Genomic DNA, 104,486 nt, shown 5'->3' with positions numbered 1-104,486 from the left:
CAACAATATACCATAAAAGGCCCTATGAAGTACCTCTGCTCATCCCCCCGCTAGAGTTTTGTAATGTCCAGGAAACCATTGGATGATTGGGAGTTTCTATTGCTTTCCTGGAAAGCAATAGAACAGCCATTACCAACAGGAGTTCCATAAAACCCTAGGGTTTTTCCAAAGGTGAACAGGGGGTTCTTGAGTTGTGACTTACTGACCTCCCGTCTGATGGTGCCTGCATAGGTTCAGGGCCAATACCACTTGGCAAAGCCAGCAACATGGTGCCATTAATCTTTTTAGAACAGCTGTAAAGCCATGTTAAGACTTGCAGCAAGATTGCTGCACCTAATAAAAGTGATACCTGTGCTCAGAAATCACTTGTGACAAGCAGTGAGGAGGTGGTATGTCCGTTTTAACCCCGTAAATGCCACATCACCATGCTGCAACCGTATACATTCTATCAGATCATACAAACCCATATGCCGTTCTAAAAAGTAAGAAAAGCTCAAAGTCAAATACATATAGCATGAGAGCTGCCATAATAACAACCCCTCAAAAGAAGACACATCTAAGGTTATCCATTCTTATTACAGCGCTAGTCACTTAAAAGAGAAGTTGAGGATTTTTTTCCCCAAGAATCAAACTTACCTAGGTGGATGCAGCATCTGTCCCCTGCCGGCTCTAAGACTGCGAACCGAGCGATCAAAGAACACTGATAGCTCAGTTTTCAGAGTTCCTTGAGCAGAGAGCTGGTGCCTGTTAAGCTGGCTACACACTATACAATCTCCTTTAGATGTTTTCTACCAAAACCATATAATATGAGGTCAAACACTTTCAATTTGTATGCAATCGGGCAGGCCCTTGCACTATGTACTTGAAGGTAAATTTAAAGGAAATCGAACAAAAGTTGTATAATGTGTATCCAGCTTTAGTCACTGTCTCTCTGCTCTGCCCCCTCCCATGCTCACTGTTTTGCTTGGTTAGGTTTATCATTTTAATGTGAGTGCAATCTTTTAATAACATTTATAAGGCTTTTTCCAGTATTGTGCTATTGTGGCATTTATGTATTTTAAGGGGAAATCACAATGCTGAGCCTGTGAAGAGCTGAAGTGGTAGACAGGTGAAGGAAAAGCAGAAGGTGCACAATCTGTGATTCTGAAGCTTGGAGGAGGATCTGCTGTGAGGCTTGGTCTAGCTCATCCATCCATTTGAGATTTCATGCTGTTTGAGTCCAAATTAACATATTTTGGGCAACATAAGTCGGTGAGTGTAAATCCTTAATTTGATGGTGAGTTGCACTGTTCGTGTCAAGTCACAGCGGTGAATATAAACACATGAAGATGGACTGCGTGTTAAAGTTTCTGTGTAATATAAATATTAATATATAAATATATAGATTTTATATATATACACAGTATCTCACAATAGTGAGTACACCCCTCACATTTTTGTAAATATTTTATTAAATCTTTTCATGTGACAACACTGAAGAAATGACACTTTGCTACAATGTAAAGTAGTGAGTGTACAGCTTGTATAACAGTGTACATTTGCTGTCCCCTCAAAATAACTCAACACACAGCCATTAATGTCTAAACCGCTGGCAACAAAAGTGAGTACACCCATAAGTGAAAATGTCCAAATTGGGCCTAATTAGCCATTTTCCCTCCCCGGTGTCATGTGACTTCTTAGTGTTACATGGTCTCAGGTGTGAATGGGGAGCAGGTGTGTTAAATTTGGTGTTATCACTCTCACTCTCTCATACTGGTCACTGGAAGTTCAACATGGCACCTCATAGCAAAGAACTCTCTAAGGATCTGAAAAAAAGAATTGATGTTCTACATAAAGATGGCCTAGGCTATAAGAAGATTGCCAAGACCCTGAAACTGAGCTGCAGCATGGTGGCCAAGACCATACAGCGGTTTAACAGGACAGGTTTCACTCAGAATAGACCTCGCAATGGTCGACCAAAGAAGTTTAGTGCACATGCTCAGGGTCAAATCCTGACACTGATGTAAAGGGGGAGCTGTGATGTTAAGGGGGGGCTGAGGACAAGGAGGACTGTGATGTAAAGGCAGACTGTGAACACTGATGTAAAGGGGGAGCCGTGATGTTAAGGGGGGGCAGAGGACAGGGAGGACTGTGATGTAAAGCAGACTGTGAACACTGATGTAAAGGGGGAGCCATAATGTTAAGTGGGGGGGGTTGAGGACAGGGAGATACAGGGATGATTGTGATGTAAAGGCAGACCGTGAACACTGATGTAAAGGGGGAGCCGTGATGTTAAGGGGGGGCTGAGGACAAGGAAGTACAGGGAGGACTGTGATGTAAAAGGGGGGAGCCATGATGTTAAGGGGGGCTGAGGACAAGGAGGACTGTGATGTAAAGGCAGACTGTGAACACTGATGTAAAGGGGGAGCCGTGATGTTAAGGGGGGGCAGAGGACAGGGAGGACTGTGATGTAAAGGCAGACTGTGAACACTGATGTAAAGGGGGAGCCGTGATGTTAAGTGGGGGGGGGGGGGCTGAGGACAGGGAGATACAGGGATGACTGTGATGTAAAGGCAGACTGTGAACACTGATGTAAAGGGGGAGCCGTGATGTTAAGGGGGGGCTGAGGACAAGGAGGTACAGGGAGGACTGTGATGTAAAAGGGGGGAGCCGTGATGTTAAGGGGGGGCTGAGGACAAGGAGGAATGTGATGTAAGGGCAGACTGTGAACAATGATGTAAAGGGGGAGACGTGATGTTAAGGGGGGGGGCTGAGGACTGTGATGTAAAGGCAGACTATGAACACTGATGTAAAGGGGGAGCTGTGATGTTAAGGGGGGGGCTGAGGACAGGGAGGACTGTGATGTAAAGGCAGACTATGAACACTGATGTAAAGGGGGAGCCGTGATGTTAAGGGGGGGCAGAGGACAGGGAGGACTGTGATGTAAAGGCAGACTGTGAACACTGATGTAAAGGGGCAGCCATAATGTTAAGTGGGGGGGGGGTTGAGGACAGGGAGATACAGGGATGATTGTGATGTAAAGGCAGACTGTGAACACTGATGTAAAGGGGGAGCCGTGATGTTAAGGGGGGGGGGGGCTGAGGACTGTGATGTAAAGGCAGACTATGAACACTGATGTAAAGGGGGAGCTGTGATGTTAAGGGGGGGGGGGCTGAGGACAAGTAGGACTGTGATGTAAGGGCAGACTGTGAACAATGATGTAAAGGGGGAGACGTGATGTTAAGGGGGGGGGGGGGGGGGGGCTGAGGACTGTGATGTAAAGGCAGACTATGAACACTGATGTAAAGGGGGAGCTGTGATGTTAAGGTGGGGGGGCTGAGGTACAGGGAGGACTGTGATGTAAAGGCAGACTGTGAATACTGATGTAGAGGGGGAGCTGTGATGTTAAGGTGGGGGGGCTGAGGTACAGGGAGGACTGTGATGTGTTTTAGCGCAAACATGAGATTTGGACCTCTGCCAGAAGACAATTTTATAAATTGGACCCCCATTAATTTTAATTCAAGAACTTGTTCTAGGGTAAAAAGATTGAGAGAGATTGCACCACAAAGTAAACGTGCAATGAGAGAAATCCCTCAATGTACGTTCTTCATCTGTCTACCACCTCCACCTCATACAAGAGGTCATCCACCAGGATAAATAATACATCTCCAAATGTGTATTCTGAGGCTGATCCCTTATCTACAATGCAATGCAGCAATTACCCTTTTCCCGCTACATTATGCGCTGGACACCTTTCACCTCACTAATAAATGAGGTATTTTCAGCGATTTAGAGCAAGGTTATCCCTAATTAATGTGCCTTTAGACTTGGAAATGAGCATTGTGTATGGGAATGCTGATAACCTGCCTGGGGTTGTCGTGTCTGATGCTGTAGGTCAGTATGCAGACATGACAGCTCTGCAAATGACTATCAATACTATCTAACGGCAGGAATCTTGGTTACTGAGCCTGGGGGCAGAAAGATGGCTGGGAGAGGGGGAAGGGGCAGACATGTATGCGGTGCTTTGTCTTCCAGGGTGCAGGGAGGGGGAGGGGTGCTCGGTGTCTGCTGGCTGGGGGAGGGGGGGTCATACAAAAGCTCCAGGAGGCCGCCACTATAATGTGACAGGCCTGAGGCCTCCAGTGTTCCCACTGTGTGTGTGTGGGGGGGGGGGGGGGGGGGCTCACTGCACAGAAAGGGAGACTGAGGAGGGGGGTCTCCTAGTGTTCTCTGGGGGAGCTTATTATCTCTGGGAGTTCCTGCTACTGTGAAATCTGAATTGGTTTATCACCTGAATTTATGACTTGGTAATTGAAGTGACAAAGCTGACCGAGTTTACTGCTTTCCGACTTGTAGAATATTTGCAAGGTGGTGTGCGAATATTTAGGAGTATTTGGGAACTGCCATTGCTGGCCTGTTTCTGAAAATATTAGTTGCCTGGCTGTTATACAGTGCCTTGAAAAAGTATTCATACCCCTTTAAATTTTCCACATTTTGTCATGTTACAACCAAAAATGTAAATATATTTTATTAGGATTTTATGTGATAGACCAACACAATGTGGCACGTAATTGTGAAGTTAAAGGAAAATAATAAATGATTTTCATTTTTTTTTTTTTTTTACAAATTAATATGTGAAAAGTGTGGCGTGCATTTGTATTCAGCCCCCTTTACTCTGATACCCCTAACTAAAATCTAGTGTAACCAATTGCCTTCATAAGTCACCTAATTAGTAAATAGAGTCCACCTGTGTGTAATTTAATCTCAGAGGTTTGTTAGAGAACCTTAGTGAACAAACAGCATCATGAAGGCCAAGGAACATACCAGACAGGTCAGGGATTAAGTTGTGAAGTATAAATCTGTTCAATCCATCATCCAAAAATGGGAAAGAGTATGGCACAACTGCAAACCTACCAAGACATGGCCGTCCACCTAAACTGACAGGACAGGCAAGGAGAGCATTAATCAGAGAATCAGGCAAGAGGCCCATGGAAACTCTGGAGGAGCGGCAGAGATCCACAGCTCAGGTGGGAGAATCTGTCCACAGGACAACTATTAGTCGTGCACTCCACAAATCTGGCCTTTATAGAAGAGTGGCAAGAAGAAAGCCATTGTTGAAAGAAAGCCATAAAAAGTCCAGTTTGTAGTTTGCGAGAAGCCATGTGGGGGACACAGCAAACATGTGGAAGAAGGTGCTCTGGTCAGATGAGACCAAAAGCAAAACGTGTGGTGGAAAACGAACACTGCACATCATCCCCACCGTAAAGCTACTTTCACACTGAGGTGCTTTACAGGCAATACAGCGCTAAAAATAGCGCCTGTAAAGAGCCTCTCCTCTCACACCAGTGGGAAAGCCCGAGTGCTTTCATACTGGAGCGGTGCGCTTGCAGGCCGGTAAAAAAAAGTCCTGTAAGCAGCATCTTTGCAGCGCTGTAGGAGGGGTATATACACCGCCCCTAAAGCGCCCCTGCCCATTGAAATCAACGGGGCAGCGCCGCCAAACCGCCACTGCATCAGCGCTTTGCGGGCTGTTTTAACCTTTTTTCGGCCGCTAGCGGGGGTTAAGAGCTCCCTGCTAGCGGCCGAATAGCGCTGCTAAAACGACTGTAAAGCGCTGCTAAAAATAGCAGTGCTTTACCGCCGACGCCCGCCCCAGTGTGAAAGTAGCCATAAACATGGTGGTGACAGCATCATGTTGTGGGGATGCATTCACAACATAGAAACGCAGTCCGGATGCGTTCCGGGTGCTTTTCTGCATGCGGGTTTTTGATGTGTTCCAGTGCGTTTTTGGTGCGTTTTTGATGCAGTCCAGTGCCCCCCCCCCTCTTTTTTTTTTAAATAAGGGCAGTTGCAGTGTGTTTTTGGTGCATTCCAGTGTGTTTTTGATGCATTTTGAAGCGTTCCAGTGCAGAAAAATGCAGCATGTTCTACTTTTTTTTCTGGAACTGGAACGCACCAGAACTGCAAGCACTGGTGTGAACTATGCCATTGGAAACTATATAACCTACTTTCCATGCATTTTTGATGCAGAAAAAAACGCACTGGACTGCATGTGGTGTGAACTGGCCCTAAAAGAGGTTCCTCGGGTTGGGACTTTAAACGGGCCACAAACAGTTTTGTAGAAAAAGTATATAAATTTATTGCGCATTGAAGCCAATCACAACATAGAATTGGGAATAAAAGCAACAAACATATATTGGGAAGCAGAAATGGAAACGGCTGCAGAGAAAGCCCAGAACTTTGTCGGACAGACAGAACATCCAATGTGTTTAGAAAAAACAAAATGCAGATGATCTTCAGGGACAAAGGGCTTGCGGGTTCCAAATCTGTAGCTTATATCTATGATAGCAGAATACATAGCATCAGAGGTATATATGGACGCACAATATCCATAAAAACATATACATACATTTTAAAGCTAAAGCAATAAAAACAGCTGAGCATACTGACCCCAAATGTTAATGCTCCACCCATACAGAAAGAAATGAAAACTCAAAAATGAAAAGAGAGCTATGTCCGTCAGAGCAGTGCACAGGCATCAGACCAGGGAGATGACGACAGCCAATGATCCACATAGGACAAAGTAGTCCCACTACACAGTTTATGGTATATCTCTATAAATAAATAGATCAACCAATTACAGGCAGTCCCCGGGTTAGGAACACAATAGGGACTAGGTTTGTTCGTAAGTCACAGCACTGCATTTGTAAGTGTAACTTCCGGTCAGAACACTGCGTTCGTAAGTGTAACTGCCGCCTGTGCATGGATGTGGGATGTTCCGGGCGCTTGTTTTTTTTTCCTGGGGTGTAGTACGGCAGTGTGGGATGTGTTCGGAAATGTTTGAAAGTGCTCGAAAGGTATCCAGGACCCGCATGGAGCACAGGTGGCTGGCATTTGAAGCCGTTCGTAACTTGGGTGTTCATAACTCGGGGACTGTCTGTAGTTTGGATAGACTATCCAGAAGTATTTGTACACAAAGCAATGTTCATAAACAATAAATGAACAGAAGCTAGAGATCCAACAATCACAAACACATACCTATATTGACCATGAATTTAGAAGAGAAATATAATACTTCTTCCCCCTAAACACGCATCTGGTTGATAGGGAGTGGAGTCTGGGTCTTGGATCCAACCGTCCTGATCAACATAGGTTAAAAATGGTTATACCTGTCAACCTGATAGCTGGACGGGCCTTATTGATCTAGAAAGTAGCCACAGAGGAAGAATGTTAGCTAGCTATATTGTGCCAGATGGCGCCCTACAAGTTGCATAAATCAAAATGGAAAGCTAAGTCGCCTAAACGTTACAATGAGCTTACCTTATGGCTGGGATGGAATAGTGTGGCTGTTTGTGTCTGCCTGGTGAAAGATAATGAATAATTGCAGACACCTGGGTCATAATTACCTGACCCCATAGCGTCTGCACTACCCAGACCAGACAATCCAGGTGTGCCTCGTATGTAGATTAGCACATTCTGAACTGCGCCTCGCTCTGACGTCATCAAATGGCGCCAGAACGAGTGCCAGATCACATGCTAAATCGTTGGCTAGGAAGTGAATTATAATTTGTATACAAGGGGCGCTATAACAACCGGAGGGTGTGGAAATGTAACGCGATCACATAGCGCCCTGCAGTAGGACAGCACAACGTCACACATCCTCCGCTGTTGAATACACTGGTAGTTTGTGTCTTAGATGGCTCCATAGCAACCAGTGGAGCCAGATATGTTGTCATGACATGGTGCTGCCCGGTAAAACAGCGCAACGCCATATGTCCTCCGCCACCAAGTGAGCTGGCAATCTGTGCATTACAATGCACCATAGCGGCCAGGGGATCCAGAGACATAGCATTCAGGAGGACGCAAGATCATCCCTAACATTAGAGTCAAAAAGAAACTGTGGACCATAAGTCCAGACAGCCAATACGGCCAATAAAGTGGGTAACTTTATATATAGGTATGATATATTATTCATGCCCTAAACTCGAGCAAGGCAAACATGGGACACCATGCATGGAATCAAGATCAAACCCAAAGCAACATGCCTGCACGATTTGTCAGACATATAACACGGATAGTTAGGACCTTGGGCTGTAAGGGGGAGAGGAGTGAGGAGAACAGGCCACTATTCATACACCACCAAAAATTAATGGTGTTCTGGACCCCCAGAGACGAAACCCTCCAAAAAAGGCTTCAAGGAGATCGTCTCATTGGGTCCAGGGAAAGATGTTGCATTCAACTTGTATATCCATCGCTGTACCATTTATAGCATGATTTTGTTCCAGGCGCCCCCTCTCATTCCAGGGTGCACCCTAGCCAATATTAAAAATTGAATGCGTGGAAAAATTCTGGGAGTATCCACAAGCACAGAGTCTGAGCCTCAATTCGTCTGCTTCCCTCCTAAGACTAACCTCATCCGAGCAATTGCACCTGATGCGCAAATATTGACCAAAAGGGATTGATTTGATGAGATTATCTGGGTGAAAGCTGATGGCATGAAGAATGCCATTACTAGCCGTTGGTTTCCTATATAGGCTGCTGGATAGCAGCCAGTTTTCATCCTTGTGTATATGTATATCCAAGAATTTGATTGTATTATTGTTAGAAGACATGGTGAAGGTGAGGTTAAAGGTGTTGATATTAAGGTGTTGCACAAAAGTCTGCAACATCTCATCAGGGCCTCTCCAAACAAGCAAGATGTTGTCAATATATCGGAACCACAATAGAACATGGTCCAAAAAGGGAACTAGATCATCCGATGTATTGATCATCCATTCCCACTCCCCCAGGTACAGATTGGCATAGAATGGGGCACAAAAAGTGCCCATAGCCATGCCCCGTACCTGGAGGTAGTGGAAACCATTGAAAACGAAATAATTATGGCACAAGATGAATTCCAAGGCCTCAATGAGAAAGTAATTGACCTTGCGTTCAAATCTGCTTTTTTCCAACAGGACTCTTCTGATACAGGCCATTGACCTTGGGATCCAATTTGCAATGGTTTGAACCCAGCCTCATACAAGATTAGATGTACAAAGTGCAATGCAGCTGGGAACAGAAAGGCTGAGCAGTTTGGTTCTAGGGGTACATCATGGGTGATCTGTAGGTACACGGCCCATTACTGCAACCTGGCAGCAACAATGAAGATCCAGTTCCATTGGCAGACATAGTAGCAGTCTGGAACATTTCTTTATATACAGCAAATGTTCTGCAATACACTATGATATGTGGGTGTCTTTGTACTTGCCCTGGCAGCCCTTCCACCCTAGGCCCCTGTCTATGTTGGCTTTGCAGAAGTCTTTTTTTCTAAGGGAAGTAGTGATCTGATCAATAAAACCAAAATTATAATCTTACTAATTGAGAGAAGTAATGTTGTTATACAGATTGGACATGCGCTCCTACTTTATTTTTTTGGTGTGAAGGCTAGCATATACAAGAAGCCTTTAATTGGTTGTACATATTGGGGTCCAGGATGAGCTACATTCAGGTGCTTGCTGAACTGAGCTCAATGACGGTCAGTATGTCACAGATAGTAGAAATTGTGTGCATCCAGCCATTGATTTATTGCTAGATCTAAACTGTAATGTACATGTAAAATAAAAAGCATTATGAGTATATTGCCATATGCAAAATAGGAATTATTAATTCAAAGGCATGTGGGCGGTGGGATGCGGTGTGGCAGACCTAATGCTAATGCAGCCTGCCTTATCCAGGATACTAAAGTAAATTGCTGTGATAATAAGAACATGTCTGAAATCTGGCCCAGCGCCTCTGTTTCCCATTCTCTTTCATCATTCCCTTCAAAGATCATGCCGAAGTGAGGTTCTACCTCGCAGCAACTGCAAATCACCTATTGCCTGCCAGTGCGTATTCATTGTTCCTCTGCTGTAGATCATTGAAGCATTGCTGTATTCATCATCTCTACAGACCTTCAGACTATTTCTAAATCCATCAGTTCACGGTAGACCTTTGTGAGTTCCCGAATACATTATCTGTACAATTTCTGCACAGCCTTGATGCGCAAACACCTTTTCTGTCATGAGTCCAGCAACTTAATTCACAGCTGTAATCAGCATGCTGGGGCCATCCTTTCCAGCACACCATCTCTGCTCGCACTGACACTTGATCATGAAACAGGGTCATGGAATGTATAATATCCTATCTTCCTGGCTGGCGGAACTGGGAGAAAAAAAAAAAACTAGCCGTCCTGAACTAAGCTGAAGAAGCAAGCGGCTGTGCATCTCAGTAGCCATTTATTTAAAAAAAAACGCTAGATACTGATAAGGTAGCAAACGAACTACATTTAGGGCATATTCTAGTCTATAAAGACTTGATTTTTATTCCCAGAAGCAGGATTTTATCATTTTATGGTTGTGCTAACCACATTATTTTTTCATTTTGTTTTTATAAATTGGGGATGCAAAGAGAAATCGTCACAAAGTAGCAAAGAGCTAACAATCTAAGGGCCCTTTTTCACATACACGCATACTAAGGGCAAATTTATACAGAAGCTAATTAACTAACCAGCTTGTCTTTGGAATTTTTTTTAATGTACTACACTATCTAGTTGTGTGTTTTTTTTTTTGGAACATTCCGTGGAGGATGTATGGGGAAGGAATGAAGGAGTAGCACCGATTTGTTAGTAGCTTAAAGGGGGGCTTGTTTAGGTTCATGTTTTTTCACCTTAATGCATCCTATGCATTAAGGTGAAAAAACACCTGGCAGTGACCGGCCTCCTAGCGCCCCCCCCGTTATACCTCCCTGAACCCTCAAACTTGTCCCACTGGGATGCGCTCTCTCTCTGCCCAGGGTTCTTGGCTCTTGATTGGATAGATTGATAGCAGCGCAGCCATTGGCTCCCGCTGCTGTCAATCAAATCCAATGACGCGGGGCCGAGTCCTGCATTCGGCCTCTATGGACGCGGAATGCTGGACTCGGGAGCGCGCCCGCAAGGTAACCCCCCTGGAGATCGCTTCTCCTAGGGGGTTATCTGATGTGGGGAGGAGCCGAGAGAGCCGCCGAGGGACCCCAGAAGAGCAGGTTCGGGGCCACTCTGTGCAAAATGGGCTGTACAGTGGACGTAAGTTTGACATGTTTGTTATTTAAAAAAAAAAGTTAAGTACTGCCTAAGTAGTAGCTTATCTGGAGACTCTGGTTGTTATTTCAACAAGTGTTATATGAACCACTGTTTTTTTGGGTCAAAATATCTGGTGAGAGTTTAAAGCGATTGTAAAATAACACACACCCCTATACTTACCTGCTCTATGCAATGGAATTGCACAGAGCAGCCCTGAATCTCCTCTACTTGGGCCCCCCACCGGCTCCCCTGGCTCTTCCTATATGAGTACTGCCCCCACTGGAAGCTGCTTCCCATGGGGCACTTATGCGTGCTCACTCACTAGCCTCGCTGCTGCATCCATTGACATCAGTAGTGGGACTCAGTCCCGCCCCCTGCTTCCTTATCACTGGAGTTGATTGACAGGAGCAGGAGCCAATGGCTCCTGCTGCTCTCAATCTGCCCAATGAGGAGGGAGACAGCTGCAAGAGCCGCTGCTCTCATGCACCTCGCTGGATCGGATCAGGCTCAGATAAAAATAAGGGGGGGCTGGGGGGACGGGATCCTGCAGCTGACAAGTTTTTTTTCCCTTGCATAGAATGCTTTAAGGTAAAAAAAAATTTAAAGGCTTTAGAACCACTTTAATATTTTTTTTAAGGGAGGAAGGAAGAATTTGTCACATAAGAAAAGATTTAGATGTCAGACTTTTATTGAATTTGGGGATTTGCATGAAATGTTTGCACAAAGCACATGTTTTTTGGGGGGTGTATGAATTTTTGGAAGTGCTGGATCACTTCTAGTTTTATTGTATCTGTCCAGGGGGAGAAGAATTACCCCATGGGGATTGGAAGTAAAGTGGATGTTTCTACCTGAGCGCTGAGAAATCTATACTAATATTGCTGATGCTTAGTTGCTGGGGTGTGTAGGTACTTACTGTAAAGCGCTGCACAAACTGTTAGCACTATATAAATTCTGTATTATAATAATAACAGGCTGCAGACACTTTCAGCACTAACTAAGCAGAAAAACTGTGTGCACAGTAAGTGACCACTAGGAAAATGTATGATCCCACGATCAGTTTTTCTAGTGATGTCAGTCTATTGTGAGGATCTTTTACTAAAAATGCATATGTTTCTTAGTTAACCAACAGTCCAATCAGAATCAAGAGTAGTGTTAATCATGCTGTGAAAATTCTTTTTTTTTTTTTTTGGCCAATAGTAAATCTAACAATTCTTATATTGTCACAGAGCATCACACAGATTTATTGGATGCCCTCCAAGGTGTACAAAGAATATCCGTATTCAGAGCCCATCTCTTCTGCCCATCACCCGCCAGACTGTGTCCTTCTAATTTCTCCAAGCTGTCTGGATGCAGTGAAGGGATACGCATTGTGCTGCTTCTGAGTGACACCCACTGATTGCTTTCAAAGCCAAGGATGCAATATGCTGATGCTAAATAAGTCTGGGGAGGTAAGTGACAGAGGCTGGGTGAGGTGGTGGTGAGATCACACAGGCTGTGTTCCAGCCTCGCTGTCTGAATTCACAGCTGAGAGCAGCAATCTTCCCCTTCCTCCAGCCACATAATGTGCACTGTCCCCGGAGAAGGGGCCTGGGACCACCTGGGCTCATTAGCTGCACAAGCTCCCTGCGGGGACTGCGGGCAAAGGGCTGTAGACGTGAGTGGGGAAGAGGGGCTTTGTGTAGTGACTGTCAGAAATGATATTTTTCTATAATGTAGAAGGGAAACACAGAATAACAATGGATTTGATTTTTAAAGCATGTTTGGTCTGTTTTCTGTATATTTATTACAGGCATTTTTTATGCTGCCAACAATTTACTTTTGCTTTACATACTGTACATTCACATCATTCCATGCCCTCAAGTAGCTTGGCCAAATTGCAGGGGAGGGTTTTAAAGGGGCATTTTTAAATAAAACCAGGAGTTTCTAACAGGAGCACATTTATGTGCAGGGTTCAGGATTGCGTTACGCACAGGGTGCAGGGTTCAGATTTTAGTGATGGGTTTAGATTTACTTAAACTGACAGTTCAAGTGGGCCCTAATGCTGAAATACCAAAATGACTTTAGATGTAGAAATCAAAAACAAATGTATTTAAGGTGTAGACTGTGTATTTATGATGTACAATGTCTGCTCTATGGTGAGTCCTTTTTAAAAAAAATTCCCGGCAGACTTTATATATCCCATGCCATACACTATCAGCAGAAAGTTCTAGTGATTCTTTGCCAGGTTAGGCCTCATCATTGTAGTTTGCCTGAGATAAAGCCAGCACTGTGGGTGGCTACACAACGGACAGGCATACTCACAATCAATATAAAGATACATGGCTGTGCACTGCAATGTCATACGAAAGATTGTTTTAAAGGTGGACTGTACATTTCTGACCACTGTGTCTACGGCCAACTTTAATTCTTTTTGCACAAAGTGAAAAGTGAAACATCTTTGCATTTCATTGCAAATGTAGCCATCTTTTGGGTGGTTATGAGAAATGTCCCTCACCAAACAGGACATTGCACTAAACCTGTAGGTAAATAAGATAACTAGAACCTTCTCTAAGATGAAGATTACTAATATTACATACATCCAATGTACAAGCAGGTACAGTCATGCCCCCGATGACGTGCTCTTTCACGAAACGCGTTAGGAGAAGTCCATACTCGTGGCATTTCCACGCCCGCCGATCCCACAAAGCTGACGATTCCCGGGACAGATATATACTGCATAAATGCTTGTTTTTAACCGCCTTTAAGTGAGTAGTTGGCATCTTTTATCTTTAACCACTTGTCGCCAAATCACTTACCTGTATGTTATTGGCTTCAAGCAGGAGTTTTTTTATTCATCTTGCATGCATGATCTCCCGGTGAACCATCTACTATTCCCTATGTGAGTGTTCCCATTGACATTAAAGGAAAAGATACTGAGGTCTCCCATTTTGCTGTAAACGAGAAAGGGTTGATGACTTCTGTCTTAAAGGATATCCTACCATACTGTGTTTTATGACTCTTATAATCTAGAGTCCACTCCCTTTGGTAAGCGGCCATCTCATACCATATGGTGAAGACGCACCTGGGTTATTCACTTCTTTTGTATGATATTTTCACTATCAAGGTGTATATGTCATATATGCTGAATACTGAATTCCTCACAAGTTTCATGATTAGACTGTATCACTTTTTATTGAATCGTATCACTTATGGGATTTTGTTTCACTTAGAGAGTGTTATATATTCAATATACTTTCTTGGTTGTTTTAGCGCAGCAATTTTTTATTTGTATACACTATCAGCAAATGGCCTGATAGGAGTCCTGGTAGAATTGTGCATATACCTGGGTATTCTTAGTTATTAATAGCATTACCTCCAGATGAATATTGCAGCAAAGTCCAGTTGCAGTGGCCCCTGAGGATGATGTGGCGTCTCTCTTTGTGTGGGAGACCTGAAGACAAGATCTGCGGTCATGGGGAGATCTTCCAACTGTTATCCAACCAGCCTGGAACAGAGCTTCCCAGCAGGAACTGTGCGTGGCATTGGAACTCAGAGTCAGCCTATCTGCTCTGCAGTTTAGTCTGTCCTTTTAGGAGGTTGCAACCGGACCTCTAAGATAATGATCCTGAAGTGACCACAGGATGCCTAACCTGCCTCTAGCGTTTGCTGGTTATCAAGCCCTAAGTTAAATCTATAAAATCCCAGACCAGATGGGACAGGGCTAACTAGAATAACAGGAGCTGCATAGAAACTATAATGTAATAAAAAGGTTCACCAACTAATATACTGGAAGGTGACCACCACACATACAGTAGTATAGACCTAGCTATCTGGCACTATGCATGTGAAATAATAAAAGGACAGGGATACTCTGTCTGTCAAAAGGATTTGGATACACACTCAGCAGCTACAGTTAAAGGGGTTGTAAACCCTCATGTTTTTTCACCTTAATGCATCCTATGCATTAAGGTTAAAAAACTTCTGACATTGACAGGCCCCGCAGCCCCCCCCCCCCCCCGTTTTACTCACCTGAGCATTTTGTTCCCTCTGCGGAGACGCGCTGGAACTCTCTGCCCGGGGTTCTCGGCTCTTGATTGGATAGATTGATAGCAGCGCAGCCATTGGCTCCCACTGCTGTCAATCAAATCCAATGATGCAGGTGTCGGGGGGCAGGGCCAAGTCCGGCATTCTGTGTCTATGCACGCAAATGCTGGACTCAGGAGCACGCCTGCAAGGTAACAGTGCTGCTCCCAGGGGGTTTACCAATGCAGAGAGGAGCCGAGAGCGCTGCCGGGGGACCCCAGAAGACGATGATCAGGGCCACACTGTGCAAAACGAACTGCACAGTGGAGGTAAGTATGATATGTTTGTTATTTTAAAAAAAAGAAACAAAGTTTTACAACCACTTTAAACTATTATAACTTGCATAATAGTCCCTTCTGGCTTGGGGTTTAGCAGCATAGACAGGACATGTGGCTGAGACTTTCGCTCTCCACTTCCTCCTTCCAGGGTTTCAAAGCCAACAAACCAGGGACAGGAAGTACATACATAATATATTTATAGGCATTTACAAATTAAGACAGTAGAGGGCAGCAGATCCCTACACAAAAAATTATAGATGCCTTTGAAGTGAGCAAAGCCTAGGTTTATATGAAAGAGCATTCTGTGAATGGGCAGGGGAGCGCCTGTCATTCAAATGCTCCTCCCCCACAAAATGTGATGCATTGTGGGACAATATTAGTACAAGTTCTGTAAATAACGGAGAGGACAGGTAGGTGCAACTGTAGACAGTTGCCCAGGACAATATTTGGCGGTTCTCAGATCGCACTGAATGTAAGATTTTTACCAGAAACCTGCAGGTAATGGGATTCACACCATTACACATCATAACTAATGTGCATAACGCTGTATTCCCTACCCCCCCCAAAATAAACTTCAGCTTTAAATTTACCTTGTGTGAACTCTGTAGGTTGCCCCGTCCATGTGAAAAAGCATGGATGGAAGAATCTCTCCTGCCCAATATACAAATATAATTAAATAGAAATAGACACAAGGTTTTCAAGACAATACAAACTTCAGTTAAAGATTCCATCAAGTCGATTACCTTTATGCAACTACATTATATACATTAAATAAATACATACAAAGTAGCTCCCCTTTAATTATGTCCCTCTACTTGCCTGCATTGTCTGATACAATAGCAAGCAGCAGTCTTGGATGAAAATCATGTAATGAGGCTTGAGAGATATTTACACCTCATTTAATTCATTGCTTTTTTGTTTCATAACTGTGCCATTTATGTACTGAATGTAAATGATATACTGATTCCCTATATAAACATTGCTTGATGTGCTTTACTGATCTACCTTCATTTGAATACATTGCCCATAGTCTTGTAACAGGACCAAGGCATGAGAAGCCTTTGGCTAGACTAACAGCAGCAGCTGATTAAACCTTGTTGTGGCTGCAGAGCGGATCTGGCAGTATAATGCAAATGATCATTGTACCATAAACCCATAAGCAATGCTGGACGTCATGCTGCAGGACCATTAAGCAGAAAGCAATTTTGGAGCGTATATATTTCCTGCCAATGAATGACAGACAAGATGATAGTCATTGAAACAACTGGCTCTTCCATTGAGGGAAAACACATAGGGCCTTATGGTTTAAAGCAGTGTTTCTGAACCTTTTTTCAGTCAAGGCACCCTCCAAAATTATGGACAGTCTTGAGGCGTCCTATTCTAAAATGTAAAAACTATTCTGATAGTTTTACATACTGCAGCGACATCAATACACGTAGGACACTCAACGTTAAAGGCGATTTATTATTCCAAAGCAAATACACTTTTGCAAACTGGTACTGACTAGTATTCCAATGTTTCTCTTCTCCCTCAGTTTTTCTTTATCACTTAGCTAAGGAGGCAAGGGAGGGTCAAACAAGGACTGATGATGTCATTGGTCATTAGGAGGTTGGCAGATAGAAGGTTGTAATGGTGTACAATGAAAACCTGTGGCTTTGTGTAACTAAAAGACAGGTTTTATCCACTCACTGACTTGTATACAATTTTGGGGCAATTTTTAGGCATTTTGCCAAGGCACCCCTGAATAAACCTCAAGGCACCCTGGTTGAAAAGGGCTGGTTTAAAGGCTCTGCAAAAGAAACGGTCTTGGTTGTCCTATAGCAACCTGATGCCAGATCTGATTGGCTGCTATGAAGTAATTCATGTTTTTTGTTTAGGATGTTTTGTAACGCAGGTTAGTGGATGGCTGGCTACATTAGGCCCAAGGGCAGCCAAAGTTGAGTGGCCAATACGATTTACTTCTATCCTCCCCATTATACAACACTGATAAAATCCATTATACTCTAAAAAATATGAAAACTGTTCTTAAGTACCTTTCCCTAAAGCCTAGCACACACGGGCTGAATGTCTGGCGGCATCAGCCGGTTCAATAGAAACCGGCCGACATTCGGCCTGTGTGTACTGCAGCAGGCCTGACTTCTGTCAAAGGGATATGACCAAAAAAGGTCTGCCGTTCGGCTCCCAGTGATGATCGGAGTGTTCTGACGGAAGGGGGCCGTCCTCCCTGTCATAACACAATAGCACAGTAGGGGAGATTGCTGTACTAACGGCAGATTGTTAGTACAGCGGTTCCTTCTAAACTGTGAGTGCTAAAAAAAAAAAAAAAAGTCTAAAGTCCCACCTTACAGATGTACACATACAGTTTTGTGTGGAAGCTGACTAATTTATCAGAATATTGATATTTAATTAGGTCTGTAGCCCAGTCCCCAGTGCTAGCAGCGAAGGAGCGACTGCAGGTCCACTTGCACTACTCCTTCCCCTCCTCCCTTGCTGCAGATGACAGAGGGATAGGAGCAGCTGTGAAGAAGAGATGGAGGGCATTGTCACTACAGGGCTGTGAGCAGCCTGGTTAAGCCTTGCCCAACACCCAGGGTATGCAGAGAAAGAGGATATGGATTGCTGTGCTTCCTGGGAATGACAAAAATCCTGTTGGGGATAAAAGGGGCTGATGGTTGATGTAGTCTCCACACTGACACAGCCCTGTGGAAGGAAGGAGCAGGAAAGGAGGAACTACAATGCCCAGGTTGCCTAGGGAGAGTGGGCAGGGAAAGCAGGGGAGGAAAGCACACATGGGGGATACAGAGGCTGCAGGCACAGGCTGTGGAGTGTGCTGTAGACTGAGGAGAAAAGCAGAAAAATTATCTCTGGCTGGCTGCTGCTGGAGGTCACCGAACCCAGACATAAGGCTGCCCACCTGCCTGTGTGCACTGAGCTGCTGCAGGGAGACCAGTTTCCCAACCTGTGTGCTGTGCTGCTACAGAATCTGGAGAGAGTAAAGCTGCTGCACTGTGCCTGCCAGAGATGGTGCCACTAAAAGTTCTATGTGGTGCTGTTGCTAAGGAATCCAGCATGGGAAAAGGCTGCAGTTTCATTCAACAACAGTTTGAGAGAGAAGCCCTGTACATGCAGCATGACCTATTGTCGGGCTGTCGGGTTGCAAGAAGATGCATCAGGATCATTGGGAATGATGAGAGGCCCCTTGACCACCTGTTTAACCACTTACCTACTGGGCACTTTTACCCCCTTCCTGCCCAGGCCAATTTTCAGCTTTCAGTGCTGTCGCATGTTGAATGACAATTGCGTGGCCATGAAACACTACTCATATATAAAAAAAATTCACAAAAATAGAGCTTTCTTTTGGTAGTATTTAATTACCACTGGGTTTTTTATTTTTTTCTATACAAACAAAAAAAAGACCAAAAATTTTGAAAAAAAAAAAAAATTGTAATGTTTCTGTTATAAAATTTTGATAACAAGTCATTTTTCTTCCACTGATGGGCGCTGATAGGCTGCACTGATGGGCACTTTTGGGGCAGACGATCAGTGCCCTGATTACCAGTGCAGATGTCCCCTTTCACACTTGCCAGTTACCGGCTCTCCTCTCCTCACACTGTGACAGCGAGAGGAAAGGAATGCCAATAACTGGAAAGTGTGTTTACATTGTGATCAACTGTGATTGGACACAGCTGATCACATGGTAAAGGGCTGCTGTGATTGGCCCTTTACCCTGAACTGTGATCAGCTGTGTCCGAAGGAGGGCGTGGTTCTGGGAGGACATCAATGGACGTCCTTCTAGAACTGGTTGACCGCGCTGTAGCTGTCATTCAGCTATAGAATGGTCGGCAAGTGGTAAATACTGACCCTTCTGATGTTGTTTTTTTTAAAGTTCCTGCCTGTGGATCGGATTATAAATACTCTCTTGTGAGAGAGCGAGCCCTCCAACAGGAGATCTAGTGCCCCAGCACCAGATTACTGTACTTAGATCCACTTGCCAGTGGTTTATATAATGTATTCTTTAATTGTTAGGCTGGCCATACATGCTCAATTTTCTTGTACAATTTACCTTAAACTATGTAGTGCAAGGGCCTGCCTAATTGAAAACAATTGAAAGTTGTTTCGTTTTGAACTCATATTATAACGTTTTTGGTAAATCTAAGGGAAAATTGTACAAGAGAATTGAACATGTATGGCCAGCCTAATGCCGGTCATACACAGTTCGAATTTCGAAAGAATTTTCTTTCGAAAATCGTATCTAAGAATTTTCGTACGAATTTCGCACCATTAGTGGGCTGTAGCAACAGCCGATTTTCGAGCGGCAATCAAATTTGAGGAATCGGTCAAGTTGCAAATTTTTTGAAAAGCGAACGATTTTCTAATCAATGATGGGAGAATCGTGCGAGAAATGTAATAAGAAAAAAAAATGCGCATGTGCAAGAAAAGAAAATTTACGGAGAGAAAAGAAGATTCCCGGTCACAAAAATTATTTTCTGTAGCAACATGAGGTGAAATTGAAGGCTTGGTCGGCCGAATTTCGAAAATCAATGGTGGCATCATCGAATCACAAGAAAAACAAACTTTCTGGTTTTGAAAAGGAAATTCGTTCGAAAATTCGACCATGTATGACCTGCTTAAGTCAGATTTCCTAAACAGTTTGCTGTTATTTACAACAGGTTTGTATATTGAATCTCTTGTTACAATTGTGTGCCGCTTTAGATGATCTATTGAGTTGTATTATCAGTCTTGGTTGCTCCACTAGTTTTCTTCCTTGCAGGGCTTTTGCCTGTTCATTAAAGCTCATTTAAAGCCATAGGTGTATTGGGGATTGTGGCGCCTCTTTCAGAGTCATGGGCACTGGGAACAGAGGACCCGAGGAAACAGCAGCTCCTTCAGGGGTGAGCGTTAAACTATTCAACAGCTATGTTCTCTTAAAATTGTCTGAATTTAAATCTGTGAAACTACCTTTTTTTTCTTTTGGCAACATTGGTCATTTTAATGCCAACCTCACCAGTTGAATATACAGTATCACCAAAAAAATGAGTACACCCCTCACATTTTTGTAAATATTTTATTATATCTTTTCATGTGAAAACACTGAAGAAATGACACTTCGCTACAATGTAGTGAGTGTACAGCTTGTATAACTGTAAATTTGCTGTCCCCTCAAAATAACACAGCCATTAATGTCTAAACTGCTGGCAACAAAAGTGAGTACACCCCTAAATGAAAATGTCAAAATTGGGCCCAATTAGCCATTTTCCCTTCCCGGTGTTATGTGAAATGTTAGTGTTACAAGGCCTCAAGTGTGAATGGGGAGAGGTGTGTTTAAATTTGGTGTTATCGCTCTCATACTGGTCACTGGAAGTTCAACATGGCACTTCATGGCAAAGAACTCTCTGAGGATCTGTAAAAAAGAATTGTTGCTCTACATAAAGATGGCCTAGGCTATAAGAAGATTGGCAAGACCCTTAAATTGAGCTGCAGCACAGTGGCCAAGACACGGTGGCCATGGCCAAGACCATACAGGTTCCACTCAGAACAGGCCTCGCCATGGTCGACCAAAGAAGTTAAGTGCTCAGCGTCATAGCTAGAGGGAAATTCTTGTATGAGTGCTACCAGCATTGCTGCAGAGGTTGAAGGGGTGGTGGGGGGTCAGCCTGTCAGTGCTCAGACCAGGGCCAGATTAAGAGCAACATGGGCCTGGTGCTAAGGATGTTGGTGGGCCTTTTTATGAAAATAAATAAAATGAAAACACAAACAATTTTTTGTTGAATTAAATTAAAGAGAGAGAGGGGTGTGAGGGGGGGGGGTGATAGTTAGATAGGGGGCTGAAAGAGAAGGGATGAGAGGGAGGGGAAAAGAGAGAGAAAGGCATTGAATGAGAGAGATGGGGACGAGAGAGAGGGGGTGAGAAAAAGGGGACTAGAGAGAGGGTGAAAGAGAGAGAGGGTGGTAGGAAAGAGGGGGTTGAAGGGGGCGAGAGAGAGAACAGGGTGAAAGAGAGAGAGAGGGGGGTGAGAGTGAGGGGGGCACAGCATAGTACATTACACGGGGGGGGGTAGCACATTACATTACATGGTTGGCACTACACATTACATGGTGGATACATGGATACAGCACATTTAATGGTGGGCAAAGCACAACACATTACATGGCGGGCACAGCAAATTACACTGTTGGCACTGCCCAATACAGCACATTACAAGGTAGGCACAGTTCATTATATGGTGGGCACAGCACATGACATGGTTGGTACTGCACAACACAGCACATTGCATGGTGGGCACAACACAGCACATGCACACGGTGGGCACAGGACCTTATATGGTGAGCACAGCACATGACATGGCGGGCACAGCTGAGCACATTACATGGTGGGCAGTGCACATTACAAGTGGGCACTGCACAGCACATTATATGGTGGGCACAGCATATTATATGGTGGGTACTGCACATGGCATGGTGGGCACTGCATGACACAGCACAGCACATTACATTGTGAGCACAGCACATTAAGGCCTCATGCACACGGACGTTTTTACAGCTGCTTTTTTGAGCTTTTTTTCAGCTTAAAAAGGCCCGTCTATGTTAGTCTATGGCTTCATGTCCACCTAGGCCTTTTTGAGCTGCAAATGGCATAGGTGTTTTTAAGCTGTAAAAAAAACCCAGGACCAGTGGGTTCTGAGAGACGTTTTTCAGCTATAAAAACGCTCTAACGCTGATAAACGCTCAAAAACGCTCAAAAACGTCATTCACCAACGTTTTTTGACATTTTTGGTCCATTGAAAAAAAAAAACGCTAAAAAACGCTCAGAAACGCTAACACGGAAAAACGCTCAAAAACACTCAAGAACGCTAACGCGGAAAAACGCTCAAAAACGCTATTGCAAAAACCTTGAAAAAAGCTGAAAAAAGTAAAAAAAAATCACTGCAAAGATACTGGCGTTTTCATAACGTTATTTTAACAGCCTGTGTGCATGAGGCCTAATTGGTGGACACTGCACATGACATGGTGAGCCCTGCATAGCGCATTCCATTGTGGGTACTGCACGGCACATGCCATGGTGGACAATGTACAGCACATTACATGGTAAGCACTGCATGGCGCAGCACATGACATGGTGGGTACAAAACAGCACAACAGGGTGGGCACTGCACAGTAATTTACATGGTGGGCACTGCACATGACACGGTTGGCACTGCATGGCACAGCACATTACATGGTGGGTACAGCGCATTACATGGTGGGCACTGCATGGCACAGCACATGACGTGGTGGGCAAAGCGCATTACATGGTGGGCACTGAATGGCACAACACATTACATGGTGGGCACTGCATGGCATAGCACATTTCATGGTGGGCAATGCAACTGCACATTACATGTTAGGAACTGCACATGACATGGTGGGCACTGCTGAACAGCCCAGCACATTGCACAGTGGGCACAACACACTACATGCTGGGCACAACACATGGCAGGGTGGGCACATGACATGGTGGGATCACTGCATGGCACAGCACATTACATGGTGGGCACTGCACATGACATGGTGGGCACTGCAATGTACAGCACATGACATGGTGGGCACTGCAATGTACAGCACATGACATGGGGGGCACTGCACTGCACAGCACATGACATAGTGGGCACAGCACATTACATGGGCACTGCAATGCACATGACATGGTGGGCACAGCACATTACATGGGGCCACTGCAATGCACATGACATGACATAGTGGGCACAGCACATTACATGGGGGCACTGCAATGCACATGACATGGTGGGCACAGCACATTACATGGTGGGCACTGCAATGCACATGACATACTGGGCACAGCACATTACATGGGGGGCACTGCAATGCACATGACATGACATGGTGGGCACAGCACATTACATGGGGGGCACTGCAATGCACATGACATGACATGGTGGGCACAGCACATTACATGGGGGCACTGCAATGCACATGACATGACATAGTGGGCACAGCACATTACATGGGGGCACTGCAATGCACATGACATGACATAGTGGGCACAGCACATTACATGGGGGCACTGCAATGCACATGACATGACATGGTGGGCACAGCACATGGGGGGCACTGCAATGCACATGACATGACATAGTGGGCACAGCACATTACATGGGGGGCACTGCAATGCACATGACATGACATGGTGGGCACAGCACATTACATGGGGGGCACTGCAATGCACATGACATGACATGGTGGGCACAGCACATTACATGGGGGCACTGCAATGCACACGACATGGTGGGCACAGCACATTACATGGGGGCACTGCAATGCACATGACATGGTGGGCACAGCACATTACATGGGGGGCACTGCAATGCACATGACATGGTGGGCACAGCACATTACATGGGGGGCACTGCAATGCACATGACATGACATGGTGGGCACAGCACATTACATGTGGGGCACTGCAATGCACATGACATGACATGGTGGGCACAGCACATTACATGGGGGGCACTGCAATGCACATGACATGACATGGTGGGCACAGCACATTACATGGGGGGCACTGCAATGCACATGACATGACATGGTGGGCACAGCACATTACATGGGGGCACTGCAATGCACATGACATGGTGGGCACAGCACATTACATGGGGGCACTGCAATGCACATGACATGGTGGGCACAGCACATTACATGGGGGCACTGCAATGCACATGACATGGTGGGCACAGCACATTACATGGGGGCACTGCAATGCACATGACATGACATGGTGGGCACAGCACATTACATGGGGGGCACTGCAATGCACATGACATGACATGGTGGGCACAGCACATTACATGGGGGGCACTGCAATGCACATGACATGGTGGGCACAGCACATTACATGGGGGGCACTGCAATGCACATGACATGGTGGGCACAGCACATTACATGGGGGGCACTGCAATGCACATGACATGGTGGGCACAGCACATTACATGGGGGGCACTGCAATGCACATGACATGACATGGTGGGCACTGGGCACAAGAGAGCACATTACATGGGGGGAAGCAGCAGTCTTTCCCCTAGCACAATAAAACACCTCCCTAACAAATGTACTAACCTTATCTCAACAACAGCGTGTAAGATGTCCTTCCTCCCGGGCTCCTGCTGGTTAGAACATCAGCGTCCTCCCCCAGACAGCTCCCAGACACTGAGGAGGATCTGTGTGAGTGGAACAGATCCTGTGATAGGAGTCAGGAGGCATTCACAGAGACAGGACTCGGCTGCACTGACTCTTGTCTCCTCCATGTGTGCACGGAGGGCTCCTCTTCCTTCAGGAAGGCACACAGATATTCACTGCCATGGGCCTATATTGAGGGAGGGGCCTGGAGCTGCAGCTCCACCAGCCCCTATGTTAATCCGGCCCTGGCTCAGACTATATGCTGCACACAGCCTCAAATTGGTCTGCATGGTTGTCGTCCCAGAAGAAAGCCTCTTCTAAAGATGATGCACAAGAAAGCCTGCAAAGTTTGCTGAAGACAGGTAGACTGAGGACATGGATTACTGGAACCATGTCCTGTTGTCTGATGAGACCAAGATAAACTTATTTGGTTCAGATGGTGTCAAGCGTGTGTGGTGGCAACCAGGTGAGGAGTACAAAGACAAGTGTGTCTCGCCTACAGTCAAGCATGGTGGTGCGAGTGTCATGGTCTGGGGCTGTATAAGTGCTGCCAGCACTGGAAAGCTACAGTTCATTGAGGGAACCATAAATGCCAACTTGTACTGTGACATACTGATGCAGAGCATGATCTCCTCCCTTCGGAAACTGGGCCACAGGGCAGTATTCCAACATAACTACCCCAAACACACCTCCAAGATGACCACTGCCTTGCTAAAGATGATTGACTGGCCAAGCATGTCTCCAGACCTAAACCCTATTGAGCATCTGTGAGCATCCTCAAACTGAAGGTGGAGGAGCGCAAGGTCTCTAACATCCATCAGCTCCGTGATGTCATAATGGAGGATTGGAAGAGGACTCCAGTGACAACCTGTGAAGCTCTGGTGAACGCCATGCCCAAGAGGGTTAAGGCAGTGCTGGAAAATAATGGTGGCCACACAATATATTGACACTTTGGGCCCAATTTTGAGTTATTTTGAGGGGACAGCAAATTTACACTGTTATACAAGCTGTACACTCGCTACTTTACATTGTAGCAAAGTGTAATTTCTTCAGTGTTGTCACATGAAAAGATATAATAAAATATTTACAAAAATGTGAGGGTGTACTCACTTTTGTGAGATACTGTAGTTACCTTCACTTTGCTCTCCTTCCACTTTTTTTGGTAACAAATGGGAACTTAGGGCTCCTACCCCCATATGATTGCACTGTGTGCCTTAGCGGCCAATGATCAAGCACCAGCACTGTAATATGAAAGGAAGTGGGGTGAATCACATGATCCCCCACACCAAGAAGTAGCAAGCATTTTCCTTTGTATGTAGCAGTCAAATGGAGTGGCAGGGGAAGGCAAGCAGGTGCTGCTGGTGGGCAAAAATTTAAATGATCCTTCAGTTTAATACTGTGTACAGGTATCATCTGATCATGTGTTGTCTATAACACCCTTTTGCCCTCTTATTATGGAGGGTAAGATGGATTATTTGCAAACAATTGCCTCCTCTCTTCTCTCTTTCTATATGTGTATTCCACTCTTCACATGGAGTAAACGCAGAGATCTCTGCTTTGTTCTCTATGTGAAGACTACACCAAAATGGTGGCCGCCACTAGTGGCTGACGGCTGCCCTCCGGGACAGTGGGCAAGCAGGAAATTATGTCTGGACCGCACTTCCCGGTTGTCTAGAAAGTAAACAATGTGGCGTGCATTCCAGATGCCACTTAGACTGCCAGGACGGAGCAGCCACCACATACAGCAGCGGTATTAGTTGGTGTGGCAGCCACCACACATAAGCATCGGTACATGCCAATATAGATCATATGGATATCAGGGCTGGGCTAAGCCCTTCCTTCTCTGAGCTGGCCACTCAGCTGTTGGCTAATTGCCAGCTCCCATCTCTCTCCACAGTTACTCAGCTGTTGATCATCCTGCTCGTCAGACCTGCCTACTTAAGCTGTCAAGTCCAGAGGAGCTCTGCCTTCGCCTTGGTCACATCACAAGAAACTACTGTGTTCCTGTTTAAAGACTGGCTTTGCTGACATCCATTCTGGCTCCAGATCCTGCTTGCTGTTCCACTACATTGATCCCTGACTTCTGGCTTGGCTGACTATCCGTTCTGGTTACTGAACTTTGGCTAAGTTTTGACTACGTTTGTTCTTTTTACTTTTATTATTAAACATTATTATTTTTTATTGCATTATTATTATTTTATTATTAAACAAGTGTGATTTAACTGTACTTCTGTCTCAGCCTGTTTTCATGGTTTCTGACAATGGATCAATACATCTATGTGCTAAGATTCAGATTTCCATGGCACTCTACCTATGTATGAACATATCTATGGTTATAGTATTTGAATAGCTCTTGTACTAATTATAGGGACCTGCAATGTACAAATATGGGTCTATGTGTCTATGTGAGTCTAGCATTGTACACACACACATATTTATATATGTATGGACATATTCTCTAGTTGTCACTGAAGCCCTGCCCCTTCACTGGACCAACTACAACAGTGGGTGGGGCCCCGGGGCCTCTCAAGAATGCATGCCATGGATGCGTATTTAAGTAGCCGAAGGTAGCACTGCCAGGCTCTGAGGAAGAAGGTATCCCTTCAAAACGCATCAGCCAGCAGTGGTCCTCATGTCCTCTCCTTCATCACCTGAAGACTGTCGATATCAGACCGATTGCCATCAGTTTAAGGCTTTCATGTTGCGTTTTTTTTTCACATGCTTGTGAGTAGTTTTTAATTAATGAATTCTTTTAATAAATCTATCAAAGGATAATGCACAAGGCTGGTGCGCCCTCTTTTTCTTTATTCCTTTGTTGTCTATACATGCATGGGATTGATGGAAGACCCCTCACTCTCTCTTAGAGAAATAGTGTTGGTTCTTAGCCTTTATGACAGGCACGTTGAACTTAGCAGAAGCTGAGTGCCAAACCATGTTCATGACGAGCTGCAAAGTTGTATTGTGGGCTGAACTTACCTTATGGAAGCAAATATATAATCACCTTTTGAAATAACAGTTAAAATGTGGTTACTAGGCTGATATTTAATAGGAAAAAAGGTATTTAATTTGTTTTGGACTTGTGATACCTATATTGCACATACATTTTTGCCTAATTAAGGTGCAAGAATATATTTCCTGAAAAACTGCTGAATTATGTGTGGAGCTGAAGAACCTGATTTATTTCACATTCGTAAACTGGCTGAGGGCTGCAAACAAGAAGTGTCAAAGGGCAGGACTCATGATCAGCTCTGCCTAAACGTTAGTCTTTGAGAGCAGCCATGAGTCACAGTTGTGATGCTCGCTCAAGAGAGCCCAGAATCACTGTCAGGTAAGTGTGTAGAGAGAAATTCAATCCAGATGGCCGCACTCCAACAATTTCTTTATTGGTTAAAAACCATACATCAAGAGATGGAATCAACAGCTAACATGTTTCACACCGTGATTACTGGTGCTTACTCATAGCTCAGAGCTATGAGTAAGCACCAGTAGTCACGGTGTGAAACATGTTAGCTGTTGATTCCATCTCTTGCTGTATGGTTTTTAACTAATAAAGAAATTATTGTTGGAGGGTGGCCATCCGGATTGAATTTCTCTCTACATGCTACTTTGCATATTGAGCCAGCATCCCTATCTGAGGGGGAGGAGATTTTTGTGGCCCAGACACCTGGAGTAGGCTCCTTTTTTCTGTTTGTCTATTTATCCGGATAGCACACTGTCAGGTAAGTATTGGTCGTTAAAAATGGGGCTGAAAATAGCTATGGCTAATACTGTTGCTTTTAACCATCCTTGTATAGTTTTGGCTTTGTGTTTGGGGTCATCATCCTGCTGGAAAACAAATCTCTATGCTCATGTCTCTTGCAGATAGTTTTCCTCTAGGATTTCCCTGTATTTTGCTGTATTGATTCTACCCTCTTTCTTCATAAGCCCATCAGACCCTGCTACCAAGAAACATCTCGGCAGCATTCTGGTGCCATCACCATGCTTCACAATGGGGATTGGGAGATTGTGTGTTTTCATGTTGATGTGAAGTGTTTGGCTTGCGTAAACCAAAAACATAAGTGTTTAGTCTGATGCCCAAAGTAAAAATTTGGTCTCCTCAGTCCATAGAACCTTCTTCCTGTTGATTTTAGAGTCTCCCGTATGGCAAACTGTTGGTCAAATGTCATGGGAGTATTAGTTATCAATGGCTATTTTTTTATCATTCTTCTATTGGGCTGCGAGTGGTGTATAACCCACAGCAATAGTTTTTGAATGCATGATTTTTCTAAGCTTAGCCATTGAGGCTTGTTGCACCTCCAGAGTGGTTATAAGTCTCTTGGTGGCCTCTCTCACTATACTCTATTAATTTAAAACACTTTACAGACATCTGTTTTCAAGTTAACAATAAATATTTTATTTCTGTTATTCGGTGTAAAAGGTCTTGATTTCTGCTGTGGACCTAAGTCTGTTTTAAAGCAACCCTAATGGGGCGTACACATGGTTGGACTTTTCGACTGGACTTGTCCGTCGGACGCCGACGGACCAAATCCGGCGGACAATCCGATCGTGTGTGGGTTTCACCGGACCTTCAGCAGACTTTTCCAGTCGCAAATCTGACGGACTTTAGATTTGGAACATGCTTCAAATCTTTACGTCGTAACTCAGCCGGACCTAGAAATCCACTTGTCTGTATGCTAGTCTGACGGACAAAAACCGACGCTAGGGCAGCTATTGGCTACTGGCTATCAACTTCCTTATTTTAGTCCGGTGTACGTCATCACGTACGAATCCGTCGGACTTTGGTGTGATCGTGTGTAGGCAAGTCCGTTCGTTAAAAAGTCCGTCGGAAGTCCGCTGGAAAGTCTGTCGGACAAGTCCGGTCAAAAAGTCCGACCGTGTATGCCTCATTAGAGCTGGGAGAGACCATAGAGATTGACACTCCTGAAAATGTTGGTTTCCCAGTGGAATTTGGTGGATCATGTTTTCTGGGACATTTTGGTATAGAAACAGGGTCACTTTAAAAGCAGGGGTCTCCAAACTACACCCTGACAGACAATTCTGGCCCACCACGGTGTTGCATCGGGTCTGCAGATAGGGTCAGGTTCTACCTGCTGCACTGTCTTTATCAAACCGCCAACATCCTAGCGACTGATGACATGCTTGCCCCAGCAGGACAGAACTTCCCCTGTTCATACTTGCTCGCTTCCTGGCCCTCACCCTGCTGCTACACTGACTACAGCCACAGAGCATCAAGGTAAGTGTAGACCTTTCATGGGGAATGCTATTTAAGGGGCTATATAACTTAGTTATTTCACAATTGTTTTGGATCTGTGATTCAGAGTATTGAAGGTGTCTAGGCAGTATTTTCACGAGGGAGTTAGGAATAGCAGCCTTAAAGTGGAACTCAACTCAAAAGGGGAATTTCCGCTTTAAGGCCTCATCCCCTGCTCCTCTTTGACATTTGGCTTCTTTTTTTGGGGGGGGGGGGCGTGGTTTAGACATGTATCCCCTGCCACTTCTGCTTCCGCTTGGATCACCTAGGCCACCTGAGCAGAAGTTCTCGCCCCCCTCCCAGCAGTCTTCTGGGACATGTCACAGGTCCCAGAAGATTGTGGGACCATCCACAAGGCGCAGTGCGGATCGTGCATGCACCCACAGTTAAGATGTCGGTGCTGAAAACCAAAGACGGTCCTTAGCACCCCCACTGGTGAGCACAGCACTGGATCCTGATAAAGGTAAGTGTCTGTTTATTAGAAGTCTGCAGCAACAGTTTTTGTAGCTTCTGACTTTTGATTTTAAGAAAACCGACTGGAACTCTCCTTTATTATTATTTTTTTCAAATATATGCTCCTAGTGACAGAATGTCTTCAACCCCCTTGATCCCCTTATACTCATCTTGCCTGTGCTCCCCAACCACTCATTCCTCCATCAGAGGGGTGTTGGCAACCAGGTGGATCGGCGAGGTCACCCCCTCCCCCTTGTCATGTGACATTATTTGGGCATAACAATTGGCTGCTAGGACCAAGCACTGGCACGAGAAGGAGGTCACGTTCCCCAATATTGGGAAACACTGGGTAGCGTCACCTGGTGCAGCAAGGGAGCACAAAAAAGGGGTTTGGGGGGCTTTGTGGAGAAACATTTACCTGCTTGGGCACGGTGACAGTGTCACTTGAAGTGTTTTCATCTTATTTCCTTTTTGAGCGTAGATCTAAATTTAGCTTTTAAGTAACAGGAAGTTGTCAGTTAAAAACCACACTGTAGTTAGAAAAGTCATCATTCCCCAGAATGGGGAACGCTAGCAGATGAAAACTCTCATGTGGATGGTTATACAAAACATTAAAGGTGTCATCATCTAGATCAATAGTCTCCAAACTGCGGCCCGGGGGCTGGATGTGGTCCTTCTGCTTGCTTTTATCTGGCCCTTGGGGCATTATTCCCTCCACTGACAGTGACAATGGGGCACGAGTCCTCTCACCAACACCAGCGATGGAATACTATCCCTCCCATTGATAGCAACAATAGCGCATTATTCTTCCAATGGATAACAATGATGGGGCACTATTCTTCCAATGGATAACAATGATAGGGCACTATTCTTCCAATGGATAACAGTGATGGGGCACTATTCCTCCCACTGACATCAAGGATGGGGCACTATTCGTCCCACTGACACCAATGATGGGGCACTATTCCTTCCACTGACACCAATGATGGGGCACTATTCCTCCCACTGACATCAATGATGGGGCACTATTCCTCCCACTGACATCAATGATGGGGCACTATTCCTCCCATTGGAATCAATGATGGGGCACTATTCGTCCCACTGACATCAATGATGGGGTTCTATTCATCACACTTACACCAATGATGGGGCACTATTCCTCTCACTGACATCAATGATGGGGCACTATTCCTTCTATTGATATCAATGATGGGGCACTATTCCTCCCACTGGCATCAATGATGGGGCACTATTCCTCCCACTGACATCAATGATGGGGTTCTATTCCTCCCACTTGCACCAATGATGGGGCACTATTCCTCCCACTGACATCAATGATGGGGCACTATTCCTCTTATTGATATCAATGATGGGGCACTATTCCTTCCACTGACACCAAAGATGGGGCACTATTACTCTCACTAATACCAATGATGGAACATTGTTTACTCCCACTGATGCCAAGCCATTTTCTCCACAGTCTGGCCCCTGCTAATGTTTGAAGTACAGTAAACTTGCCCTTTGTTTAGAAAGTTTGGAGACCCCTGGTCTAGATTCAAGAAACATGACTATCTGTGATTTTTCTCCAATCTGTTCTGACAATGTTTATAAACCAATCAATCAGTGAAGTCAGTTCCCATATTTCCATTCTCATAGTTTCTTCTAATGGGCGCTCTGTTTTTTTTTGGTCTTCAACAAAAGTGAGGTTTCACTTTACCTGCAGATTCTTACCTGCTTTTGTATCATAAATATTGAGAATAAATCTGTCATAAATATTAAGAAAAAAATTAGATGCTATGATGTTTGGCAAGATTTGAAGATACATACAATACTATTTATCAAAATTCAATTTTTAGGTAACGCTTAAGTGTTTGTGCTTTCAACAGAAACAGATGCATTTTAGGCTGTAATTGCATTGTGTGCTAAATAATTGTTTACACTGATAACATTTTTCATAAGGTTAGTATGGGATGATTTTCCTACAATTCCATATATGAATTTTAAATATGTGTCCCTTTTTTATACAGGTGATTTATGATTACTCTTCCTTGTCCTTTAAATCAGAGGGTACCAAGGTCACAGTAAGCCCTTAGTGACACAGCATGTGCAGTAAAGATAGCACAGCCGCCACCACTAGTAATACAACTGACAGGAACTGAGTAAGTATCTCTGCAGACAAACAAACAGCCTGATTTCTGGACCATGAAAAGTAATAAGCTTCCTGTGTTACACCCCCCCCCCCCCCCCTTCTCATCCTCCTACCAGTGCTGTGTAACTGGTCTCAGCCCTTTTCACTTCTTACATTCTGAGATTAGTTCCCTTTTAAACCATTCAGGGAGTTTCTATTTATGAGGAATATTCCCGTAACCTCCAAACTCACTTGATTCCTTTAAAATGTGTCATATTTCCCAGACTAAATAAAAACAGCTGGGTCGAAAGAATCTTTGGCTGCGGTAAATGCCAGTCATGTGATTCAGCAAAGTCACTTTCTGCATACACCATGTTGAAATTTTGATGCAATCAGCCAGCATGATGGGGCCCCTAACATGAGACAAGATGGACACAGCATGAGTTTGCTGGACATCAAGTCTGGTATCAAGAAAGTAAAATGATGGCCTTATTTCTGCCAGATAAAGGAACATTTTTCATGAATATATATACTTTATAATACCCACCAACATTTGTTTTTGGCCAAAGTGGGAGGTGGGGAAAAGTTAGTTGAATTTTTTGGGCTGATAACTGCTGTGTCCCTCAAGCCTGACAGACTTCAGAGAAGTGGTTGAACATGCAGGAACTTTATGGCTGCCTTCAGGCTAAGAAGTCTTTAGAGAATTCCTTAAATGTGTTAAATGTACAAGTTTTTGTCAATGGTGAAGCAGCAGACAACAATGGCCTACCACTGCCACAGGGACTGATTTATCAGATTTACAAGAGTGGGTGGACAACAGTAGCAACATGAACCAGATTCATAATCGGTGTGGTGACCGATTCCCCTCAACAGTGGTGAGCTCACATGTTGTACTAAATCCTCAAAGGCTTAACATTATCACTGAATCTGGCCATTTTCAGATGGAACGAGTGCCTATCATCTCATATCTATAAGTGCCTAAAGAGTAGCTGCAGTCAATTATGAAAAAATTAAAAGTCAGCAGCTACAAAAACTGTAGCTGCTCACCTCTAATAAACAGACACTCACCTGTCCAGGGATCCAGCACTGTCCTCACCTGAGCCGATTCTTCACCGATGTTGGGGACACCAGCATGTTAACTGTGAGCAGCCAGCTGTGAGTCCTTGCGACTTCATAGCTGGCTTCCCACTGCGCAAGCCACGCTGCACTTTGTTAATGGTCCCGCAGCCTTCTGGGACCTGTAGTTTGTCTTCCGGTGGATCCGGTGTGGTGTTCTGTCTGGAAAAGGGGAGAAGGTACCGGTCAGAACCAGGTACCCCTCCCATAAAAAAAATATACCAAATGTGAAACTTTCCCTTTTGAGTGAAGTTACGCTTTAGGATAAGGGCTTAATGTAATGATGTTCTGGGAACTCCAGTTGTTGAGTTACGTCAATGTTCAGGTCGGGTATTCCAGTGTGTTGCCTAGTATAGGCTAATTGTTGTCTCTCTGAGACAGGCTGTTTTGTAGTAGCCCACAGGAGAAGTATTAGAAATGTAACTATGTACATAGGACTCAGAGAGAAGTAAGCCAAAACGACTTCATGTTCGCATAGCCTAATATGACCGCCAGCTGCGATTTTAATGCGTTTTGCGGCCGGCAGTCAAAACATTCCTATACTGAACACGATTCTTCCGCGTTCAGGAGAGGTTGAATCAATCCTAAAAGCCTATGTGTACATGGACACACAGGCTTTTATGGTTTAGAAACTGTAGTGTACATGAAGCTCTAGGCTTCATGTACATGTGGCAGTTAATAAACTTGAGTTTAGGAGCTTTTGGCGTTTTTTTTGCCAAAGCTCTTAAACTCAACTCCATAAAAGCCTATGCGTCAATGTACACATAGAGTTTAGAAGCTGCTGCATTTAGGCGAGGTTAAACCTCCCCCTCTTGAACGAGGAAAAATCAAGTCCAAGATAGGAACATTTTGACCACTGGCTGCTGGAAAACGCATCAAAAATGCATTTTGCATTTTCCTGCGTTCACGGTCGGGTTAGGCTAGTGTACATGTAACCTTATGCCCTGTACACACGGTCGGACTTTGATCGGACATTCTGACAACAAAATCCATGGATTTTTTCCGATGGATGTTGGCTCAAACTTGTCTTGCATACACACTGTCACACAAAGTTGTCGGGAAATCCGATCATTCTGAACGCGGTGACGTAAAACAAATACGTCGGGACTATAAATGGGGCAGTAGCCAATAGCTTTCGTTTCTTAATTTATTCTGAGCATGCGTGGCACTTTGTGTGTCGGATTTGTGTACACACGATCGGAATTTCCGACAACGGATTTTGTTGTCAGAAAATTTTATAGCCTGCTCTCAAACTTTGTGTGTCGGAAATTCCCATGGAAAATGTGTGATGGAGCCTACACATGGTTGGAATTTCCGACAACAAGGTCCTATCACACATTTTCCATCGGAAAATCCTATCGTGTGTACAGGGCATAAGACTGCAACCCGTCTTTTATGTGTACCAGATAACTATAACAGTTCAGTAATTGGTTATACTTCCCCCCATGTTGATTCCTCTTGCACTTTTAACCTTCTCCTCTTTCCCAGTGGCAAATGACCACTGATCTATGAGGCTCTGACAGCTTATTTACTGTGGATTCCAAGTCATTTCCAGGCTGTATTTTACCATTATTTTCTTTCACCACCCACCCTCCAAACATGCAACTCACGGGTTATCTCCTGTTTTACTCTACCTGACTACTAGTAGGAAAGGTCAGTACAAAACAAATAAGGGGGGGGGGGGGGCGCAACTGACCTTTGCACATGTTGAGGATTGTTTAGCTCAGTTTCTAGAGACAAAAGTTAAAAATTCACTCATATCAGCCCATTTTATCAATGTGACCTGCCCCAACCTATTCTAGCAGTCTATATTTCAACTTCTATCTCCATGAAGGTACTTGAACTTATAACCAGACAGTGGATCTCTTTGATTGTATTAATTTGAATTCTGATAGCAAAATAAAACACAGAGGTTTATAAGAGGCAAATATCCTCGCATAACCCTGACTAGATAAGTTAGGACTATAAAAATCAAGGACAGCGAGGATATTGTACAAAATAGGAGCAAAATGGATGGGTTGCCTTCAGGTCGCAATCAGATCATTTGCCTCATTTGAAAGATAAAACTTGGTTGGTTCCTATGGATAAATGCTCAGTTTTTACTCTAGTTTTGGGGAATCTGCACCTAAATCATGGTAACAATATTGTATTCACCGCAGCAGGTATGTCTACCTATAATGAAAAGTATACAATGGGAGTCCCCAAGAGTCACTAGGAACTGTTTGGTCATTTAACTTTCCATCATGAGCCCTCGTTCACAGCGGTGCGATTTGTCATGCGGTTTGACAGTTCCAAATCGCATAACAAGCCGCACCCAATTGCCGTCAATGGAACCGTTCATATTGCCGCAACTCATGTCACAGTGATTATGAAAACGTTTTTCCTGCACTACTTTGTTACGATTTCATTGCAACTTGCATAGACTGGGCAGTGCAAATTGCACTGATCTGCGGCTTTGAAATTGTGCTGAAGTAGTGTGATTTCAAAGCCGCACCAGTGTGAACAAGGGCTTGGCCAACTAAAATATACAGTAACTGTTAGGTGAATTGATGATATAAGGTGGCACTTGGAAGGTCCTAGGCATAATATTGCTCTTTGTCCCAATTATTAAACTGAACCTTTCGGTAACTTTAAAAGTCTGCATCAATACATTCCTAACATGATACAATATACAGTAACAGTATCATTTATTACAATTAGCTCTACCTTTAATCATTGAAAAGCAGCCCTTCGTCTCTATCCAACTGACTTTTTCTTGGCTTAGCCCTAGTCTTTTCTCCTCCAGTTATCAGGCTGTGACATTGTAGCAAGCCACAAGATGAGAGGTTGCAGAAGAAGCATTTGGTCTGATGTGTGAACACAGCCAAGACCTGCACAGGCACCAACATTTACATAATTATCTCATCTCAGGGCCAGCATTTCAGTCCCTGCAGTAGATGCTGACCTTGGGTGATGCCTGAAAAAAGAAGGTTCTGTCTTTCTGGAGAGGAAAGCTGATGAAGACATTGCCAGAGAAAGTACTGTGATCTCTGTGAGACATAATAAATACCTATATTGGGTTTTTATCCCCTGTGCATGAGGCTCCAGTGTTCACGTGCAAGTGGAAGGCACAGGTGCAGCGTCCAGACCCACTGCCGGAACCCCTTGTAAAAGCCTATGAGAGGCTGACAGCTGCTGTGGCTGGACAGTACACCTAGTGATACTAATGTTTAGGGCAGTATGCGCCCAGTGATGAATGCCCGTTCATCCCTGGGTGCATACTGCCCTAAACGTTGGTGGCACTAGGTGCATGTTCCAGCCACAGCAGCTGTCAGCTTCTCATAGACTTTTACAGCCTGCCGGTAGCAGGGCTGGGCGGTCCACCTAAACTCCAGAGCACTGGGAATAAACGCCTAGTGTGCATGGGGCCTTAGTTACATAGTAGGTGAGGTTGAAAAAGGTTGGACATCAAGTCCAACCTATGTGTGTGATTATATGTCAGTATTACATTGTATATCCCTGTATGCTGTGGTCGTTCGGGTTCTTATCTTTTATAGACATGTGCGATTAGTTTCGTACGAATCGAAAATTCGTACGAATTTCCGGAAATTCGTATTCGTGAGGATCCGAAATACGAATTTTTATGCATACGAATTTTGTACGAAATACGAAATTTTGTTTACGAACTTCGGTTTCAAATTCCGTTACAACAGAATCTGACAAAATAAGAATGTTCGTTAATTACGATTATCCGTTATGATGAAGTGAAAAACTACAGGAAGTCAGCACAGCACAGGGATGGTGGGAGCCCCCTCGTAATGGGCACAGCGGGTGTACACTCAGTCCCGGGAACTCAGCACAGGAATGGTGGGAACCCCTCATAATGGACACAGCGGATGTACAGACCTGGGAACTCAGCACAGGGATGGTGGGAAGGGAATCCCTCATAATGGGCACAGCGGGTGTACAGACCTGGGAACTCAGCACAGGGATGGCGGGAACCCTTCATAATGGGCACAGTGGGTGTACACTCAGACCCGGGAACTCCGCACAGAGATGGTGGAAACCCCTCATAATGGGCACAGTGGGTGTACAGACCTGGGAACTCAGCACAGGGATGGTGGGAACCCCTCATAATGGGCACAGTGGGTGTACAGACCTGGGAACTCAGCACAGGGATGGTGGGAACCCCTCATAATGGGCACAGTGGGTGTACAGACCTGGGAACTCAGCACAGGGATGGTGGGAACCCCTCATAATGGGCACAGTGGGTGTACAGACCTGGGAACTCAGCACAGGGATGGTGGGAGCCCCTCATAATGGGCACAGCGGGTGTACAGACCTGGGAACTCAGCACAGGGATGGTGGGAAGAGAACCCCTCATAATGGGCACAGAGGGTGTACAGACCCAGGAACTCAGCACAGGGATGATGGAAACCCATCATAATGGGCACAGCAGGTGTACAGACCTGGGAACTCAGCACAGGGATGTTGGGAAGGGAACCCCTCATAATGGGCACAGTGGATGTACAGACCCAAGAACTCAGCACAGGGATGGTGGAAACCCCTCATAACGGGCACAGTGGGTGTACAGACCTGGGAACTCTGCACAGGGATGGTGGGAACCCCTCATAATGATAAATTCATCATAACGAACATTCGTAATTGTTACGAAAAGTTAACAAACCTAAAAGTTAAAAACCCAGGAAGTCAGCACAGCACAGGGATGGTGGGAGCCCCTCATAATTCATCATAACTTTTCGTAACAATTACGAATGTTCGTTAACGAACCTAACGAAAATTCTTATTTTGTACGAATCCAAATTGAATTTCGGACACGAATTAAGAAATAAGAATTAATTCTAATACGAATCGGAACTAAAACTAAACAAATTTATTGACGGTCACATGTCTATTATCTAATAGTTTTTTTAAACTATCAATGCCCCCCTGCTGAGGCCACCGCCTGTGGAAGAGAATTCCACATCCTTACCACTCTTACAGTAAAGAACCCTCTACGTAGTTTAAGGTTAAACCTCTTTTCTTCTAACTTTAAATGAGTGGCCACGAGTCTTGTAAAACTCCTTTCCACAAAAAAGTTTTATCCCTATTGTGGGGTCACCAGTACGGTATTTATAAATTGAAAACATATCCCCTCTCAAGTGTCTTTTCTCCAGAGAGAATAAGTTCAGTGCTCGCAACCTTTCCTCATAACTAAGATCCTCCAGACCCTTTATTAGCTTTGTTGCCCTTCTTTGTACTCGCTCCATTTCCAGTACATCCTTCCTGAGGACCGGTGTCCAGAACTGGACAGCATACTCCAGGTGAGGCCGGACCAGAGTCTTGTAGAGTGGGAGAATTATCGTTTTATCTCTGGAGTTGATCCCCTTTTTAATGCATGCCAATATTCTGTTTGTTAGCAGCAGCTTGGCATTGCATGCCATTGCTGAGCCTATCATCTACTAGGACCCCCAGGTCCTTTTCCATCTTAGATTCCCCCAGAGGTTCTCCCCCCAGTGTATAGATTGCATTCATATTTTTGCCACCCAAATGCATTATTTTAGATTTTTCTACATTAAACCTAATTTGCCATGTAGTCACCCACCCCATTCATTTGTTCAGATCTTTTTGCAAGGTTTCCATATCCTGCGGAGAAGTTATTGCCCTGCTTAGCTTAGTATTGTCTGCAAATACAGAGATTGAACTGTTTACCCCATCCTCCAGATTGTTTATGAACAAAATAAATAGGATTGGTCCCAGCACAGAACCCCACTACCCATTGGGTGTTCTGAGATTGCAACTAGGACTTGTTACTATACTTACCTTGGGTTTATGCGCTTTAGTCAACCTACCACTAATGCCCCCAATACTACCCTCTGGAGAATGTTCTGCGCTGACTATCTCTACCTCTGGGCCCTCCCCCCCGTCGCCTAGTTAAAAAACCCCTCTAACCTTTTGCGCCCAACCTTAAATTTTAAGGCTAGTGCATCTAACCTTAAAATATATATCTGATCCTACATCCACTTTAATAATAAAAAAGACATGACATGAATATAAAACACATTGTATAAAGAAATGTTTAATATATTAAAATCAGGCAGTGAGGCGCGTAGGACTCATAAATACACATATATAGACAAGGACTGTGCAACTGGGTCAAGCCCCACCCAGGGCAATAAACAAAGTCTATTTCATTCAGTTTAATACTGCTTGGCATGAGAGCTCTATAGTCACGCTGAGGATTATTTGTGCGGAGAGCCGTACCAGATAGGCTTTTCTTCTGAGTGACACGCCAGTGTTGTAGGTTAAACAAAACGTGATGTCAAAAGACAGTGCAAAAACAGTTTGGTAAACAAAAAAAGAGGCCTTATGAAAAATACATCAAAGAGCTCAATACTGTCCTTTCCTAATACTTCAACCTTTCCCTACGTCACGGAAACAATGACCTCAATAGAGGCTCATTTCCATAACAGCGAGAGGATTTCTTTATATATCTATATTTTTTTTCAGCACAAATAATCAGCTCACCATATGAATGTAATGCAATTACTCATAAATGTCCTTTTTCTGTGCACTCAACACTTGGTCCGTCTCTGGTGCAATACACGTAATGATAAGACAGGTTCCCGGTTCATAAGCTCAGTGAGGCGAGTCTGTCCAAGTATTGACACTTTTGTACCGTTCACCTCCAGGACCTCATCTCCGACACGTAGAAGACCTGAGTAAAGCTTGGCCGTGTCAGGGTCACTCATTTCCTGTACATAGATACCTGCACAAGTACAAAAATGGGTCACATATTGAGGTACATGGAAAGGACACTGGCAGCTCAGTGTTCATGTAGGGTTATCCTATTTTTATTCTTCAGAGTATTACAAAGTGTGTATGGTTTATAGATGTTTGAGATTGTTGTCATCGGCAATAAGGCAAAAACCCTAAACAGAGCATGAACTCCTGGCAAAAACAATATTCAGCATTAGCTAGGTACTATAAAGGTATCTCTAAAGGCTCAAACACACACTATAAGAAAATCGGGCGAACATTTTCATCCAAAGAATTTTCGTACGGTTTTCGCATAATGTGTACACAACTTTCGACAGCCGATTCCGAATTTTTGTAGGAAAATTCCCAAAGGGACAAACTCCAAAATTTTTCTCGTATGGGAACAGAACGAACGAACCATTTTCGTTTAATGTGTACCATTTTCGTACAAGAAAAAAAATCAGAAAAGAAAGACTGCGCATGATCAGAAACAATAAACAAAACAAAAAAAGCCTTTGTCGTACGAGAATTTTCGTTCATCGGTTCCGATTTGTTGTCAAACAACGAGGAAAAACAGACGATCGTTTGCCCAATTTTATTATAGTGTGTACCCCACTTAATGATATGTGTCCACTCGTGTCTGCTTCATTCCTAAAAACTGTTGGATTCATGCACCCCCCAACAGCGATGAAGACATTGAACTTGAGACTGGAGCACAGCATTCTACGATTGGACAAAGGGAGTGTGACATTCATGTAATAATCAATATTCCCATTGCACATGTTCCTGGGGAGAGCTCTAGAATACTGGGTGCTGTAGCAACCACCAACTGGAGACTGGGTCATGAAAGCCACAATTAATATATGTGCCAGCACACCACGGATCTCAAGTCAACGAGTGCAAACATTTTTTTTATTAAAACATGATGACATCACAAGCAAGAGAGTGCAACGTTTTGGATTTATGCAGGACCCCTTCATCAGGCATGTGAGGCATCTGCCGAAGGGGTCCTGCATGACTCTGAAACGTTGCACTCTCTTGCTTGCGGTGTGATCATGCTTTAACAAAAGAACATCTGGACTCGAGATCCATGGTGTGCTGGCAAATATATTCATTGTGACCCTTGTCCAGTCACATTTAACGGTTTTCAGGAAAAAGGAAGCAGTGACAAACTTGGACAAACTTTTTGGTACCTAGTTAATGCCCCAATATTGTTTTTGCCCTGAGTTCAGCTTTAAATGATAGGATGACTTTGGCGGATGAGTAGGAGACCCAGGAGAGGACACCCTGCCGAAGGTCGAACTGCAGGGGAGGCAGGGATTAAAAGAGAGGAAAGGGGGGGCAATGACTGCAAGGGGAACAGTGATGGGGGGGGGGAGATTAGATTGCTAGGGGCACTGTAATATAAAAGGGACTGCACTGTAAAAGGGCACTGTACTAAGTGCAGTCCCCTCTACATTACACTAATGAGCAATGCACACAGTACAGTGCAGTCCCCTTTACATCACAGTGCCCCTTTATAGTGCAGCCCCGTTTACATGACACTGTAATGTGCACTGCACTGTAAAGGGGCACTGTAATGTGAAAGGGGATTGTGGACACTGATATAACGGGGGGACAGTGCTGTAATGGGGGGTTGTAACGGGAAGGGGGCTGAGGGCTGACTCCATAACACTCCCCCCCAAGGAAAATTGGCTGCCACAAAACCAGTCCCTTGTGCCCAAAATCTTGGGGACCACTGCTTATTTAAAGAATCTGCAAATACCAAAAAAAAAAAAAAAAAACCTCTTCATCCTGCCAAAAATAAGATGTTATAAATAAATAAGATGATATAAATAAGAGATGTAGACAGAAGCCTATAGTCTAGTGATGACCAGGGGGCCCAGCTACAATATTTATGCCCCTGCAGTAAACCAGGATAATAGCACAAATATTGAACACTGCATACCCACCTGTCACTTCACTTTAATTTACTACTTGTCTCTATTTACCATTTTAATGAGTCCCTGCCTCAGAAGTAGGTCAGGAGTTCCGATCAGAGGAGGTCGATGGCTAAGTGGTGAATCAAGGAAGGATGACAGCCAGGAATTTTTTTTACAAAGGAGTCAGAAACAGCAGCTCCCACATTTCTATCTTGACAGTTTATACTGACGAGAGTATCTCTGGGCTTTTGCTCACCTGAATCAGGCCTTCCATTACCAGCTGAAATCCTGAAGCCAAATGTGCCATTTTCAGGGCGCTGCAATTCTAAAAGGCGTGTACCATCTGGGTAAACTTCTGCCACTTTCCCTAACGCACGTGCTTTTCCAGGAGATCCGATATCCTCCACACTGAGGGCACGCCTGAGCAAAGAGATAGCACATTAATGATGCATGATCCAGGCATAGTGCTAATCTGCCTTTTGGAACAATAGCTAGTAAGTATTCTTAGCCTGGTTCTTGTATGTGCAGCCACCGCCTCTTCTTAAGCAGGCCATAGACTAGTCAAAAATTGACCGGAAATTCTTGTTAATCGTCAGGTCATTTGGTTTTTGCATCATTAGTGTGTCAGCTGCGACACACGATTTCCTTGCCACAATCCAAAGTTCCTGATCCTACATGCTGGATTTTTTTTTAGAAAAACGAAACAAATGATGGCACAATTGCATGCCCCATTTTCGTTTTTTAGTCAACAGACCATTTGGTTTTCGACTCGTCTATGGCTGGCCTTAGTGCATTTAATGGCCAACTTATAAGACATATAGTAGGTTAAAGTAAACAAAAGTTTAATAATAATCAAAGGCAAGGATCCAATGGTTTTATTAGGGTATTAACCCATCTGATCAGTGATTCAGTTTAAAACTTGCAGAGAATGATTTGAAGCAATAACCCTTACTAAAGGTATAAAGCAGACCTGGACTGGCACCGTGGTGACTCCAGCAATGACCAGAAGGGCTGGTGTATCTGACAGTGCCTGTGAGCATCTAAGCAAGTCATTCGTAAAGCATAACTAAACCCCAATAGAAAAATTCAGTTTATTACAGCTAACCAGTCCTGGTAGCTGCATTATTTTTCATTCTAACATCATTTTAGCAAGCACAGAAAATACCTGTTGATCTTGCTGGAAATGCAGTGTCCTTGTCACTTATGTGAAATAAATTGGAAGCAAAAACAATTGTGTCTTTCTTGTGTAATCTACAGTACTTATTCCATCAGCCCACATGTGATGGAGTTTAAAGGCGAGCATCTGTGATGTCCATCCTGGGTGGCAACCATGGTTCCTTCCATGGATAAAATGGAGGAGTGAGTGTAGCAACCCAGGACACAAATGTGTTATTGGTAAGATCACCAGGTTAAAAAAAATAAAAAATGAACTGGTGGTAGGGTTGCCACCTGTCCAGGATTCCCCCTTACAGTCCAGGTTTTGAATCATGCGTTTGGATTTCTGGTGGACTGAAACCTGGACATATTATTCAGACCGGACTGTGGCTCCAAGTAACCAAGATAGTCGCACACAAATTTGTTGCCGAACAATGTGACCACACCCACTTTTCGCTGCTGCACGCTATGCGCACCACATTACTACTCTCCTTGGGGCACCTAAAGGTGTTTTGCTAAAGTGTTTGGCTTGAAGAAAATGTGGCAACCCTTAACTGGTGGGCTGCAAAATATTTGTTTCTTTGTTTTTGAGTTTAGATATGCTTTAATCCCCTATAATAGTTGGATAATAGCCAAAAAGGATGAGCTCTGGCGTGTCCGCACAGCCCACGTGCAGAGCCTGCCAGGAAGTCAGCACGGCGCTGCGCTAATCACAGGCAGTGAGACATTTCTTGATCTCTGCAGCTGCGCATCGGGTAAATGTCTCACTGCCTGTGATTAGCGCAGCGATGTGCCGACTTCCTGGCGGGCTCTGCACATGGGCTGTGCGAACACGCCGGAGCTCATCCTTAATAGCCAAGTAGTCAAGGTTAGCCACAAATGACTGCTATTAAGCCAGTTATCTGCAAAAATGGTGTTGGGCTTTAAAAAATGTTTTCATCCAGAGTGGGCAACAATCTCATGTCTGTGTCTCCAATGCCTCCAGCAAACCGCTATGTACAGAAATTAGTGATTGGATGGGTTGGGTATCTAATCGGATTTTGTCCTCCTTGATAAGACAGAACAGGATTCCTCTCCGCTGCCTGCCTATCCCTGCGAGATTATCTCAAAATATGGCGTGTTCTATTGTAATGAATGGAAAACATTGCAAGTTTGTAATTTACATTTCAGTAGTATTATATGACTGTGACGTTTATTTGGAACATGTCATACAGTTCCCAGTATCTATAGCCATACATTGTGTAACATTTTTAGTCTCCCCTTTAGTGTCATGTGTGGCCTTCATACCTTGGAGCGGTGTTGATATCTCCTGTAATGTAAACAGCAGAGCGGTCACATTTTCCCAGCAGGTTCTGCACAGAGGAGGCTTTCCTTGGGAGGTGAAATGGCGACATCTGGTGGTAAATTAGAAGACCAGCATGTTAGCATTGTTCTACAATACAATACAGTACCATTATTTACATTCTTGTCCACCCAATACCAGCATACAGCGTATTGTTGTTCTATTAGCACAATTTGGCATATAAACAGCATTTTAAACAAAAGCAGTTGATCCATACTGTATAATAATCAAATAAAAGTCAGTAAACTCTGATAGCAAGAGAATTGCTATAGGACAGGGGTCTCCAAATTTTCTGAACAAAGGGCCAGTTTACTGTCCTTCAGCCAAACTGTGCCCAACATGAGTCGAAAATGGCCTGGCGTCAATGGGAGTAAACAATGCCCCACCATTAGTATTAGTGGGAGTAATTTGCACCATTGTTAGTGTTGGGGGAAGACATAGTGCCTCATCATTGGTTTTATTGGGAGGAACAGTGCCCCATCATTGGTGTCAATGGAAGCAATAGTGCCCCATCATGGCTGTCAGTGACAGGTATTATACACCATAGTTAGAAGGAATATCTTCTATCCTATGCTCCCTCACTCACATCTTCAACCTATCTCTCTCTAGTGGCACCTTCCCCTCCCCTCTAAAACATGCGCAGATCACTCCCATACTTAAAAAGTCCTCACTGGACCCCACCAATCTAAACAACTTAAGACCCATCTCATTGCTCCCATTCACCTCTAAACTTCTAGAACGCTTAGTCTACAACCGTCTTAGCTCCTACCTCAGTGAAAATAACCTTCTTGACCCATTACAGTCTGGCTTTTGCTCGCAACACTCCAGGGAAACTGCCTTACTAAAACTCACAAACGATTTACTAACTGCTAAAACCAACAGCCAGTACTCCATACTCCTACTACTTGACCTCTCTGCGGCCTTTGATACTGTTGACCACCCGCTCCTTCTCAATAAACTACATTCCCTTGGCCTCCGAGATTCTGCTCTATCCTGGTTCTCTGCCTATTTATCACAGCGCTTCTTCAGTGTCACCTACAACTCTGTCTCCTCCTCTCCATTGCCCCTTTCTGTGGGGGTCCCCCAAGGCTCTGTTCTTGGACCCCTTCTCTTCTCTATCTACACCTCCTCCCTTGGTCACTTGATAACCGCCCAATACCACTTATACGCTGATGACACCCAAATCTATCTGTCTACTCCTCACCTCACTCCTTCAGTCTCCTCTCGCATTACTAACTTACTGACATATCAGCATGGATGTCACACCACTTCCTTAAACTAAATCTCTAAAACTGAGCTATTAGTATTCCCCCCCATCCGTGCCCCCCTCCATGACTTTTCCATCAAAATCAACAATGCAACTATCAGTTCCTCCTCTCACACCAGGGTACTGGGTGTAATCCTAGACTGTGACTTGTCATTTCAGCCCCAAGTCCAATCGTTGTCAAAAGTTTGTAGAATTCACCTCCGTAACATCTCTAAAATTTGCCCCTTTTTAACAAATGAAACCACCAAGCTCCTCATTCACTCCCTTGTTATCTCTCGCCTTGACTATTGCAACTCCCTTCTCATTGGCCTACCTCTCCGTAGGCTATCCTCTCTATCATGAATGCTGCTGCCAGACTTATCCACCTTACAACCGCTCAGTGTCTGCCAACCCTCTCCTCCAATCCCTACACTGGCTCCCAATCACCCAGCAAATTGAATTCAAAATAGTAACCACAACATACAAAGCCATTCACAACTCTGTCCTGAGCTACATCACCAATCTTGTCTCCAAATATCGCCCAAATCGTCCTCTCTGCTCTTCTCAAGACCTCCTACTCTCAAGCTCTCTCGTCTCTTCCTCCCATGCTCGTCTCCAGGATTTCTCCAGCGTGTCTCCCATCCTCTGGAACTCGCTACCTCCACCTGTCCGGCTATCCCCTACTCTTGCTACCTTCAGGCGATCCCTGAAAACTCATCTCTTCAGGAAAGCCTATCACGTCTCCAACTAATCTCCTACCACTTCCATCAGCTCATTCCACACAGTTACAACCTTTTGTACCACTTGCTGCACCCTATTAGATTGTAAGCTCTTCTGAGGGCCCTCTTAATCCTCTTGTATTTTATTGTATTATAACTGTATTGTCTCCTTTTTATATTGTAAAGCGCTGCATAAACTGTTGGCGCTATATAAATCCTGTATAATAATAATAATAATAGTGCCTTGTATCAGTGGAAGGAATAGCACCCCAAGGGCCTGATAAAGACAAGCAAAGGGCCACAGTTTGGAGACCACTGCTATAGACCATTGACTCTAGTAAAGCAAACATTAAAAAAAAACTGTACACACTGTATGTGTATGCATACCTTTCATGGACAGATGTCAGCTCTAAAGCTCACCCCTCCTCTCTGTAGATCATATGGTAAAACTTCTTACACTAGGCTACATGTGACTATTTAGCACTAACTAGGAGAATGTGAATGCTGGGAACCTCTACAGGACCAAGTTAGGGGCCTCCAAAGCACAGTGAGCATGCTGTGTAGCAGCAAATGTCTAGTCACATTCTAATGATTACTCACATATGCTTAGAGCTAAACTCCAGGTAAACAGCTAAATACTCCAAGAAAATACATAAAGAGGAACTAGTTTTACCTGCTAAAGGATTTACATTTCTGTCCACCCAGTACTGAGATTTACACAGCTTTGCCTCACATCCTTCCCCTTTGGTAGAGCAGAAGACCTATTTTTCTTTATTGCAGTTAGGCCTGGCTCACACCAGTGCGGTTTTGAAGTCACGCGACTTCAAAGCCGACTATCATTGCAATTTCATGTGTGACTTACTGACATTCATGCAACCTCTTTTAACAAATGTCAATGCAAGTCGCACAGAAATAGTGCAAGAACCTTTTCCAAAGTCGCTGTGATTTGAACAGTTCTATTGCTGCAAATGGGGTGCGACTTGTCATGCAACTTTGAACTGTCAAGTCACACGACAAATCCCACTGGTGACAACTAGGCCTAAAGTAACACTTACCTTACAGGTCCTGACCCTCCTATAGCCTGTGACTGGACAGTGAAAGGAAAAGCAGCACATGGATGAGCTTATCAGTCACTCTATTCTCTATCAGCTGTACAGTGGACAAAAGGCTAATATCAGGTACAATTCAGCTACTTGTGCTGCTTGTAATTCATAAAAAATATTAGTCTGGAAAATAACCTTTCAGATAGGTGCTTTTATAATCTGACGTGTTTTCAATCAATAGAAAGACATAAAAACACATGTCAACACCCATCCATGAATTTATTTAAATGGAAAATACATATGGAAAAAAACACGAAGATGCTTCTGGCCTTAATGATGTATCGGTGAATACAGAGCTGTGATGATTTATGTCTTTTACATCAGCCTGGAGTCCAGCTTCAAAACCATTTCACACTGGGGCGGTGGAGCGGTAAAGCGCCACTAGTTTTAGCAGCGCTTTGGTGCTGCTATTCAGGGGGGGCGCTTTTAGAAGGGGTTAAAAGCTCCCCGGCACTTCAGCAGTGCTGCATGCATTTCAATGGGCAGGGGCGGTGGAGGAGTGGTGACGACACCGCTCGCAAACCGCTCCAAAGATGCTGCTTGCAGGACTTTTTCTAACATCCTGCAAGCGCACCGCCCCAGTGTGAAAGCACTCGGGCTTTCACACTGGGATTGCAGATGAGGCATTTTTCAGGCACTATTTTTAGCGCTAAAGCGCCTAAAAAAACACCTCAGTGTGAAAGGGGTCTTAATGCTGTCTAGATGATGGCACATTCATATGGGAAATGATGAATACAGATGGGCCTATTCCTCTATTACATGCAGTTATTATTGTTACTATGAATATAATACAGGATTTATATAGCGCCAACAGTTTGCACAATTCTGTAAAAAATGGAGGGGGAGAGTACAGTCACAATACAAGAGAAATCAGAGGACCCTTCTCATTAAGAGCTTACGATCTAAAAATATACAGTTAGGTAAAAGCTGTGCTTTGCAGGTATATAATAATGGCATGCTGTGCTGCATTCTTTTCAAAACCCCCAATTAGTTGTCTTGGATAGAACTGCGCAGTGCAACACAAGAAAAATAAACACGCAGGACTTTTTTCAGTACAATGCTGTGTGGGAGGAATGTGTACTATAGAACACAATGCATTACTTTTTACTCTGTGCATTTTGTCTGCATTGGAAATTTTAAAAGCAAAGCAGACAACTAGAATGATGTGTGATCTGCACCCAGCCTGATTTATAGTCATTGGTTGTCAGAGGGGGTAATGCTGCATCCACCCTTCATCATCATGACTGGTACAAGAAGGAAAGTGTTTATTGGTTCATGGAAGCACGGCTGGGACAACGGCTGGGCACTGTGGTATCATGGGAGGTGGGGGGGGGGCACCACAAGGGGGAGGGGAATTATGTTGGGAGGGGGAATTTGGGGGATAAGAATTGTTCTAGGAGAGGAAATTTTGGGAGGTGTGCTTTCAGGGGATTTGTGTTGGGAGTGGGGAAGGGGAAGGTGGTTTGTACTATGAGGGAGAATTTTGGTGGGTTTGTGCTAGGAGAGGGTGGGTTTGGGCTAGAAAAGGTAAAATGGTAGGGCGGGGAGGGGGATTTGTGCTAGGAGAGGAATTTTTATTTTTTTTTTTGGGGGGGGGGGGGGGGGATTTGTGCTAGGAGGGGAAATTCGGGATTGTGCTAGGATGGGGGAGAATTTGTGCTAGGAGGGGGGATATGGAGTAGGGGGGAGAGGATTTGTGCGAAGAGAGAACATTTGAGGGGTAGAGGATTTGTACTAGGAGGGGGAAATGTTTTTCAGGGGGTGGATTTATACTGGGGGCATATGGGGAATGAGGGAATTTTTGCGGACACATAATGCTCATACATCTTGGCGGGGGTTTGTCACAATTTGGCATGTTCGCTCTGGGCTCTAGATGACCTTGTCCTGGCACTGCATGGAAGCAACATATTTTTTTTTCCCTGATCCAGATCTGCTCAGCTATGATAGGCTGAGGAGGAAAAGCCACCAGATATTATCCATATACAGGCTTAGCCTATGTTCACACGCAGGTCAGAAATGCTCGCAAAATCGTGCTCGTTCCTGACCCACAGACAAAACACGCTGCTCTATATCAGGGGTGCAGGGGAACCATTAAGGCCCATTCACATTGGAATGTGGTGATGGAAACCTGCATTCTATACAGAAGTACCATGTGATCCGGTTGCAGTGCGATTTTGTTAAAGAAATACATGCGTTCAAAGGAATGGGCTAAAACGCACTGCACTCAAATCGCACAGGAATGGGAGCGCATTCCTGGTATGAATCGGACCTTATTCCTTATGGTATTCCCACGCTTTGCATGTTTACACACGTGAAACCATATGTGGCCGTAGCACCATGCCATTCTGTGCGGCACAATTTGAAAAAAGGGACTTTTTTGTACACGTGTTTCTGCTGGTAGGGGTGAATGGGGTGCCCTACCTGCAGAAAATGGGTCGCACCGATGTTAACGGACATACGCCCCATACACACGATTGGACATTCCGACAACAAAATCCATGGATTTTTTTCCGACGGATGTTGGCTCAAACTTTTCTTGCATACACGCGGTCAAACAAATATTGTCGGAAATTCCGAACGTCAAGATTGCGGTGACGTACAACGAGCCTAGAAAAAGAAAGTTCTATAGCCAGTGCGGCTCTTCTGCTTGATTCCGAGCATGCGTGGAACTTTGTGCGTTGGAATTGTGTACACACGATCGGAATTTACGACAACGGATTTTGTTGTCGGAAAATTTGAGATCCAGATCTCAAATTTTGTGTGACGGAAATTCCGATGGAAAATGTCCGATGGAGACTACACACGGTCGGAATTTCCGACAACAAGTTCCCATCGAACATTTTCCGCCGGAAAATCCGACCGAGTGTACGGGGCATAAGAGTGTTTTTTTTTCCTAATGGCCAATTTCAACACTTATTTTACGGCACATTACTGCAACACATTGCACTTTGCGTGGTACATTGCCATGCAATAGGATTGGCACCCCAATGCGCAAGTATTATAGGTGCCAACAAACGCTGGGATCAAAAAGATCCTGCAGGTCCAGTTTTTGGTCCACTGCTGTGCCCACGATAACACAACCCAATGGACCACAAGGCTGTAAGGGGCCTTTTGAGTGAAGTAAACTGAAGCAGCAGATAGTTTTGTGTTTCTAGCAAGTAATACAATTAGGTAGGAAGTATATATAATCTAACTATAGAAGCAATTAAACTTGCGGAGTTCTTGTGCTGTCAGGGCTCTCCCCCTCATAAAATAAAACCCTGCAGGCTTTGTTATATTTCCCTATTCCCTGAGCCGGCACATACTGCACAGAACATTGCTAGACTGCCAGGCTGATGCCCACAGGGCTCTTCTGCTGCGCCGAGTCCCTAGGGAATGTCAGGGGTGATATAGATGGCACTCTCAGCAGGATGATAATTACTAGAAGATTCCGAGAAATGTGCTGTAATTGGCATATGTAATGAGTTGGATTTCCTGCTAAGCACCCAGTCATTTACAGATTGCTGAACTCGACTACTAGTGTCACCTGGTAAAGCCTATGTGTTGTAAATACTGAAAAGCTTAAAAGATTTATGTGTACAGACATTGGAAAACACACCACTGTTACAAATATACAATATAACACAGAAGTTCAAGAAGAACTCTCAGTAGTTTTGCAAGTCTTACACAGGTCACAATATACAGTAATAATATAACTGACACGTACACTCTATTACCAAAAGTATTGGGACGCCTGTCTTTACACGCACATGAACTTTAATGGCATCCCAGTCTTAGCCTGTTGGGTTGATTATTGAGTTGGCCCACCCTTTGCAGCTACAACACATTCAACTCTTCTGGGAAGGCTGTCCACAAGGTTTAGGAGTGTGTCTATGGGAATGTTTTACCATTCTTCCAGAAGTGCATTTGTGAGGTCAGGCACTGATGTGGATAAGAAGGCCTAGCTTGCTATCTCCGCTCTAATTCATCCCAAAGGTGTTCTATTGGGTTGAGGTCAGAACTCTGTGCAGGCCAGTCAACTTCCTCCACCCCAAACTCGCTCATTCGTGACTTTATGGACCTTGTTTGTGCACTGGTGTGCAGTCATGTTGGAACAGGAAGGGGCCATTCCCAAACTGTTCCCACAAAGTTGGGAGCATGAAATTGTACAAAATGTTTTGGTATGGTGACGGCTTAAGAGTTCCCTTCACTGGAACTAAGGAGCCAAGCCCAACCTGTGAAAAACAACCCCACACCATAATCCCCCCTCCACCAGATTTAAACCAGTACACAAAGCAAGGTCCATAAAGACATGAATAAGCGAGTTTGGGGTGGGGGAACTTGCCTGCCCTGCACAGAGTTCTGACCTCAACCCAATAGAACACCTTTGGGATGAATTAGTTTGGAGACTGTGAGCCAGCCCTTCTTGTCCAACATCAAATGTGCTTCTGGAAGAATGGTCAAACACTCCCATATACACACTCTTAAAACTTGTGGACAGCCTTCTCAGAAGAGTTGAAGCTGTTATGGCTGCAAAGGGTGGGCCAACTCAATATTGAACCCTACAGACTAAGACTGGGATGCCATTAAAGTTCAAGTATGTGTAAAGGTAGGCCTAATACTTTTGGTAATATAGTGTATGTACCTGTGCATGGAAAATTTATACCATTAAAAAAGATTTCTTGAGCTGTAGTCAAGTACATGTGCCTAGGATCACTCTAAAGCTGGCCAAAGATGGATTAAAAATCAGCCAGTGGACCAATAAATCTCGATCGATGTGTAGCCATCTCTGTTGACCAGACATCATTCATTAGATCAACTTCTATCAAATGGGCACACTGGAAAGCTGCTGAACTGTGTACAATATCCCAGCGGGTGGATTTCTCCATCTACCTTGCTTGTGGTGGAACCGGTTTGTTTTTTTCATTAGGCCTGCTGGCTAACCAAAAAAAAGGTCCATCTATGGCCAGGTTAAGAGGTCTGAGAGGAGCATCTTGGGTGAATTATTTTTTCTTCATCTGTTAAAGGCTGGGAGAAGAATTTCCCTAGTCTTTTCTATCACAGAGATCACTTACTGGCTAAGCAGAGGCTATTCTATATGAAATGTATGTACGTGGTGAATTCATACAATGCTAGGTCTGAGATTGAGCCTCAGCTATGATGAGCTTTGTGAGACAGTGATGGGTTTTTAAACCAGCAGGTCCCAGGATGAAAGGAATGGCTAGAAGACAATCCACAAATCCATACATGCTCTCCAATAAGTTCAAATTTATTGTAACTCCATAAAAGATGAATATGTACAGCAGATGTTAACGTGTTTCAGCCATAATGGCCTTGTTCACAAGGATACTGAGCTGTGTGAGTGTATTCCATTTTTACTTGGACTGGTCACAGACTGAGAGGCAGCTACAAGAGGCTTATTTGTGTGAAATAACCTGTATACAATATTGAGGCCGGGTTCAGATATGTGCGGCCGCGGGTTCGTGCCTGGGGTCCAGTGCGTGTCTGTTCAGGTATGATTCAGGTCCAAATTTTTGCCTGAATTCGTACCTGAACCGGACCCAAACATGCACAGGACCCTTTTTGCAATCAGCTCCACGGCTGCCCCAGACCTGTGTGAACCAGCTCCACTGAGAGCCGATCACACTCGCCTATCATGCGTATTGGATGCGGTGCGGGGAAACCTGCATCCAATTTCCAAATATGTGAACCCAGTCTTATATTGCACTGTATCCGGGCAGCATCTTCATCCCAAAAGTAGATGTTGAGGCTGGATAATGCCTGAATCATGATGGCATCTACCTTCTGGGGGAGAAAGTCACATTGTTGGGGTAGCAAGATTTACTTGATCTATTTATTATGTATTTAATATATAAATATATATATATTTCTTTTCTTTTACAAATATTTTATTGAAAAATATGCCATAACAGAATAGCACGACAATAAGGATGGCATAGAAGAAGATACATACTTGGTAGTGGTACAATGTTTGATTACAGGTTAACATACCAGAAATCCTTTATATATATAAAAAAATTCCAGTAGTGTTTATTCAACAAATACCAAAGGCAAGCCATTCCTATTAGGGGCATTCATATGAAACAAATACAGCTTCAGAATTATGCAAGGGAGAGAAAGAATGAGGGATAGTAAGATATCTAAAAGGAGAAGACATTGGAGAAAATAGAACATAGGGAAGGGGAAAGAGGTCAAAAAGAGGGAGAAGAAAAGGGGGTAAGGGAATTCCAGGGGGCAAACCTTCTTATTGACATTAATTGGATAAGGCAAGCCATAGATTATGCAATTTTCTTACCTTCCACCACGGGTGGAAGGAAAGAAGATTGCTTGACTTCCCCATCAACACAGTCAGTGTTGATGGGGGAATACCTCCTGCAGTTTCTGCCGGTGGGGAGCCTTCCCTGTCAGCAGAACACAATGATTAGTGTTGCTGGCTATATCCAGCGACACTAATCATTTGGGAAAAACCCAACAGGCTGGTTGCACATAAGATAGATTGGCTTGTGTACAACCGGGGTGCCTATGCATAGATTTGAATTCACATACTAGCACATTATAAAAGACTTACAGTGCCTTGAAAAAGTATTCATACCCCTTGAGATTTTCCACATTTTGGGATTTTATGTGATCTAGAGAGTGAAATGTTTGTCCATTCTTCTTTGCAAAATAGCTCAAGCTCTGTCAGATTGGATGGAGAGTGTCTGTGAACATCAATTTTCAAGTCTTGCCACAGGTTCTCATTTGGATTTAGGTCTGGACTTTGACTGGGCCTTTCTAACACATGAATATGCTTTGACCTAAACCATTCCATTGTAGCTCTGGCTGTATGTTTAGTGTTGTTTTCCTGCTGGAAGGTGAACCTCCGCCCCAGTCTCAAGTCTTCTGCAGACTCTAAGATTTCTTCTAACCTGTATTTGGCCCCATCCATCTTCCCATCAACTCTGACCAACTTCCCTGTCCCTGCTGAAGAAAATCATCCCCACGGCATGATGCTGCCACCACCATGTTTCAAGGTGGGGATGGTGTGTTCAGGGTGATGTGCAGTGTTAGTATTCCGCCACACATAGCGTTTTGCTTTTAGGCCAAAAAGTTACATTTTGGTCTCATCTGACCAGAGCACCTTCTTCCACATGTTTGCTGTGTCCCCCACATGGCTTCTTGCAAACTGCAAATGGGACTTCTTATGGCTTTCTTTGAACAATGGCTTTCTTCTTGCCACTCATCCATAAAGGCCAGATTTGTGGAGCTCCTCCAGAGTTACCATGGGCCTCTTGGCTGCTTCTCTGATTAATGCTCTCCTTGCCCGGCCTGTCAGTTTAGGTGGATGGCCAAGTCTTGGTAGGTTTGCAGTTGTGCCATACTATTTCTATTTTCGGATGATGGATTGAACAGTGCTCCGTGAGATGTTCAAAGCTTGGGCTATTTATTTATAACCTAACCCTGCTTTAAACTTCTCCACAACTTTATCCCTGACCTGTCTGGTGTGTTCCTTGACCTTCAAGATGCTGTTTGTTCACTAAGATTCTCTAACAAACCTCTGAGGGCTTTACAGAACATCTGTATTTATACTGAGATTAAATTTTACACAGGTGGACTCAATTTACTATTTAGGTGACTTCTGATGCAATTGGTTCCACTAGATTTTAGTTAGGGGTATCAGAGTAAAGGGGGCTGAATACAAATGCACGCCACACTTTTCAGATATGTATTTGTAAAAAACTTTGAAAACTATTTATCATTTTCCTTCTACTTCACAATTATGTGCCACTTTGTGTTGGTCTATCACATAAAATCTCAAAAAAATAAATTTACATTTTTGGTTGTAACATGACAAAATGTGGAAAATTTCAAGGGGTATGAATATTTTTTCAAGGCACTGTACCTTAAAATTAAGCCCTCCAGAGGTACGCTGTCACCGCTGCAGAGGCTTCCATCCTCACCCGAGCTTCCTTCCATCTGACTGGCTGAGTATCAATGAAGTCATGCCTGGGAGTCTCAGCCACGGCACACAGCTCTGAAGGAACGGCACAGGTATGCCGTTCCTTCAGAACGCATGCACCGGTGACGTCACCAGCTGCTGCTATCTAGAATATCTCCTTGATGGTGCACGTTTAGGAGATATTAATTTTACCTACAGCTTTATTATAAGCTTGCCTGTAGGTAAGAATAAAAAAAAAAAATAGTTTACTACCACTTTAAGAGTGACTGGATGGTGGATATGTAATTTATTGCTGTAAATGTGCCAATTATTCCTTAGCATGTAATCTCCATGAAAAAAATGATCTACTGCTAGAAACGGTTACATTCTCTGTTTCTGTGATACTAAACAGGGTTGGTTAAGTGAGAGATTTAAACGAACACGAATGGCACTCATTTCCTATAATGTAGTGTTTGTGTATTCACATTGGAAACTCTTATTTAATGAGCTTTTATAAGAAAAATGCACTGAAGCGCAGAACGTAAAGCAATAATACAAACCGTTTTTCTTATATAATCAATAACCAAAATGACAGATTCCTCTCCCCTCTAATCTGCACCTCCCCACTGCCACCTGAGTACCATGTGCTGAGAATCAAACTGAACCGTCCACACTCCTAATGCAGGAAAGAAAGACCGCCATACACAAATGGCATCATTGGAATCCAAGTTTATTTCATGTACCAACCACAATCACTGCTAGACAGTCCCTGCCCTAGGAATGCCCCCACTAATGCATTTCACCCGATCAGGCTTAATCATAGTGATCCCTTTGGATTCCAGTGACACCATGAGTGTTCAGCAGGCATTAAATTCCTGCATTGGCAAAATTGAAGATGAAAAGAATCTTATTTGTGATGCTCAGTGTGAGCCCACCTGATGTCAGTGCAATATCTGTGTCTGGATTGAGTCAGTAATAGAACTGCCAGCTCCTGCTTCTAAGCAGATGGTGATCCTCTGAAATCCCAAAGGTGTCCATTGTTTCTCAGGGTCACCATTTGTGTTTAGGACCTTGGTTGATGACACAGATGTCTTAAGGGGGGTTGTTGAATTGTGCCATGTATTGCCAAGTGCCCTTTTGTAAAGACTTTGTGTGTCCGGGTCTGTGTATCCATCCCTGTGTACCCATCAAACTTAGCTTTGCGGATGAGTCCATACAATTGATGCATCTCCATTCACTTTATATAGGCTGCCTGCATGCAGCTCAGCGTTAGTAGCAAAAGTTAACAAACCGCACTACATGCTGTACGGGGCTGAGCCCAACAGGACAGAGGGGAAGATGACACCCCTTATTTTTTAGTTCAATGCTACAGCTTTTTGTGTCACATGCCTGCATACTAGGCAATCCATCAAAAGTGATCATGCTGACTTACCGTCCAAAGAGCAGCCTGGTGATGTATGAATCTACAGGAAGGAATTAGTGGTGTCACCAGCCTGGCTGTGCAGTATGGCAGGGGGGTGTTAAACACAGGACTGTCTGAAATGATGTAGGAATCCTTTGGGAGCTGAAACACTTCACTTGTATTCAGGTGAGTATTTTGCTGTTTGCATTGAATTCCACAAATCTTATAAGCCCCATACACACTATTAGATTTTCTGCAGATTTTTGTCTTCAGATTTACCAAAAGCATGTAGTGCAAGGGGCTGTCTAATCGCATACAAATTGAAACTCTTAAGGTTTGACCTCCTATTATATGGTTTTGGTAAATCTGAAGACAAAAATCTGCAGAAAATCTAATAGTGTGTATGGGACCTAAGCCTCGTACACACAGTACGATTGTTGGCAGGGTATTGTCTGTTGACAGACTGTTGCCCTAAAATCTTACCATTAGTACGCTCCTTTTGACAAGTGTTGTCCAACTTTCGGCCAACAAATGACAGACTGGTAAATTTTCAGCGGACTACGGTTTGACGTCAGATTTTCGAAATTCGTCACACAAAAGTCGAAAGTACAAACACGCATGTTCGAAATCAATGTTCACCAAACACAAAAGCAGAAGGGGCCCAAAGGGTGGCGCTCCAGAGCTGAAATTCTCGTAGTACGCCACTACGTTTGTGTTTGTGGCACGACAATTGTGTAACGTTAGTATGCAAGACAAGATCCTGGCACACTTTCTTAAGACAAAAATCAGACGATTGGTTGCCCAACAATCGTACCGAGGCTTTTGACCCCATACACACTATTTGATTTTCTGCAGATTTTTGTGTATGGGGTCCCACTCCTTCCTCATCTCTTTGGCTCTGTTTGACAGCAGCAGGAGCCAATGGCACTGCAGCAGAAACAAGTAGAAGGATTGAGCCGGCAACTCTGTAGTCCATATAGCGATTTTAATGGTTGGTTACAAAAAGTGACAAGGAAAACAGCTAACGCGTTTCAGCAACATCCTTTTACTTGTTTGTGAATGAGCCTATTTCTGAGCAGAAAAAAAAAAACATACACATATTTAGTATATATTTGAAATACATGCATGTCCCCCCACCTTGTCTCCATAACATAAGGGGGAGCTGTGCTGTAATCCAGCAGGGGAAAACTCAGACAGGACTGACAACACTGCTTGGGATTTCAGTAGAGAGGCAGATTTGGCACCTCAAAGTGATTGTAAAGGATTGTTTTTTATTTTTTTTAAATAAAAAAAACATATCATACTTACCTCCACTGTGCAGCTCGTTTTGCACAGAGTGGCCCAGAACATCGACTTCTGGGGTCCCCCGGCGGCTCTCGCGGCTCCTCCCCGCATCAGATAACCCCCTAGGAGAAGCGCTCTCCCGAGGGGGTTACCTTGCGGGCATGCAGACACGAATGCTGGACTCAACCCCGCCCCTCCGCGTCACTGAATTTGATTGACAACAGCGGGAGCCAATGGCTGCGCTGCTATCAATCTATTCAATCAAGAGCCGAGACCCTATGGAGAGAGGGACAGCGCGCCCCTGCCGAGGAGATGAGGGGACTCAGGTAAGTAAAATGAGGAGGCTGGGGGGCCGGTGACTGCCAGGTGTTTTTTCACCTTAATGCATAGGATGCATTAAGGTGAAAAAACACAAGGGTTTACAATTCCTTTAATACAGGAAGTCAGGAGCTTGCTGGATATCTGGCAGGATCAATGGATATTTTCATGTAGTTGCAGTGTATTATAAAGTGGGAAAATAAGCATGTATTACAGAGATGTGCCGAATAGGGTTTTTTTGCCCAGAAATTCATCCTCCATTTCATGCCATCACCTTTTCTCCTAACTGGACGGGAAAAAGTTAAATGCTGTAATCACTGGCTGTGATGTGATTATCAGCTGACTACTAATAGTGGAGAACAAGTGTAATGCTTTATGTACAGTACACAGACAGAGATAAAGCAGGTGCTGAAGGCAGATAAGGACCTGCCAGAGGGACAGTCAGTAGGTGTTATAAGAGGTACTTATCGGCCATCAGCTGCTGTGTATATAGAACTAGCTATGCTGATTCATGTTTACCCAGCCAGCAGTCTGCTCCACTCACCAGTTTCAGGGACTGCAGGGAGGGACTCTTCTTTATCTTTCCAGACTTCACTGATCCATCAAACGATTCAGAGTCTCCATGTGCTGAGCTGGACCCAGGAGAAGAAATCTGCTCCAGACTAGAGGACTGGAAACGCTCCAGCTTGGGCCGCGAGGTCAGGCCAATACTGGAAAAGATTTTCCTCATCCCGCTACGGATGTCTCCCTTTTTTACTGCAGGCTGCAATGAGCTGTGAGGTGCAAGACATGAGGATGCCTGTTAGTGACATGGCTAAACAGTATTGTTAAAAACAAAGGAAAAAGAAATCATAAAAAAAAGCGGCCAACACATTTAACGATTAGTAAGCTGCAATATATTTAACACCTTCCCACCCAGGCCTATAGCAGGATGACGGTCGGGCAGTGGCTTTTTCATCCTGCCTGGACATTATATGATGTCCTGTCAGGAATCACGTTCGAGCGCGGGACATAGCCGATGACTGATCAGTGTAGCAGCTCGCTGCCGGTACTGTGACCAATCACAGCAGATCACAGGACAATTGTACACAATGGATGGCTTCCTTTCATGCCATCCTTTGTGTACAATTGTTTTGCTAACTGTGATTGGTCAACTTGATCACATGGTACAAACAGGGCCAATCACGGCCCATCGGTACAATGTTATTCAGCTTTGGCCAATCACAGCTAATCACCATAAAACATTCATTAAGTAAAAAGCTTGCTTATAGCGATGTAATTCATTGCTATAAACAAACATAATGTTTAATCCTGATCACTTCCCCAGTGTAGTACAATGTTACTATGGTAACATTATATTGCTCTGATCACAGTGTGTTAAAAAATCGTTAAAAAAAAAAAAAAAAAAAAAGAATTTAAATCGTACCAAAAAATAAATTAAAAAAATTTTTTTTTTTGTACTGTCGCCAATCAGTGTCCCTGATCACCACCACACCAGTTATACGATGACACTGTACTGGTGACAGTATGTAAAAAAAAATGTTGAAACTATTTTTTATTTTTTATTTCTTCATTTTCCAAAAAAAATGACAAAAAATTACAAATTCATAAAACTCGCCATGCCTCTTACTAAATACCTTGGACTGTCTACTTTCCAAAAAAGGGGTAATTTGGGCAGAATTTGTACTGTCCTGGCATTTTCGGGCCATTAGTACATCAGGATTGATCAATTTTCATATATATATATATATATATATATATATATATATATATATATATACACACACACACTATAAGGGCGGCACAGTGGTGTAGTGGGTAGCACTAGCAGCTAGCCTAGCAGTAAAAAGGGTTGCTGGTTCGAATCCCAACTACGACACCACCTGCCTGGAGTTTGCATGTTCTCCCTGTGCCTGCGTGGGTTTCCTCCGGTTTCCTCCCACACTCCAAAGACATGCTGGTAGGTTAATTGGCTCCTGTCTAAATTGGCCCTAGTATATGAATGTGAGTTAGGGACCTTGGATTGTAAGCTCCTTGAGGGTAGGGACCAATGTGAATGTACAATGTATATGTAAAGTGCTGCGTAAATTGACGGCGTTATATAAGTACCTTAAATAATAATAATAATTGTTTGTGGACTATATAACTTTCCTACAGACTAAGTAATATACACTGATTTGGGCTATTTTTTTAAATGTAGCAGAATACATTTGGGCTAAATTTATGAAGAACAATTATTTGAAAATTTTAAAACAGAAACGAAGAAAAACTTTTTTAAAAAAAAATTTCAATATTTTTTAAAATTTATTTAGCAACAAATAAAAAAAACTGTGCTGATTAAATACCACCAAAATAAATCTCTAGTTGTGTGAACAAAATGATGAAAATTGAGTTTGGGTTTAGTGTTGCATGACTGCATTATTGTCATTCAAAGTGTAACAGCACCAAAAAAATTGTCCCGGGCAGGAAAGTGCCCATTACTGAAATGGTTAATTTTGGGTTTAATATCACTTTAAAGTGGAATTGATCTCCCACAAAACTGAAGACGCTGGCAGTCAGGGTAACAGAAGAGACCCTATTGGCCATAAATGTTTTTCTTTACCTGTCAGCAGTAATGTACACTAAGCCACACATGCACAGCTCAGTGCACATTTATGGCACCCCTCTTTGCCATACCCAGAGGTCACACACCCACACAGATTGAACTAGATGGACTGATGTCTTTAACTAAGTAACTATGTAAGAAGTGGCTTTCGTGCACATGTGTGGCAGTGACATCGTGGTCTGGCCATTCAAGCGGCTGAACAGACAGAACCCAGAAAGAATGGGAAAAGATGGAAGCACCTGTGACAGCAGAGCACAGTTTGACAGGTAAGTCTGCCATAGTGTGCAATGTGGTGCTAGCACATTTCGGCACAAAGTTCCTGGGGGCCCATTTAATTTAAAAAAAAAGAAGATAAGAGTTTATTTCTGCTTTAATTCTGTGACAGATCCAGCCTAGACAATCAAAACCTCCAAGAATGATTAGCTGGTATCCAAAGCAAGAGAAAATCAGTCATCCCTAAAAAAATTATCTCATGTCTACAAGAACTTAAAAAATGGTAAGGTAAAATGTAATACATTTTTGATTCTGGTTTTATGTTCAATAAAGCTGAGTTCCAGAAATTCAGCTCTTTTTTAAAAAGTGAAAGCACATTAAGTCCAAGGGGCTACATGACATCTTCTGGGCTTATCTCTATTATTTACATCTGACAAGGTCTAAGCATTTTCAACATTAGAGTCGAGCAGCTGCTATGCCTGCCCATCCCCTCTTCCTGCCCAATCACAGAAGCCTTTGTAGTATGTGAACTCATTCACAAAATACAAAGGCTTCCCTGAATGGGTAGCAGAGAGGAGAGGCAGGCATTGCTGCTCTGTGTGCCGTTTTCTCCTCTCTCACAGCCCTGAGAGCCATAAACCCGTCAGATATAATTAACAGAGATAAGTTCAGGAGATGTTATGCACCTCCTTGGACTTAAAGGGGTTGTAAAGGTAAAAATTTTTTCACCTTAATGCATTCTATGCATTAAGGTGAAAAAACTTCTGACAGAACCGCCGCCCCCAGCCCCCCCGTTTTACTTACCTGACGCCTCGAAAGTCAGCTTCGCGTTCCCGACATCTGTTCCTCCGCTCACCCTGGCCGCTGATTGGCTGCAGTGGATGGATTGAAAGCAGCGCAGCCATTGGCTCGCGCTGCTGTCAATCACATCCGATGACGCGGCGCGCCGGGGGGCGGGGCCGAGTGATACAGCGAGCGGCTATAGCCGCCGGCTGTATCACGGGAGCGCGCCCGCAAGCACTCACCACCGTGCGAGGGAGCTCGCATTAAGGTGGTGAATGCTTGCGGGGAGGAGCTGAAACAGCCGCCGAGGGACCCCAGAAGACGAGGTTCGGGGCCACTCTGTGCAGAACGAGCTGCACAGTGAAGGTAAGTATAACATGTTTGTTATTTTAAAAAAAAAAAAAAAACACCTTTACAAACGCTTTAACTGATAGTGTGCCTGCATTTTTACAAAGTGGCCAAATTCCTGGAATTCAGGTTCCCGGAAGAATATTTTGTCTATATTGCAATTCTGGTGTCCAGGGTAAAAACCCCTGTGGAGTATTTTTTTCCCTCTGTGTCTCATGGAGAAATTTCCCTTCACTTTCTGCCACATAGCTACAGCAGAAAGTTAAAGGAAACAACTACAAATTGAAGGAAATCTCTGGTAGTCACCAGGATCAACAGAACTATTGTTCTCATTTTTCCTCTATTACTGTTCTGGCAACCACTCAGAATTTAGGATTTTCTTTCACTATTGCTGATGATGATTTCCCGGACAAATAGAGAGGGTGAGTTTCCCCCATGTGGACACAGAGAGCAGAACAAATCTGACATGGGTTCTAATCCCTCTCCAATCTATCCAAAACTAAAAAAAAAAGTTTTGCCATTAGTTATACCGTAAAGGAAAGCTGTACTCAAAAAAACTATCTTTGTTAAATTCCCTTTGAACATGCTATTTATCAGACTCTCTTGATGTTTTAATGACCTGGAAAAAAGCATGCAGCAGGTAAAGTCACACCTCTTGATTTGAACATGTTCTGAGTCATCCACACATAATATATTAAAGACAAATAGTCAATATGCCAGTAAGCTAATGATTAGTTTCTGAAGAAGAAGTCTCAGGTTTTTCTCAGTGTAGGTACCCTTTAAGGCTACCTATGTACCTATCTATGTCTGTAGCATTCACTCACCCCTCATCTGGTAGCTCCGGGTACCGGTCCTTGGTTGAAATTCCCAAGTCACTTGTTTGGCAGTGAAAGCTGTTTTCACGGGAACATTGGCCAGATCCTTTAAAAATAAAGTCAAATGTAGGTAAAAAAATAATCAGTTTCACATTTATACCCTGTACATACAGTACATACCTGATCCACAGTATATGTAGACAAGGAGTTCCTGATACACGGCACCAAAAAATTAACACAATAGAACCATACAATATCCAAAGAAATGCAATATCGATAATCTCAAATTTACTCCATCAGAAGGAAGGCATTCTAGGAGCCTGCAAACTTGAAGCTGGTTCATGAGAGTTCAAAGGATCTCCATTATTTTGCAGTGTCTGGAGGAAGGTGGAAGGGTAAGGCAACAGAGTCTTATAATACCAGGGATGTATTAAAAGAAATGCTAAGGATATATGCTCTCCAAAGAAGTTGTGTGACTTTGGGAAAATGAAATGAGAATATGCTATTGTAGGCAGCACTGAATGGAGCCACTGATGTTTCCCTTGGTGAACCCAAGTGGCTAATGCCTGGTTTACTCCTTCATTTTGGCTTTTCAATAACAGGATGGACTGGTCAAGTCCCGTAGGGAATCTGTGTCAAAGATTTATTTCAATTTAACCAGAGATCCTTACTTTTTGGACACTTTTTTTTTTCATGGGTGGGAAGATTTTTAAGATTTTTTTTTTTTATAATTCTTGGACAATCCCTTTAATGAAACAGAATTTCGTTGGCCACAGGAAGCAGATTGAAGGCAAGTTAACTTGCTTTCAATTCCAGAAACAACCAAATGGACTAAGGAAAAATTCCACCAATAGCTCTTATGCCGCGTACACACGACCGGTTTTGCGATGGAATAAACTCCGAAGGTTTCTCTGACGGAACTCCGACGGAATTCCATTCAAGCGGTCTTGCCTACACACGGTCAAACCAATGTCCGACCGTCCAGAACGCGGTGACGTACACCACGTACGACGGGACTAGAAAAAGGAAGTGCAATAGCCAGTAGCCAGTAGCCAATAGCTTCCATCTCGTACTTGCTTCAGAGCATGCGTCGTTTTTGGTCCGTCGGAAAAGCATACAGACGAGCAGTTTTCCCAATAGGAACTGGTTCCGTCGGAAATATTTAGAACATGTTCCATTTCTAGGTCCGTCAGAATTTTTGAAAAAAAAAGTCAGATGAAGCATACACACGATCGGAACAGACAATGAAAAGCTTCCGTCTGACTTTTTCTGTCGGACATTCCGCTCGTGTGTTGGAAGCTGGTTATGCTGTTCCATTTGGTTGTTTTTGCCATAGAAAGCAGGTTAAAAGCAGCTACATTGCCATATGTGTGGTCAGCATTGAAGATAAGCTTCATAATCTACCAACATATCCTGAAAAGTAAATATTTTACGTATGAATGCCAGAAAGCTTTATCTCCAAAATTATTACATACACACTGATGTGACCCTGTAGGTACTTTTAGCATGGCAAGCCACCAATCTGAGCATTGTTTGTGACAACCTGTTTACAATGCCGTTAATAGTGATAATGAAAATTCCTGACATTGGAAGTTTTCACTAACACACACTGGGGTGGAGTTAATAAAGGCAGATAGACTATTGCACTCCTTTTCCCCTGAGCTTAGAAAATGTGGTAAAGCTCTGCCGGTTTCCATCATCCAATCATGTGCAAGCATTCCCCCACTCCTTCCTTGCACCTGAGTGAGTATACAAGGTGAAGCTTTACCACATTACATTTACTAAGGAAAATGGGTGCAACTGCACTTGCATAGTGCACAGTCTTTCTGCATTTAGTAAATCAACCCCATTGAGAATTTCTGACATGTTGTGAAATGCTTGTAAGTCTGGCTGTCCCTTTCTACAGTGACAAGGGCATATATTCTCTGCATGCATCTGTTGATTATCTAGTGATAAGGCCACAGTGAGTCCTGGCAGTTCAGGAATTCAGGAGGAACGTGCAGGTTTCTCACCATCTGTTGATATCAGTAAGGTTTCTATGACCAGCCTTGTGGTGGCCACACACTAGTGATATGGATATTCAACTGATCATTCAGTGCAACAAGACTGATTCAACTGAATATAAATGAGGAACCAGAGACCTTCCATTTAATTGATTTACTCTTGCTCAAATACGAATCTGCCAAGTTGATCGTGTATGGTGGAATTTTTTTGAGCGCTTTTGACCACTTGAACAACTATCTCTCTGTGTGTCAGAGAACCAATCATAATACAGATCAATTAAATGATTTTTTTTAATAGATTGTTTAGATCTATGACTAATAGAACATATATTTGATAGATCTTTCAGGTCAATCAGAATAATACAGTGGGTTGGGGGAATTTACTAACACTGGAGTAGACATGCATAATAATCAATCAGCTTCTGACTACAGTTTGTTCAGTTAATCTTTGGAAAAAAAAGCTAGAAGCTGATTGGTTGCCACGCACAGCTGCTACAGATTCTGGCTGCTCCAGTCTCTGTAAATTCTCCCTATAGTGTCAATACTCTAAAAGAGACATATGGCCAAAGCTTTTTTGGGCATACATCTCTTCTGGGTCACAGGGGTGCACTTACTTGTACTCTCCTGTGACTCAGACTCAACCAACAGAAGGCTAAAGCCTGCTGTCAGGCTCTGGAAGCATCCTAACAATAATGTGGGGATCCACGCATATGCATGAATGGAAGCTGCCTCGGCCTCTCAGCACACCTCTGAAATCCTGAGCCAGCCACTCCCGCCCCCTCCATAGCCAAACACTCTAGTAGGAGCTGGAGGGGCAGAGCAGAAAGCAGTAACTGACAGTCACCTCCCTTTGTTCATAGCTGTCTAAAAACTGAGCGATCAGCGGTCATGTGATCGCTCAGTTCTTGGGCTTAGAGCCGGCAAGGGACAGCTGCAGCATCAGACCTATGCTGCAGCATGGAGGTATGTTTGGTTTTTTTTTTTTGCATTCCCTCACTTCTTTAATCAATGATGAATCGATTACTTATGATCGTTTATAACTAGTTTATAAGCGGAGCTCCGCCAAAAAAAATAAAAATAAAAGTCAGCAGCTACAAAAAGTGTAGCTGCTGACTTTTAATAAGCAGACACTCACCTTTCCCATGGTCCAGCGATGCGGGCGTATGAAGCCCCACTCCTTTCCCCCTCCTCTCCACAGCACCAGCATTCTTACTGTGGGTGCCCAGCTGTGGATTCACAGCCGCGCATGCACTGCTCATGCGCGAGCCGTGCTGCGTGCTGTGAATGGCCAGGCCTCTTTTTAGAGGCATCCAGCTCCCACGTCTTCCCGGGGCTACATAGCGCCAGAAGGAAGTTCACCTCTCCCCCTCCCTTCAATCTTCTGGGACCTGTGACGTGTCCCAGAAGATTAAAGGGAGGGAGGGGGAGAGCTAAACTTCCTTCCAGCACCGCGGAGCCCTGGGAGGACGTGGGAGCTGGATGCATTTAAAAAGAGGGTATCCGCTCCCCTTTCAAAAAAATTACATGCCAAATGTGGCATGTCAGGGGTCACCATCACTTAACGCGGAATTTCCATTTTTGGGTGGAACTCCGCTTTAGACGCAAATCTCAAAGGGTATGGCCACCAATAAAGGATTTTCTAACCTGTATTTGTGTTGCTGCAAGTTAGCTGCCCGTTTATTCCTGAATTTTCAGTGCACTTTTCTTCCCTTTTAGAATTATGTGTTTCACTCTTCTCCTGTTCCTTAGATAGGTTTGCCGAACCATGGTCTTTGTCTCTTTGGTCTTTGAACGACAGATGTCTATCATAGTCTTTTTGTCTACTGCTGGTGTAGGGTCTGTCGGGTTCCCGGTGTTTTACGACGTCCCCATTTTCCTTGACTTCTTTTGCCCTTTTGTTTTCTGCATGTTTCTTCAATTTCTGAGTCCGTTCTCTAGAACTATAATTTTTTGATGTTATTCCTTGAGTAGAAAGTTGGTGACCATCTGAAGCCCCAAGGGCTTCTTGAGTGGTTTTCTTGCTGTTTGGCACTGGTTTGGATAGAGGTTCCCTTTTCTCATGGAGGGCTTGCACTATGTCGCCTTCCTGTGAGTTGTGTGGCTGCTGACTGATGCCTCCTGGCCGTAGGGAAAGTCTGTTTCTTGATGCCATCATTATGGGAGCTTTCCCAGAAGGTGGGACAGGCACATGGCCAGATGTAAAAGGGGAAGATTGTGACATGCACTGAATCACTGGAGTAACTGGAGTTCTACAGTCTGTCAAATGCATTTTAGAATTTCCATCTTTAGTGTCAATATTTAGCACAATAGCCCCAATTCCAGTTTCTTGGATGGATGTATTCTGTTTAGTCTCAAATTCTAGAGCTGAATTTCTGTGTCTTTGTGTGCATTTTGCTTCTGTATTTTGTGGATTCTTCCTTAAGCCGGTCCTCACTGAGTCCACACAATAACTTCTTGCAGCAGTGCCCATCTCCTGACTTGTTTCTGATGTTTTGCCTACAGGTTCTAAGTGGTTTGACTTATTTTTCCCCCTATTTTTTAAAACATTGCTTGAAGTACCAATTCCATTTCCATTATTTTGATCGATGAGTGATCTTCCCACTCGTATTTCGCTCTCAGAATTTAAACGGTGTACCTTGGCTCCTTGTTCAGGAGTAACATTGGCTAAGTTATTTCTACAGTGTCTGTGCATTCCCCAGTCACGACTTTTCTTATTGTGGCTTCGATTACCATCATCATCTCCAGAAGAATCAGGAGTAGAGTCACTGCCAATGTGCGTCTCACGGATCAACTCGGTATACATTCGCCATGGTTGAGAAGGCAAAATCCAGTGGGGAGAAGGTTTGACCCCCAGAGAGCAGCTCACAGAGCCATCCTGAGTCATTTTAGAGCCCAAATGGACATTGCGTAGGTTTGTACCATGTGTGGCAGCTGGACTGGCACCTGCTCCTTTGACATAAGAGCTACATGTTCCACACTGTCCATTCCCTGAAGGTGACAGCTGTTCTGTCCAGGAAATAGGACCATTTGGCTGTCTCTTGGGTGGTGGAGTAGAGACCTTCTGTGGAACCTGTTGTCGTTCCCTGTATCTTTCTTCAGCCTCCCGCTCAGACTCATCCTGGAAGCGTACATGAGAGGGTGAACTCCCTCGAAAACCTTTTTGCCAAGTAGAATACTCACTGCTGGAGCTGTCACTTAGGGATCCTCCGTCTGTCACAGCACCTGAGATGTTGGGGCCCCTATAAGAATAAAATATGAAAAATAAGGAAGAAAACTTGGATTACAGTTGCTGTAAAGTTATAAAATAATAGCATCAAAACCTTCTATAAAGAGGAGCTCCAGTTTATAGCCTGTTTTTTTGAGTAAGGGAGGTTTTTTTTGAGCAAGGGAGGGTTATAACCCCTTTCAGTTTTTATTTGCCATCTGTGTCCCCTTGGGAAGGTTTCTCTTCACTTCCTCCAATAACCAAAACAGGAAGTGAGAGGAAATCCATCCAAACTGAGGGTTTTCCTGGTTATCACCAGGGTTACTGGAACAGCTGTCCCCTTTGGAAGATTTCTCTAATATTCCTGTTCTGGTAACTTTCACCTTTTGTGATAATGAAAACAGGAGAATTAGGGAGGATGAATGGTCGAATTACAATTCATATATGGGCAGGCCAGTTGTACAGAAGTTGAACTGCCAATCAGCTTCTGTACAACCAGCATGTCTAGTTTTTCCCGAATGATCAGTGCTGCTGGCTATAGCCGGCAGCATTGATCAGTGTATCCTGATGACGGGGAAGTCTCCCCCTGCTGTCAGAACACAATAGCAAAACGGGAGTGATTCCCTCATCCACATCGAATTTATGGATGGGGGAATCTGGTCATGAACTCATGATTAATGTATGGGCAGCTTAACAAAAGAAAACTGGACAGGGCTGACAGTATTTCTTGTAATTGCAGCCCACAACAGAAAATTAGGAGCTGAGTGCATTTTTGGTATAATGAATATTTGTACTGTACTTGCAGAGAAATAAAAGATTGGGGGGGGGTGGTTGGATCCAAGCATATTTGCCTTGTAAAGTAAAACCAAATACGTGTTTTGAGTGGACTGATCCTCGCCGGCAGAAGACAGCGATTATTGCTAGCAGCTATACCAGCCACTAGCGATAATCGTATGCAAAATTCGGCAGGCTGGTTGTACCCAAGTTGATCGATCAATTAAATTGGTACATTCAGCCTGCCCAGACATGGTTCGAATGGTTCAAGAATCGAACAATCTATGGCCAGCCTAAAGCCCCGTACACATGGGCAGAATGCCGGGAGACATTTGCCAGTGCAAAAAATGGACAACATTCTGCCCATGTGTATGGCGGTCCGCCCGACAGAAGCCAGCCATTTGACGTGCAAGCTGGAAAACCAGCAGGTGACCAACTCCTGATCAGCACTCTCAGTCAATGGCAGAGAGCGGTGATCGGAGTGTTCTGGTGGGGGGGGCCCATCCCCTTCAGAACACAACAGCTCAATGGGGGAGATCGCTGGACTAACCCCACATGGTTGGTACAGTGTTTCCTGTCAGCTTTTTTTCATGCAACCCAGCGAATTGCAATAAAAAAAACTAGTGTGTACCCAGCTTTAGTCACAACATTAAACACAATGTGCTTACCCTGATAACACAAACAATTCTAATTAATTGTGTCTTTTTTGAACACACCCATTAATCATTTACAGTGCTGGAGAAACATTAAAGCTGGGTATAAAGTACAGTTTTTTTTTTCGTGCAACCCAGCCGGTTGCATGAAAAAAATTGACAGCTCCGATCAGAGCCGCTGTACTAATCTTGCGAGGTTAGTTCAGCGATCTCCCCTGCTGAGCTGTTGTGTTCTGACAGGGGGCGGCCCCGCTGCCAGCACACTCCAATCAGGGCTCTCTGCCATTGGCTGAGAGCGCTGATCGGGTGTCGGCCGGCTGCCAGACAGAACGTCATACACACACAGACCAAATGTTGCCCCCCTTTTTTTTTTTTTAACTGGCCATTGCCTCCCAACATTCGGCCCATGTGTACAGGGATTAAGGCATCCATCAGTCGACAATAAATGGAGATGATTTAGTGCAGTGGCTACTCTTAGAAGTTGGCATCCAGCCAAGATGACTTCCATGGCAGCTGCTCTCCACGAAAAAAAAAAAAAACATTGCTGTCCGCCTTAAGTTTGCCAAAGAGCACCTTGGCAAACCACAACACTACTGGGAAAATGTTTTGTGGACTGATGAAACAAAACTTATATTGTTCGAGAAAAATGCTCAGCACTACGTATGGTGAAGCATGGTTGCGGGAACATTATGGTTTGGGCTTGCCTTGCTGCTTCAGGGTCTGGACCATTAGCCATCATAGAGGGGAAAATTAATTCCCAAGTTTATAAAAATATCCTATAGGATAATGTCAGGGTGGCTGTCCACCAGCTTAAGCTTAGTAGAAGTTGGGCGATGCAGCATGACAATGACCCTGAACATCAAAGTAAATCCACTCCAGACTGACTTCAGAAAAAGAAAAAAAAAAACCTTTTGGAGTGGCCCAGTCAGAGCCCAGACCTTAACCCCATAGAGATGCTGTGGAATGACACAAGACATGCTACAAAGGAAATTAAAGAAATACTCTCATTGCGCAGACATCCAAAATACGTCACTCGTCCCTTACTCCACCCGACATTTCGTCACAAACGACCATGCCCCTGAAGATGCACCTTTGTGACACAATGTCGGGTGGAGTAAGGGACGATTAATGTATTGAGAGGACAGAGGAGTGGCCACCATTTTGTTGGTAGGAAGCGCTGGTCGCTTTCCTGTTTCTGCCTGTACCACATTCATTACATGTGAGTTTTTATTTTTAACTTGTAAGGATTAAATCTGTTCTATTTTGGATGTCTGCGCAATGAGAGTATTTCTTTCATTTCCTTACATATATGACCACCATGCTATACCTTTGGAGTACACCTTCTAGCCAAAGTTTTTTGAGATTAAGCCTGCTTACTTCCTGGTTGGTCAGTGGAAGGAGGATCTCTTACAATTTAGTGGAGTTCTTGATGAACAAGAGGAACCGTGGATGCAACCTACCAATATATTTACTAAGTACAACCCATACACTGACGGTAAGAGTCAGTTATATCGGATGTTGGTGACGGTTCTTTCCTTCTTCATCTCATCGAATTCCTCCATTGATGAACTTTGTTATGATTAACTTGGCATCGTTTTATTATTTAATTCACTTCATATGAATTTTTTGTTTGTTTATTATCACCTTTTTTAATAGCGCTACAGCTTTAGCCTACAAATGTGTCTGAGCTGAAGCAGTTTTGTAAAGAGGAATGGCAAAAATTCCTGAGTGTTGTGCAGGTCTGATCCACAGCTACTAAAAACACTTGCTTGAAGTCATTGCTGCCAAAGGAGGTTTGACCAGCTATTAAGGGTTCACCTACTTTTTCCTCCAGAATGGTGAATGTTCAATGGGTGTGTTCAATAAAGACATGAGAAATTAGAATTGTTTGTGTGTTATGAGCACATTATGTTTTTCTATTGTTGTGATTTAGGCCCGGTTCACACTGGTGTGACATATGCTCCAACTTTGGGAGCACGTTGCATGACCTGTACAAATTAATGGTTCCCTATAAGAGCCGTCTTAACTGGTCCGACACAAGTCGGTCCTACTTTAGAAAAGGTTCCCGCACTTTATTCCAACTTGGTCCGGTTTCAGCCCATTCAATAACATTGAAGCCAGATCCACGTCCTAACCATCCGACTTGTGGCATCCGACATGGTGATTACAGCAGCAGGAAAAGAAATTTATGTCACACTGGGATTGTTTTGATTGGTCAAAGGACAATTTGGACTATCTCAGTTGAAAAAAAACCGTATCTTGTTCATTCAAGTCAGATGAAAGTAGGACCAATATCACAGGGCAAAGTAGCAACAGTTGTGTAGTACCAGTGTGAACCCGGCCTTAGAGGATCAGGTCACATTGCCGAAAACCAGTTAACTCCAAGAGATTCACATACGTTTTCTTGCCACTGTAAACAATAAGATTACTGTAACACAATTTAAAGTGGTTGTCATCTTTGGTCAGCTTAAGGCAACATCAAAAAATGCCATTTTATTTGTGTAATTTTGCTAAAACCCTTATGTCAGGTACACATGGGCTGAAAATCCTCCGAAAACCATTGGTTCAGCAGGAACCGGCTGACTTTTCGGGCCATGTATACAGCTCTCTGTCTGACAGAAGTAGGTCTCACGACTATCTTCTGTCGATCAGGCATGCGGGAATACCACCAGTACTGGAAACCAATGGCTGCGAGCGCTGACCAGTGTGTTCTGGCGAGGGGGCAGTCCTACTGTCAGAACATAATAGCAGAGGTGGGGAGATCACTGTACCAACATCGCTTGCAGTAGTACAGCGATCTGTCAGTTTTTTTTTTTCATTTAGCCCGCTGGGTTGAACGAAAACATATTTATAGTGAGCACCAGGCTTAAGCCTTTGTATAAACAAACATTTATTACCCAGAATACAAAGGAAGCTACTCTATATATCTGTCAGCACCGTACTTCTCTTTGATATCTCAGAGGAGGAGAACAAGGAAACAATTACTGGGCAATTTACAGTCTGCATACATGTGTCATTAGCGTCACCTTTTGTAGGAACAATACCAGAGGAGATGAGCCATGTAAGGATCTCACAGGCAGAAATATTCTTTTGTTTGTGTCCTGTATGCAGACAATGCAATCAAAAAATATACAAACTCTTCCAACAATGAGTTCTTATAAATGAATGCAGCCCATCTTATATCCCACCATACATGCTACAACTTGCTTTCAGCATGACTTAAATTACAAATACTCCCATCAATGACATTCTTTCCTTGTAGGATCAAAAGCAGGATTACACAACTCCAGTCCTCCAACTCAAGGCCCAGGATATGGATATGATTTTAAGAGACAGCAGTGAATTAACGTAAACCTGCAAGAATAGATACACTTAATCTGGCCATAAACAACAAATGCACACAAAAAGGTAGATGGAGGAATTCCCCCAGCTGGGACAGAATACACCAGGGCTTGGCAAATCCCAGGCGCCAGGTTGCCATTATGACAAGAAATTTCGTCCTGGAGCCTGGGCCGACTCCCAAATGCTCTACACGCCCCACGCGAGCAGGGTGATGTAAAAAAAGGTAAAAAAAAATTTAAATTTTATTGTAAAAAATTAAAGTTACACCCAAATCCCTCCCACAAATAATTGAGGCCCCCCACCCCCACATATACGCACGTACAAAGGTAAATACACACAGCAGGGCACCTACTCCTGAAAACTTGATTGCTATACTCGTTTCATATCGCTGCGTATGCCGGAATGACAGCAATAAATCTAGCACCAGACCTCCTTCCTAACCCTAAACCGATGACCTATAGGAGGCTTTTAGAAAATATAGGGTACTAAAGTTTGTTGCCATTTCACGGCACACGCAAATTTAAGGTTTGACATTTTGGGTATCTATTTACTCAGTGCAACCTCGCCTTTTATATTTTACAAAAAAAAAAAATGGGTAATTGATCACATATTTGTGCCCCTTAAAATTAACTTTTAATGAGTTTTTTACTGCGGTAATATCGTGTAACATAAAAAATTGGAACTACCACCATTTTATTCTCTAGAGTGCCTGCTTTCAGAAAATGTAAAATGTTTGGGGGTTCTATATAATCTTCAGGCCTAAAATAATTTTTTAAACACGTGCCAAAAATGGCTCTGGCTGTGAAAGGGTTAAAGGATAAGTTCACCTTCGGGAACATGTTACATGTTCTACCTGTAAGCTTTGTTAGTTAAAAAAACTGGCTCCTAACTTATTTAGCTGGCTCCTAGATTCAAATCAAATTTGTGAAGGCCTGGAATACATTGATTGGCTGCAGCCTCTGATTGAGGAAATGCTCCCACATTTCCCTTTGCCAATCAAACATTCGACTTCTGTTGAGGGGGGATGGCCGCACACTAATCAAAATTTGGCCAGTCCTTGCTGAATTGGCTGAATTTTGATCAGTATGTGGCCAGCTTAAGGGCAAAAGCTTTGTGGACACTTGACCATTACAACTAGCAATATAACTAAAAGTATGTGGATACCCCTGGAAATTATAGAGTTTAGGTGTTTCCAAGTGAAGCATAAAGCATACAATACAAAAGACATTTAGACAATCGTGCGATTCCAACCTTGTGGTAACAGTTTGAAGAAAACCCCTTCCTTTGTGCCCTGTGTTCAAGCCAGCTCTATAAAGAAATGGTTTGATGGGTTTAGTGTGGAGGACTGAAATGGCCTACACAGATCCCTGATCTCAACTGTACTGAGCACCTTTGGGATGAACTGGTCATTTGCCAATTGCAGAACAAGTTTTCTTATCCAACATCAGTACCTGACCTCACAATTTGTTTTTGGATAGATGGGCACAAATTCCTACAGACACGTTCCAAAATCTGGCAGAAAGCCCGTCCAGAAGAAGGCTTTGAGCAAGTTTAGAGGTGCGGCAAGTGTAGAGAGGGGGAATTGTCTGCCCCTTCATCAGGGCTGTTTAGGTTGATGTGGTCAATGCGGGTCAGGACCAAACCAAATCGATATGATCTGACAGTACGAAAAAGGCTATCACCCTAAGTGGATCCCTCCCGAAATTCCCCCGAAATGCTTTGGCTTTTAATCTGTGAACCAAGTTTATCAATAAACTTCTTGAAATCCAAACTCTGTTGTGATATACCTCTACACCTGGCGCACCTCTAAACCTACTCAAAATCTTCCCCTGGAGCACCTCTCAGTGGCTTCTAGAGAGGCAACAGCCAGAGACCCCATAACAGTCACACACTGTTGCCATACCCCCATCAGCCAGGGAATGCTCTGGAGGACACATTGACCACATTTTCCTTCATTCGACATCCAACCAAACACTTGTCCAGCACTGCCACACAGGCTTATTGGATTCCCAGAAGAAGGGAAGGTGTTATAGCAACAAAGGGTAGGCCAAATCCATATTGATGCCCGTGGCTTTGGAATAGAATGTCCAACAAGCTCCAATGGGTGTGATAAGCTGATGTAAAAAAGAACTTTTGGCCTTATAAATCATATGGTATCTGCCACTGTGGATGGTGTTTTAAAAGGAAACCTTTATTAGGAGTATTTGCAGTCATAACTAAACTTTCCTTCTGAAGATGCCTGGTTGTCATGCTGGTACTTTGGAATCATTGCTTACTAAAGCAAGCCATACATTATACAACCAGTTTGAAGGAAAGAAAATTTATTTCAAGTACTTATATAGCGCCGTCAATTTACGCAGCTCTTTACATATATATATTATACATTCACATCAGTCCCTATACCCTCAAGGAGCTTACAATCTAAGGTCCCTAACTCACATTCATACCTATACTAGGGCCAATTTAGACAGGATACAATTAACCTACCAGCATGTCTTTGGAGTGTGGGAGGAAACCGGAGTACCCGGAGGAAACCCACGCAGACACAGGGAGAACATGCAAACTCCAGGCAGGTAGTGTCGTGGTCGGGATTCGAACCAGGGACCCTTCTTACTGCTAGGTGAGAGTGCTACCCACTACACCACTGTGCCGCCCGAAATTTGCTCGAATCCACCATTAACAGAGTCAGTGTTGATGGTGGAATCCCTCCTGCTGCGCTATTGTATTCTGACAGTGGAAGGTTACCCAGCAATTAGAATACAATGATCACCACCGGCAGCAATTGCATGAAAAAAGTCTGATAGGCTGGTTCTACTGAAGTCAATCGATGAATTGAGTACAACCAGCCTGACCAAAGACGTATCAAATTTTGTCCAGTTCCTGCCGAACCGGCAGAATTTCGATCAGTCTATAGGCAGGCTGGGTCACTCACCTGGAAAAGGCATATCTGTTGCATTCTTCCCAATCTGTGACTCAGAAGTACTATATCCAGACAACCAAGCAACTAGTATTTTTAGAAGCAGGGCAGCAACAGCAACCCCTACAATTTTTACAATAGTACTTAAAAAGGTTCAAGCATTGTGGCTTTTAAGGCTGCATATTGGAGCAAATATGCATGATGGGAGTTCAGATTATTCATTCTTCACTGCTTGTTCCAGGTCAGTGACACACAAAATAACAAAGTCAGGTTTAAAATGACAACCCTGGAAGCTGCACCATTAAATACAACTCAGCATGGGGTTCTGTTCTAAGGTACAATTCCTGTGTCTGTGCTGAAATCTTGCGATATCTTATATCTAGTTGTGTAGTTCCTAAAATCGTGATGAATGGAGTCATGCACATGTGGTCTAAGAGATCAGTCAGCTAACCAACAGGTTAAGTTAAATTGTTTCCTGGCCCCTTATCTCTCTCTATTCATAACACGCAAAAAGTCTCACCCTTCGTGCTGCATTCCCCTATGAAGGAGGAACTAGAAATTAATGTATAGAGTCAATGCCAACAGAGGAAAAAGAAGCAGCTGATAAATTCGTGTATAGAGTCAATGCCAACAGAGGAAAAAGAAGCAGCTGATAAATTCGTGTATAGAGTCAATGCCAACAGAGGAAAGAGAAGCAGCTTAATAAACTTGACGGCCAAGACGCCTTTCAATGAACACATGTCTCGAAAAACATCTGGAGGCTAGCATCACTGATCAACCATCTTGTGAAAATGCTAGTTGCCTGTCTGTCTCTGGGTTCAAAAGTTTGAGCCACTGACCAAAGGGAAGAATGCAGCTAGTGAAACCAGAGAAAAGCCAAAATCAGAGCTTCCGATCTACCTACTTGTTCTGAGAGTCAGAAAATATTGAAGTCTTTTGACCACCATAAGAGGTATGGAACTAGCATTTTAAAATAGAGGGGTCAGAAATGGCAGCCTATAGATTTTCTCAGTACCATGTGACATTATTTATTGAAGATGGTTATAAAGCAATAAGCCCTTTTGGGAGGGTGGGAAGTGCCTAGGAAGCTATAGCAGAGTCAAGACAACAGTACAACTTTATATGAACTATACAAATAACATTTAAACAAAGAAAACGACTCCAGTGACACCATCATGTCCCCGTGAGATCCCTTTTCTCCGTTTAGATACATTATGACTTCTGATTTTCTATGGAATCTTTTAATCCCCGTAAATCCCCCTGTTTTTCTGCCTAGTCTCACTCCTCCATACATTTTACTCTCCTCATTCAGGCTTTCTGTCCCCCCCCTTATCCCAGCTTACCGGCGAAGAGTGGGCTGCGAGTGTGGATGTGCAAGGACACAGTGGGATGCTCGCAAGGGACTGGCCCCCTTCGCTTTCATCCGTGCTCTTTGTAGCAGCTGCTTGGCTTGTTCGTGACGGGCGCTGAGCTCCCTGGGAGAGGATTAGAAGAGATTTAATAATGACGCCACTTCCCTGAGTGCTACAAGCAACGTCAGACTGTAGAAAAATATAGGGCGAGAAGAGAGGCCAACGCTTACAGTGCCCCCTAATGGACCTGGGTATAAAAAAGAAGAAAAAAACAATCACACACAAAAATGTACCAAGAGGTAAAATTAGGACATAACCCATTTTAGGGCATGATTAGACGAGGACATCAGCGACAGGCAGACATTGATACATGACATATGGTTTAGGCTTAAAGATTAAAGGCGGTTGTCACTTCTGGCATTGCACTAATGTGAAGTGCAGAGGAGAGATTGACAAATGAAATTCTACAAGCTTACAGTAAGCACACACAAATACCAAGATGTGCCCGGGAGTTTTCCATTCTACCACCTATACTGAGAAGAAGAGAGAAAAGAGGGAGCTCATGGAGATCACTTCTTTATACAGTAGAAATGCATCTGTCTAAGATTAAGCAACCATTCGATGCTCAGCTGTTGCTGAATTGGATCTCCCCTTGTGTTCTGGCAGCCAGTGACTAAGTATTGCTACAAATTCCATTTCAACAACAGCTGCACTACCAGAATCATCCTCCATGACAGCACAATAAGCCTCATGTGTAAACCTGCAGAACACACAAGTGTGTCCTTTATCAGAGCAGACTAGACTTCATTAAAGCTGAACTTTAGGGAGCTATAAAAGACACAATTAATGCAGCTCTGTATTCATTAATACATTATTGCATTTCTTTTTAAATGCAAACAGTACGAATGCCTGAATTTGACTTGGTATCATCCTCTTGCAGCCCCCCACCCATACAGCAGAGCTCAGCCTGTGAGAGGGAAAAACAGCGCAAGGTCCAATATGTTGTGCTGTAGTGCCAAGGAACATGCTGATACAGTGAGGGAAAAAAGTATTCGATCTCCTGCTGATTTTTACATTTGCCCACTGACAAAGAAATGATCAGTCTATAATTTTAAGGGTAGGTTTTTTTTTTTTTACAGTGAGAGACAGAAAAAAAACAAAAATATCCAGAAAAACACATTTCAAAAGGTTATAAATTGATTTGCATTTTAATGAGTGAAATAAGTATTTGATCCCCTATCAGTCAGCAAGATTTCTGGCTCCCAGGTGTCTTCTATACAGGTAACAAGCAGAGATTAGGAGCACTCCCTTAAAGCCTAGGTTCACATGGCTGCAGGTTAGAAATCGTGCGAGTTCAGCACAAATTCAACCCGGCAATGCAGTCCAACTTCAGGGGCGATTTGACAGACATCTGTGCGGGTTCATGCACAGATGTCTATTGAAATCGCACCCGAAGTCGCCAAAAGTAGTGCAGGAACTACTTTTGGGAATCAGTGGGGCGCCGCAAAGTTGGCGCTGCACCAATTCGGACCATTTGACATGTCGCATATTTATTTGTAAAAAAATTTTTAAAAACCATTTTTAATTTTCCTTCCACTTCACAATTATGATGCCACTTTGTGTTGGTCTATCAGATAAAACCCCAATAAAATACATTTATGTTCTTGGTTGTAACCAGGGGGTATGAATACTTTTTCAATGCACTGTATGTAATTCATCTGTATATTTAGTTGTTCATCTTTTTAAGGTGGAAGTTTAGCCAGAACCTAACTCTAAACCATGGGTGCTCAACCTGTGGACCTCAGAAAATTATAATCAAAAACCTACCAAACAAAAATATATAACCCCACACCTCATCCCAAATAATCAAGGGAAATAGGAAAAAATGCCCTGGGGATTGTACGGGTGAGGGTTGATGCATATAAAGCAACTATGAAAGTAATGAAAAATCAATTTTATTCAAAATACATAAAATACTTGAATATATTGAACAAGTCATACAGTTAATCTCCTGAAGCATGACAGAGAGGACTCTAAGGTGAGAGAACACAATCAAGCATGACCATCAGAATACCCAACATGTTTCGGAATTTTGCTTATACAGTTCCTTCTTCACCCGTACAATCACCAGGGCATTTTTTCCTATTAACCTGTGGACCTCCAGCTGTTGCGAAACTACAAGTCCCATTAAGCTTTGCAAGGCTGACAATTACAAGCATGACTCCCAAAGGCAGAGGCAGGATGGGAATTCCGCAACAGCTGCTGGGCCGCAGGTTGAGCACCCATGCTCTATACCTACCCTCTCCCACATTCTAAGCCTAATCTATTTAGCACTGTAAAGAAAAAAAAATTGCTATACTTCCCTTTTCTACAGACACTCCGGTCCTGTCCCATGCTGAGCTGTCAGCGGCAGCTTAAGTGTGGAGGCGCATGCAGGAGAGGCAGCCAACAGAAGCCCCATAGTAAGTCTATGGGTGACGTCACAGCTTCCACTGCTGGAGGACGGACTGGAGCGGCTGCAGAACAGTAAGTACTGTATAGCAATTTATTTACAGGACTAGATAGATTATGCTTAGATTGTGGCTGAGAATAGGTATTGACTAAACTTCCACTTTAAGTTTAGCTTAGCAATGTATCATGTTTATATACATTATATTGCATATTATGTTCAAAGGCAACAAAAATTAAAATGTCTTTTGGTCAGTTACTAAACATGGCATTATGAATAGGAATATTTCATATTTACATTTGCTGCCAGCAGATAGAATTTGCAGCTGCTTACTAGGCTATCTCTACCAGCTCTGCCAAAAAAAGTCTATTTAAAGATGTTGTAAACCTTGGAAATAAACCCCCAAAAAACACAAACCCTGCAAGACAAAGCATCGCATACTAGCTCATTATGAAATACCTCAGAACGATGCCCAGCGTCGGCACTATGAGTACAGGGCTGACATCTTCCACTGGAGTTACTTCCAGGTTCGCGGCTCCGGCGCTGTGATTGGCCAGAGCCATGATGATGTCACTCCAGCGTCACGGCACGAGTCGTGAAAAAACAGCACCACAAGCCGTTTCTTCAGTGCGCATGTGCCGATGACATCGGCAGCAGCGCACATACTGAATATCCCCTAAACTGTGCAAGTTTAAGAGATATTCACGGTACCTACAGGTAAGCCTTGTTAAAGGCTTATCTGTAGGTAAAAGTGGTGTAACAGAGTTTACAACCACTTTAAGAGCTCAATAACCCAAATTCAAATAAATATAGACAACTGAATAAGTTAGAAGAGTGGCTCATCCACCTCCCTCCCTTCAATTAGAGAGAGAAAGTCTGAAAGCAAATGGCTACTGTTGCGCCTTCTGTTTTGAAGACGTCTACTTTATTCCCTACAAATCCAGGGTTATAGGTACACTCTCTGCATTGTATTCAATTATATTTGTAAAAATAGATAAATATATCATATAAATAAAGTAAAGATATAGAAAATTAAGCTCAAAAACCTATAAACTTAAAGACTTTTAAAAATTACCATTATAGCTTCCCTTTAATTGTAGACATTTGATTGGTTGCTGTGGGCAATAATCATTATTCTAAAATATCTTAATGCTACCCACAGAAATTAGATTCCAGACATCTAACGGATGCCATTGCTGTCTTTTAACATGAAAGCTCTATGGCTGCCATCCTTTCTTCACTGATTGGTGAGTCATTGATCAGGAATAAGCATGTGTACATGAGATACTCAGTGACTCACTAAGCAGTAAAGTAAGGAAAGAATAAGAGTCCAGGAGAATTGACCTTAAAGATAAACTCCAGGCAAACAGCTAAACACACAATTTAAATACATATATTTTAATGTAGCTCTTTTACCTTCTAAAGCAGTGGTCATCAACCCTGTCCTCAGGGCCCACTAACAGGTCAGGTTTTCTGTATTACCTTGGGGAGATGCAGACTAGAAAACTGCAATCACTGAGCAGCAAATGATACCACCTGTGATGTATTTCAGTTATCTTGCAAACCTGGCCTGTTAGTGGGCCCTGAAGACAGGGTTGATGACCACTGTTCTAAAGGATTTGTATGCCTGTCCAATTAGTACTGATATTTACACAGCCTTGCCACTCAACAGTACAACTAGGTGGTTGCCATGTAATCCGGCCATAGATGGTTCGAATCTCAGCCAGTTCAGCAGGAACCGAGCGAGATTGGAACTGTGTATGGGAAGGCTGAATGTACCCAAGCCTGCAGGATTTCACATGAGATCATCGCTAGCAACAATCTCTGTGTTTTCCCGGCGGGGACCCCCCCCCCCACCACCACCACACTGGGAGAACACAATGGCTCGGCGGGAGGGATTCCACTGTCACCACTGCAGATAGAAAGAAATTCACTCCGTCTATGGCTAGCCTTACAAATAAAATATATGTCAAGGAAAAAAAACAAAAAAAAACTAAGTACAGATCTGGAATACATTCACATTCCACCATGCTTTGTTCCTGTAAAGCAGGGGTCAGCAACCTTAAGGGCCGAATTCAATGTATGTGAATGCATGGAGGGCCGCATTTACCTGCTAATAAATGAAGATAACATTACACAGCCCCCGCATCTCCGGCCCCCTTTACATTACACAGCCCCAGTACCTCTAGACCCCTTTGCATTACACAGCCTCCCATGGAATGGTGACAAAGTACGGTACCATAAGCGACACTTTAAAATTTTCTACAGGTCACCAGTTTAGAGTTACAGAGGAGGTCTTGCGGTAGAATTATCGCGGCGATACCTCATGTGTGGTTTAATACTGTTTACATTTGCAGTCACGACTTACGTATGAGTTCACTTCTTTTATTTATTTTATTTTTATTTTTTTTACACTGTCCCTTTGGGAAGAAATGTTCTGATCACTTTTATTGCTGTCACAAGGAATGTAAACCTCCCTTTGTGACAGTAATAGGCAGTGACAGGTACTCTTTATTGAGGGATCTGGGGTCTATAAAACCCCAAATCCCTCCTTTGCACTTGAAAGTATTCAAAACGCCAAGTTTGGCTGTTTTGAATGCTGTAATATTGAAAAATTTGGAGCCTTTAAGTCTTTTGTAAACTGGAAGTGATGTCATGGCATCGCTTATGGGTTACTAGATCTGAGACCTGATCGAAGACGATCCCAGCTTCGTTCAGGTCTCCAGCCAGTCGGCGGACGTGCCGGCTGGTCGCTCGGGCCTCTCAGTGGGACGGGAGAGCCCGGGCGGGCCACGGAAGGTGGCGCTGCTTGGGATAACAGCTGAGTGCCTTCTTAGCTGCATTGGTTAAGATGCAGGCATCACCCTGGTACAACCCCTTCAAGCCGAGGCTGCATATTTGCGTACAGTCGACATGAAGCAGTGTTGATAAAAATCAATGATTAAAAAAAATCTTATTTTTTGATTTTTTATGAAATTTATTTTTACAATAATCTTTTGGAGTAAAAATCGATCCAAAAATAGTTTTATATTTAAGATACACTAATGATTTAGTTTATTCAGCATGAAATGGAGCTTAGTTATGTAGCATTAGACTGTATATTCTGCAATATTTCCATTTTTAGTAAACTCATTAAATGAACCCAAGCTCTGCAAGCTGAGTGCTGACTGTTTGAATAGAAATGCATCTGTACCAGGTATCAGTTTCAGTAAAAATGAAACTGATACCTTCTAAGCAGCATATAAACCTTGTGATCTTTCTGCACATAGTGCTTTATGCCTCCCTTGAGGAGCAAAATGGCAGCAGTCTCTAAAAGAGATCCAGTTTGGGAATATAATAATGAAGTTCCTCTAATAAAGCAGGTATGCGTCCAAAATGCAAGCAAGAAAACAAAGAGATGCAAGGCCTGGTGGCCCGAATGAAACCGAAGATGTGCTGTGATGAAAGGACCGTGTTTGAAGTTTTTTTTTAAAGAGACCCTCTACCGCAGCTAATTGCTTAAACTGATTGTGGACCACATCCCTGATACATAGAGTCAAAACATGAATTCCTCAGATTGGGACTTTAAACCGGGCCACAAACAGTTTGATGGTAAAAAAAATATTCAAAATCTATTACACATTGATAATATATAGCAACATGAACATGGGGCTATATGCAACAAACACAAATATTGGTAGCAGAAATGGAAACCAGCTGCAAGGAAAAGCCCAGAGCTTTGTCAGACAGTTCAACGCGTTTCAAAAAACAAAATGCAGATCATCTTCAGGGACAGAGGGCTTGCGGGTTCCAGATCTGTAGCTTATATCCCAAATGCTGATGCTCCACCCATAAAAGACAAAGAACATAATTCAAAAATGAAAAGAAAGCTATGTCCGTCAGAGCAGCGTACAAGTAACAGAGAACGTGAATGACATCAGCCAAGGGTCTATATATTGTGAGATGAGATGGTCTTATTATATAACTTAGTGGTATAACTCTATATAGACCATAGCTATAGAGGAGAGGCAGAATAATTTCCCCTTTATGCAGTTCCGGTTGATAGAGAGTGTATATTAAAAGTTATTAAACCATCCAGAACATCAAGGTTTAAAGATGGTTGTATCCATCAGCCAGATATCTGGAGGTGCCTTATGGTTGGAGTCAAATTGATGTGGCTGGAGATGTGGCTGGTGGTGTCTGGCAAGATAGAGCAGAGGCCAGCGATTCCCTCTTATGTAAAAGCCATCCTAACAGCTAACTAGTCACTAGATTACTTTTACAGGCGATGGGACGGGACGTAAAACGCATATGTAGGTTGTGAACACTTATATAAATGGTGTTCGCACCACACGTGAGGTATCACCGGAAACGTTAGTGAGAACAATAATTCTTGCTCTAGACCTCCTCTGTAATTCCAAACTGGTAACCTGCAAAAAATTTAAAGCGTTGCATATGGAGATTTTTAGGTATCAGCGCTTGTCACTATTCCACGAACGTGTACAATTTTTAAGCATGACATGTTAGGTATCTATATAACATCATCTTTTATACTTTACAAAAAAATGGGTTATTTATTGTGTTTTTTGCATTAAAATTCATTAAAGTATATGTAAAAAAAAATACGTTTGAAAAATCGTTGTGCAAATAACACGTGATTTTCAAGCAAAAAGAATGTTGATTTTTACATGTAGGAGAGAAATATTAGAAATGGCATGGCTTGAAAGTAGTTAAAGAACACCATGGTAATCTCTCTGCACTCCCAGTGTGTTGCTTAAACAACGAAAGAGCAGCAGCAAAAATAGTCATCCCTCTGCTCACTTAGCCTATCAGCATGTTCCTCGTGGCAATTATGATTGGCTCCCAGTGCCGCCCCTCCCTCTCTCAGTCTGAATGCCATTGTACAAGGGAGTGCAAGAGGCTGACACAGAGTCAAGTTTAGTTATAATGCTGCTGGCTTTGTAACTTCCCAGAGTTCAACTTTTGGAATACAATGAATTAGTGTTGGCTTTACTCTTACCCACAGTCTTCAATCACAGGTATTTCCAACCCCAAGTCTCCATCTACATCAGCCGTGATTATCCCTGCAATGAAAGAAGTACAGTTATATAAGAATGGCGTTCACTGTTCCATATCTTATACCCCACTAGCTCCACTTAAAATTATACTCACGGCTTTTGCTGGTTTTCCCTTGACTGTGAGTGATCTCTCCACCATGGTTGCTTGCTTTTCCAAATTTACTCCTCAGCTCCTGTCTGTTTCTCTCTACTTTTTCAGCCAGGGTCAGAGAGACCGAATCCCGTGCTGTGGTGTTCTCTGGCACACCCAGATCATTAGATGAAGGCTGGAGCCGCTCCTGAAGACCGAGTGAAGAGTTGTTCCCTGGGTTTTGACTGTGGTTTGATGAGTTTACTATTTTGCAGCCATTGCTGTGAACGTCTGAGGACCCATCTGAGCTGTATGTCCCCCACAGCTCATCACATCCCCAGCTCCCTTGGTGAGCACCAGAATACCCGCCTTGCTTAGTGCAGTCTAATAACTCCTCCGTCAGGTAGGTTCGAAGTTGAGGAGACATGAGAGCATCTTCCTTGTCTATTTCTCCACCTTCATCTTTCAAAATTCTGGTCTCCTTTCTCTCCTTCATGTTCTTTTCCTTCAGGGCCTTCACCTTGCTTTGTAACACAGAAGTCCTCGCCCCATATTCTTCTTCATGCTTTACTGGCTTATCCAACTGTTCAGTACTTCTGGTCCTACCACCACCTGCAGCTCTGACTTTCCTTGAGGGTTTGATCACCACACTCGGTTTCTCTTCTCCAGCAGGGATACATTGTCTTGGGTTAACCTCCGCTGCCATTTTTGCCACATTCAAATGTGACCTGAAAATGAAAATTAATTTTTTTTTAAATCAATGGCAAAAAAATTAAAAATGTTCATTTGAAAGAAGCAATGTAAAGAGGAGTTTTCTGGAGCAATCAACCAAAATTCAGGTTTTGCCTTTTATAGCATAGAGATGGGTAACGGCAGGCTCTAAAATCACAGTCTGTATGTGAAAGACACTTGAGTCTTTTTTTGACAGTTATGTGTCACTGTACTTTGCATACATTAGCAGCTGGGGGAGTGACTAGAAATGGAGAGGAGGGCTAAGCTGATGACTTAACAAAAAGTCAAAACTAGTATATCAGTGACAGAGTTGTTTGGTCTGTGTAGTCTACATGCGATGGGAAAATTCGTATATTTGAAACAGCTGGTGGAGTAGATTAGAACACAACACTGAGTCTGCTTATGGAGGGGAAAGGTTCATTTTAATGTTTCATGTACACTAGGTGTTTGGTACATAAAATCCTGATGTTTTGGTGCAGGAGAAAGGCACAGCTACACCATCTGGCCCTGCTGCGGTCAGCCTGTAAAACTTTGTGAGGCTGAAAACTTTTGCAGCTTGATGGGAATGGATCAGTGGCGGCTGGTGCTCAAAATTTTTTTGGGGGGCGCAAACAAACTGAACAAATTCTGAAAAAAAAAACCCATCAATTGCAGCCTCACTGTGCCCATCAAATGCCACCACTGTGCCCATCAAATGCCACCACTCCACTGTGCCATTTAATGCTGCCACTGTGCCCATCAAATGCGCCCACTGTGCCCATCAAATGCGCCCACTGTGCCCATCAAATGCGCCCACTGTGCCATCAAATGCCCCCACTGTGCCATCAAATGCCCCCACTGTGCCATCAAATGCTCTCACTGTGCCATCAAATGCTGCCACCGTGCCCATCAATTGCTGCCATTGTGCTCATCAAATGCTCCCACTGTGCCCATCAAATGCTGCCACTGTGCACATCAAATGCAATGCATGAATCTATCTATTGGTGATAGAGGGGGTGGCTGGAGAGAGGGGGGGCGCCTGTGCTTCCTTATAGAAGCACCACCATTGGACTGGATGGTGCACCAAGAAGTACTAATGTTCAGGGCAGTATTAACACAAGCAGTCTGCTTTCCAGGCATTAGTCCCTGGGCACCTACTGCTCAGTGCATCGTCCAGTCCTGTCAGCCACAGTAACTTTCAGCCTCTCACAGTTTTTCAGGCTTCCAGCTGCGGGGCTAGAATGCGTATCTGAGTTTCCCATCCACACCAGTATGCCGGGATCTAATGCATCAAAGCTACACACCCAGTGAGGCCTACACCGTCCGATCATCAGCTATCAAGTGAACACCATCTCATGTCTACAGGTTCATCAACTCTGCCTCAAGGTGGAGTCCAGCAATAGAAAAAAAGAACATTAGATGTTTTGAATACAGAGGGGTTAGGTGCGGTTGTGTTCTGAACTTGTCAGTGGTTGTCTATGTAGTTCGAAGGTTTACCCACTCAAGCCAAGAAGCAAACGTGCTGATACATCAGAGACAGACTGGGCTGAAAACAGAAGTGCTTGGCTCAGGAATTTCAGAATGGCAAATCTTGGCAATGAGAGAGCAGAGGTAAGATAACTATAATGTAATGTTTCTCCTTTCAATTGCAAACCAGAGCTTTTCCCATTTTCTAGGCCAAAGGCTGATGATTACCCAACATCTTTCCACTTGAGCGAATACAATAACATTCAACTTAAAAGAAACCTGTATTGAAGGATATATGAATGCTGCCATTGCTGACCTCCTCCTAAAATTGTTGGCTCTTTGGCTATCTCAGACTTTTGCTCCATAACTTTGAGTCACTGACCTGGAGCAAGCATGCTGTTACAAGTACAGTGAGGGGAAAAAAGTATTTGATCCCCTGCTGATTTTATACGTTTGCCCACTGACAAAGGAATGATCAGTCTATCGTTTTAATGGTAGGTTTATTTTGACAGTGAGAGACAGAATAACAACAAAATGGGTGAAATAAGTATTTGACCCATTCGCAAAACATGACTTAGAACTTGGTGGCAAAACCCTGTTGGCAATCACAGAGGTCATATGTTTCCTGTAGTTGGCCACCAGGTTTGCACACATCTCAGGAGAGATTTTGTCCCACTCCTCTTTGCAGATCCTTTCCAAGTCATTTTTATTGTTATTCTGTATCTCACTGTTAAAATAAACCTACCACTAAAATGATAGACTGATCATTTCCTTGTCAGTGGGTAAACATACAAAATCAGCAGGGGATCAAATACTTTTTTCCTCTCACTGTATACAAGTACAGCAGAGATAAACTTGAGATAAAGATAAAGACTTGAGATAAAGACTAGAGATAAATTGTAAAGAGTCTTATCAACCTAATATGTCTTGTTTATTTGTAGCTACCTAATTATATGGTGGCAGCCATATTTTCTCTGCCTACAGTGGTTGTCCTTTACTGTTGCTTATCAGTAGGGATGCACCGAATGGGTTTTTTTGGTGCCGAAACCGATAACGAAAATAAATCTTCCTTGATCCCGAAAACCGAAACCGATACCGAAAGTGACTGTTTTTAAAAATATTTTTATACAGGAGATGGTCAGCGACTGGGGACATGGTACAGGAGATGGTCAGAGACTGCAGACATGGTACAGGAGATGGTCAGAGACTGGGGACATGGTACAGGAGATGGCCAGAGACTGGGGACATGGTACAGGAGATGGCCAGAGACTGGGGACATGGTACAGGAGATGGTCAGAGACTGAGGACATGGTACAGGAGATGGCCAGAGACTGAGGACATGGTACAGGAGATGGCCAGAGACTGAGGACATGGTACAGGAGATGGCCAGAGACTGAGGACATGGTACAGGAGATGGCCAGAGACTGCAGACATACTACAGGAGATGGTCGGAGACTGAGGACATGGTACAGGAGATGGTCAGACTGCAGACATGGTACAAGAGATGGTCAGAGACTGGGGACATGGTACAGGAGATGGTCAGAGACTGGGGACATGGTACAGGAGATGGTCAGAGACTGCAGATATGGTACAGGAGATGGTCAGAGACTGCGGACATGGTACAGGAGATGGTCAGAGACTGCGGACATGGTACAGGAGATGGTCAGCGACTGAGGACATGGTACAGGAGATGGTCAGAGACTGAGGACTGAGACTGAGGATGCAGCCTCACCAGTGCCCGTCAGATGCAGCCAGCCAGTGTCCGCAGTAGTGCAGCCAGTGTCCCCAGTAGTGCAGCCAGTGTCCCCAGTAGTGCAGCCAGTGTCCCCAGTAGTGCAGCCAGTGTCCCCAGTAGTGCAGCCAGTGTCCCCAGTAGTGAAGGGAGAGGAGAGCCGCCGCCTGTTTGATTACAGCGCCGGAACATCACAGCTTTCATTTCAATAGTTGTGTGTTCCCCGCTGCACGCCGTCACATACATTTACGCAAAAGTTATAGCATCTACAAAATATGGGAAAGAATTATGGCATTTTTATAATTATTATTTTTTTTACTAGTAATGGAGGTGATCTGCGATTTTTAGCAGTACTGCGACATTGCGACGGACAGATCGGACACTTTTGACACATTTTTGGGACCATTGACATTCATACAGCGATTAGTGCTATAAATATTTACCAATTACTGTATAAATGTCACTGCCAGGAAAGGAGTTAACAGGGGGCAAATCAAGGGGTTAAATGTGTGTTCCCCTCAGTGTGTTCTAACTGTAAGGGGATAGGACTGACTAGGGGAGGAGACATATCCTTGTTCCTACTTAGTAGGAACAAACGACATGTCTCCTCTCCCCTGACAGAACAGGGATTTGTGTGTTTACACACACAAATCCCTGTTCGATCCCTCGTGCACGCGATCGCGTGTGGCCGGCGTTTGCGATCGTCGCCGGCCACACGCGATCGCAGCGGACGTGTGCCCTATGGCGGCTCTTAAAAGAAAACCCCACCTGTACGGGGTTTCGCGCAGGGGACGTGAGCCAGTCGGGAACCAGTTCATGCATTCCCTGCATTAAGGTAAAAAATGTTTAGGCATTGATTTTGGCCCCCCCTATACTAACTTGAGCCCTCATTCGATCCAGCGCAGTGGACGTCTTCTCTCCCTTCATTTCCGAGTCTCGCTGGCTTTGCTGGGGAACTGGGAGCCATTGGCTCCCAGCGCTGTAGATCAAAAGCCAGTGATGAGTCCCACTGTCTGTGTCAAAGACGCAGCATTGGGGCTCAAGAGTGAGCAGGCACGAGTGCCTCCATGGGAAGCGCCTTCCCGTGGGGGCACTGGACAGAGAGGAGAAGCCAGAAGTGTCGGCGGGGGTACCGAGAAGAGCAGGTAAATATAGGGATGTTTATTTTTTTTAATTCCTTTACAATCACTTTAAGAAGTCCATGCCTTGACAGGTTATGGTGGGTGATCATAATGTTATTGCTGATTGGTGTATACAGCGCAGACAAATTACACAGTGGATCACTTTTCAAAGGTTGTATGTCGCCTCCTCACTATTGGTCTTAACCCCTACAAACCTGCATGCGATTGCAGTTTGTGGTGTGGCCCCATTCAGTTGAATGGGTCATGTTAGGTAGGCAGTAGTGCCCACCAAACACAACAGGGGGATCATTTCTGCCTGTGTATTTGTGTACACCCCCATCCGCTGCCTTTGCAGCTTAAGGAGGAGCAGTTGGGGGGGGGGGGGGGCTGGTAAAACAGCTGCTCAACTGTGTGTTTTTACTAATGCTATTGGCAGACTTCAACATCTACTGTATGTAATTTTTGGTTGTACCATTAGTACCACTTTAAAGCTAGGTGTGATAGCAATGGTTGTAAAAGGAATAGGTACTTCAGCCAAAAGTTCCCATTGACGGAGGCCAGGAGGCCGAGGCACTTGCAGGCTTCACATATCAGATTCCACTCATACTGCGGAATTTATAGTACTGGGTTAAGTTAGCATTTAAGATTCTTTTACATTAAGAAAACATTGTGTGATCCATTTCTCTTATGTCAGCAGATTTCTCATTATCACAATATACAGTGGATGTTGAATATGAGGAATGTGGATTGTTGGAGCACTACTGCAGGAAGTCACATAGCCAAATTCACAATCTGCGGAATGCCAAAAGTATACATCAACTCTGACAGAAGGAGAAAACATAATACATCTGGGGTGCTCTTACACTGAACAGGGCTTCATTTTGATTTTCACTGTGGAAGCCACAAGGACGGCTATGCTGACAGAGTCCAAAAATATACTTGTTTTCAGTTTACAGCCATTTTACAGCTTTTGAATGGTGAAGCTGTGAAAAGAGCATCAAAGCAATCAAAGCATTCCTCCCTAAGAAACGGGGCAGACCCTTGGTCAACTGGAAGGATTGTTTGTTCACGGGAGCATTTGTCATTCAAGGGATGCTTGAGTTTTTCCAGCAAGAGGCTGTTTAGGCCTCTGGAGGATTGGCTGTTAGTTGGGCCCTGGATGGAGGTAGAAAGTCACTAACAGGGCACAGAGAAAAGGTGGTCATTAGCCATCATGTTTACACTGTGTTTGTATGTTATCACCTGCAGGATGTTGAGGCCCATTTGGTCAGGGACAACCCTTGAAGAAATATCCAGCTACTGTAAAGCTTATTAAGACACAGCTGTCAGTAATAAAAGCAGGTTATTTTAAAGAGCCCTAGTCTAAACAAAGACCTTTCTACAGTTTATAGTGGCAGAGAAGTTCCCAGTATGCAACTGGGCTGATCTCTTAAATCATTGAAAAACTTGCTGTTAGTAGTGCACCCTGTGACTTACTTTGTCCACTCTACACCCCTCCAGGGCTCTGATCCTCCATCGGAGGTGGAAATCAAACCCTACCCAAGCTTGTGTTAGTGCTTACATATGATTGATGACATCACATGATAGTGTTCGGGAGTCTGACCACTGAATGTAACAGCATTAGCACTGAATTATGGGAGGAGGAATGTTGTATGCCGCCTTCGCCCCGGTTTTGCACTTTGTTCACTCTTAGATGATTCAAGCAAGGCCGATTGTAGGCCTTATTTTTGTATGTTTCAGTCTACCTCTTTACCTTTGTAAAACACTTTCAATTAAAAACTATTGAAACAGAATTATGGTAGGAGGTCACATGCTCCCCCATACCCAAATAAAAACATTATTTTGTGAGAGCTCAAATAGTAGGAGTAGGAGTAGTGAGGGAGTATAGCACAGATATATACTGTACAGGTAAACGTGGTTCGGGGGGGGGGGGGGGGGGGAGATGAGTCTACCAAGAGACCAGGAGGGAAGGAATTCAATAAATTGTTAATGACACCTTTTTTGGCATTATTCCTTTTTAAAATGGCCTGCACCGCCCAAACTTTATTGAGAAGTGCAACAAATTCAAGTAGTTCCTAATAGTGTCACTTTAAAAAAAAAGGGCGCTATTAATGCACCAAATTAAAAAATAATTACCTCCAGTTTGTAGATAACAAAACTGGAGGCAATCAAGACCAAGTATAAGTTGGCGTACAGAGACAGGCAGAGTACCTATCGCTGTAATCAGGGATGGCACAGATACACCGCCCTACATGGGAATGTCATGAAGCTCCGCCTACGTGAAGTGTTGCATCCTTGCCAGACTTTCTCAAAGGTCTGCAATGGAACACTGAAAGTGGGAGGAGCTTCATGACATCTTGTAGGGTGGAGTCACAGCGCCATGTTGCATTACTGGCTAGAAACAAATGCTGAATTATTCAGTGAGAGCTCTTTTAAAGTGATATCCAGTGAGTGGATATTGTTATTTCATTTTAAAAAATCTATGGTTTTACACTATGGAGTTTTCTCTTGTCCCTTAAATGCTGCATCTAAGAAGATCTTTCGGCAAGGAAGAGGTTGGTTGTGCTTAGCCCTTTCACTAGTGACCAGTTCCCCACACCGATCTCGCGGCACAGAGTACATAGGGACCTAACCTGGAATCAGGGAGGGAAAGATGTGGTAGGGCCCCTGGAGAAGAACAGACATTGTCACTGGGAGTGAAGTGACTGGACTGCTGAGTTGGTGGACAAGCTCCACGGTACCAGCTCGGAAATGCTGCAAAACCTAGGGAGAGGTGATCTCTAACAGAAATTGTGTCCACTGTGCATTAATGTCAACAGGTTAAGAAGTATGGCCACGGAACTGTGCAAGTACTTTGCTCATGTATCACAGGCCTTAACGAATGCAGCGCCACAGTGTCCCCGCTAGGACGCCTTACGCCCCACCAACATATATGGACACTCTGGTCTCAGTGTGCCTCCACACTACTGTATACAAGTACATATATCTTACCCCTGCACAGACAATTGTCATGTGGAGACATGTTGCAGTTCTCAAGAGTTCCTTAAGCTGTCCATAGATGGATAAAATCTTGGCCAGTTCAAAAGGGACTGGCTGAGATTCGCTTCGTCTATGGCAGGGGTGAACAGCCACGGCTCCTGGCATATACTGTTGGCTGCAGTGTGGCTCCCCTTTGGCTGTGCATCCTCCAGTATTTCCCATATGCAGTTTTCCTTCCCATCTCTCTGACCAGGAGTAGGATTGCTGACTTTCATCTGGGACCCCTTCCACAGGCAAACACAACTTTTTATGCAAACAACGCATTTACCCTATAGATTAAAGTAAATAGTGGCGCTAATATCTAAATACTGTAAAATAAACACCCAGTGACAAGTGTTAGTCACTATAACAATAGTGACTGCAATAATAGTCCGTGATTTAAACAGTCCAAAAATAGGCCATAATGGCTTCAAATGCAGTTAAATAGGAATTGGGGTCCTCCAAATCTTTCACTACACCGCGTGCATATAGTCTTCAACTCCCCTTTAGACATGCACTCACCAAATAAAGATGCCTTGCACTCTCATGCTTGGCAAACATCCACCCACATAGGGTTAAATCATCCAACGATATCCAATCGTGAGTATGTGTCATGTCCTCTCCACATGAAATAAAATTAAGTGCCCGGATAGTGTAATAACATTTAAGATATATTTATTAAAATATAATATAAATCTTCAAATATTCCACTCACATGTAATCAAACAAATAAAAGCACATAGTAACAGCTTGCCACAGCAAGACCTGGCGTATTGTGGTCACAGCGGACCTGTTGTGTGTGTTCTGTATTTCACCAACACTGAATCATCAGACTCAGAGCGTCACTTCCGGTTTAGCGCCAACCGTGCAGAGATACGCTATGATGTTTGAATCATTTTCTTATACTTGCTAGATGCTCAGCAATGCATATCTTGAGGAGTCTTTTAGTTCTCCCCACATAGTATAACCCGCATGGGCATCATAGCAAATAGACCACATGTGAAGTGTTACATGTAATGAACTCATCTATAGAGAATGACTTTTTATGTGTAAGTGGATAATTTTGTGTTTAATGCTGATATTCACTATAGTTTAGAGTCCCCCTGTGTTTCCCTGTCAGCTACCCACACAAATCTCCGGGTTGGTGCCTGGGTTTAGATACATAGGGGTGCCAGTAAGAATAAATGGCAGCCCCACGCATCTCTACAGAGTATCACGTTTTGACTGCGAGTGGTGGTGGGTCCGAGAACAGCTGCAATTCCCGAATCCGCAACCACCTGCTACAGTGTGAACCTAACCTAATAGTATCATCTGGGGAAGGAGTTGTTGCCCGCTGGGAGAACACAATAGCTCTGCTGAAAGAATTCCCCCATCAACACTGGTGGTGTTGATGGGTGAAAGGAGAGATTTACATAATCTTTCTTATTAATCTATGGCCTGCTTTAGACCAGCTATATGAATTCCCCTGCATGTCACTTGGTCCTAATTGGGCAAAGTGATAGAGTGTCTTTAAAACAGATATAAATCTAAACTGTATGATATTTAGTTTGCTAAAGGACTGCATATCAAACTATTAAATTTTTGTATGAAATACTTGCTTTAAGTTTTTCATCCTTTGCTGCATCTCAATTCTGCTGATATCTCCTGAACCTGGTAGGTTAACTGGATCCTGTCTAAATTGGCCCTAGCATGTGTATGTATGAATGTGATTTAGGCACCTTAAATTGTAAGCTCCTGGAGGACAAGGGCTGATGTGAATGTACAATCTAAAACGCTGCGTAAATTGACGGCGCTACCCTGTTTCCCCGAAAATAAGACCTAGCGTGATTGTCAGTGATGGCTGCAATATAAGCCCTACCCCCCAAATAAGCCCTACCCTGAAAATAAGACCTACAAGGACTTTAACTAGGGCTTATTTGGGGGGTAGGGCTTATATTGCAGCCATCACCGACAATCACGCTAGGTCTTATTTTCGGGGAAACAGGGTATATAAGTACCAGAAATAAATAAATAAATATTTTGTAGCCACCTCTTGTCTGCATGCATGTGCTCCAGCAATGGCTGTATGGCATTTCCCAGGGTGGGTTTCCTGATGGTGATAACAGCAGAACGTGCCTGTGTAATGTTTGTTGAATTGTCCACTTGTAGTCTCCATCAGAAGTCTGTGTGACAGGGTGACAACACATGATGACACTTAGAAGATAGGGACAGAGCACTGTTGCCCAAAACAGGAAGTGTTTGAACAAGGACATTCATGACAGGAATCAGGATCATAGGTAAAATTTAATAAAAGCTGCATTTTTTTTTTTTATTAAGTTGACTGTTTAAATGACAATAACATGTTCAAGCTTATGGGACTTTAGTGACTAAGTTCACAAATACATTAAGGTTCCTGGGAATAAATGGGCACTATACTGCCCCCTCGCCACCACTTTAGCATGCTGTGGGCACGCACCACTTCCATCATTTTTTTTTTTTTTTAACCTTCCACATGTTTATATTTATTATAGGCAAGAATTGCTTCCTGAAAGAGTAATGGTATGCTGAAATTCCATTGGGATTACGTTATGTGCTGTAAAAATACTTCAGTTTCAGCCTTAGAAAGGTTTTCGGAGACTGGAAAGTTATTTCAAGTTATCCTCCATGTTAAAAAGGTTGAGAAAGGTTTTTCGGGAAGGTAATTAGTGTGTGGCATATCCACATTTATTGGCAGTTCTTTAGACTCCACACTGCAGATATCAACAAAAATATGCAGAAATTCTTACTTTTCTGGTCCACTTACTTGTCCCAGGTCACTGATTCAAACTATTGAGCATAACAAGTCAGGCCACTAGCATTTTCAGGAGGTAATCCTGAGTGGCAATCTCCATACTGCTTGTGGTATATTCTGTGCAGCACTTGGCCCTGCCCATTCATTGTTGAACTGATCCATAAAGCCGGAGATCCTGGTCAGCTGATCTTAACAAGGTCCTTCTTTACCTGTCAAGGGCTGCCCAGAAGTAACAAAGGGTGTACTCAAACTGAGCAAAGTTATCCTTCCCCACTGATCTACGCTCACATTGTACTTGAAAGGAAGCGTTCCTGGGCACACTTCCATCATCACCTCTGCTAACCAGACCGCAGTGTTTCCTGCTTCCATGATTAGTGATCTATGGAGAGTTCTGTGCTCAAGCATAATTTTTGCTCACACTGAAGGGAACCGTACCGGACCACCTCTTATAAGTGGTCCCAAGCATGGTACACTTAACCATTCCTTGGCATGGTTCAGAGCACTCACACTACACAAATTAACTGAAACAAGGGGATGAACTGTGCCAGGTGTGGGTAAAACTACCAGTGTGAGTACACTCTAAGTTGTAAGCTTTGTCCATAAAGTCTAGGGCAGGCCATACACGATTCGAATTTCGTCCGGTTTAGCAGGAACTGAACCGAGATTTGAACCATGTTTGGGCATGCTGAATGTACCAAGTTGATCAAATTAACTTGGGTACAACCAGCCTGCTGGGTTTTACCTGTGATTATCACTAGTAGCTGCTGAGTAGGCTTCCCCCGCCACAAGAAGACAATGCCTCTGCAGGAGGGATTCCCCCATCAACACTTTCTGTGTTGATGGTAAACTAAGTATGGCCTAAGTATGACTGATCATTTGACATCTACAGTATACATTTTATACAGGAAAGATAGTAGCACTAGCAAATTATACTGCATAAAGTTAAAATAGGGCAGTATTTATGAATGTTGCCCTTTTCAATATGACTGTAGTGCACCAATATTGGGGTGGTGTAGTCTGGGTTCCTGCGGAGTCCTTTTTGCTGGCTGGATAACGGCAGAAGATTTCCCCCCCACCCTCAGCATGTTCATGAAAGCAGAGCTCTTTTTTCCAGATGCACTACTGCTGTCACCAGCTGAAGCATATCCTCCACGTCTTCCTCCAGAGAATGCCCTGGAGGCCAGGACATGCAGCAGTTATATGCCCCATGCTATTTAGTTGATTCTCCATGGGAACATACCAAGAATTTACTTAGGCTGGGGGTATGCTGACGGCTATGTTCTTTGGATGGTAGAAGACCTCCCCAACAAGAATGGGACAACAGAAAAACCTAGTCAGACATGCAAATCAAAACATAAGAGAAATATCTTGAGTTGATTCAATGTTTACGGTATTCAGAAAGCATGCTAGTGACTGGATACCTGAAAATTCTACAGGTTCAGGCAAACAATAGCAAGTCTGTGAGTTGTAAAATGCAGCAAAAGACATCTTTCAGTACCATTGTTAACTGAAATGGAAATCAGCCAGGATGGCTTTATCTGAAGATTCTGTTTTCCTCTGGTAAGAGATAAGCATGATGATGATGATGCAAGTCCCAGAACACATGTTCTTAAAACATAGGCATGTGTATGTCAGTGTTGGGTTAAAAACATGTAGGGGTTGTTTATTTAATAACTGGAACTAGTCTATAGGTACTTCTAGATAGAACCCAAAGAACCCAAGGGCAAATCATAACAAGATGGTGGCACAATGATTAACCATGATGACCTAAAGCAGAAGAGCCTGTGGTCAATATTCTACTGGAGTGTTGCTCGTGTTGGACTGTTTATGCTGTTCCTATGCAATTTACATCTCACAGTCCAAAGTACAATAGTATAGTACAGGGGTTGTATGTCTTTACTGCCCGCAGTTGTTGAAGGAACAATACACTGTAAGCTCCTGTGCCAGGTCTGATATGAAGGCGCTCAAATCCATCAGTGTATCCCAGATAGATACACAAAATAGAAATCAAAGTTCAACAAGTCATTAGAGACTTGAAAACATAGGGACAAGGGACTTTACTTACAGTCAGTGTGATATATGGGTGATGGCTGCAGAATTAGATATACTATAGCTTCTATGAATGAAAAAATGATCTATGAATGGAGGAAGCGGACCTTTAATTCCCACTGGCTACCATGCTAATATACCATAAGCTGTAGATTAAGTAATTATTTGCAGTGGTTTCCTGAGACTGGAAAGTTATTTCAAGTTATCCTCCATGTTAAAAAAGTTGAGAAAGGTTTTTCGGGAAGGTAATCAGTATGTGGCATATCCACATTTATTGGCAACCATACCATCTTCTCTCTGTATTCTGCCATTGGTAAAAACTAATGCTGTGTACACACGACCGGACTTTTCGACCAAACTGGTCCGACAGAACTAATCCGTCGGACAATTCGATCATGTGTGGGCTTCATCAGACCCTCTCTGTCGAAAAATCTGTCCGACTTTAGAAATAGAACATGTTTCAAATCTTTCTGACGGACTCAAGTCAGATCGAAAAATCCGTTCGTCTGTATGCTAGTCCGACGGACAAAAAAGGACGCAAGGGCGGCTACTGGCTATGAACTTCCCTATTCTAGTCCGGTCGTACGTCATCATGTTCAAAACGATCGGACTTTGGTGTGATCGTGTGTAGGCAAGTCCGTTTTGGAACTCCGTCGAAAAGTCCTTCGGAGTTCAGTCCAACGAAAAGTCCGGTCGTGTGTACACGGCATAAGGTTGCACCAATATTGGTACCGGTGCTGATACTGACTATTTGCACGAGTACACATGCTTCGATACCCCAATCGGATACCTTTGCGGTACGATTGAATGAATGAAAATGAATGGGCTCAAATCGCACTGCAAAGAATTGCATGCAATTTGAACAGGAATACGGTGCGATTCCTGTCCGAATCGCATGCAGTTTCCCGCAGTGCTCCTGTGTAAACCCAAGCTTGTCATAGTGACTTCAGCCTGGGTTCACACAGGAGCGGTGCAGGAAACCTCCCTGCATGACGAGTTCCACCAGCCAAGCTCCGGCTCCTAATCCAACTGTGGATATCGGTGGCTGTGGCTTGGGCTCCTCCTTCCCCTCCCACCATTTTGTTCCCCGCTCCCAGAGGCGGCTCTCTTCCCCCAGCCTCCAGCGGTTTGAGCCATCTACCAGCCCATCCTTATAGACTCATCTGATCATGACATACCTTTTGTTGCTTCCACCATGTGAGTGCAATACTATATGCTTTCACTATTTGTATTAATAAACCGACTTACTAAACTATATTGGGTGCCTTTCAGCTTCCTTTCCATTCGTTTCAGAAGGCATTGCGGGAAACCGCATTCGATTTGGACAGGAATCACACCACATTCCTGTTCATATTGAATGTGATTCTTTGCAGTGCGATTTGAGCCCATTCATTTTGTATGGTCTCAAATCACACCACAAAGGTATTGGTACTTAGTATTGGCAAATACTTGACCAAAAGTATCTGTACTCGTACTCCGTGGTAAAAAACACGGTATCGGTGCAACCCTAGTAAACAATCGACACTGAAAGATATGACCCACTGTATTCAAAGTGAAGACAAAACTATTTTTATTGCCATAGCAACCAAACGACAGTGTCATTGAGGAATTAAATGTTCTGAATGGTTGCTATTGGTAACAATAAAGGTCTTCCTTTAGATAACAATGCCTAAAGCTGGATACACACTATACAATTTTCTGTAGATTTTTTCCTTCAGATTTACCAAAACCATATAATATGAGGTCAAACCTTGAAGCGGAGTTCCACCCAAAAATGGAAATTCCTCTTTAAGTGAAGGTGACCCTCTGACATGCCACATTTGGCATTTCATTTTTTTTTTTTTGGGGGGGGGGGGGGGGAGCGATATCCTCTTTTTAGGGGCATCCAGCTCCCACGTCCTCCCGGGGGGTCTGCGGAGCCGGAAGGAAGTTCACCTCTCCCCCCCCCTCCCTCCGTGCAATCTTCTGGGACACGTCACAGGTCCCAGAAGATTGCCCGGCCAATCACAGCGCGCAGAGTGGCTCGGGCATGCACAGTGCGTGCCCAGCTGCAAAGCCACAGCCGGGCGCTCACAGTCACAATGCCGGTGCCAAGGAAAGGAGGGGGAGAGGAGTGGGGCTTCGTTCTCCCACATTGCTGGACTGTGGGACAGGTGAATGTCCGATTATTAAAAGTCAGCAGCTACATTTTTTGTAGCTACTGACTTTTATATGGGTGGAACTCCACTTTAAGAGCTTCAATTTGTATGCAATCAGGCAGGCCCTTGCACTACATGGTTTTGGTAAATCTAAAGGAAATCAGACAACAAAAGTTGTATAGTGTGTATGGGGTCTTAGGCTTACAAACTGGATGTATAAGAACATCGAATATACCAGTATACATTGCCTTAAAAAAAAAGCAGAAAACATCGGTTTCAGATCAGTTGTAAGTTGTCTACGTACACAAATTTACCGTAAAGGGCAGTTTTTTATTCTAGAAACTAGAACAGCTCAGATATTCCCCTAGAAGGCAAAGGAATTGGAATTATTGCAAAAAAAAGATTAACTCTGTGCACCAAAATGATGGTGGCCTTCTAAAGGAAATCCATGAACAGACCATGGCGGACCATCAGGGTTAAAATAAAAGTTTATACAAAAGCGAGCTGTGCTGTCTGATCCTCTCCAGAGATTCAGAGCTACAACAAAAAAGAACATTAACACTTTAAGTTGCCAAGTACTCCGAAACACAGTTCTGAACCTTCTTACCAGGCCCGTCTTTGTGGAAAGGCCACATAGGTGGGCACAGTAAACATTCAAGGGGAAGCCAAGGTGCCGTATTCTTATAGGTTTTGTCTTATTATTTCCTGGAAAAGATAAATTGAACGACAAACAGGTACCACTTATTTCTCTCTGTATAATGTGAGGACACAAACATCTGCGCTGGCAGAGGAGAAGCCCAATAAAGCGGACTAGGAGGCCCCATCATTGAGATCCGCCTCGATTCTTACCACTTTTCTACGAACCTGTACACACTGTACACAGCGGTCCTTCCTGTTGAGACGGCAGGCATTTTAAAGTGGCAACATGGGTTAATTTCATGGCAGCGGTGTTGTATGACTTACCAGTTGTGGGCAGCATAGACCAGTCTCTTTGAGGCTCTCCTCTGTCTCCATGTGTTGCTGTGGCCTCAGCAGCCCCCAGTCCTCCCAAATTCACACACCTGGTTGGAGTTGTCGGGGTCTTGGGCGACTCATTTTATGGCAGTGCGTCTGGCCCATCTCAGGCGTTGGGGGGCACACAGTGAGCCGCTTGTTCTGAACTCAGAATTCCCTTTATGCGAGTTTGGCAGCTTCAACGTCTTCTTCCCATCCCGGCTCCAGGAATGCTTCCAGCTTGCCAGATGCTGCAGGAAGTTGAGGGAAAGTAACTGTCCTCGGTCACCGGCTAATCCTTTCTCAATGATTCCACTACGTCCAGCTTATTTCACAGCCCCCAAGACTTGTGTGCCTTTCTCCTACTCTGGTCTGAACTCCCTCCCTTTCCTTAGTTCAGTCTATGACCTCCTCTCCCTCACTCCTCCTCTACATGAAACTCACCCCCTCTATTTGTCTGCACTTCTCAGTCAATATCTAACCAGCCCCTCTGCACAGCCATACAGTTTGCTCAAGGAGGCTGCCTGCCTGCAGAGAGTGTCAGCTGTGGGGGGGAGGCAGGCTGATGCTTCCTATGACACATGGACAGAGAGGGCTTTACAATGTATCCAGAGGAAAAGACTGGGCGGGAGGAGCACCACCAATGTCTGAAAGAGACAAGGCACACATGGAAGGTGACGACTAGAGAAATCCTCCTGGGCAAATAAAAAAAAAGTTCACAAAGAAAAAGTTTTTACTAGTGTAGCTTGTAATAAACTCATAATACAATAGTAAATCAAAAACATATACCTGTGTAATAATAAAAAAGCAGCCAGCACAGCCAAAGACCAAAAGCACAAATACAAAAATAGAAAAATGCAGCGTTTAAAATTATTTTGTGTAAAAAGTGATATTAAATGTCAATGTATTGTTATGCCGCATACACACGATCGCACATTCCGACAACAAAATCCATGTTTTTTTTTTCCGACGGATGTTGGCTCAAACTTGTCTTGCATACACACGGTCACACAAATCTTGTCAGAAATTCCAAACGTCAAGAACGGGGTGACGTACAACACGTACGACGAGCCGAGAAAAATGAAGTTCAATAGCCAGTGCGGCTCTTCTGCTTGATTCCGAGCATGCGTGGAACTTTGTGCGCCGGAATTGAGTACACACGATCAGAATTTACGACAGCAGATTTTGTTGTCGTAAAATTTGAGATCCAGATCTCAAATTTTGTTCGTCAGAAATTCCAACGGAAAACGTCGGATGGAGCCTACACAGGGTCGGAATTTCCGACAACAAGCTCCCATCGAACATTTCCCGTCGGAAAATCCGACCCTGTGTACGCGGCATTAGTATTGTTGACATTTAATGTCACTTTTTACACAAAATAGTTTTAAGCGCTGCATTTTTCAATTTTGATATACAATAGTAGAATTTTGTTAGAAGTTTTTTGTTTCAAAAACGTATGTTCCATTTACTAACCGTTATTTGGGTCAAATCGCCATTCGTTTTTGGACTGCAGTGACAGGAAAATTCGAAGGAGCGGGATTGAACATTTGTATGGGATTTTTCCTCAGCAAAGGCCATTAGTTCCAAAATTAAATATTAAAAGCAAAGTAAATTTTGAAGTAATTTCAAATAACATTCATTAAAAGCCGTAGTAAACTTTGGTAAAATATAATAATAAAAAACAAAAATAAAAAACAAAAAAAAAAAAAAAAAGGAAAAAAAAAAAAGAAAAACACAATAGGTCCCCCTGCAGGCTCATGTCGTAATGTACGCACCGCATACTAGCACCTTATGAAAGGCTTACCTAAAAAACAGATCCCTCCAGTGGTGCACTATAACTGCCGATAGGGATTCCGTCTTCACCCGGTCCTCCTTTCCGGGTTCACGGACTCAAGCCACTTGAATGACTAAGCCGCAATGACATTGTTGCAGGAGTCACAGCCGCTGCACAGCTCTCTAAATGGACGGCATGCTGTCCATTGAGAACGCAGTGTGACGTCACCGGCTGCTACACATGTAAATGTCTACTAAATGATGCATGTTGAGATATTTACTGTACTTACAGGTAAGCCTTATTATAGGTTTAGCTTTAGGTACAAGGTAAAAGGCGGCTTTTACTACCGCTTTAACCACTTCAGCCTTGGAAAGATTTACCCCCTTCATGACCAGGCCATTTTTTGCAATACGGAACTACGTTACTTTAACTGACAAGTGTGCGGTCGTGCGACGCTGTACCCAAATAAAAATTGATGTCCTTTTTTTTCCCCCACAAATAGAGCTTTCTTTTGGTGGTATTTGATCGCCTCTGTGGTTTTTATTTTTTTGTGCTATAAACAAAAAAAGAGCAACAATTTTGAAAAAAAAAAACTATTTTTTTTACTTTCTGCTATAAAATATATCCAATAAAAAAAATGTAAAAAAAAATGAATTTCATCAATTTAGGCCAATATGTATTCAGCTACATATTTTTGGTAAAAAATCCCAATAAGTGCATATTGGTTATAGTGTCTACAAATGATGGTATATTTTTATGGAATTTAAATTTTTTTTACTAGTAATGGCGGCGTTCAGCCATTTTTAGCGGGACTGCGATATTGCAGCGGACAAATTGAACACCTGACACTTTGTTAGGGGACCAGTGACACAAATACATTGATCAGTTCTAAAAATATGCACTATTATTATCATACAGGATTTATATAGCGCCAACAGTTTGCACAGCGCTTTACAACATGAGGGCAGACAGTACAATTACAATACAATACAGGAGGATTGAGAGGGCCCTGCTCGTTAGAGCTTACAATCTAGGAGGGGGGGTCAAGTGATACAAATGGTAATAACTGCGGGGGATGATCTGATGGAGAAAGTAAAAGTACATTTGTTAGGTGGGGGTAGGATAGGCTTCTCTGAAGAGAAGGGTTTTCAGGGATCGCCTAAAACCAAGCAGAATAGGAGATAGTCAGACAGATTGAGGTAGGGAGTTCCATAGGATAGGAGAGGCTCGGGAGAAGTCTTGGATGTGAGCATGGGAGGAGGGGAGGAGGTGATGAGGAAACTAGAGATCAGGAGGTCTTGGGAGGAACGAAGGGAATGAGTAGGTTGGTATTTTGAGACTAGGTTAGTGATGTAGCTGGGGGCCGAGTTGAAGATGGCTTTGTAAGTTGATGTTAGCATTTTGAATTTTAATTTGTTGGGTGAGGGACTGGCAGAGAGGGGTGGCAGACACTGCGTGGCTGGTA

At 43.6% G+C, this 104,486-nt stretch overlaps 1 protein-coding gene across 2 annotated transcripts; it reads right to left on the bottom strand.

Annotated features, from left to right (window-relative positions):
• Positions 1 to 39,573: 39,573 nt before the first annotated feature.
• Positions 39,574 to 101,832, bottom strand: KIAA1614 (KIAA1614 ortholog). 2 transcript variants are annotated; one of them, XM_073593338.1, is made up of 11 exons: positions 101,218 to 101,832; positions 95,327 to 95,459; positions 85,273 to 85,976; positions 85,121 to 85,184; positions 77,664 to 77,795; positions 67,074 to 68,668; positions 63,436 to 63,532; positions 59,207 to 59,435; positions 44,618 to 44,724; positions 42,432 to 42,595; positions 39,574 to 40,263 (listed from the first exon to the last, which is right to left on the bottom strand). In XM_073593338.1, exons 2-11 carry the CDS (start codon positions 95,341 to 95,343, stop codon positions 40,070 to 40,072), a joined length of 3,303 nt encoding a protein of 1,100 aa, XP_073449439.1. In that variant the 5' UTR covers positions 95,344 to 95,459; positions 101,218 to 101,832; the 3' UTR covers positions 39,574 to 40,069. The 2 variants fall into 2 exon arrangements, with proteins under 2 accessions (XP_073449439.1, XP_073449440.1); XM_073593339.1 differs by lacking the exon at positions 95,327 to 95,459 and having other exon boundaries at positions 101,218 to 101,831.
• Positions 101,833 to 104,486: the final 2,654 nt, after the last annotated feature.

Source organism: Aquarana catesbeiana, linkage group LG07, assembly GCF_042186555.1.
Source record: "Aquarana catesbeiana isolate 2022-GZ linkage group LG07, ASM4218655v1, whole genome shotgun sequence".
Lineage (NCBI taxonomy): Eukaryota > Metazoa > Chordata > Amphibia > Anura > Ranidae > Aquarana > Aquarana catesbeiana.
This window is presented reverse-complemented; position numbering and strand designations above follow the sequence as displayed.

What these genes read in the sequence shown, in the direction of transcription:
- KIAA1614 (XM_073593338.1), bottom strand. An exon ending in TCGCAGCCCACTCTTCGCCG is followed by an intron (nt 68,669 to 77,663) that starts GTAAGCTGGGAT and finishes TTATTCTTATAG; the next exon opens with GGGCCCCAACATCTCAGGTG. An exon ending in CCGGAGCTACCAGATGAGGG is followed by an intron (nt 59,436 to 63,435) that starts GTGAGTGAATGC and finishes TGCACCTCACAG; the next exon opens with CTCATTGCAGCCTGCAGTAA.